At 40.4% G+C, this 110,649-nt stretch overlaps 4 protein-coding genes and 1 long non-coding RNA gene across 12 annotated transcripts; 2 read left to right on the forward strand and 3 right to left on the reverse strand.

Annotated features, from left to right (window-relative positions):
* Window positions 1-693: 693 nt before the first annotated feature.
* Window positions 694-27,115, reverse strand: DNAJC21 (DnaJ heat shock protein family (Hsp40) member C21). Its single transcript, XM_014831259.3, has 12 exons — window positions 26,805-27,115; window positions 19,135-19,228; window positions 17,386-17,509; window positions 16,957-17,079; window positions 16,273-16,577; window positions 15,199-15,350; window positions 12,877-12,964; window positions 9,921-10,079; window positions 9,459-9,501; window positions 5,236-5,408; window positions 2,129-2,204; window positions 694-1,606 (listed from the first exon to the last, which is right to left on the reverse strand). The coding sequence occupies exons 1-12, from the start codon at window positions 26,899-26,901 to the stop codon at window positions 1,442-1,444; spliced, it is 1,599 nt and encodes a 532-aa protein (XP_014686745.1). The 5' UTR covers window positions 26,902-27,115; the 3' UTR covers window positions 694-1,441.
* Window positions 27,116-27,278: 163 nt separating this feature from the next.
* LOC139046436 (uncharacterized) lies at window positions 27,279-30,768 on the forward strand. Its single transcript, XR_011506516.1, has 4 exons — window positions 27,279-27,517; window positions 28,515-28,954; window positions 29,920-29,992; window positions 30,638-30,768. It is a non-coding gene; the product is annotated as an uncharacterized lncRNA (long non-coding RNA).
* BRIX1 (biogenesis of ribosomes BRX1) lies at window positions 30,260-40,188 on the reverse strand. The gene is made up of 10 exons (XM_014831242.3): window positions 39,902-40,188; window positions 36,580-36,691; window positions 35,419-35,462; window positions 33,244-33,314; window positions 32,912-32,961; window positions 32,738-32,811; window positions 32,525-32,575; window positions 32,284-32,385; window positions 30,896-31,024; window positions 30,260-30,665 (listed from the first exon to the last, which is right to left on the reverse strand). The coding sequence occupies exons 1-10, from the start codon at window positions 40,058-40,060 to the stop codon at window positions 30,396-30,398; spliced, it is 1,062 nt and encodes a 353-aa protein (XP_014686728.1). The 5' UTR covers window positions 40,061-40,188; the 3' UTR covers window positions 30,260-30,395.
* A 43-nt stretch (window positions 40,189-40,231) lies between these two features.
* RAD1 (RAD1 checkpoint DNA exonuclease) lies at window positions 40,232-47,315 on the forward strand. Of its 4 annotated transcripts, none has more exons than XM_044779427.2 (6): window positions 40,232-40,371; window positions 40,857-41,121; window positions 42,104-42,212; window positions 43,610-43,868; window positions 45,740-45,876; window positions 46,176-47,315. In XM_044779427.2, exons 2-6 carry the CDS (start codon window positions 40,927-40,929, stop codon window positions 46,193-46,195), a joined length of 720 nt encoding a protein of 239 aa, XP_044635362.1. In that variant the 5' UTR covers window positions 40,232-40,371; window positions 40,857-40,926; the 3' UTR covers window positions 46,196-47,315. The 4 variants fall into 4 exon arrangements, with proteins under 4 accessions (XP_044635362.1, XP_014686730.1, XP_070375902.1 ...); XM_014831244.3 differs by having other exon boundaries at window positions 45,740-45,838; XM_070519801.1 differs by having other exon boundaries at window positions 40,234-40,371; window positions 40,881-41,121.
* A 14,900-nt stretch (window positions 47,316-62,215) lies between these two features.
* Window positions 62,216-110,315, reverse strand: TTC23L (tetratricopeptide repeat domain 23 like). Of its 5 annotated transcripts, XM_070519800.1 has the most exons (10): window positions 110,117-110,315; window positions 108,286-108,360; window positions 103,914-104,097; window positions 100,494-100,617; window positions 89,728-89,884; window positions 87,983-88,108; window positions 85,095-85,272; window positions 83,043-83,151; window positions 71,448-71,575; window positions 62,216-62,398 (listed from the first exon to the last, which is right to left on the reverse strand). In XM_070519800.1, exons 2-10 carry the CDS (start codon window positions 108,351-108,353, stop codon window positions 62,312-62,314), a joined length of 1,161 nt encoding a protein of 386 aa, XP_070375901.1. In that variant the 5' UTR covers window positions 108,354-108,360; window positions 110,117-110,315; the 3' UTR covers window positions 62,216-62,311. The 5 variants fall into 5 exon arrangements, with proteins under 5 accessions (XP_070375901.1, XP_070375897.1, XP_070375898.1 ...); XM_070519796.1 differs by lacking the exon at window positions 62,216-62,398 and having other exon boundaries at window positions 71,179-71,575; XM_070519797.1 differs by lacking the exons at window positions 62,216-62,398; window positions 110,117-110,315 and adding an exon at window positions 109,946-110,079 and having other exon boundaries at window positions 71,179-71,575.
* Between the last annotated feature and the right edge of the window lie 334 nt (window positions 110,316-110,649).

Raw genomic sequence — 110,649 nt, forward strand, 5'->3', positions numbered from 1 at the left:
GAGGAAGATGGGCACGGATGTTAGCTGAAGGCCAATCTTCCTCAAAAAAAGTTTTCCTCCATTGAAAGATGGAAAAACAAAACAAAAAATTTCTGAAAATAGTGAAGAAAAGAAACCCAAGGCAAAATATCCCTCATTAAAAAGTCAGTATAGGGGCCGGCCGGTGGCGCAGCGGTTAAGTTAGCACCTTCTGCTTTGGTGGCCTGGGGTTCACCGGTTGGCATCCTGGGTGCGGACATGACACCCCTTGGCAAAGCCATGCTGTTGCAAGCGTCCCACATAAAAAGTAGAGGAAGATGGGCACAGATGTTAGCTCAGGGCCAGTCTTCCTAAGCAAAAAGAGGAGGATTGGCAGCAGATGTTAGCTAGGGATAATCTTCCTCAAAAAAAAAAAATGTCAGTATAAATTCTGAACCATCTGCTACCTTCATCCATCACGCTTTACAGCTGTCACCATGCCTAAGGAGGGAGCGCCATATAAATTAATTTGCTTCCACTTCCACAATTCAAATCAGAACAAAAAACCAAAAGATGTATCTTGTTGATAATTGCCAGTAAAATCTCACATTAATTCAACATAGTTATACCTTAAAGAGATATTATTCTTGAAACACACCCATACCTGTTCAATTAGTTTCTACCTCTCCTTGTCATTTAGGGGAAAAAAATACAGTAATCAACAATATGTTCTTTAGAAATAATTTTAAAATCAGAACCAGTGTCATGGTATCAGGTGGAAAAAATTCAGGGGCCAGTCTGGTGGTGTAGTGGTTAAGTTCATGCACTACACTGCGGCAGCCCAGGCTTCGCAGGTTCAGCTCCTGGGTGCAGATCTAGCACTGCTTGTCAAGCCATGCTATGGTGGCATCCCACATAAAATAGGGGAAGATGGGCACAGATGTTGGCTCAGCAACAATCTTCCTAAAGCAAAAAGAGGAAGATTGGCAACAGATGTTAGTTCCGGGCCAATCTTCCTCACAAAAAAGAAAAGAAGAAAAACATCTATGACAAATTTAAAACAATCTGAGTCTTTGACAGATCATTAAGCGTAACAAAATACAAAAAAATTGAATCAAATAAAAATAATGTGAAATTAACAAAATAAAACAGAGAGGGGCACTTGTATGTGTTAAAATAATTTAATTCTCCCTGTACATTTCTGTCCATGTGAACCAACAGAAATCAAGAATGCATACTTTACAATATTTACCTGTTTTGAGACATTCAAGTCAATTCAGATGGCAAAAGTAGAATTCAATCACTAATGAAATGTTTAAAAAATATATATTAAACAAAAAAATGTTTTTACAAGATAAAAAATAATCTTCCACAATGCAATAAATTGCAGATCACTGAAATTTTAACTCTTTCGATGATTTCAGTTCAGTTTTTGGTTTCAAAATCTAAAGACAATCAAAAAGAATAGGCATTGGCAGAATTTCTATCTGTTTTTACGTTTCTCTTTCTTGCTTCGACTACTAGTTACACTGTTTAAAGAAGATGATGAAGGTGCTCTGGCATGACCTGTGGCCTTGAGATGGTCAAAAAGTTTATTCCGGGATGGAAATTCACTATGGCAGGTTGTACAGCTGATAAGAACATCATTCTGAAAAGGGAAAAAAGCATAAATAAAAGCAAGTGTTATTATCTGAGAGCAGCATTTTATATTTTCACGTCGAGATCAGATATCGAACAATTGCAAAATAAGATCTTTTAACAAAATGGACAGCTACCAAGACAGGCTTGACAGAGGCAGCCTTTCTTCGAAGTTAAGTCCCATTAACCAACACCATCAACTTTAAGAGTCCTGAGACAGTCAACAGCACGCACTACAGGGACTAGAGCAAGGCTATAGATTTCAGAGTAATGCAAAACAGGACAGTAACTGTTCTGGCACAGTCTGGTATTTCCAATGTGATTTTTAGTTTAAAGGAAAAATAATGACAGTAGCACATACATAAATTCTCTGTTCGTCAAGGAAGACTACTGATGGACGCACACCTATGAGCAGGTGCAGAAGAGCTCACCAAATACATACTCACATCTTCAGAATTAGAATTAAAAATCTAAATTCTACCGCTTAAACAGCAAGGTCCGCTGAAGAGATGTCAACGTGGTTGCCACCTACCATTGTCTGTGGTTCAGCAGGTACTTTGACAGATTTTTTTGTGTCTTTGGCTTTCTTTCCTTTGGGTTTAGGAACACTGGAAAATAAGTAAAAGAATTCAGCATAATCCAATGATAATGCGCCTCTGTTAATCGTCATCTTGCTCCCAAGAAGACTCAGAAGAGTGGCATGCACTTTAAAGGCTAATTCACTAATTTTAACGGCCAAGTTAATTAATTTTCACATCTCAAATGTGAACAACTCGACAGATCATATCAGATATCAAATTTGACACAAAAATTAAGGAATTTACTTAAAGCAGTTGAAACACAAGCGAAAACAAGACCCCCAAAATATCTCTGAACTTTTATACAGCATGTTTTTGCCAAAAAGGAAAGCATGTAATACTCCATTTACTGAAACAAACCACCTTCACAGCCAACCAGTGGTATTCACAAATATCTATGACATTGTGTTTCCCCAAAAACACAACTTCTTCAAACCTGACTCAGTCTACGACAAACATTTCAACAGTTCCACAGGGAAATGAGAAAAGTAAAGATATCGTACTGCATTTTACATAAAATTAGATTTGTTCAACGTAAAAAAATTTTCTTTTATTAAGCCATGCTGAGGCAGCATCCCACACAGCACAACCAGAAGGACCTGCAACTAGAATATATAACTATGCACCGGGGGCTTTGGGGAGAGGACAAAGAAGGCAAAAAAAAATGAAGAATATTGGCAACTGATGTTAGCTCAGGTGCCAACCCTTAAAAAAAAAAGATTATATGTCCTTTCTGCTGAGCTGATGGGTTTTCCCCCTGTATCCTTTAACCTAGAAACTGCCAGCTAGTGTAGTCAGCTTCTTCCTATTTAACTCCTGAACATTCCTCTACTCAATCTTCCATATGAGTTTTAATTTTCCTTACTCATTTCCTACTTGCCCTCATTTGCGCTAACCAAATTCTTAGGGTAAAATCTGAGTGCAACTGTAGCTACAGAACAGACAGGATGGATTAGAATGAATAAATTATGATAACGCTGCCCAACATATCACGAGTACACTATTCTTTGAGCAGAAAAGAAGAGTCTGTAGTAAGTTAAATGGCTTATGCATTTAAAAGATGCTGATTAGAAGTGGAACACGTTACACAGTTTTCAGCCAGCTTTGAAAGCATCAAGAAAAGGACACGATGGCGGAGAAGGCAACAGATTAACATTTACTAATTTACAAAATATCATCACAGAGATGCCACAAATATATCCAAGGAAACTTAGGATAATATTCCTAGAGAACAAGTTCTAATATTATGAAAGACAGTAGCTACATCTCTGAAGCTAATATTTAAGATCTTTATTTTAAAAAGTACTTTAGACACACACAATTTTTTTTTTCCCAAGGAAGATTAGCCCTGAGCTAACATCTGCCAATCCTCCTCTTTTTTCTGAGGAAGACTGGCCCTGAGCTCACATCTGTGTCCATCTTCCTCTGCTTTATATGTGGGATGCCTACCACAGCATGGCTTGCCAAGCAGTGCCACGTCCGCACCCGGGATCCGAACTGGCGAACCCCAGGCCACTGAGAAGTGGAACATGCGAACTTAACCACTGCACCACCGGGCCAGCCCCCACACACACGTTTTTAATGAAGAACTTCTCCCTGGGCAGCCGGTGTCAGTGCACTGGAGAGAAGGAGCAGAGGGGCCTGCAGAAAGGCACTGGGCATCAGGACACCCACGGAGCCAGCGACTATCCCAGCCCTGCCGCTCCTCAGCAGTGAAGAAGTTACTTGAATTCTCTGAATCCTTTACTCACATCAATAAAATGAGTGGTTTTATTTTCCCGATGGTTGCCAAAAACTGACTTTTAATAATGAAACCCTTTTCCCTCCCCAAATGAATTCCCATGTAGAGGTAATATGAAAAACAAATGAAAATTTTAGCGGTAGATGAAAGCGGTGGTCAGGGGCCTAGAGCCCAGCCTGTTGGCCCAACCTCATGCCCACCCAACAGCCCCCAAGGGACCTTACAGGAAACTTAGGCCCCACAGAGCTAGCTGATCTGGGTGCACTGATCTCCAAGGGTCAGGCAGACAGGGATTAAATGCCAGCTTCTCCACGTACAAGCTTCTGTCCTCCAGCAAGTCACTAACCTGAGACAGCGTCCTCATTTGTAAAATGGGAACAAACACCTTGCATCAGAGTAGTGTGTACTTTCCTCTCCCGGGACCCCTCTCTCCAGGTTCTTCTAAGCCCCCACATCACCGCGCTGTGCAGCTCCTCGTCTTCCTCTGCCTGCAGCCACAGCCCTGCTCTAGGCTCCCATCACATCTTTCCCTCACTTACGCCACCCAAATTCCCTAACCCTGAGGACAGTCCACTGCCCCTTCACCGCTGCTCCAGTGTTAAGCATTTTCACTCAGGCTCCCACTCTGTCATTTGAACTCTCTGTCACGGTCCTATGTTCAAGAACCTGATGCTAATTACTGCTCAGATCTTTCCTCAAGGAATAAGAAATTATTCTGCTCTACAGCAACAGAGGAGGGAGACAAGAAGGTCAGACAAGGAGAGGAAGGAGAGGAAAAGGAATGCAATCTCCCTGAGCAAGACCTTCCCTCAGCCAATGACAACGGCCTGGAGCAGCACCGGGAGCCCAGGCTCCTTTAGAGAAGGCCCCAAGCTGTGGACGCACATCCTCATGACCCGCACTGTGGGGCTGCACACACGATACCCATCATGAGCTTGGAAATCGGTCAGTGATGCTCCAGGCGAGTGGGGCAGGGCCTGAGCAGTAGCCTTGTTCCATGTGAGTATCGAAGATTACTGATGCAGGACAAAATAAAAACTCGGCAGGGTAAGAGAAACAACTGGATCAAAGTGACTGCTTTCTGAGTTTGGCTGTGCTGCTGAAATGTCTGTGAGCACATTCCTCTAGAATTATCTTTCCAGCACGCTTCATCTGTACACATATGTATATACGTCTGGAGAGATATATATCTCTCTCTAAGTCACAGATACATCTAACTCACGTCATCAATCAGGGGAAAAGAGATTTTATTTGATATATAAAAAGATATCCTAACTACCAATATTAAGTAACTGGAAACAACACGCAACTCTGACTCACCTTTTAGCTTCACTTTTTGGGTCATCACACAGGTCGACAGTCTCCGAGACACTGACATTTTCTTGGGGGCTATCTTCTAATTCTTTGGCACTGTCTTGATTTAAGTTGGTATCTTCTGGATCAACCTTTACTCCTTCTCCAGTTCCATTTTCATTGAAATTATCATCATAGTTCTAGGTAATAAAACATGCAGACCTTTACAAAATAAATCATAACACTGGCTTCTTATGTTGCCAAATAGTTATCATAAACAATGATAATGTCCTGTACACTCTGGTAGGAGTATACCTTCAGGAAATAAAAAGGAGAAGCAAATGATAATTTAAGAATATGAATGCTCATTACAGAAATATTAAATTGGGAAAAATTAGAAACAATCCAAATATTCAATAAGTGAACAACTGAATGTCAGTGAAGGAAAATTATGAAGCTCTTAAAAATCATGTTTCCAAAGATATTGACTCAATTATGCAGAAAAATACGACATATTATCAAAAATAGAAGAGAGAGGGGCTGGCCCCATGGCATAGCGAATAAGTTTGGCACGCTCAGGTTCGGCAGCCCAGGTTCACAGGTTCAGATCCCAGGGGCAGACCTACACCACTCATAATCCGTGCTGTGGCAGCGACCCACATACAAAATAGAGGAAGATTGGCACAGATGCTAGCTCAGAGCGAATCTTCCTCAGCCAAAAAAAAAAAAGTAGAGATAAAATTATACACATCGTCTCATTACAATTTCATTCAACATTAATTAATATCCATAGGCAAAATTAGGGATGATATTTATACTTTTCTATATTTTCCAAATGATCTGCAATGAGCACCTGTAACTTTCATAGTCAGGAAAAAAAGAAAAAACTACAGCAACAAACAGGCATTATAAAAGAAGCCTGGCAAACACATCTTCACTATGTGCAACTGTTTTGGTTTTGTTTTTGTTTTGGGTAACATGGTGCCACAGTTGCTTTCTCCCCCTCCCTCCCTTGTTCTCTCTCTGCTCACCCATGCCTTTCCCCCCTGAACTAAGAAGGTCAGCTGCAGCCAGAGATCACGACACTTCACCATGTATCTCCTAAGAACAAAAACACTCTCCTCCATCTCCACAATACCCTCCTCATACTCAAGAGTTTACACTGATATTATCTGTTACACAATCCACATTCACATTCCAATAATGTCCTTTTTGTGTAACCTGATAGTGGATATAATCAACGATCACATTGCATTTAGTACTCATCTCTGTTTAATTTCCTTTATTCCAGAATAGCATCCATACATTTTTTCATCTTTCCTGATATTGACAATCTGATAACTGTTTTGTAGAATGTCCCACGCTTTGGCTTTGTCTGCCAGTTTCTTCATGATTACATTCAGGTTATACATTTCTAGTAAGGATACTGTAAAGATAATGCTGTGTCCTTCTCAGTATATTACATCAGTAGGCAAAACGACCATCTGTCCCATTTTTTACTGATTAAGGTCTGATCATTTGGTTAAGGTGGTACTGCCAGATTTTTCTACTATAAAGTACCTTTTTCCTTTTTAAACTACTAAGTAATGTACAGAATGTTACTTTGAGACTGTGCGAATATCCCATTCCATAATAACTATCCACCAATGGATCTGGCATCTACCAATGATGCTTGTATGGACCATTTATTATATTGGTGGATGCAGAACAGTGATTTTCCTACTTTTATTACTCCTGCCACTTGCATTTGTATTAATTCATTTTCTTCTGGAATGAAGCTTTCTTGTCTGTCTCCTTTCCCCAATTCTTTTTTTAGGCTCAATAAAGATACATGATTTTTTTTTTCTTAAAATCAATATGTACAAATCTATCAACGTTATTCCTCTTGATGACTCAAATTTTCACAAATTTGGCAGGTGCTAAGCTGGCTCCTGGGTTCTTCTTACATATCCCCATCAATTTCTGAACGCTTTCTTAGTTTCCAGGATAAGATGATCCAGGCTCACCTCATACTTTGGCCATCCCAGCCCTGAAATCAGCCATTTCTCTGAGGACCAGGCCCTGATTCCTTTCATGGTGAAGAGGATTTAGAAAGCAAACGTGTGTACCAGGTACGCTCGCTGCTACTGGCTGTCGCTGCGTCTAGGCCCTCACAGTGTACACTGCTGATGCACTTATTTAATCTTTTACATCATGAGCTCACAGCGATATCTCCAATTGCGATCCAGCACTACAGTGCTCTGCCTCTCGCTCCCTCGATCTGTGTCTGTATTTCCCTTCTCCCATAAGAGAATCTGGTTCCCAGTAAGATTAATATATTTACTCATTTGCTCTATCCTACAATACACACAAAATAGTTTCAGAAATACCACACCAACACCACCAAAATATCTACTGAGTAAAGTTCAAGATTTATCTTTTTGCAGTTAATTTTGTCTTTAGAGTATGTCCCGTCGAGGGTGTTTGGAGTACTGTGTTCAAGGGTTGTTTGGATTAATTCTTACTTTCTGTCAGCCAGGGTCATTTGCTTGTTTACATTCAATTTCAGTTTTCTGTGTTTTCTTTTACAATCTTTGTTGGCTTATGCAAATTTTCTTTTGACCGTACAGAAACCTCTCCCAATCTGAAGCTTCACCATTCTCGGTGTTTGCTGCTTCCTGCCCTTTAACCGACCAGTACATGTCTCCATGCTACCTTCCTCTTCAAAAAGAACTCAGAAAATATCAGAAAAAGTGATACACAAAATGAGGTCTGAACTGGGGCTTTCTCCTTGATATAATCAGAAATCATACACAAGAGGCAATATAAAGGAATATTGCTTTGGGGGGAAAAACAGGGTGGTAAACTGAAGCATTTCGTTGGTCAGAAATGACGAACACACGTGTTTATTATTGCAGTCATAGGACCTATCCTTCGTGACTCAAGGTGAGACAGGCTTGGGTTGGGTATAAGTCCCTCTCCATTTCATTTTGCCCTTATTCTAGTGGTTCTGGCATACACAAAGGAGAGAAAAGTGTTCTAGTGATTACAGAGTCTTTGGGTGGAAGACGGTATGAGTCATTTTATAAAAGGAACATAAAATTTGCTATGTGATTTCACAATTGAAGCAAAAAGTTCCAAGTCACAATTTTAACAGTGATTAACTCAAGTGTCATGTATCATTTTTAGAATATGAAATAGATAAAAATTATCAAGTATATCATAACCATTTGGATAAATAAGCCAAATCTAAGATTTTACGAAAAATTATTAGTTTACATCTAAATTTTCTTAAAAGCATTTTCAGTTTTTAAAAAGAATTATAATATCTAACACTTAATATAAGCTAATATAATTAGATTATAGTACAATGGCACAGAAATCAATTCCATTCTCTTTAAAACCACCTAATATCCTTAGTAAAATGGACAAGCTCAATTTGTTTCTATAGGTTCAAAAACATCCACAGGATTGTATTACACATATATAGCAACACAATACTCTTTTATTTAAAAATATTTCTTAAGGCAGAGACTGAATTTGGACCCCAAGTGTGAAATATTTAAACTACTTAAATTTCTGAGTAATATTAACATTTTTTTCAAGAATCACAATCATTACAAGTTTCTAACCAAATGCTCGTTTTGCAAAATTTCATTTATGTTGTTGGCAAAACAAACTTAGATATACAATGACCAACCCCTAGATCTTCATATTTTTCTGATTTTAATTATATTGACTTAAAAATTGCCATCACATGTGTCCAGATTTTTTTTAAGATTTTATTTTTCCTTTTTCTCTCCAAAGCCCCCAGGTACATAGTTGTATATTTTTAGTTGTGGGTCCTTCTAGCTGTGGTATGTGGGGCACCACCTCAGCATGGCGTGATGAGCAGCGCCATGTCTGCACCCAGGATCAGAACCAGCAAAACCCTGGGCCGCCAAAGCAGAGCGCACAAACCCAATTGCTCAGCCACGGGGCTGGCCGCCAGATATTTTTTTTAATATGGTCACTCGGCTAATTAGTATTGGGGGAATTCCACATGCAGAATTTTTAAACACACCAACAATCACAATTAGGTAAATTAGCTACATATGTACAGCAGGGGGAAAGGGCTGAAAAAAGAAAATATTTTTAACTCCCTTTAATCCATTTTACACTACATATACAGTTGCAGAGTCAAAGTCCCTCTCCTTAATACAGACTATCCTGAATAAAGCACTCCAAATTTATAGTTGACATTTAATGTTAATGAAACTTTTTCAACATACCTGTGCTGGTTTCTGTTTCTTTTTCTTCTGTTTTTTAGAAAGCCTAAGAACAAATATAAATCAAAATATCAATTACTTAGCTTTGTGAAGACTTACTAAATGAAAATAAAAAATACTGAAACACTAGTGATACAGAAAAAGTAAAACATTAAAAATACTTGAGAAGACATTAAAAGGAAAAGAAAACTACATCATCATTTTAGAAAATTCTACCAGTGGTTCAATTGATAGTAATTAGCATATCCATTGCCTAGGTATAAAACTGCTTTTAATATAGTCATAACATATTCTGTAAAAATTACATTTGACATCATATCTTTACCCATTTCAATATTAGAAAGTTCCCTTAACTAGAAGAAATGCAGAAAATATTAGTATAACAGAATAACTTCTTTGCGATCAAACAGCATTTAAATGCAACCTGTAAATGTGTTAGGTAGGATGTGACATTTTTACAAGTACTTTAGTTTTGGTGCATCCTCCACTTCTTCCTCAGAATTGACATTCAACAAATTTTCATCAGTTTGAGGTCCTGAAAAATTTTCTTCCTCTTCCTCCAACTGTTGTTTCAACAAGGCCACCATTTCCCGGTGCTTCTTGGATTTTTCGTGATTCCTCATGCTGAAAGAGCAATCTGACGTGAGTAACTGCGACAGGATCAATTCGTATGTGCCCAAATATGTTGCTGGATGAGCACAACCAAGTTAAAACTTACTTTTTCCCCCATTAAGTAAGCAAAATGTTAGTGATGCGACAAAGAGAAACAGAACCCTGTCAGGATCTCCTAGGCATTATGTACGCTGGAAGCCCGTGACCACCTTCTTTCTTCCTGTATCCCAGCATGCTCTCCTCCCTCTCTCCTCTTCTCTACATATTTTCCTTCTATTTTGGTGGGGCAAATTCTCTATTATTTTTATTTTCTAATTCTTAAAATTCAAGCCTTCTCCAGTTTCCTCTTTATTTTTTTCTGCTTTTTCTCCCCAAATCCCCCCAGTGCATAGTTGTATATTTTAGTTATGGGTCCTTCTAGTTGTGGCATGTGGGACGCAGCCTCAGCATGGCCTGATGGGCGGTGCCATGTCCACACCCAGGATCCAAACCGGCGAAACCCTGGGCCACTGAAGAGGAGCACACGAACTTAACCACTCGGCCACGGGGCCGACCCCTCCATGGTTTCCCATAATCATCAAGTATTTGCTAAGTGCTTACATGTTCCAGGTCATGCTGTGGGCTTCAAGGGATCACTGGGAAATTACAGGACAACAGTCCAATGTTAGAACAAAGACCCCCTTGGATTTGAGAAATGATGACGGGAGGGCTTGAAGTACCAGAGTAGTTTTACTTCCTTTTGCTTTTTCAACAGCTGTCTTTCACCTTCTCAGGAAGGATCTCCCTTCTCACTGCCACCACCTAAATGTGAGTTCAGACACATGTCTTCCCCTCTGTCTAAAACTGCACCGTCAGTGTCTACTTCAGTGCATCTACAGGCAACCAAGTAACACTTCACAAAACAGGGCTGACAATGCTAAAGCTACAGTTTACAAACAAAGTAGGCAACTGTGTTCCTGTCACCTTCACTCAGCTGCTCAGACCTGGGTTTTCTAGTTTGCATTGCTACGCTTACTTCCCACTAAAATTCTCCTTCAGATCAAGGTTCCTTGGAGAAACTGGAACATCTTGTGTCAGTAGGTAAATACCCCAAAAAACAAATGGGACATGTCAAAAATGCATATGAGCTAGCTAGAAAGAACTCTCACTAACCACATCTGGAAAAATTTGAATGTGAAAAGGGCAGTTATGAATTATGAAACACTGAAAGAAATTCATAAAGTCCTACTGCAATAGACAGATCAGTGGGGGGAAAGAAGGGCTCTAAGGCCAAATGATGGGAAATAATGTAGAAGGAGCACTGGCACCCAAAAAGCCTCATTTGGGGACCACTACAGTGAAGATGGGTACAAGCTGAAATCATCAATGGATGCTAAATCTGAGAAGGAAATTATGATGAGAAGCAAAATATTTGCATAGTTTTAAAGTGTCTCTCCACAGATTAAACATGCTATAAAGTAAAATTTGTTGCAAGGGAAAGAATACTAACTCTACAGCGGAAAAACTGGACAATGCCTTGATTGGGTGATCAAAATTATCACCACCCATGAGGGGAAGATGGACGTTGTGTGCCTCCAGGTATGAGATTCTGAGAGCAACACAACGTGTTATGTAGTATTCCAGCTGGGGAATGCATAACTTGAAGCTAATCATGAGGAAATGGACAAACCAAAATGATAGTCGATTAAAAAAATATTTGAAAGGGCCAGTATTCTGGAATATCAATGGCATAGACTGGTTCAGATTAAACGAGACTAAATAAATAAATGAAATACATGACCCCAGAATGGAAAGAAGCTCTACAGGACATTAACAAAGGATGAACTGACACAAGTGAAATATGAGCAGTAAATGAGAGAAAAGTACTATCAGTGTTATCAATTTCCTAAAGTCGACAGCTGTACTGTGATCGCGGAAGAGGACGTCCTTGTTCTTAAGGAATATACACTGAAGTATTTAGAGGTAAAGGGGCATCATGTATGTAACTTACTCTCAACTTAGGAAAAACCTGTGTGTGTGCGCGTGTGCACACGCGCAGAGCACACACAAACAGCAAAATGTGAGCCACAGGTGAGTTGGGTGCTCTAAATTCTATTCTTGCAACTTGTCTGTAACTTTGACATCATTTCCAAATAAAAAATAAGTTTTTCAATCTCCTCCAGTGTTGCTTCTGTTTTCTTGCTTGTTTCTAACCGTTCTGCCTCTCTTACTCTACTATTCTTCCCTCGGGGGCTACATAGCAACACCACCTGACTCTCACGGCCTCACTTTCATCCTTGGGCCTCTTCCTTTCCTGCAGGTGTTGTGCCTCTTTCTCCTTTGCTGAGTCCTCTCACTTTCTCCCATATTCTTTCCCCCTCTTTATAACAGTATCCTCTTTAATACCTCTCTCTTCGTCATTGTTCCCATAAGATAAAGTCCTTCCACTTGAGCAAATACACTTCAGGTGGTATTCCCACAGTTCCTAGGTTAGCAGGGACAGCCTGCCCGAGAGTGTGATGGCAGGAGGTGAGTGTGCCACCGACTGTGTGACTACGCCTTCTTTGCCAGAAGAAGCAACATTTCTTCCTAGAGACAGTGCACAGGTTCAAAAATCAGCTGTTATGTGGGAATACTGGCACAAACAATCATCAGCACAACAGACTTAACTGCTGGTACCGATCCTTCTTCCTCCCTGGCTGGACAGCAATTCCCCAAGACAACATGTGAGGGCCAGTGATCACCTGCTACAAGCATTTTCTTTCTAGGTCTTTCAAAGTGTTACACTCTGCCTCAGAAGAAACGGTGAGTTCAAAGATACTAAACTTACGCCTTTTCCGTCTTGAAAGATTTGTCACACGCTGGGCAGTAAAGGCCATCATACAGCTCAGCATCCTCGGCCTCATCACTATCTTTACCTACGACAGGGAAGCCCATAGTGAGAATCCTGTGTGACCAGAACACAAACCTAAAACATGTTAACAAACTGAATCTCTTTAATAATGATCTAACATTATGCCCACAAGTTAGAAACTCAAATGTTTGTATTTCCTTTAAAAAACAAACAACATTATGAGGATTTGAGCTGTCCTTTTTTTGGACGAAGATTAGCCCTGAGCTAACATCTGCTGCCAATCCTCCTCTTTTTGCTGAGGAAGACTGGCCCTGAGCTCACATCTGTGCCCGTCTTCCTCTACTTTATACGTGGGACACCTACCACAGCATGGCTTGCCAAGCAGTGCCACGTCCGCACCCGGGATCCTAACCGGCGAACCCCAGGCTGCCGAAGCCGAACGTGTGAACTTAACCACTGAGCCACTGGACTGGCCCGTGAGTTGTCCTTTTAAAAGCAGCCCTGAATTATAGGGGAAGGCTTCCAAATAAATCACTTTCTCTTCAAGTTCTTTTCATAAGTCTACCCAGAAGAAGATTCAAAATATTCTCAGTCCTGAGTGTGACCAAGTTCAGAAAATCAAATATCACTTTCATAGTTCTACCACAAAGCAGTTTTTTCAACAAAGGTGTTTTAGTTTACCTCTTGAGCAAGCTTTGTTCAAACACATTTATAACTGTAATCTATTCCTAAAGGCTTAAATAAACTTAGTTTATGCCATTTCATCATTATTAGGTGATAAAATAGCATCTTACATGTAAAGTTTAATATTGTCTTTATGGACTTTTTTTTACAAGCTTGAAGCTGTATTACAACAAAATAATCACTATCAATATGGTCCATAAAATCTAAGCAACTAAAAAGCTCAACTGAAAGTCTTTGCACAATCTCACATTCTATATCTTTATACAAAATGAACAAGTAAATGGACTGCCATTTGGGATTTCCTATGGGATCAATAAAGATCCCAAGATATCTTTTCTATATTTTACATTTTGTTCTTTATAATAAGCGATGTTAATATGATTCTGAAGGACATTTTCATTGAAATCATAAATGATCAAAACACATCCAATATTTAGTATATGGTATTATTTTCCAATTGTGTGTACACTTTCAATATATCGTACACAAGAATGCCAGATTCGAAGTCAAAATCTGGATCTAAAACTGGTCACATGTTCTCAGGCATATCTTATAGCTTCTCAGAGTCTTAGTGTGCGCATCAGTAAAATGGAGAAAATTCTATGAGCAAAACTCTAAGGGGTATTGTGTGAGGATCAAGCAAGATCTTGTAAGTGAAAGCATTTTATAAATTATAAAACTCTACATAATTATGCCCCCTCACATTTTTAGAGTTCTTTATAATTTTCAAAACACTTTCACACATACTACTTCTGATTCATTAACAGAACATTTCATTTCCTAATCATTTTGAATAAACAAAAGTCTGTCATTTTATTATTTGGGCCATGAGTTTGAAAAACCCACATTTGTAGATACGGTAAAACTGATTCAACTACGTTTAAATCATTCACTTTGGTTTCCCAGAGAATAGTTAGAGACAGTGGGGTCAATCAGGTCTACCGCTATTCTCGACAACACCTAATCCGCCTTCTAACGTAGTCACGTGCCTGTGCTCTAGTGACAGGCAGTGAAAGGACGCATTTCAGCACACCCAGGGGAGCCCCTCTACAAAGTCAGAAATGAGAGGAAGACTTTATATACAACGCATGGACTCCTTCCTTCACAATATCAGCTTTTCTGGAAAGAGTTGCTATTGAAACTTGACCTACTGCTTAATTGTGTTTTTTTAAATAACCAGTCAGTCCTACTTGTCAACATGCCCACTTGTCAATATATTTATGCAGCCAGAAGCATAAATTGTTTAAGATATGGTCAGAAAAGAGTTTCTTAATCAAATTACTGGAATTAGACTACTTCAATAGACAATCTTTGCTTGGCTTATACAATATTGTTTTTCATTTTAATTATCTGCCACATTTAAAAATTGGAAGTCACATAAAAATCCAGACTTCCAGCTTCACTTAAAAAACAAAAAAAAAACAAACACGAAAAACTCTGGTAACCCTGGCAACAATCGGCAGGAACTCAGGTGTTCTGGTTTTCTTCTGCTCTCCCGTTCCTGTTGTCTTACATTGAGCCCTTTCAGTGGCACCTGTAAGCATCATGAGTGCACAACCTCTGGGCATAAAAACATCGATTTTCTAAAGTTCCTTAAGGAATGGAGGAAGTTACCATCCTGCTCGTCTTTGAGGTCGTGTTCCTCCAGCTCATCTTCATCTGATCCGTCTCCAAACTCCTTTTCATAACGTGCCTCCATCTCCCGGAGCTCCTTCTCCAAGTCAGCCACTGTCATCCAGCTCTGTTCTTTGTACTGCTCTGCCAGTCTGGACACAAACAGCACAGTCTCACTGACACCGAGAAGCACGTCTCGACACTGGTTTTACTTACTCTTTAGACTTAAAACCCATCCCCTAGAGATCTAGCCTCCTCCTCCACGCTGTCAGTGTTTACAAACTTCAAACCTGTGCTTAGTCAGAACGGGAGCAAAGTCACTTAAATCTGTTATCTATTATGTGGTTGATTTTAATTGCTCTCCTAGAGAATGGGTTTGAAACATAATTCTTAGCTTCTTATTAAAAGTCTTTAGATGTTTTTAAATCAAAAGTGTCAAGTAAAGTGCTAATTTTCAAAAGACGACGGGTGAGGTGGGAAGAATTTTTAAGAAGTGAATAATTTTTTAAAAGAATGCTATAATGCTCTGGATACAATGCTTTCACACTAACTCAGAATAACAAAATTTAAAGGCATTAAAATGAACCAAATATCTAAGAGCAGACTGACAGAGAGGCAGTACTGCGAGGTGGGTAAAGCAAGGCCACTGGACTGACTTCTGGAGTCCGATTCCCACCTCCATGATGCACCAGCTATGTGATTTTGGGCCAGGCTGCCTTGTTTCCTCAAAAAAAAGAGGATAAAAACCAGAACTGTCTTCAGAGAACTGTTGTGAGAAAAGCACTTAGAACAGAGCCTTATACAGAGTAAGAATTCAATTAACGTTAGTTGTTATTAAATTCTACAAGAGTCTGTAAAGGATCTCAAATATAAAGGGCCTCTGAAAGAAAACACCCAATTCAAAAGAAAAAACATTTTGCAGTAGATGAAAAAACATCATCCAACACCAGGATTAAAAAAGAGAAGGGATGAAGCCAGGATGATTTAACCCAATGTGAAAGCACCACGTCAGGGGTCCAGTGGTTTCCTCGGACCCCCAGCCCTGTATTTAGAAACGAGGCAGGCACCACGCACTTCGCCTGCTTCAGCTTCTGCTGCCGCCTCATCTCTTCGGCCTTCCTCGCCTTCTCCGCGTTCTGCTCTTCCACAAGTTTCCGATGAGCCTGCACTCTTTTATCTCTTTTCCGAATGAAAGCTACCAGCTGACGTACAAGCTCGTTCTTCTCTTTCCTCGCTTTGTCTCGAATCTTTCTGTTTTCTTTTTCCATGGCTCGTTTCTCCCAGCGGTTTGAAGCTTGTCGTGTATCATACTCCTCCTTCCAAGCGAAGTTCTTTTGAGTGCAGAAACTCTGCCAATAAGCGTAGAAAGGGTGGACTACCTAGTGACACAGAAAATAAGTAAAAGGGTAGTTTTGTATTTATATATTTTTTTTAGTAAGGCAGCAAATATTAGTGATGCAAAATGTCTTCTAACCTTCTTTTTTCATCTATATATAACATTGCTATTAATCAATGGAAAAGACAATCCTTTTAAGATTTTACGGAATAAATCACTCTTCACAATAAATTTAATGAGGAAGTTAATGGGATGGGACCACGGTCAATAAATAGGGAAAAGTAAAGCAGGGAGGCCACCAGGGAGGAAGAGAGTCATAGGATGGAACTGAGAACTAGAATCTATCTTTTTAAAATACAGAAATGGGGAAAAGACACACTGATCAACGCTGATTATAAAACGGGAACACGTTCTGCTTTTACCGTATCATAGTCACTCTGGGAATCTCCAAAAGTTGGGAAATCCTCAACATCCTCTTCTAACACCGATTCCAGTTCTTCCTTTGCAATCATTTCAAAAACATTACGATACACTGTATAAAAGCCCTAAAACACAGTTACGGAAACACAAAATTCTTAATACTTTTGTAGTTTAATCACGGAATAAGATTTTAAAATGCAACACGAAAAACTTCAAAGTTAAACCAGGCCCAAGCTCTGGCCCTACAAGGACATTTAGGTTTCAGTTGGAGGTTTTTATATGACGACAGTTTAAATATGAAGGCAATGCTTTCGCAGTTTTCAAAATGAACATTGTTTCAACTTTCTATTATAGAATAATTTAAAAAATTCTTCTTGTGTTTGAAAGTCTTGCACTTGATAAGGAATTAAGAGTAAGCTGATTTATCTTACCTTTTCATCATCTCCATAACCAGAGTAACAGGTAACGGTGAAATAGTGAAGCAAGTCTAAGCTGTCGTCCTGATATTCTCCATCAAGCCCACCTTTAAGCAGAGCCTCTCTATGATTATCATACCTGAACAAAATGAAATTAGCATCATCAGTTAAAGCTGAATAAATAAGAATTCAAAAGGACTCCTTACTCTGAAAGAGCCAAAATATTATTATTTTACATTTTAATGTGTCAAATCCACAATCAAAACATTTTAAGAAAAATATCAACATGAAAAGACTTTAAATAATCTTTTGCAGAATGGCCGATTAAAACTATGACCGCAACTTCTAATACATTACAGGCATTATGCAGTCCTAGCCCATAAGAACAGGAGACTTATTAAAGCCAGGGAATTTCCATGACTCTCCCAGAAAGGTGGCTGCATTTTCACAGGAAGTAGGACAGTACAGGACGTGATCTGGTCCACAGGCTAATTATACATTTGTGATCTGGGCATTTACCAACATATACCAGAGTAAGACTCTTCCTATGTTGATGTAAACAACCTAGGAGCTTCCCACACACGAAATTACTCCACATAACAACTCTATAAAGCTAGTTATTATCCCCAAAGATACAACAGGAAACTGAAGCTCAGTGATATTAAATAACCTGTTGCCATAATCATAAAGCCAAAAGGCAGCCAAGCTACAATTCAAAACCAGGTCTCCTGCACCAGTAGGACCATGCTCCTACCCACTGTACAGTACTGCCTCCAGCTAACAGGGGGGTTAACAGCAAGAGCTTTGAACAAAATGACAGGGAATCCTTGGGACAGGAAAAACACCAAAGATCTAGAGAAGAGTCTAGAGCAAAAGGAAGTCAGGAAAGAATGTCAAACTTCTCAAAGGAAGGCAAAAGTGTCTCTAAGGCCAGATCTCCAAATTCCTTGGGAGGAGAGAGAATTTAGGATTCTCTGGCTTTCATATAAAAGACAATTTGACGAGAATTTCCTTTACAGTCTTTCTCTCTTAACAGCCAGCCAGGCTGAACACCATTTAACACACAGAAGACTTGAGCAACAGCACTGACTACCCAGCTGCTCTTGCAACAGCAGGACCTTGCACAGTTATGTCAGGACTTAAACCCACTCCTCTGCAGCAAAAAGTTCATCTAGAATCTGAAAACTTAGAACTTCAAACAGAAATTTTTGTTTGGAAACGGTATTCAATTACTAGGCTATCATTAGTAAAACTATCTGTCATAGATATAGAAGCTTAACTCAATTTCTTCACATAAAGTAGTTCTTTGGAAAATATTACAATTCTTGTACTAAAACATTATATTTGTTCTTTAAGGACAAGTCAACATTCTTCCTTGTCTGACATCAGTAAATTTGTTGTACACCAAAGGGACCCCATTTAATGAGAAGTCGCTTTATAAGTATTAAAGTTAAAACTAACATGTCACAACTAGAGGGAGGACCCACAACTTAGAATATACAACTATGTACCGGGGGGCTTTGGGGAGAAAAAGGAAAAAAATAAAATCTTAAAAAAAAAAAAATAGTAGAGGAAGATAGGCATGGATGTTAGCTCAGGGCCAGTCTTCCTCAGCAAAAAGAGGAAGATTGGCAGTAGTTAGCTCAGGGCTAATCTTCCTCAAAAAAAAAAATCATAAATAAATAAAATTTTTTTAAAAAACCCTCTATTGACAATTGTTCCCCACAAAATACACTGGGATAGAAGGGATAGTGTGATGCTCACCACGCTCTTTCCTGAGGGTCACTCAACACATCATATGCCGCTTGAATTAGTTTAAATTGTTCAGCTGCTTCTGCGGCATTGTCCAGATTTTTATCTGTTGAAATAAAATCACAGAAATTTAGTCATCATAAAAGTAGAAGACAGAATCTAAAAGGGACCTCTCCATCACAAATGCCATAAATAGATGAGCAGTGTACAAACCAAAGAAAAACAACTAGGGAAAAGCAAAGAGACATCCAAAACAGATGATAATCAGAATCTAAGTATCTACTTGAGTAGAAACTCCATCTTTTTCTAGAAACCTCAGGGTATCATGAGTACTCAATCTTGATGTCCACAAATGGAAAGTCCGGAATAGCACACATTTAAGAGGGAGCAAAATAAATACCTAAAATCAGTTATAGAAAGACTATTATTTAGTGATGGATCATGTTTATTGTTCACACTGCCTTTAAGTTTTTCTTTCTTATCAACACATACCAAAATAAATCTCATAAAGTTTTAAAAATATAAACTAATCAAACTATGTACTAATTATTCTCCCTTTAGCTGTGTTTCCTTAGCCATGGAATTCAGAAAGCATCTCTGCCTCAGGGTGGTAGCCAGCTTATAAGATGGCCCCCGATGATCCCCATCTCCTGGCATTCACACCCTTGTGTAGGCCCCTCCCAGGTTACCAGGTCTGTGTAACCACCTGCAAGCAGCAGAAACCATGATGGCACAGTATGTTACTTCTGAGATTACATTATATTATAAACGACGGCAGTTTCCATCTTGGCATGCTCTCTCTCAATCACTCTTGGACTAGCCAGCTGCCAGAGCATGAAGACACTTAGATGTCCTATGGAGAAGCCCACCGGTGAAGAATGGAGGCCTCTGGCCCACAACCAGCAAGAAACTGAGGCCTGCCAATACCATGTGAGTGAGCTTCAAAATGGGTCTTCCCAAACAGATACAACAACGTGGGAAACCTTACGCCAAAAAGCTTTGGCTTTTTGTTCCCAGCTAAGCTGTTCCCAGATTCTGATCCTCAGAAACTGTGTCAGTCCATATAATGAATATGTTTGCTGTGTTTGTTAAGCCTTAAGTTTTTGGTAACTTGTTGCACAGCAATAAATGACTAATACACTCAGAAAGGAAAATATTTGGGGGCCAGCCTGGTGGCACAGTATTTAAGTTCACATGTTCTGCTTTGGCAGCCCAGGGTTTGCTGGTTCGGATCCCGGGTGTGGACATGGCACCACTTGTCAAGCCATGCTGTGGCAGGCGTCCCACATATAAAGTCGAGGAAGATGGGCATGAATATTAGCTCAGGGCCAGTCTTCCTCAGCAAAAAGAGGAGGATTGGCAGCAGATGTTAACTTACAGCTAATCTTCCTCAAAAAAAAACAGGAAAGTAAAATATTTTGAATCTACTATGGAGCACACCAAAGTTCTTTAAGCTCCAACTCAATACTTGCCCGCTAAGCAGAAAACATGACAGAAATGTATTCCCTACAAATAGTCTTGCAGCCTTAGCACAAGGCCCTCGAGGACCTCTTGCCTCCTCTTCTCAGGTACCATCACATGGGTCCAAAATCCTTCAGGCAGTCTCAGCTGAACAACTAACACTGACAATACTTTCTCAAGTACAGCAATTTGCCATAGCTCTTTTTGCTAAGATGCTTTAACATAAAAAGCTTTCAATCTTATTTTAGAATCATGGTCCCTTGAAATTGAAAGAAGTAAAAAAAACCTCCACCCCTGTAGCCTAGTTGTATGTGAGAAGTAGTATAGTGCAAGTCTAAATTGCCTTTCACAGCGCAGCCCATCTGAAGACAGCCAATGGGGCATCTCCTAGTCCACCTCTTCTCTCTACTAAAGACACCCAGTGTTTATGGCACATCACAATCCTCTACTTCAAATGCAGTCAAAGACAGGCACCAATAATCAAGAAGCCATTCATTACTTCCTTTTCTTAACGCTCTACTCTTACCCACTATAGCTAATTACATTAGCTTTTAGCAACATCATCACACTACATCATTCTGAATTCACAGCTGACAAAGTTTCAAGTATTTTTCATATGACTGGCAAGCCAAGGGATAAGCGTATAATGGGATTTTTTTTTAACTGAACATAGCACTTAATCCATTCTGCGGCAGACACTAAAGGTTAGATTAGCCAACACTTCTCCCCCTTTTCTCTTGCATCCTTGATTATGGACGCTGGATAAGCTAAAATACTTGCTGCAAGCAATGGCCATGTGACATGGTTCTGACCAATGAGATGAAAGCAGAAGTCTATTAGCATATTTTCTTTCTTTCCTCTTTCTTCTTGCCTTGTATGTGGACACGATGCCTGGAGCCTCAGCAGCTATCTTGAGACCATGGAGGAAAAGCCAAGAGATTCACAGTAACATCACTGAACCACCGACACAATGCCAGCGGGCACCTACCTCCGCGCCTTCTGCTGCTGGAAAAACGGTTTAATGGCTTAATTCATTTAAGCCATTGTCATCAGGTTTTCTATTATTTCCAACTAACACCAAATTTCATCTTGTTCTGGCCCTGTTGCAGTCGAGTTCTAGGTAGTATGGGTCATTCAGTGCCCTGCTGTAATTTAGATTTTGATTATTACTTAGCGACAAACTACAAGTTGCCTCCCCAGTATCTGTTCTCTTCTTCCTAACAGAACCCTGATTTTCTTCACAGTGGTAATGTACTCAGCTAAAAACTTCACCTCCCCAGACTCTCTTGAAGTTGGGGATATCAGGTGACCCAGTTTTAGCCAAACAGATATAAACGCCTGTCTACTAAATGAAGCTCCCCAGGAAAGACTTTGTTTTCCAGATGAAACGGATGGGCTTTGGTGGCGCTCACCTTATGCTCCTAACCCATCCCATGCCTGCCCAAGGCCAGAGTACAACACCTGAAGGAGGAGCACGAGGACTGAGGCAGAGACTGCTAGTTCGTCCCCTCCTTCTAGCAACAAGCAGACCCTGATTTTATGGTGAATACCTGGTCCTGGAATAAAGACGCCACTCCCCAGTCTCCTTGAAGCTTAGGTGTGACCACATGACTCAGCTCTGATCAATAACATCTGTAAAAGTCTAGGACAGCTTTAAGAATCTTCCTTAAAAGGCAGCTAGCATACACTCTGTCCCTGCTTTATCCTTTCCTCCTCCGTTCTGCTGCCTGGCATCCCCAGCTGCCACCTCGGACGATGAGTGAGGGCCCATCTGAGGGCGGTGAGCAGAAAATCCAAGGACCTCGTGGAGGAGAACTGTTATACGGGGCTCCCTCCTACCTCTGCACCTCTACATGAGAGGGCCACAAACTTCTATCTGTGAGGCTTAACTGCTAACACTTGCTGTATGGACTCAAGCCTGACGGTCAGGGTGATGGAGCAGGTCTTTGATGGTTTCATCAAGCAGCTGGAGCTCCCAAGATGGGCCACCTCTGGATGTCGTTATGCAGGAAAAAAGAAAATGACTATTTAGTTTAGCTACCATAGCCAGCTTCTTGTCACATGCAGCTGAACACAATCCTATGACATCTTCAAGGTGAGAATCCAGCTAAAAAGAGTCACGATTTCCACACCTTCATCAAATCATTAATAAAATTTTTGTCAGATAAATAAAAAAGCAGAGTTCAAATTAAAGCGGAATGGCAGGAAATGTCAGCAAATAAATCTTCACACATAAAACAAAAAAGGTGAGGTTTGGGGTGGTAGGTGGGTGGTTCTTCTTCAACTTTTAATCAGTACTGCACTCTGTTGTCCTGTTTCTTCCCACTCCTCCTTTCCTCCCCCAAGGAAGTTTGGAGAAAGTTAAAAATTTTAAACACATAAAACACATCAACGTATCATCTGAAAATAAGATCTACTCTCTTTTTTGTTTTTTGAGGAAGATTAGCCCTGAGCTAACTACTGCCAATCCTCCTCTTTTTGCTGAGGAAGACTGGCCCTGAGCTAACATCGTGCCCATCTTCCTCTACTTTATATGTGGGACGCCTACCACAGCATGGCTTGCCAAGCAGTGCCATGTCTGCACCCGGGATCCGAACCAGCAAACCCCGGGCCGCCAAAGCAGAACGTGCGAACTTAACCACTGCGCCACCAGGCCGGCCCCAAGATCTACTCTCTTACTGAAGCTTCTTTCTTAAATAATTTTTTCAATCTGTCATACGGCTTTTTATTTCACTTAAATATATCCGAACTGGTTGACTATAAGGTCGAACTGAGATCTAGAAGCATGAGTGCAATAAGTTAAAATAAGCAATGATAAAAAACATGGAAAGCCCACATTTATTAGCCAAATGCAAAAGCCACAAGCTTTTCACATTGCAAATCCAGTCATCAAAGTTTAAAAGGCATTTTCACACTGTTCTTTGTGCTTTTCTCTTGATCCACTCACGCCCTTTTCCACTCCCTCCAAACCTTTTTCCAGTGCCTTCTGCAAAATTTCATGGATATCTTTTAAGCCCCGCCTTCACTGATGCCAGGCTCCCTGAGAACATGGTTCCCTCCAGCCACAGCCCTCATCCGGCAGGTCTGGTGCTGGAGCTGGCATCCTCCTGGTCACTGATCCTTTACTCACCCCCCGACGACAAACCAGCAATCCTTCCAGACCATTTGGCAATCCCACCTTCTTCTCCTCCTTCTCACTGTCTATTCACCACCCAGCTACTCCTCTTTACTCAAACTGAGAATTCTGGCACTTGGCTCAGTTTCCATCCCCAGGTCCTATCATCATTCTGGGTGACTTCAATGTACCTTGACCTCCTGGGCTCCCTACCTCCGGTCTCACCTGCTCCAATCCATTCTCCCCACCACAGCCAGAGAGATTTGCGAAAAACACAAACCTATCATTTCCCCTGCTTCTAACTCTTCAATGGCTTCTCAATGCCCTTAGGTTGAAATCCACCCTACCTAATCCAGGTTACCACACCTTCAAGACCCGGCCCCTGCTGATCTGGCCATGCTCACCTCTTTCCCCTTCCTGGACTCTACCATGCTTTCTCCTGCCTCCCTCCACATGTATTCCCTGCGTTCCTGCTTTAGGTCTGGATCTAGACATCACTTCTTCAGGGACACACATCTATCCCACCCACACATACACGCAGTCCAGGCTAGATTCATGTGCTCATAAGCACCTTGTATTTGCCCTCATACCCGAGTTCACCGGATTGAAACTGCCTGTTTTCCCCTCTGTCTCCCCGAAGACTGTACGTGCCAGCAGAGGAGGGACCAATCCTGTCTCATTCACACAGGGAAGAGCTCAGGGAATATTCATCAGATGAATTATTGAAAGCCTGCCCTTCACAAGGAGTGATCGCACTAGGCAGTACTGTTGGCCCTACTGAAAATACGCTCATTTCCTCAACGAAAGAAAGGTCATTCCCTTTTTTTTTTTTTAACAATGAAACAGGCAGCCTTTCTATTTGAGGTATGTATTATTCTTTGAAGCAAAGCCCATATGTTAACCTCAGAAACATCCAACACAGTACCTTGCACGCAGAGGGAAATTAAACATTTGTTTAATGAAAGACTTAACAAATTACACAGCCAGCAAAGTCCATCAAAACCATGTCTCTCCTGGGAAAGTATTTATCCCTTAAATGTATAGGCATTTTCAAACCAAAAGATAATTAGGAAGCTACAAATTATAATGACATTCGGTGAAGATATTAACAATTAGTTCCTAACAGGTTTGGTTTCAAAGTAGTTAACTGATGTTTTAGTATCATTTGCATAGTTCTTCCTTTCTTCCTTGCCCTGATTTCCAATTAATCACCAAATCCGCTCATTTTTCCTTTGCAACACCTCTTCAATCCAGCCTTACCCCTCCCACTGACCCCAAGCCTGGCTTACCTTCCCTGGTGAACTCTACCTGACTTCTGTCTCCGCCCCTTTTGAAACCAGTCAGTTGCCTTCATAGTATCTTCCCCCAATAATAAAGCCAGCCTCAACTCTCCACTACGGAAAAAACAAATTTCACAGTCCTTAGCCTAACCTTCAAGGCCCTTTACAATCTAATCTCAAAGCTACTACTCAAAGACGTTTTAGTATTGTCATCAAAATTATGCATCCATTTGGTCACAAGCACTAATCCTCTTCCTCACACTTTTCCACCCAGAGTCAACAAATTCCCAACTTCCTTCTAATTCCTAACTTGATTTCTAATGGTAACCCCTCTTACTCTAAGAATATGCTTCTAACTATTTTTGGATTAATTTTCGATATAGCTACTGACTTCCTGCTGAGATGAACCTTTAGCTCCCTGTACCTCTTCCCTTCCAAGGTACATCAGATTTTCCTAGTTCCTCTGTTGGCAATCGTTATAACTTTGTAAGTAACAAACCCAGGCCTCTACTTCTTGTTCCATCAACTGCAGACATCACCTTCTGACTTTGGGTCCCAGGCCTTTCCTCCAGCTCTTCTCCCAATCCCTATTTCCAGACTTCCAATAAACACTGCCTTCAGTTAAACCACCCCCTAACCACCTCTTGTCCATCACAGTGCTCACCCCATATTGTTAAGTTCACTCTTCCCAATGCCATTCCTCTAGAATCCAGCTAAAGTCCAGGCTGGCTACTCTGTCAAGGGGAAGCCTCAATACCTCTCAGCACACATGAAAATTCCTTCCCCTGAACTCCTGGGGCATTTATTACTTGTTCTATTAATCCAACTACCAATTACATATGGTATACTATTTTGTTTGCACTTGTATTTAACTTTTCACATCTGTACAACGTGGTTTCTCAGCAAGACCCTGAGCTCTCTGTCCTAGCATTTCAAAATCTAACAGAGTAGTGACTTGCACGTACTCAAGACCCTACAAAGCGCATATGGATCAGTTCTAATGCGAAAGCCTCTTATGAACCTCAAAAAGCTGAGACTCAACTACTGTCTTAGTTTTCCAGTCTGGAAGATCAGGTTCCATCAGAGAAGTCACACAGGCCTGGGCCACAACCAAAGAAAACATCCAAAGGAAGCACCGCTCTAAGTAAACATAGAAACTTCACTGGAGAAGACACCCAATTAAAACTCTTCATCTGCGGACAATCCGAAGTACAGGGTCTGCTCAAACAGTCTATTAAAAGAAAAAAAAGGCACAGCTATTTAAAAGACATTTTACTAACTCCTTTGTCGTAATCTCAATAAGGAAGGAGCCATAAATTACACCTAAGTAGCTGGGATTCCGTGATGAAGTTAAGGGCAGCAGAGGAAACACCCAGAGAAGCGGAGCGGCAGGGGACCCAAGCCAGGGACAAGCCTGAGGAAGAACTGGGTTGAGAGCTCAACTCCTCCCCAATCGGTAGTGTGCGCGAAGGGGTGGGAGGAGCAGGTGAAGTCGCTAGAATGCTGTCTTTCCCCATCAAGTGGCAATGCGGGAAGCAGGGGGCGGGGTAGGGGGTCAGGGAAGGGATGGGTGCTCGGAGCTAGCGCGAAGCCTTGGGGTGGAGGGCTGCGTCCACCGCGGCGGAGAGAGGACGCTCATCGGGAGGGCTGCGCAGGGACCACCTGGCCGGGGACCGGGGGCCGGGCGTGGTTTCCAGGGCGAGGGGAGTTACAGGGCAGGGAGGTCCAGGCACAGCCAGGTTCCCGGAGTTATTCCGGGGAGACAGGTGGAAAGGGTGGCGAGGCCGGGCTTTGAAGAGGGGCCGCGGAGGTTACGGAGTAGTTACCCGGGTGCCATTTCAGGGCCAGCTTCCGATAGGCCTTCTTGAGCTCCTCCTCGCTGGCGTCGCGCCGCACCCCCAGCGCCTCGTAGTGACACTTCATCGCCCGGCCGGGCAGGGGGCAGGAGGCCGGGGCGGGGCCGGGGCCCGGGCCCGGGCCAAAGTGGTGGTGGCGGCGCTGGTGGTCCTCCCCTGCGGCGGGAGCCCGGCGCCCGCACCGGGCCAGCCAGCGAGCGCGGCGGCGGCGGCGGCGGCGGCGCGGGGCAGCGGAGGCGCGCGGCGGGGACCGGCGGCGAGGGCTGCGGCACGCGGACGCGCGGAGGGGGCGGGGCCAGCGGCCGCGACTCCGCATGGGCGAGGGGAGGGCCTGTTCCGGAGAAGCCGGGCGGGAGGGAGGCGGGGCCGCGGCGGGCGGGAGGCGGGGCCTCGGCGGGGAGGAGGCGGGGCCACGGCAGCGGGAGGCGGGGCCCCTTTGAGGGTGATTGTGAGGGACACAGAGTGGCGTCAGTGTGCGTGGCACGAGCTGGGCAGGCAACATGAGGGCGGAGATAGGAGTCTGATGAGAGAAGACTGTGGAAAACAGCTTGTGGTTTTGACGATAATTTCTCAATTCCAGCCCCGTTTTTACAGATGAGGCAACGCAGGCTCGAAGTAGTGAAGTGGTTTGCTCGAGCCTCCCCAACTAGCCAAAGGCAGGATGCGATTGGACCGAACAACAGGTTTTTAAACTCTTTTCAATTCTCTTCAGCTGCCGCTTAACGAGATCTCTAATATTGCTCGTCTTGACCAATATGCATGAGAAATAACAGTAAAGATGACTTAAACTGAAACGACTTGAGGGAACACACATTTTAAAATAACATACTAAATGTTTTACCACCAATGTGGATGAAACTGTGCTGACCCATTCATCCAGCACACTTTAATTCTAACTTTCTGGCCTCTAATCCTACATTTCTAAGACTAGTTTAGGTTAAGAATGAAGTTAAGGGATAATATTTAACCAGTAGTTTTCTTTTGATCTGATACACTGTATTACATACAGGATGGAAGATCTGTAAAACTGTTCCACCAAATTTGATAAGGTATCAAAACATAGCCTAATTGTCATTAAAATGCATCAATATACCAATATATTTCATTGTAATGTGGAATGTTTATATACGTCGGTTGTTAGGTGTAGGTGCTATTTGTCAACCATGTATGGTTCAAGAGAGAAAGTTTGGCTCCGTTGCTGACAAACATCTATTGTACGGGGTCCGAGTACTCAGTTTAGGAAGGCTGTCCCTCTCTTCCCTAATATCCTGCCCCCTGCACAATCAAACCCATTCTAAACCTCAAGTTTCTCCACACACCATGGTCCAACCAACCCGCTCCTCAAAATTCATACACCTGCCTTTTTTCCGAAGAAGGAAGATACTATCTGGCCCTAGTTCATTTGTAAATTGGTAACGAATAGGGACTGAGAAGTTTGAGTACAGAAAAAAATGGGACCATTCCCCATCTGAGAATGGATGGGGGAGGACAGACAAAAAGTGACAAAAGGACGTTTTTCTTCCCCCAACTACATCTGGTTTTGCTTACAACCTCTGAGAGTCACTTGCCTCTTTTTCCTCCCGAGGGAAGAGGGATTTATTTTTGCCTGTAACATTGTACAGAAATTTATAGACAATTACACTGGATATAAATTTGTCTAAAAGAACATCTTTTCAACAGATGGACTTCTAAATGAACGTGGACTTGGGAAATGAGGAATTCTCAAATGAAGTATCCATATAAATGACTACGAAAGGGAAGTAATTTGGGATAGGAAAATGTCTGTACATGGAAACTGATAATCAAAAATTGTTAAATGGAAATTCCACTAAAACTCTACGCACACATCAAAAAGTATAAAAGTTTAGTTCTTCACTCAAACTCACAACTTGTTGATCCAGTTTATGTTTATAACCTATAATTAACCTCTTGAGATGTGGGTGTTTAAAAACAAATCCTGAATACAGCTATCTTGTTTTTGTCCAAGGTTATATTCAATTGCCCAAATAAATAATGGCTCCCCCCACCCCGCTTAACCAATTTGGCTTTCATCAGCCACGTACAAGTATTTCAAGTGAACCTCTGACCTGAATTACCTGCGTAATGTAGATGATTTCAAGGTAAGTAGCCTAATTTAGACTCTTTCAAGATAAAGTAGCCTAATTATACACTCAAGAAGGGCTTTCTTAGCAGAAAACTAAGGAAAAAATGAAATATAATATTCATCCTGCCTACATAGGTTTAAAATAAAGCCATAAAAGGCAAGTGATAACTAGGAAAGACATCTAGAATAACCTTTCAAATTAGTAAAAGACATCTACCACACAAAAGCATCAGTCACAAAAGAAAAACCAATACCTAGCCAAGAGTACTCATTTTTGTTCCTATCAAAATGACATATTTCACCATTGACAGGGGCACAAGGAAATGAACACTGTAACCTCTAATGAGGTACAATATTTAGAGGAACAATCAAAATATCTTAATGTTAATAATTTTGGACCTGAGTTCCACTTATAGGAAATCACAAGTGTTGTACAAAGTAATTTACATAGTATTTGCTGTAAGCACCTATACCAGAAAAAGATAAAACTGAAAATACCCAACACTAAGGGACCGATTATACAGCTATGGTATAGAGTGGAATACTGTGCAGTTAATCATGTTATATATATGACAAAGACATTCGAAAATGATTAATGTGAAATAAAATGGTGACAAATCACCACATCCATGATCCAATTTTATTAGTTACTAACATGTATGGCATATCTATCTGCCCATCTCCTCAGCAGCCACCCACCTGTTCAAGGCCACTGGCACCCAGAACCTTGTCTTTCCCTGTTACTAATCCACTCCCAGGACCTTAAGCTCAGTGTTCTTTGCTTCAAAGTTCTTTCATAAGGGGAGAAATTCAAATATTCTGGTGCTAACAACCGTCGCACTTTTTTTCCTTTTACTATTAATAAATAGTTCATACCCACTGTTTCTAAATTAAATTTATAACCTACAAAATGCTTTCAACACATGTATTAACTCATTTGATTCTCAAAACCTAAGAAGTTTTACTGTATTCTTTTTCCAGGTGAGACAACAAGATCAGAGATTTGCTTTTCCGAGAGGCCTCATTAATTGCTGACTCAAAGACCCAAACTTGAGTAAGATGTTTTCCTTGCATCCAGTCTACCCGCACTTTACCATCCAAAACTATGCTCTACAAGCAAAGGGCCTGATGCTATGTCTTACAATAATGACCCAATACACGTGTTTAAATTTCAGTTTTGCTAAACCCAAAATTTTAATCTGAGAGAGCAAGCCTAAACTTTAAATGTGCTACATTTTTAGTAATACCATACAAGCTTTAAAACGACAGACAGAAGTTAACTGATGAGTTCTGGTGATATTTGAAAAAACACAGACACCACTGAAGCCACAGATTTTAATTTTCCTTTCTTTTAAATGCCACACTAATTAAAAATAAGACAGTCCTGGATAATAAAAGTATTTACACATGGAATACAAAATAAATATAAAATAACTGAAAACAAATTATCCATTAATTCATTTTGTATTTCCACTGTTCATCTTCTGTTTCATTTTTCTTTGCCTTTTGTAAATCCTTTTCTTTCTTGCTTTCAAATCAACTTTTGGCTCTGGTTTTACCCACTGTATTTCTATTGGTTTTTCCTCAGCTGGTGTAACAAAAACATCTGCAGTGGGATCATGTGGAAGAATAGTCTTTGGTTCTTTCTTTCTCAGCTTCTGCACATCTTTCACTTGCTGTTTCTCTTTGTATTTTGCAGCTGTGATGGATCTTATGATACGCCGATGCTAGAAACAAACAGATGTTTTTGAAATAAAAATAAAGACTATATATGGCAATGATATTCACTTATGAATGCTATTTCCCTTCTCCCTGTGTCATTTAAAAAACAGTTAATTTACAAGACTGTATGCAGCAAAACCAAATTCAGTTTCACAGTTAACAGAACAATAATTACTTGACATTTGGGCCAGAACTCTGGGACGTTGAGGACCACTGAACAACAAAAACAGCTTACCATGTTTGGTGACTGGTAGTGAGGATTTTCATATAAAGTTGGTCCTCCAAAACTTCCCTGGAAAATCTTTATGAGATTTAAGACAAAACGAGGTCCTATTTCTACAAGAGCAGCATCTTCTTCTATGATCTTTAATAAAAAAACAATTCATTTTGGTTTGGATATACTATTCCTGAAAGGTATACTGGCTATAACTTCATTACAAATGTGCCTAAAAGAACTGATAATAAAATTAAGGTGGAAGTGAAACTTGGCAAGCATCAAATCATCAATATTTTCTGAAATATATTACTAGTTACAGGTAGTTGTCATAGGAAAATATAAATATTTTCAGTGTGTTCTTTTAAAATTGAATAATTTTGGGGCGAGCCTTGATGGCCTAGTGGTTAAGTTCAACATACTCTGGCCTGGGGTTGGTTTCCAGGAGAGGACCTACACCGCTAGTCGTCAGTGGTCATGCTTATATACAAAAAGTGGTGGCAGCTTATATACAAAAAAGAGGAAGACTGGCAACAGATATTAGCTCAGGGAGAATCTTCCTCAGCAAAAAAAATAAAATTGAGTAAATCCAATTTAGTCCATATCCTGTTTCTCACAATGCAAATATTCTTGAAAAGCTGTGGTTAAATGAATTTTTTAAACTTCGACCACTATAACAAATTGTATTAAAGCACCCTACAGGGATCCTTTAAAAATTTAAATTAACCCCTAAATTGTTTTCGTAAATCTAATTCAAATTTAAAAGGTATATAAAAGGATACATGGCCAAATTAATTTTTGAATAGGTACTGATTGTAGCACTTCTGAACTACAAATAACCTGTTGATTCAGGTATATCTGTCCTCAGAGGTTAAGAAGGAGGTTATATTTAAGTCACATTGCCAGGTACCCAAAATAACACAGAAAGGAGCCCAGTTTACTTCATATGCTGTCTGAAATTTTATCTTGCTGTTCTCTTCCACCTCTCCACTTTTGTGTAGACTTATTATTCTGCCAAACTTCTGCTTCAAGATTTCCAGAATCATCTCTCCTCCTGAATGAGTCACTGTATGACTCACCTAATAGTTCTCACTGAATGCCTTCTACAGGGGTTATGTTTTTCTAAGTCTTAACCTCCCCTCGCCACCAAGAGATTCTAACCCCTTGGGAGAGAACCTTATGTTTTACTGAATATATAGTGACTTGTTAGAAAACTCACACTGCATTATCAACTGATAGCCATGAAAAGAAGTAGGTAGAGATCACTCAAGATATGAGACAGTAGTTATTTGCTGCTACTCTGTGGGGAAAAGAAAGATATTTAAAACAAAAGGAGTTACTATTCTGTGTCTATAAATGCTGTGTCCTAATTTATTTCAAAGCATAATCAAAAATTAATTACAGCTAACCTGAAAGTTCCGAAACCATATCCTATTATCCAAAATGGCGAAAGTAAACACATGGTCCACAAATGGTTGGCTTTTGGGATGATACCGTGGTGTACTAAAGATCTGGTTTAAAAAAAAGACACGTTAGTTCCTTATTCTATGGCCTATCATGTGTTTTAGGTAGCTAAGTTAACAAAAAGTCCAAAGGAAGACACCCATTTATAACATATTACTAAAAATACTTTCCAGAAAAGATATTTACCTGAATTAAGAGTTCTTTTAACAAAGCATAATGTGGTAATTCATCAAAAGCCTATAAAAATAAAGTGAACATATTAACAACAGCGACTGTTTTGTCTAAAATTGTGCTTGTTGTTTTTAATGTTAACTAAATTGAATTATATAACTATATCCATTAAAAAACCACCACGCAGAGTAAGAAAGTTAGATCTCACACACTAAATGAGAAACTTACAGGGTCAAAGGACAAAAGGGGTCGAGAACCTCTCAGACAGTTTCCAGTCATCTTCAGTTCAGCTAGGGTATGAACTAGGAAAAGTATAACAACAAAAATAATTATAACTGGCACAATTATCCCAAAAGATTACTTCAATTTTCTCATAAAAAATTTTAAATCGAGTCAACTTACTATTTTGGACAAGGAATTTAGCAGATGGTCCATGAGGTGAATTTGACAGCCTGAAAAATATGAAGGAAGCTTTCTCAACTAATTAGAACTTAGAATGTCGTAAATGCTTACTACCTTTTCAGTTTAAAAGACACCATTATATGCTCGTAATAGTCATATATTTAATTTTCTTTAAAGGTTTCAACTTTTGTGAACTCAAATGAGTTTGCTTCATTCCCTGGCCCCATCTTTTTACATGAAGACTGAAAGGAGCCTATAACTTAAGAAGTACAAAGAATAAATCCATTTTAAAAAACAAGTTCCACCAAGTCTTAATTAATACATTCTCTTACCACATATAGAGATCCTGTTTCTTCTTAGCTTCAAAATAAATACATTTATTGCAGTTTTTCATTTCACAAACCTAAATGGGGCAAAGTATAGAAAAACGAAATAGTGAACAAAAATGACTATAACAATATGCAATTAATATCTAGATTTTGCCAAAAATACTTAAGCAGGTTAATAAGCTACAAAGGTCTAAATCTAAATAAATTTATTTATTCACAGAAAAAAATGCTTCAAGCTCCTCTTAGGTATTCTGCCCAAGGTAAAGTAGATGTTATGCCCAGCTCTTTGGTAGAAGCAAGGATTCTTTTTGGCCTAGCATTTTAAAGTAACTGGCCTCACTTCTCATTACTGGGAGCCTCTTCTTCTGACTACAGTCCCATGCACAAACCACAAATTACAAGGCCAACAACAAACGCCCTAGGGAAACAGTACTCTACAATTAGCCTCACCAATCTTAAGGAAATATAGTCCTTAGAGAACCAAAGCCATCCTTTAGTAATAGGCATGATTTTTAACTCCTCAGCTTTTCTTTCTGAGGAAGATTAGCTCCGAGCTAACTACTGCCAGTCCTCCTCTTTTTGCTGAGGAAGCCTGGCCCTGAGCTAACATCTGTGCCCATCTTCCTCTACTTTATATGTGGGATGCCTACCACAGCATGGTGTGCCAAGCGGTGCCATGTCTGCACCCGGGATCTGAACCGGCAAACCCGGGCCGCCGAGAAGCAGAACGTGCAAACTTAACCACTGTGCCACCGGGCCAGCCCCATGCTTTTTGATTTCAACCTTAAGAAATTTAAGTCTTTTCTTTCTCATCTGTATTATCACTTCTGTGACTTGCTTCTATAAAATCACTAAGGGACTGATGAAAGGCAGAAGAATACAAAACTTATTTCAAGCTGAATTAAACTTCAGCATCTTGAAAGTTTACAAAGTCACACTTGAGAAATATGCAAAAGCAATACCGGAATGAAGTCTTGAATTGTTGTAACATTCATAAACTATCTAATATAGTGTCCACAAACTCTAAACTACTTGAGACTTTAAACCTAATAACTTAAAAGATTCTTAGATACAATGTTTTATTTCTCACTTGTCTTAAAATAAACACAACACTAAGTTGGTTGTTTTCCAGTTGAGCCTCAGTTGCTGGAAACCCATACCCTGTTTTATTTCTCCTACCTTCACTTGAAATTACAATACTTGTTTATGGCCTGTCTCCCCCATTAAAACGTAAACTCCATGATAACGGGGTGTTGTTTTGTTAAACATGGTTTCCACAGCATGCAGAATAATGCCATCATATAGCTGAAGTTCAAAAATTTGTGCTAAATGAATAAAAGAAACTTTTCATATATAGCTAAAGAGAATTATCTTGAAACAATTCTAAGTTTTTAAAAATTTACTTTAAGATGTAAGTTTACTATCTTCAACAATACTTTGAAAATTTAACCTATTCCTAGTTTGTAATACCTTAAGAGCAAACACCACATACATCACTTTTAATACTGGCAAAATATTTTTACAATGTGGCTTTTTGGGAATATTTAATAGGTCTTTTAACGTTGTTTTATATATGATAGTTTTTTATGAGTACCTACTATGAATTTAGTACTGTACTAGACATAATGAGAAAAAAAAGAATGAAATATAATCCTTGTCCTCAGGAAATTTCAATATGCTTGTTGAGACAAATATAAGAATGATCATGAAATAATATATACTGAAGCACTAAACTATGAGATATAGACAGTGAGTACTATATAAATTTAGAAGGCAGATTATTGAAGTTAACACTTTTATAAGTATCTTTTACTAAACAATTTAGAAGTCATTGAATAACTGACCTATTTTTTTTTTTTTAAAGATTTTATTTTTTCCCCTTTTTCTCCCCAAAGCCCCCCGGTACATAGTTGTATATTCTTTGTTGTGGGTCCTTCTAGTTGTGGCATGTGGGATGCTGCCTCAGCGTGGTCTGATGAGCAGTGCCATGTCCGCACCCAGGATTCGAACCAGTGAAACACTGGGCTGCCTGCAGCGGAGCGCGCGAACCTAACCGCTCGGCCACGGGGCCAGCCCCCCAACCTATTTTTTATATGAACTATCTTTAGTGTTCCAAAATATTGTTTCTAAATAACAGTGTTCCTAGAATATTTCACTTTTATTACTTTCTGAAATTACCTCGTTAATCACAAATAACTTATCTTTACGATCCATTTTAGTATCTATAAAAAGAAAAAAAGAAAAAGCAAGTAAATAAAAGATTTCAAAGCTACTTCAATCCAATCACACAAGCTTTCTAGAAAATTATTCTAAGTGTTTTTATAATCTTCAGTTTAAATAAGATTTTATTAATTTCAAAATGATTAGATCTGAAAACACATGACCTCTTTAAAAATCTTCTTTATAAGTGTAAAAATGAGTGATTAAAAAACAGTCCTCAAGAATTATATACTGTGATCTAAGCAGTGTTTCTCAGACTTTCTGTATTCCATGAATTCCTTTCAAAAATGGAAACATTGTCACAAACCAAGGGCTATGTTCTAGGACTCCAGTTTAAGGAACACTCATTGAAAAAAATAAAATTTGAATGGAAGAATATTTCTTAAAATTTTGAATCATAGTTGCCAAAGAAAACAGATAAAAAACTAGTTTTACATTATCATAGAAAAAACTTATATAAATTCAGATTTCTCTTATTAGTTTCAGAAATCTAAAGATATTAACAGCAGACCCCAGTTTGAGAAACACTAGTCTAAAGAACTAAGGGATTACCTAGAATTAAAACCAAAAGCACCTCCCAATACAGGCACAAAAACAGCTGCATGACAGCAATGCCTCAGTTCTACCCTAAAAACTAGATGTTCTTCACTCGCCCGCAAGACACCCCATTCCTAAAAAGAATAGCTTGGCCTTTAGAAGTAGGCTGAGCCCAACTTAAAGGTCCTTCAAATCATACTCCAGGTCCATTAATTTTTTAATAAGAACAGTTTTTTAAAAAGATGCAGAAAGCAATAGAAGGCAGTCCTGAATCATTTAGAAAGACAAACCAGCTCATGACCTCCGAGAGCATTATAATGAAGGCATTCCTGGACCTTCAAGAAATGTTTTGATAATATTATGATATCTGTTTAAAGAAGTGAAGAGAATTTTAATGAATTTTGCAAAGAATTTCTAACAAAATGTTAATTGGAAAAATCTTGGCACTGAAAAGATAAACTTCTGAGGCATTGTGGTTCTTTACCTGACAAGGTTGAACAAATGAAGTGTGATTTGAAGTGGAAATATATAAATAGGTAAGTTTATAAAAGTAAATGTTTAAAGTATATGATACAAAGGCACCTGCTTTAGAATGAGGCATCAGCATTCTCAAGTCTTGCATTAAATGTCTTGTCCTGAAATTTATTCCTCTGGAAGAAAAGATGAGAATCCGCTCCTTATTTTTCCACTTGCCCTAAAGAAAAAGAAAATGTTAAAAGATTTTAAAATCTCACACTGAACCTATCTTGTTCTTTTAAAGATAGTTTTAAAAGTATCCAGCTTTTTAAATACCCTACCATCCTCTAGTTTATCAAGACTATAGCCATAACTCCACCTCTCTCCCTGTATGTGTAATTCAGGGAACTGAGATGTTTCACTATACACAGAATCTTTCCACTCTTGAAATCAGAATGGACTCCTCGTTCAATATTCCTTGCACAAGAGCACTTTAATATTAATTCACTACTTACTAAGTTCCTACCAGGAGCCAGGCACTGTTCTTATGTGGGAAGATGGTCAACAAAGAAGCAAATCAATAAAGGCAGGGAGGCATGAATAGCATGAAATCCTTAGACAACCACAACATGTCTGTCACATAGGCCATAAGTGGCAAAACACCATGTGATGAAGCAAGAAAGGAAACCTTTACAAGTCCCCATTTTGTCTTATGTTATAGACAAAACTTAGATTCCTTATCTAAAGCAGCAGCAAGCTAAAGATAGCACTTAGTTCTAATGAAATAACACTGCCAATGGAAAATTTAACTCCTTATATATAAGGTAAATAGAGAGACACAATAATATTCATAAAAAGCCTCCAGGTAGCAAGGCAAAGAATCCTGACCCCTTTAATTCAATCTCTCAGCAGCATTCACTGGCCACAGCTGCCACCCAGAAATGCTCTCCCTGACTTCCTTCTTTTTGGTTTTTCTTCTTCCATGTCTCCAATTCCTCCTCTTGACTCTAAAGATTCTTTCTTAGCCTTCTTTTGTCTCTGTCCTCTTCAGGACAGAGTTCTCATAATCATTCTCATAGCTTCGACTGTCAACTCTACAGAAAGGTAAGGAACTCTCTGGAGCACTAATAATCCAAGTATTTGACTCAACACTTCAAATCCAACTCTAGAATACTAAACCTTAAATCCAGTAAATTTCCTATTGGTTTTTCTGATGATGCCACCCCTCATTTCAGTCCCCTAGGCGTTGAACATTCCATTTGCCCTTATTCTCCCATATCATAAACACTACTAAATCTGTCAATTTGTCTTTGCAATAACTCTTAAACCTTTCTTATTCACAGTGCCCTCATTCAGATCCTTATAATCTTAAATCTCCTAAATGGCTAGTCTTCCCAGACAGGAGCTCCTCCAATAGTTATGGCAAGACTAGCACCAGCTTAACCTTTTTAAACCACTGCTCCAATCACATCCTTAACCTCCTAGGATTTTCTAAACAAACTCCAAAGTGACATAACTTTGACATTGGATTCTAAAATACATTTATGTTTTTACCTCACTATTGCCCAAATCAACCCTACACTTTAGCCAACCTGGCTCTATTTTTCAGATTTTCAGCATTTCTTCCACTTCAACACATCTGATCAGTTTTTTCCCCTCTCCCTGGTCTTGTTCTCTCTCATTTTTGAATATCGAAATCCTGCCCTTCCTTTGAGATCCAGTTCCAAGGCTAAATTATTCATGATCCCTTACCTGATTACCTTCAGGTAAAAATGATCTTATCTTCTACACTTCCATTGAATTTCTCATATTATGACTAAGACCATTGGAATTGGCCACCCCAAGATATGTCTCTTCAGCATGAGGATTATTTGGGGCTGGTTACGTTTAAAAAACTGCAGACAGGAAAGAAACTCTGAAAAGTAGAATTTACTGACCCTTTGTTAAGAGACATTTACATTGTAAAGGAAATCTTCGTCTGTAAAGGTGTCTCCCTCTCTATACCAGGAAGGAGGGATGACCATATCTCTAGAAACTCTCATCAATGTGGAAGGCAAGGACTCAAATCTGCATAATAATCTTACTCTTGTTTGCTGTACTTGTCTGGTAACCTCCTGAAACTGACTCCCCCCACCCCCAACATCCTCCTTTGTCTTTAGCTGAAGATGATATTTAAGGTGTTGACTTCAGCCATTTTGGCGAGTTGCTCAGGTTGCCTGAGCCTCTCCCATGTGTACACGTTATAAAGCTTTGTTTAATTTTCTCCTGTTATTCGGTCTCGTGAATTTAATTCATTTCTCCGGCCAGAAGAACCCAGAGCGGGTAGAGGAAATGTCTTCTTCCCCTACAATACTAACATATTTCTTTCTAGTTCCTTAAGTGAAGAGCGAGGGCACTAACATTTATGGAAAGTTTACTACAAGTCCAGCTTATTCTTCACAAAAAGTAAATCACATTTTCTTCCTCCTAATTTGCAGATGAGAAAAGAGCTCGAAATGTGCCTGTCAGTTAACAGCAGGGCTTGAATTTAAACTTATCTTTACTCCTCGGAGCTAACTCCTTTCCTAGTGCTTGCCACCACATCACACAGGGTCATGGATTTTTCCTATGTGCTAGAGTATTATGCCAAGCGCGGGGGACACGGAAATTAATAAATCAAAGGCCATCCCTGTCTCTACAGTATTCGATGTAGCTTTTACTTAAGGAGCTTTCAGCTGAATTAAAGTTAGGTACAATAACTTGTGTTCAACTTCTTTTGAACAAAAACCATTCACTTTTACATGAATTCTTAGTTCCTTCTAAACTCCGACATCTCAGGAGGAAGGGGTCACGTTCTAGTTTTGCAATCCCAAAGCCAAAGAAAATCTAACTTCACATAGTGCCCGGCACGTTAAAAGTCTGTTGAATACAAAAAGAGCTCATGCTATCTAATCTAGCTTTCATTATCTCTTGAGTTAAAGACCTGATCAAACAAATCAAGGCACTGTTAAAAGGACAGCAACTTTTTAAAGAACCGCATAACAAGGGTCAGGTGCCCTGACAGTAGCTGACTACGGCAGGACATGAAAATACCAATCACTGGGAGAGAGATGCTCGATAGCGAGAAATAACTTCAGGAAAAATAATGCCCTCTAAAAAAAACATGATAACGGAGTAACTAGAAGACAGAACACTAGAACTGAGGACCCCGTTAAGTCCTTTCCCTGTGAACCAGGTAAGTGCTCTGAAGTCGGCCCCGTTGTTCAGCCGGCCGCCTCCGAGAGGGCGGCCATGTGCACAAGGGTTAGACGTAAACGTGGTGGCCAATCTAACCCAGAGGAGAACTGAGACCGAGCTCCCGTAACACCGGGCAACTATGAAAACAGCAGAGCGGTCGTCAGGCAAGCACCCCCAGGCAAGGCGCGTGCAGCCGCGGCCGCAGGTGTCACCCGGTGGTAGCCCTCTCTACCTTGCAAACGGGGCCTGGGATACGGTCTCTCTCTTCCTCCTCCGCCTCCTCTGCCATGTCGCGCCGCTTAGCTGTCGGCGTAGCATCTTTTTCGTTTCTTTTTGGTTTCTTCGCCTGAACCGCCAAGCCTCCACGCCGTTTCCTCTTGATCGCCGCCATCTTGCCTTGCCGCCTTCGCTCTCGGCCTTCCTTCCGGCTCAGCCGCTCGCTCCCCTTTTCCGATCTCTATGGTACCATGCGCCGGCTCTGTGGTCCTCCTTCAGCTCTATGGTGCCTCTTTCCCGTCTCTGTGGTAGTGTACGCTCGGCTCTCTAGGCCTCGGGAGCTCTGTGGTGACGGTGGCCGAGGTGGCTTGCTCGTCCGAAAAGAGTGGCGGGAGCCGCTCCACTTTCTCCTGGTTTTCCCGGGAGCTCGCTTTCCCGGTGACCTGGCTGAGAAGGGCTTTCAGGCGTCCGGACTCCGCCGCAAAGGTAGGGTCTCGGCGTCAGTCAGCGTGCTGCCCCGCGGCGGGCCGGTGAGCGGAGTTGTCTGAGACTCCTGGAGGATCCTCAGAGGGACCGGGGCGCGCCTCCGATCGCGTATTGTGTTAGAGGCGCGATTGGGGGCGCCGGACAGCTCAAAACCGACTTTGGGGGGATGCGTAGCCCCCGTTTGGCGTGGCGAAACTGGCCCCAAGGAGAACTACCGAGTTAGGTGTCTATTTTAATTGTTCGCAACTTTTCAGGTGTTACTGTCCCCTTACTAATGACAAGGAAACTTGTCATTAGTAAGATAGATAAGATAGAAAGATAAATAACTTCTCCCAAAGTTACAGGGACAGTTAAAGTGGCAGAAGTGGGGTTCTATCCTGGTCGACCGAGTTCATCGCCCCGGCCTCTCCCACTTGCCTCAGGGCGGGTTGAGATCGTGGGCCTCGCCAGCACTGATGGGGAGTTTTATTGTCGAATCTCATCAGGTGTTTCGTGATCCCCGGGAGCAGGTGCTGGCACCAGGAGCATCCCTCGGGGCCGAATGTGCCGTGGACGATGCCCCTCCTAACCCAACAGATCCAAGATGAGAATGACTACAGCTTAGTGGCCAGCCTTGACAACGTTAGGAATCTCTCCACTGTCTTGAAGGCTATTCATTTCCGGGAACATGCCACTTGTTTCGCCACTAAAAATGGAATCAAGGTTACAGTGGAAAATGCAAAGTGTGTGCAAGCAAATGCTTTTATTCAGGTATGGAAGGAGGCGCCTTTAAGCCTGTGACATATGATATTCTTCACCCAGTTTAGTGAATTCCTAAGGTCTTAATACACATCATTTAAGTTAGAGAACAGTGTATTGTTATTTGAATCTTTTTCTCTCCGGGTAACAAATTCTTTTCCCATCTTGTTTTAGAGATAATGGTTAATAAGAATGTCTGAAATATATTAAGCTAAACTGTAGGGCAAGCGCTCTGCTGAGTGTTTCTATGTTTAACTCATTTCATCTTCAGTAATAATCCTATAAGATAGGTTCTGTTATTATTCCCATTTTACATATGTGGAAACTGAGGCACAGATTAAATGATTTGCAAACGGTCTCACAGCTGGGAAGAGAACCCAGAACATTTGTTTCCAGAGTACATGCTCTTTACCTCTACCTCCCTATTATTAAAAAAATACTTTTTTCTTTTATTGTTTATAATAGAATCTTTTATTACAAAGTAAGATTTTGTATGGTTCAGATAGGATTTCAGATTTAATTTAGCATTTATTTGAACACTTAAGTGCACAGTATGGCCTCAGGTATAGAGGGATAAATAAGACATGGTTCCTGTCCTTAAAAGAAATTGAAAACTAATATCACTCACGCGTTATCAGGTTATTTGGCAATTTTTCCAAGTGACCTTAGCCATCCTGATGGGCACAAAAAGGAGACGAGGGAGACTCATGTGAGAGATAGTATAGATCCAAGAAGCTAGATGAAGGACCCCTCATAAAGTTTTCCATGGGACCTAAATCACTGTTGCACATTTAACTATTGACTAGGAGTACATATTCTAATGGATAATAACGGAAAAAGCTTATGATGTTTTGATTGGTATTCAGAAATGATTTTCATGGGGTCAGCACAATATTGTTATTTTTTAAACATATAAAATGAAATCTAGAACCTTATGTGAGTTTTCATTCTTTGATATACATAATTACGTTTTCATCTTTACTTTTTTTCACAGGCTGGAATATTTCAAGAGTTTACAGTTCAGGAAGAGTCTGTTACTTTTCGAATTAATTTAACTGTTCTTTTAGACTGTTTATCTATTTTTGGATCAAGTCCTATGCCAGGTGAACCATTTTGTTATCATTATAATGACGTAAAAGCATTATACAGAATGGTCAGAAAAATACAGAAAAAGTTATTAGAATATAAGTAATATAAACATTTCTTTAGAAAATTAATTGCCAATTCATTTTTCATTGTTCACAATCATGGATTCTGAATTTTCACAATAAAATAGAAAGTGTGCTTATCATTCTTCCCATGTTCGCAAAAATATTTACATTCATCTTTTAATTTACAAAGCTTTTGGGATTTTAAATTTGAACTGACCAAAAGAAGACTTTGAACATGTCTTAAGTATCTTTAATATTGTGAAATAAGTTTTAATTGCTTCGTTTTCCTAACTTGTCCAGAATTACAGTTAGTGGCAGAGAAAAATTGAAACCAATTCTCCTGACTTATGGTTTACTGTGTTCAAAATTTGTTTCCTTTTTTTCTTTATGCCCTGTTTGTAAGTTATGACTAGTTTCCTAAATGTTTTCCTTTAAAATATATATATTTTTTATTTGTTTAGGGAATAGGAATGTTTTTTAGAATAGTGAATTCAGTTGCTATTGATACAAAAATAAAACTACAAGGAACCCCCAGAAGAATGGTTTTATTTCATAGGAAAGAAATGTGCAAATTAGCTAGGGAAAATTCAGTTGTTGTTCTCTAGAAAATATGTTTTAATTTTGTACTGACAATTCCATTATTATTAATTTTACATTTTCTAATGCTGTGTTCCCCAGGTGGTTTTTCATAAGAGCATCTTCTTTCCCCCATTCCTCGCTGTGGCTCTCCATCCAGTAAGGGAAAGGAGCTAGACTAACCTGTCATATTCCTCCTCCTCTCTAGTGGTTTGCAGTGTCAAAACCCACACCACCATTAATCACCCTCTCTTTTTCTCCTAATTTGATCTTAAAATTTGAGGAAATGTAAAGAATATCTTCCAATGGAAGAGGTTAGAAGGGTCTTTATCATAGTGAACATACTGACATTATAGTACAATGTCAAAGCACTCCACTGTTGCACAAAGTGAACCTTCCAGAAATAGCATGGCCTGTTCTGCAACAATTCCATTACTTGCAGTAATGGTCTATGTAGATTCTCCATCCTGAAACTGTATATATATAAAATCCATAAGCTATTTCTGAGGTGTTCTTGGCAAAATGGAAAGTGATTTCAAAGAGTTAGATTACATCTTGTTCTGGTTCCCAATTTTCTTGCAGTTATTTTTGGAATTATCTACACACAGTTGACATCACGGAAGAAGTAATCCCTTCTTATAAGGAGATACATACCTATATGCTAGAAATTGGGCAGAATAAAGTATTCTTGCGGAGTTTTCTGTATCAGTTGAGGAGAAGCTGACCCCAGAGCTGTAAAGCTAAGCCCAGAGTGTGATTTGTTTCTATTGCAGGGACTTTAACTGCACTTCGGATGTGTTACCAAGGGTATGGTTACCCTTTGATGCTGTTTCTGGAAGAAGGAGGAGTGGTGACAGTCTGTAAAATCAATACTCAGGAGCCCGAGGAAACTCTGGATTTTGATTTCTGCAGCACTAATGTTGTTAATAAAGTTATTCTGCAGTCAGAGGGGCTCCGTGAAGCGTTTTCCGAATTGGATATGACGAGTGAGGTCCTGCAGATCACCATGTCTCCTGACAAGCCTTATTTCAGGTACTTGAACACAGCGCAGTGATGGTGAATGTTCTACTTCCACCTCTGCTTAGGATGCAGAACTTTTATTATCCAGCTTCTGAGAATTTCCAGAACTTTAGAGAGCTTTTACTCTTACCGCATACTTTTACAGATCAGGAAGCTTAAGACCCAGGAAGATTAGCTCACTAAAGCTTCATCATTAGGTAGTGTTGTTTCTAGATGAGTAGCGCAACTCCTAATTCAAAAACTAGTGGTCTTTGCATTGTTGTATTGCTTACTGCTTAGATCAAGTTACGTCCTGAGGAAAACTGGGCTTAAACTTTTGGAAAAGGTGTTTGTATTATATGGTACATCTCTTTTTCTTTCCTTTCAGGTTAGTACAGGATGGAAAAGAAAGTTAGATGTTTTCTATACACAGTCCATTCACTAGTATCTATTGGTCACCTGCTATGTGCATAGCTACCTTATTAAGCACAACAGGAATAGCTTAAAATCAAGGTGAAGAGGAGATATGTGAAACAGCATAGAAAGAACAAAATTGCATGCACTTAAGTACCAAAATAGTATATATAAATACTTAAGGAACCAGTAGATGAGTACTTAGGGAGAATTGGTCATGGTAAGCTTCCTAAGAGAGGGCAATTTTTGGCAGGAATCCAATGTCAAAAACCATCAATCTGCTCCTGATATTCTGACCCACCAAGTTATGAGGTGGCAAGTCTTTTCAAGATTAGAATCAGTTTGGAGAGAGGATTTAAATATTCTCTTTTGAAATATTTCAGAAGATTAAAGAGTAAATGAGCTAAATACATATGGAAGAGGTATAAGTGGTTCTCTATATATCTACTTTAGAAGAACTGCAGGCCCTTCTCATAGCATTAGGCAGTTAAAAATTTGGCTCAGGATTGGTTAAAATGTTAACCAAAATGGAACCCAGTGGAACCCTACTTAGGCAGTGATATGAATTAAAATTCTGGGCATTTTAACAGGGTATTTCAGAGGATGCTCATTTAAATGATCTTTCTCAGCATGGGTAACTAGATGGATCATGGTATGTTTCATCTCAGTATGGGAAATGATTTGGTGGTCGGGAACTGAGAGTAAATTTTTCTGAGTAAAATTTGAGGTGCCTGTGATGCTGGGGAGCAGTTGGATGTATGGCTAGAGAGCTCAGGAGATAAGCCTAGACTAGAAATTTAGGTTTGGGAGCCCTCATGGTGGCTGGACATGGATGAGATGGCTCAGAGAAAGAGGTCATGTTAGAAGAGAAAAGATGAATCCTCAGGAAAACCAGCACCTAGTCTTCTCTCACTGTGCTCATATAGTACTCATCAATGTGCTAACCCTATATCAAATGATCGATGAGTTCTTGCAGATTAAGTAAGCATATAAACATTTGTAAGCTGTCGACACACAAACTGCTGATATTACCAAGCAAGGAAAACCATATAACAGCCTGAAGAGCAGCCTAAGATACAGAAAAGCCGTAATTGCTTGTGGTAGTAAAGGACTCCAGGCTTGTAGCTGATGTAGATCGGGGTCTTCCATCACTCCTCAACTCTCTCCTTTGTTATATAGTTCTGATTTAAGGATGAGGAAAGGTCAGTATCAGAATAGGATTAAGGTAATGAAATTGAGGCAAACACTCCTGGATTCCTTTGCAACTGATTTTTTTTCAAAGCTGTTTATTAGTTGTTAGTTCCCTGGTACTCCTCCAGCATCCTATGGGAATCTTTATTATGGTAATTGTTATAGTGTATTGTCAACATTTTTTACATATCTGTTTCATTCACCAGAATGAGCTTCTTAGGAAAGTTTTTTTTATTTGGATCCCAAAGCAGCTTATTGTTGGACAAATGAATAAATGAGTTGCTCATTTTCTACTGTAGGTTATCTACTTTTGGAAATGCAGGAAGCTCCCACCTTGACTATCCCAAAGATTCTGATTTGATGGAATCATTTCATTGTAATCAGACTCAGGTCAACAGGTCAGTTCTTAATATAGAGGTTGCCACTGATGATGAAGGTGAGGCTAAATACCAAATTTCTAATTAATAATTTTTTTTTAAAAAAACTTTGAATCTCTTGATGAAAATGTAGCATTTAAAAATCCACAGTAGGTTGCTGGGTTTACTTGGGGATTTGGGGTTCTAATAGTGAATTAAATTTTAAAAATGAAGAGAAAATATTGGCAAATTGGACAAGTAGTTGATTTTATTCTTATATTTGCTCCTTGGTAGTTCTTGGCTAATTTTCGTTCTTTACTTGGAGTATGAGCACTGCTTTAAGTTGTCCAAATAACAGCTTTTTTTTCCTCTTCTACAGATACAAGATTTCTTTACTGAAACCCTCTACAAAGGCATTAGTCCTGTCTTGTAAGGTATCTATTCGGACAGATAACCGAGGATTCCTCTCATTGCAATATATGATTAGAAATGAAGATGGGCAAATATGTTTTGTGGAATATTACTGCTGCCCTGACGAAGAAGTTCCTGAATCTGAGTCTTAAGTATGACAGTTCACTGTGATATTTCTGGATACATTTGTGATAGGTCATGTTCTCATTCTGGGTATAGTCCACTTCATTGTTTCTTACTGGATTTCCTAAAGGGAAGAAGTGTGGTGGAGATGGAAGCAAGGTCCCTGTAGCCTACTAGGTGCTGTGTGTTTTGTAAGTAAATGTTTTCATGTAGTCATAGGTTATCCAGTACTGGACTATCCTGTGGTTCTGTCTTTTGAACGCATGGGAATCATCATAAGCCAAGATGAATAAATCATATGCTCTATTCTATTTAAGTAGGACATTTCAAGAGTCTAAAAATTTAAAGTTTGATGAAGCCATATCTGAGATGTTCTATTATTTATTTACTATTAGAAAAAGCAAAGGCAAATGGTCATTGCTTATTTGTTGGAATTCCGGAGACTACATCTTAAAGCAGTAATTCTCCAAGTGTCGTAGCCAGATCAGCAGCATGAGCGTCACCTGGGAACTTGTCAGAAGCTCTGAGGTGGCCCAGAGATCAGGAGTTTAAAAAGCTTCCCTCCAGGAAATTCTGATGCATGCTAAAGTTTGAGAACCACTGTTCTAAGGGATACTTTTTTAAAAATAGCATTTAATTGCATTGAAGTAATTGCTTTACATCTCATTTCCTCACAAACCTTCTGAAGTTTAGCCATCACCAAACAAGTTTGAATAATTATATGATTTATTTTTAAATTATACATTTTGAAGAAGACTATGAACAAGATATAAAGTAGTCTTCAGAGATACAGATTTTCTTTTTGTTCTCAAAACTGTTGAGTGCAGTAAGTACTTGTTGGATACCATCTCTTTGCCTTTAAGAGTTTCTCAACCAAACCAAGGTGTAGAAAACCAGTTATTAAGTGATTTTGCACTTTCTTGGGTAATTTCCAATGAAATAATTTTTGTGGCATGTAGATATTGAATAAAGTGTAATACTAAAATTGTCTGACTTATTTTTCAGTAGAAAAAAAATCTAACTTAAATGAAGTTTCTGTATGAGGTAGCAATAGCTCAGTGTCTCTAGGTAGGCAGGCACTTTGGGCCTTGTGAGTGGGACAGTTCTTCATGGGAAGAAACTGCCAGCCCATTGCAGGATTCATTTAGCCCCCTGGCCCTTAACCACTAATGCCAATCATTGTGAACACCCCCTCCACCAAATAAAAGCACCCCCGTACTATTGATAGTTGAGAACCGTTGAATGATAGTCACCAAAATTTGCAGGTGTATTTGGACCGCCCTGCCTTAAAATAGGCCACATAGCATCAGAGGAAATTGGTTTGGGGGTTATTGCAGCCAAGCACTTCAGAGAAACGCTCCCCCAGAACAGCGGCAGGCGCTAGTCATAGGCCCTTGTGCAATTCTGGGTATCTGGCCAGGGTGAGTACCTGATAACTCATAAGTCTCCCCAGCAATCTCAGGATGCCAGCTGGTACGAAGTAAGTTGGAGTTTTGTAAAGTACGGTATATGTTCAAGAAGGAAATGAATGGATCTACTAAATCTCAAAAATATTTTGTTTAAACACAAAGAACAGAACAGATCTAAAACGTAATTATGAAACTATTTAACCAGTCAACATTTCAAGGACTACTGTTTTCCTTTAAATTTAACAGTGCAGGGGCCGGCCCGGTGGCGCAGCGGTTAAGTTCGCACGTTCCGCTTCTTGGCGGCCCAGGGTTCGCTGGTTCGGATCCCGGGTGCAGACATGGCACTGCTTGGCAGCCATGCTGTGGTAGGCGTCCCACGTATAAACTAGAGGAAGATGGGCACGGATGTTAGCTCAGAGCCAGGCTTCCTCAGCAAAAAGAGGAGGACTGGCAGTAGTTAGCTGAGGGCTAATCTTCCTCCAAAAAAAAAAACAAAAAAAACAAAAAACAAACAAACAAAAAAAAAAACAGTGCAGTTATTTTGGGGTTTTGTTCACTGGTGTGTAGCACCTAGAACCATCCCAGTATATGCTAGGCATTCAATAAATATTTGTTAGATGAAAGAACATCCACTTTCAGATTATCTTCTAGCATCTTATTAGTCACTATTTAAGTCTAGTTATTTAGCTCTGAATTTATTTTGATCTAATGTATTTTTTAGAAGTTGAACCTGGAAAGAATTTGAAATAGATATGGATTTAATAAGCCTGACATTTTTGCACATTTAAGACTTTCATTTTAGCTGCACATGTCTTTAACTATTTACAATTCAGAAGCTAATGAGTTTAATTCTTTTGAAATCACCCTAACATCAAGGTACTGATTTAATAATTTCCTCTTTGTGTGTGTTCAATTTGACCTAGGAATTTACTAGTTCAACTTTGTTCTAGTTCCTACAAAAGACCACTAGGGGGCACGCTTCCTCAGGCAGAGCCCGTGCTTTGGGGACTACAAATTCATTTCCTATGTTGCATACTGAAGAATATAATCTTATTTTTAAGACCTTTAGTTTTGCTTTTTGATTTTCTCATTTTCTTTTCAGTAAAATTGTGCTCACCATGAATGGGTAGGAATCTCTTTCCATTTTTAATTTGTTTATTCCCTGTTTGATGATGATGTACTTCCCTAGAATTGATGAAATGATTCAAAATAATTTTTAAAAATGATTTGTTAAATTCTACTTTTCTCATGAAAATAAGTCTTGTAACACAGTGATTTTATTGGAAACCACAGAATTTCTGTGGTGTTGTCAAGCAGTCCTAGTAAGAATTAGTTAGAATTGCTAAAAAGGTGGTATGTGTCATTCTCAACAGTTTAGGGTGGGGAATTTTTCAGAGAAGTGTAGACTCCCTCTCCTTCCCTGCCTTCACACTGCCTGCTCCTTGCCACACCTGAAACAAAATCTATTGAGTTCTGAGAAATCGGGGAAATTGTGCAGTATTTTTTCTTTTCCCAAGTATTTATTAGGTAGAGTTTTTAGACATGTGTCAGGTTACATGCACGCCAGCAGCAGTTGGCAGCTTTCCTGTGGATTTCCGAGTCCACAAGTGGACAGCTAATGCTCTAATCAGAAATGCCACTGGCGACTGTTACAGGTGCCTCTGGCATCCATATCTTAGTCACCACCAGGGTGTTTTTTTTTTTCCTTTTTCTCCCCAAAGCCCCCCGGTACATAGTTGTATATTCTTCGTTGTGGGTCCTTCTAGTTGTGGCATGTGGGACGCTGCCTCAGCGTGGTCTGATGAGCAGTGCCATGTCCGTGCGCAGGATTCAAACCAACGAAACACTGGGCCGCCTGCAGCGGAGCACGCGAACTTAACCACTCGGCCACGGGGCCAGCCCCACCACCAGGGGTTTTGATAATTGGCAGAGTGAATGTTTGAAGTAGCCTTTCTTTTTGAAATAAGTAGTTTGTTGATCAATATAGTAGATATTAGTAGTGGTTCTCACTGGTAAAACTAGAGGTATTCAGCGTATGTGAACTAAATTATTTCATAGTAGTTCCCCATCCTTGCGTGAAAATGCTGTAAGAATCTACTGAGGCCTGTAGTCTGTACCCTGAGGCCTGGTGCCTGAGGCTTGACCCCTAAATGGTCTGGCTTCCTGCCATTTTGTCCAAGGATTTCTGTTTGCCTGTTGCTGCATTAGGACAGTCCCACTCTGCAATATTAAGTTCACCTCCAGTGGACCTTTCATAGAAAGCAGTGGATGAACTACCGAAACAAGTAGGGCTTCATTGACCTTACAGAACAGGCTGCATAAATTTTTTTGCATGCTTGCTAATAAATGTTTATTAAAACCTGTATATAAATACATTCTTTTAATTTGTTGACTTTCATCATAGTTTACAAACTTTTTTTTTAAAACCAAGATTTGTAATTTATCCTATCAAATCTCAGTTTCTTTCTTTATTATTTCTCAGGTTGACATGTCTTGCTTGGGAAATCCTTTCCTACAGCATAACTAAAATAAGCCTTTATATTATTCTATTACATTTATTGTCTGTTGGATATTATATTTTGATCTATCTGGAATTTTTTATGTGAAGTGTGTAAAGTAAATACACAACTTTTTTATCAGTTTTATAGCTGTGTAGTTGATTTGAAATAATATTATCATATATTAAATTCTCTATTATTTACCCCCCAAAAAACCCCCAAAACCTGTATATAGGATAGTTTGATCTGGGCTTGAATGTTTTTTTCTAACTTGGTACAGAGATTGTAGGAAAATAGCCAACCCTCATCCACCTCCAGAATTTCAGTGTCTGTTAGCTAATTAAAAAGAATGTAAGGGGACGGTAAAAAGAATGTAAGGGGACCGGTCCGGTGGCTAGTGGTTGAGTTCGCACGTTCCACTTCAGCCCGGGTTTCGCTGGTTCAGATCCCAGGTGTGGAGTTAGTACAGCTCGTTAAGTCAGGCTATGGTGGAATCCCACATAAAGTAGAGGAAGATTGGCACAGATGTTAGCAACAATCTTCCTCAAGCATAAAGAGGAAGATTGGCAACAGGTGTTGGCTCAGGGCCAGTCTTCCTCACACACACACACACACACACACACACACACACACACACACACAAAGAGTTGTGTATGCCCATATTGGCTCAGGTCTGTTAGAAACATCCGGTGTTTGGATTGGATTGGATCATCCAGATTGCTGGTTCTCACCTACAGTTTTCCAAGTGAGAATGCAACTTTGTATTAGGTTGTGTTGTGCTGAACATTCTAATGTTGACTTTCTTAAAATTTGGGAATTTTGCAAAATAGTTAAGTTTTAAAACTTTTGGGAACAACATAGGTGCCAATTTAGTATCTTGTCATGTATGAGGCTATGAAAACTATACCATTCATTATCATCACCATTTCACAAAATATTTTAACATCAGAATTTCAGAAAATGGACTGTTAGCAACTCTACGCTAACAATAAAGACAAGCAAAATATTAAAAAGAAAAACAAAATGTTAAAAACAAATTTCAAATGCAAGAACAGCATTACACCATAAAATTCTATTTGACAGTGTTACACTTCATGCTATTGTTTTATTGATACAGGTTTGTCAGTTTGGAGACCTCACTTTGGGTTCTCACAAAACAGTAAAATTTTAAAAACTTTAGTGCCACCCAAAATGGAGTCTGAATGGCCACTTCTTTCGAGTACTTTCTTTTTATCACAGACACTTAAAAATCCATTTTCAACTGGATATATGAAAATGGAAGCAACTCTTCCAGGGCAGCTTTAGTCAGTTCAGCATGTTCTGGGTAAGAACAGCAGTCCCATCTCCAGACAGGGCTAAAATTAACAGTGACAGGCTGGATGACCAGTTAATAAGCACTGCAGAGAAGGTCAATGGAATATAGCTGCCTTCAGCCAGGGCTGCAACCTGAGACCTTGGTGCTGAGTGCCAAGCCTAAAGCCTTCTGGGAATTAGCTAAGGGAGAGCGGCAGCTGCCAGGAGAAAGCTGACCAGTCTAGGGCCAAGCCATTGGATTAATTAGTGTATATATACTGCTGCAGTAGAACACTGCTTACTACTATACCTCAGGTGCTGGTTATTAGGTCTTACAGACTGAACAAGTGACTGAAATGAAGCAATTTCTTGAATGAAGAACGAAAATGTGGTTCCATAAGCACTGAGTGACAGAGATGTTGATAGACACATGGATCCCCAAAGACACAGGGTCTTTGAGCTCCATTAAATCAGCTCAGGTAACAGAAACAGTGAAAAAGGAAAAAGTTTTTTATAGTGAAGACTCAAATGAATCTGATTTCTCCTTTGTCCCTGAATGCACAAAGAAGAAAGAAATAGAATTCGAGATTGCCACTTTCTTTTCCTGGATACACAGTGGTTCAGGGGCTAAGGATTTTTTTTTAAACCACCTCGGTGAGCATTCCTTTCCTAACACAAGCCTTTTTAATCCAGTTTGGTGGGGGTAGCATAGGAGGATGGAAAGAGTATGATCATGTGTGGTTCAGGAAGTCTGCCTTATAATTACCAAACTGACCTTGAACAAATCAGTCTCTCTTGTCCCCAGTTTCTTCATTTATAACAATCAAAAAACCCTTTCTGGCTCTAACATGGTATGACTTTAGTACATCAGATCAGGGCAACTGTTCCAGAGGGTCAAACATTTTCTCACAAAGCACTCTTAGTGACCTCAAACAAGTTATGATTAAAACTACTTCCAAATAGCATATTCAAGTGGTCAATAGTAAACTACTTAGGTATTGTGGGATTTTTTTAAAAATCAGAATTGAAAAGAATGAAATTAAGAGTTAGAAAAAGGGAAATGGAAGGTAATGGAGTCCCAGAAACAGAAGAAACTAACTTAAATGAAGCGGGTGTCTAAAAAAAAGCTTTCTTGCCCCCAGGTTAGTGATCAGGATCCTGGTTTCTAGTGGCTCTTGGGTATTTTACCTGTGATGCTGCTGCTAAGTGGACCTTTTTCCCCCGGGGTCCTTAGCTGTTCTGCTTTTGACCCACCACTCTTATGCGTTGATGAATATATTTTGTGGTCCAGAATTTTTGTCAACAAAGTTGGCTTTATTGTTGGCTATCTTGAATAGAGGTTTTCTCTTTACTCATAACAGAAGACCTAGAGGGAAAGACAAGACCATTTGTGCATTGTTCTTGGTTCTCGCCTTCTCTTCTTCCCAGCACGAGGTCAGTGCCTTCTTGAGCTCGAAGGCTGAGCTCAGTTTGAGGCAACTGACAGTTTCTCCATGTGACCAGAGCCCAGAATGCTGACTCTTGTAATAGGCCTCCAAAAGGGTACTAGTCTTGGGTTTTCTCCTTAAAGAGTAGGGAGCTCTTCCCTTGATTCAGATGGCAAACCACCGATATCTAAGATACCAGAATTGCTTTTAATCACAGCTTAAAAAACTTACCTAATTTAGGGCCTTTTATATAGTTCATGAGTTTTTAGGTGATCTCTTCTCAAGAGCCCAGAGATTCAGAGCCCAGAGGCCCTATAAGCGCTAAAAAGAGGATCTGTCTTCCCCATTTCCAGCCATAAAGATTTCCCATCTCTGATTTCTTAAGACTGGAGGAGTTGGGCTGGAGTAAGAAGTAATCTGGTCCAAAAGACTGATCCAGAAACACGGTTTCTATTAAGTGTTCTTCAGTCACCTCCTATTTAGACATCAAGCCTGCAAAATGTGTGGTTTTCATAGCCCCCATTGGGCTGAAAAAAAAAAGTGTTTCCACAGAAATATGAGAGACAAAATTTTATGAGCAACTTGAGAGTTTTTTATTTGCAAATCCCACTAACGACTCTGATTCATTCTCGTCTAATGATGACTGTGTAAACTACAGAAAGCTATCTGGCACTTTAACTTCCTTCTCAGTAAACCAAGAGAGAGGGTGATTCCAAATTTGGAGAAGAAATCGGCACAAATTAAGTCAGTTGCCCAGGGGTCTCATAAAATCAGAGGTGGGCAAAGATCTGACAGGGATCTCTGCTGGGACAGCACCTGGACATCAGCCTCAGCCTTCAACTCTCCCACCACAAGGTGGCAGCGTTCCGCTTGCCTCAGCTCCTCAGTCACTGAAAGGACGCTGATGTCCAGGGTGTGTATATTCTCTTCTTGGGATGTAAGGAGTTGTGTCAGACTGTCTTGTCTATGATATTATCTATGTTTCCAGGGGCTGATAAGCTCTAGCTCACTTTTAAGATGTTAGCCAGCAAAATGTTTTCCACACCAGCTTGGTGGGAGCTTTTCACAGTTACTAACCCTTAATCTTCTTTCGCGTCATGCACCAATGGCGTAACTAGAGAGTATTAAGTCACAGCCTAGCTTTCAGTAAGAATAAAAATAGCTGTTAGTTGTTATTTATCACATGATTACTATGGGGTCAGGCACCCCAATAACTACTTTATATACATTATCTCATTTATTCTCACAGCAACACTGAGAAATGGGTACTATTCTCATCCCCCATTCTACAGATGAGGGAACCAAGATTACACATAGCCAGAAAGTGGTGGTTCTGGGGTTTGAGCCCAGGCTTGTCTGTCTCCAGAACTAGAGCTCATAACCACCATGAATCATAAAGAAAAATTAGTTCACAGGGATGAAGTTGAAGGATGTGCTGAAGTCATGTTTGTATGATCAGACAAAATAGTTTGTTGGTGAGATAGTCATTGTTCATAAAGACCTTATTATATCCTGAAGTGAGGCCCAAATCTTTACCAAACTACAAAAGCATTCCTGTACCTTCAGTTCAAGCATGTGCTACACTCCTTGCTTTAAATAAAAACCAAACCGTAGACAGTTTTCTCATTTGATTTAAAGATAGTGTAAGGTTTTATTTGCTAAAACTTAAATCATTGACCATTTCAAAAAGAATTGAAGTATATATAAATACAGTGGCTTTTTAAAAATTAATTTGGTCCCAACATGCCAGTAGGGAAGTTTAATATCTTAAAAGTTCAGAGAAGTCCTTCAGGAAATGAACTTGTGTCACTGTATAACCCAGTTTGGCTTTTTCCTGAACTGATTTCTGGCACAGAGGCTTTCTCCCTCCTCCATCCCTTGGAATCAGCATTCCTTGCAGTGCCCTTTAGGAAATGCTGTCTGGTACAACAGCCATAAAGCACTTACCATTCCTTCGATACACTGCCCTCGGTCATGCCTCTATACCTTTGCATATAGAGTTCCTTCTTCCTGGAACGGCTTCTCTTCTCCATCTGGATGAACTGTTACTCACCCTTCAAAAAACAGCTCAAATGTAACCCTCTTTATGAGGTCTTCCGGCCTGCTTAGATTGTCTCTCCTTTCTGCTTTCATTGCCCTGAGACTTCAACTACAGAACTTATACTTTTCTTTATTTCTCATTTATTTATGTTTATCTCTTCCACTCTTGTTGCTTCCTTATGAGTAATGATCATGTTTTATTTGTCTGTATTCCCACTGCAGCTCTAACTGCTCCTGGTGCTTAGTAGTGCTCATCAGATGTTTCTTGAAGGAATAAATACAGATGAGGAAACTGAGGCTCAGAATGTTTAAGTGACTTAAGGTCACTTAGCTATTTCAGAGCAGAGTTGGGATTCATACACAAGGTGCCTTGCTCTTTTTGCTAAGCCTAGATAGCAGATTCGTGGCAGAAGTTCAGCTGTTGCCCCACCCATACCCCACGGCAGACAATACTAATAAATCAAGCTCCACCAGACCCAAACTTTTGCTCTGGAGCTTCAAGCATCACTCTAGGAAACCACTAACAGAGTGCGCCCATGAGAGGACATATATTTGCCCTCCTTGCCTGATTCCACGCTATACCCACCTATGTATTTTTGTGAGCATAGCAGAGTTGCTGTTGATTGTAAGTGCTCCCCCCACTGCCCTGCTAAAGACAAGGTACCCTGTGCTGGTTCTTGGTGGCTCAGTAGCCTCTGTTCCCCTTCAGGGAGTCCCTAAGGTAGGGAGCCAAATCTTCCTAAACTTTCATTTCTCTATCTGCCCCAAGGCCTCCAGCTATTCCTAGAATCCTGATTTGGAAAAGCTGCTGCCCTCTTGGCACCCGGATGCTAGAGCAGATGGTGCTTCCCACCCATTCATACACCAAGGTTGGCCCAAATATTTTCCCCCCTTAATTTTGTAGAGGCACCGTTGGAATAATTACTAGTAAATGATAGGAAACGAATACCAATACAGCAGCCTGGAAACAGTCCAGCTTATGCAGCAAGAATTTCATCACTAAAGTCTTGCCCAAGACTGTTTTGGCAAACACAAAACTTACTGAGCATATCACCTATTCTCCTACCTGCTGCAGTTATCTCCAGAGATAATCACCCCGAATCCTTGATTTCCACCCTACTTTTCTGGGGCTTTGCCTCCCCAGCCCCTCAGCCCAGAGGAGGCTGTTCCATTTGTTCACATGACCAAGAGGAAAGTAGGTCACTCCTAGATTAATGGGCACTGAAGCACCTGCCCTCTTGCCCCTCCTGTAAAGAAAAGATGGTTTTCCTTGCTCCTGTTGGCTTCTACAGCTCAGGAGCCATCAAAAGTTATACCAAAATAACTCTGTGGCATGCAGCTGTCCCAGAGCTGTCTAATGAGGACAAAGATGAAGTTGATGCCCCATGCTCTCACACTTGCAATAAGTTTGGATGACTAGCTAGAGTAGTAAAAATAGCTAATATTTGTTGAGCACTTACTATAGACTAGATGCCGTGTAAGGGCTTTATGTGAATAGTCTCATTTACTCTTCATTATGTTTGATATTCTAGAGACTATTCTAATCCTCATTAGAGAAAACTGAGGCTTAGGATAATTTGCCCAATGATACACAGAAAGTGGCAGAGTCTGGATTCAAACACAGGTCTATCTGACTCTAAAGTCCATGACCTTGAGTACTATATTCTTCTAACAATTAGAACTGTCCAGTAATTGAAGGGGCCACTTTGATAGGTAATGAGTGAGTCCCTGGTTTGGGAGGTATTTCATCAGGTACTGGACAAACAGTAATCTCAAAAATCTGTTCCACCAATATAGCCCACTCTGATGTCAGTGGCGATTTTCGATTTGCCAATATAATGGCTTCTTATTAGTCATCATCCTCTTCACATCACCACCAGCATTTCTACTTAGCACATACCATGTGTCAGGCATCTTCTGAGCAGTTTTACTTACATTAACTCATTTACTCACAACAACCCTATGAAGTAGGTATTATCGCCATTTTATAGATGAGGAAACTGAGAAGTAAAGTGACTTGTCCAAGGAAACATAGCTAATAAATAACAGAGCTGGGACTATAATCCAGGCATCTGGCTTTAACCCATTCTCTTAACAATACATTGTACTGTCTCTTGATATTTGATACATATGCCATACTTTTTTAAAAAATGTATCTTTTATTATCACAGATATATAGGCATACCTCAGAGATATTGGGGGTTTGGTTCCAGGCCACCACCATAAAGCAAATGTCACAATAAAGAGAGTCACACAAATGTTTTGGTTTTTCCAGTGCATATAAAAGTTATGTTTACACTATACTGTAGTCTATTAAGTGTGCAATAGCATTATGTCTATAAAAAAAAACAATATATACCTTAATTAAAAAGTACAAGCTAAAAAATACTAACCATCATCTGAGCCTTAAGTGAGTAGTAATCTTTTTGCTGGTGGAGGGTCTTGTAAAAAACTCAATATCTGCAAAGTGCAATAAAGCAAAGGGCGATAAAACAAGGTATGCCTGTAATATATATTTGTTGTTTTAAAAAAGTCATATAATATAGAAATATATAAAAGTTGAAAGTTCCCCATAGTCCTATGAACCAGAGATAACCACTGTTACCTTCACTAACTACGTATTTACATATATTTATGGGTTAGACTATTTTTAATGCTCACTAATATGTACTTTTTCATGTTTTTACCCCTATCAATATATCTGTGATATTTTCCTGTGACTCTCCAAAGCTCTACTTTATGCTTTTGAATGACCATATTATATGGTCATAAACATGGACTAGCGTTTCTACTGGTGGACATTTAAGTGTTTTCTACTGCTTTGCTATTATAAGTAAATCTTCAAGTAAGATATGTGTGTGTGTGTGTGTATGCATTTGTGCAAGTATTTCAAAAGATTCCCAGAAATGCTATTTCAGAGTCAAAGGATACGTGCATTTAAACATTCTATTAACTTTGCTAAAATGTCCACCAAAAAGGTGGTACCAACCAACAGTCCATCGACAGAGCAGTGAGAGGGCTGATCTCCCCACCCCTCTGACAGAACTGGGTTTGTATTACTTGTATTTTTCATTACCACAAATAGGATGGGTTAAAAATGGCATTTCATGTTTTGAATTGGTTAATTCTGTGTAAGATTGGAAATTCTGTTTTGTGTTTATTGACCGTTTGCACTTCTTTTTTGAACTCCCCTGCGTGTCTTTTATGATAGTGACATTGACTCCTTCTGCTCTGAAACTTCCTCCTCCTATGAGTTCCTTTCTGTTCTTTCCTGACTCTCCTAATTCTCTAAAGACTCTTTCTGAGTCTCCCTCCCAGTTCCTTCTCCTGCATGACCCCCAGGTAATACGATAATAATAATTACAATAATTAACATTTCACAGAGGCTTACTATGTGCCATATGTTAAGTAAAGCACTGAAAATAGAGTGCTCTTATTATTCACATTTTTTTAGATGAAGAAAGGAAAACTTAGGAAGTCACACTTTAAGTGGGAAAGCTCAAATTCGAGCCCTATCTGTTTTGATTCCAAATCACCACATATATGCTCTCCAAAATAAGTATAAGTGTCCTCCAAAGTTCTGTTCTAAGCCTTCTCATTTCACATATACATATTCTATGGGTTTCTTATCCATTCCCTTAATTTCAGAATCTATCTCCCTTAGCTTCTGGTCCATAACTATTAGCCTATTAGACATTCCCAAGTGGATGTGTTGTGGGTACCTCAGACTTAACACATCCCAAATGGAAATCATTATCTTCCTCAGACTTCCTAGGCCTCATCTCCAGCATGTTCCTATTTATGTTCCTTAAATTACAACCACTCAAGCACTTGCTTTTCCTCAGAAATATCAAGTGTCTCCATGCCACTGTGCTTTTGTTCTTGCTACTTGAAACGCCCTCCTCTAGTTTCTTTCCTACCTGCTGATATTTTACTTTCCTTTGAAGACCCAGCACCTGCCCTCAGCATGCGCAGTTCTGCACGCACGTTTCCAGCCTCACAAGTTCTTACTTGTCCTCTATGTTGACATTTCTATTAGAGCTTTACTACAGACTAACTTGTAATCTGCTCATGTGTGTCTGTTTTCCTGAGAGGACTATATCTTATATTAGTATTTCTAGTCCTTAGAAGGAGCTTGATATGTAAATGATTAAAACTGAAGTACATTTGTGATTTAAGAAAAAGACTAAACAACCTCAAAGTTTACTTCCAAATCTGAGATTGTCTGTGCCTTTTCTATACGCTAAAATCTTATTTGAGGCCCTTGCAACTATCATTTAACCTTGGAATTGACTCCTGTTTCAAGGGACCAGTTCTGCTTTCACTTCTTTGCAGAGGCTTCCAAAGCCAAGAATTTGGGCTCCTGGCAATGAAAGTCCAGTGAGTGTTGTCACTGGGTTTCCGGAGGAGGTGGGGTGAAAAGCACAAGAGCACACTGGAAAACTAGCAGAGTTCCAGGACATCTGGGATGGATTATTCCAGCGAGATGCTTGAGCAAAGAGAACAATTCTTGTCCTGGTTTTTTTTTTTTAGATCTGGGCTTTGGCAGCTTCTCCTGTAGCTTTGCTCAGCAGTTCTTGCAGAATGAGATACAGGCTTGTTTCAGGGAAAGAAAAACCTTTATCAATGCAACTTCTGCTACAGGAAAGTCCTTCAAAAGACATTTCTTTTCCCCTTATATGGACTTTCTTGGTCTCTTTGTCATTCACAGAGAGAATTAGTCTCCAAGCACCTAAAGAAACTCAAACTACCTGGGGTCTGAATTAGGTTATACCAATGCCTCCTAATTTCTCCTCCTCCTACGATTCTTTTCAAATCGCAGACAAGGAACGAGGAACAGTAAAAGACTGGAAGGAAAAGCAACTTCAGGCTACTGAGGAAATAGATTCACTCCAGCTCTTCCGAAGTTTCTCTTGTTAAATACAAGCTGAGGAGAACTTTAGCTCCAGCTTTGAGGAAACATCACGCATTTTTTTTCTCTGAAATTACAGGTTTTGTCCTTTCAGTTTCATTGTTACTACTTTCAAAGCACAAAATGTACTTTAGATATGTTCAGAGATTCAAATTCTCAAATATATGACATATGTTAATACTGCTTAAGAGTTATCCCTGATTTCAGATATTCTGACCTGTTGCCCTGGAAGCAAAAGGCAGCATAGTGCAGAGAAGAGGGAGAGAAGGTTGCTTTGCTGACATTTATTGAACACATACTCTGCCAGGCACTTTTCCTATGCATGTCATATACATTATTTTATTTAAGACTCACAACAACTCTATGTGGTATACTATTATCTGCATTTTAGTGATGGAGAAACCAAAGCTCACGGAGGTTAAGTGATTTGCCAAGGTCACGTACTCGGTAACTGATGGAGGCAGCTTGAGACGACAGGGCTGACTCCAGTAACGCCTGTTCTTTACCCATTACTCTTCATACAAAATAACAATAGTTGGAGTGATCTACGGAAGTTTCTTATTTAACATTCTGACATATCTCCAGCATCTCAGAAAGATGATTATTGTTATGATTTTATTATTATGCCAACATTCACTGAGTATTTAAGACCTGCCAGGCCCTGATCTAAGTGCTGTATTATATACGATCTTTTTAATTCTCAGAAAACCTACTTTTAAGGAAGGTACTTTTATTTCATTGATGAATAAATAGAGGATGAGAGAGGTTAAGTAACTTCAACTAGGTCAGAGAGCCAAGTGTTGGAGCCTGAGTGTTCAATCCAGACAGTGTGCCTTCAGACTGTAAGCTGCACTGCCTACAAAGAGCACATTCTGGAGTCAGACCTCGGTTCAAATCCCAGCTCTGCGTCTTCCTGGCTAAATTCACTTGAACATGTCAGTCCTCAGTTTCCCCATATGTAAAATGGTGCTCTGGAGACTTACCTGCTGACCAGGTGTGTCCAAATATATTCTCAAATTCATCCAAGTCAGAATCCCTATTACATAGTGAAAGGAAGTGCATTTTTGAAATATGGTAGATCTGGGTTCAAGTCTTACTACACTTACCAGCTAGGTGAATTTAAATAAGATACCCAAACTCTGAGTCTCAGTTTCATCACCTGAACATGAGAGATAAAAATCCTTACCTAATAGGGTTATTTATGGATCAGAAATAGTATTTGTATTTTACAATGCCAGGGAATTAGAAAGAATTCAACATTATAGTTATTATTAATATTGTTATGGTTATTGATTAAGAAAATACTTTCATTTACACCAGCAGGCAGGGGGCAGAGTTCTCCCGTATACCCTCCTAACGTGGGCATTACTGAGAGAGGCTGGAGACCCTCCTCCCCTGGATAATGACAAGGTGAGGACAGTCTTCTGTTGGGCCTACTGCAGGTGTGGCTGTGAGGTGGGTGGGGATAGGAGGGTCTGAATGTATTCTCTATGCTCATCTTGTCCCCTACCTGTCCAGACGGGTGAGAAAGGTACCGTTTGTGAGCCAGCTCCAGTGAACTGCGATCAGGGCCCTAACTCTCACCCCATAAGGATGCCCCTCTCTGTCAGAGGGCTCTAAGGGAAAGCACATGGCCCTTAGAGTCACACTTGCTTGGGGCCAAACCTCCAAGACTAAGTGAATTTAGGCAAGTTCCTTTACAGAACACTGGCCCTTCTGTCAAATAAGAACTATCATATTGAGTATTCGTAAGGATTAAATACTTTATGAATAGGACCTAGCTCAGTGTTAGGGATTTAGTATACACTCACCAAATTTTAATCCTCTTCTTTTTTAAAAGAGAATAGTTCAAGGCTAACATCATTCTGAGATGAAAACAAACAGCAAGGATAAAGAAGGGAGCAAGTCTGCACAAAACACTCTCCTTGGCTTAAATTCTAAACATTTTTTAAAAGAATCTGAAGAGGTTCTTTTATTACTAACACTATATCCCAAAAAAACCTTGCCTTATGTTTAAGGACCTAGATTTTGAATATTTAGGAAGAAAAATAACTCATTTAATGTATTTGTTTACTTTGTATAAATGCATGTTGTACCTATCACAGGCTGTCAGCTGAGACACTGTCTTGTAGGATTTGGTTATTATGCTGAGCATGGAAAGAAATATTATAAATATTAAATATTACTGCAGCAGACCCCTATAATATTAGGTTCTGAGAGACCACCAGAAATCGACTAGTTACCTCCTATATAGGATTTGTCCAAATCCATAGTACAGGTTGGCATTTTGCCTTACTGGCAAGAATAATAGAGCTGAAGCACCCCTAAGTGAATGAATCTGGGAGAGGCCATTCTATCCACATATCCACACTGATGACCTGGTTGATGGCCAGGGCCAGAACTCACCTCTGCAATAGAGTAAGGAGGTTTTTTGTGTCTCTGCTTTTACTATGCTCACTTCCATATAAAAGGATTTGAATCATCAGACACTGTAGGTGAATTGAGAAACATAAGAGGTTAAAGAGAATCAGGTAGTAAGCACCTTAATTATAAACCAGACACAGGAGAGCAGCAGTGGAACTGAGGTGTCACAAGTTTGCATTTCAAATGCCTGCACTACATTTCCTCCTGGTTTCCCACCAAAGAGGAAAAGGAGTCTGAATTGAAGGCTCTGTACCCCTCACACTGTATGTGTATATTATACTTCACTGCACCTACCACTGCCATATGTGGCTGTGGATAACCAAAGTCACAGGGCTGAAAGCTGACAGCATCCCTATTTAAAACATGGTGCAGTAGTGGTTTCCATCAGGATTTCCCAAATAGCTGTAACCAAATGGATGGATAGAAATGAAATCTGTGTATGTGTCCCAAATTTGCCTTGCATTCTCATGCTACATCATTTTATTAGGCAGTTTTCCATTTAAAATTTTATTGCTGACCTCTCTTTCCAATCAAGATGGAATTAGAGGGACCAGATTTACCCTCCCACTTGAAACAACCAAAAAAATTAAAAATAGACAAAATATATGAAATTATCTTCAAGACACTGAACATCAGGCAACAAAGGACAGTGATTCCCTGAGAGAGAGAAAATAAGTGAGATAAACCCTATGATTGCCCCAGAGTTACTCCTTTGAGAGTGTTTCCAGGCCATGATGCAGGGAAGGGGACAATATGGAGCTCAGCAGACTCCCTGAATTGAAGCTATGGAGCTGAGGAGATTCACAGGGCAGAGTAACAGGAGGCAGCTGCACAGGAATATCTGCAGTGCATCCCCCTCAAGTATTCAGCAGAGTACTGATTAAAACACACATGTGTGAAAAGTGCCCAAGGCTGGGGAGAGAATCATCTGAAGGATGGAGGGATACAGTGCCTGGCATTTACACAGGGCCAGGTATACTGCCTGTTCCCACCAGACAAATGAGAAAGCCTCATTGTTCATGGAGCCTTGGGTGGGGTACTCAGAAGGCTTTTGCCTCAGTAATGGGGCATAATTAGCCCTTGACTAAATGATGCTCTAGTCCCATCTAACAAATCTTAAAAGCAAGACCTAAAAGGACCAAACTGTAATTTTGGAACTGAGTTCCAGAACAAAGTTCAAGAATACTTATAAGAATACAAAAATACTCAACACCAAACAAGGTATCCAAACAAAGATTATAAAGCATGCAAAGAAGCAGAAAAGTGTGATCCATAAAGAGAAAAATCAGTCAATCAAAACAAATCCAGAATTGACACAGATGTTAGAATTAGCAGAGAAGTATGTTAAAACTGTTATTGTAATTTTATTCCATGAGTTACAAAAGTTAAATGGGGACACAGAAAATATAGTTTTTAAAAAGACCGAAATCAAACTTCTGGAGATGAAAATCACAATGTCTGATAGGAAAAATACACTGAATGAGATTAACAGCCAGTTTGACATTGAAGAAGAAAAAATGAATGAACTTGAAGACACAGTAATAGGAACTATCCATGAGGAAAAGTCACAGGTTATCTCACTAGGTACAGAAAAAGAATTTCATAATATCAAACATCCAATTTTTAAAAATCCAACATCCATTACTGATAAAATTTTTTTAAAAACTCTCAGAAAACCAGGGGTAGAAGATAACTTTATCAAGCTGATAAAGAGTATCTATGAAAAAGCCACAGCTAACATCAAACCTAATTATAAAAGACTAAATTCTTTTCCCCTGAAATCAGGAATTAGACAAGGATGGCTGTTCTCGTCACTTCTCGTCAACATCTTACTAGCTGTTCTAGTGAGTGCAACAAGGCAAGAAAAAGAAATAAAAGGTATCCAAATTGGAATGAAAGAAGCAAAACTGTTTATTCACAGATGACACGATAATCTATGTAGAAAATACAATGGGATCTACAAAACAGCTACTAGAACTAACAAGTGAGTTTAGCAAGGTCATGGGATACAAGATCAGTATATTAATAAATAAAGTTGTATTTCTATATACTAGCAACAATCAGTCAGAAATTGAAATTCAAAAATAATACATTCAAAATAGCATTAAAATATGAAAAATTTAAGGATAAATCTAAGAAAAGATGCACAAGACCTGTCCATTGAAAAGTACAAAATATCACTGGGATAAATTAAAGAAGATCTACACAAATAGAGTGACACAATGTGTTCATGAGTGAGAAGACTCAATATGGTTAAGACGTCAATTCTCCCCAAACTAATCTATCTATTCAATGCAACATCAATCAAAATCCCAGCAAATTTTTTTGTAGAAATTGATATAGTGATTCTAAATTCCTATGGAAATGCAAAGAACCTAGAATACTCAGAACAACTTTGAAAAAGAACAAAGTCTAAGGAGTCACACAACCTGATTTCAAGACTTGTTTTAAAGATACAATAGCCAAGACAGCATAGTATTGGCATAAAGATAGACAAACAGATCAATGGAACAGAAGAGAGTCCAGAAATAAATCCACATACACACACACACGAACTGATTTTTGACAAAGGTGCACAGATAATTCAGTAGAAAAACGAATGTTTTTTTCAATAAAAATGGTTCTGGAAAAACTGGATATCCATATGCAAAAACAATAAACTAAGATCCATTCCTCGTACCATATAGGAAAACTGACTCAATGGATCATATACCTAAATATGTTTTAAACCTAAAATTACAAAAAAATCTAGAAGAAAACATAAGAGAAAAATCTTTGCGACTTGGGTTAGGCAAAGATTTCTACGATAAAACACCAAAAGCACAATCCATAAACGAACAAATTGATAAATTGGACTTAATTAAATTTTAAAACTTCTGCTCTTCAAAAGACACTGTTAATAAAATGCAAGGACAACTTACAGACTGGGAGAAAATATTTGCAAATCATATATCTGATAAAGAACTTGTATCTAGAATATAAAAAGAACTTTTAACAGTCCATCATAAGAAAACAAACAACTAATAATAAATGGGCATAAGATTTAGACAGACATTTCAACAAAGAAGACACACAGATGAAAAATAAGTACATGAAAAGACATCCAAGGAAAACACAAAACCACGATGAGATACCACTAGATACCTAAAATGAAAAACACTGACCATGCTAAATATTGGTAAGGAAGTGGAGGAACTGGAATTCTCAAACCTGCTGGTGGGATTCTATAACATAACACAACTATTTTGGAAAACTTTGGCAGTTTCTTATAAAGGTAAACATAAACCTATCATATGATTTCACTCCCAAGTATTCACCCAAGACAGAAAAAAGCATGTATCCATACAAAGACTTATGCATGAACATTCATAGCAGTTTTATCTGTGATGAACCTAAACTGGAAACAGCCAAACGTCCATCATCAGGTGAATGGATAAACAAATTGTTGTGTTCATACAATGTAATACTCAGCAACAAAAAGGAATGAACCACTGATACACAATAACATGGATGAATCTCGAAATAATTATGCTGAGTGAAAGAACCATTATAACCGTGTAACTATATGATTCTACTTACATAAAATTCTAGAAAATGCAAATTTATCTATAATGACAAAAGCAGATCAGTTTTGGCCTGGGGGTAAGGTTGGGGGAGGGGATGAAATTAATTAATTACAAAGGGGCACGAGGAAACTTTTGGGGGTGACTCATGTATTCATTATCTTGATTGTGGTAATGGTTTCACAGGTGAGTAGAGATGTCAAAACTGATCAAATTGTACACTTCAAAATGTGTGTAGTTTATGCCAATAAAAATTATTCCATCACAAGATTATCACTGTTTAATGTTTGTCTTTTCTATATCTTCTCACTCCCACCCCACTACATTTAACTTTGATTCTTTTTACGTGAAACCTGAACTGACCAAGAAGAAAAGCCAAAAGTGTCACTAGGGTTATGCATGCATGACCTTCTTTATGCTGTATTCTGTCTGCCAAAGGAGTTTCCTCTCAACATCAACTTTTTCTTAAGTCTATTACTTTCTTTTTAATTCCATGAGCAGTTTCCAACCCCTAGAACGGCATCCATTCACGTAGTCTATTTCAGAAACTTCATCATCAGCATCCCATTGCTGGTGGATATCCAGCATGAGGATGGTTTTCAAACCTCGAAACAACAGCCCTACTGTCAGAATGCCTTTCTATTCCTCTGCTCCTTTCTGGGCTGGGACACTGGAGTAGGGCAATGTCTGAAGCCCCAAGGATAAAAGCTCATTACAAAGATGCAGCCCTTCCCTACCCTTGCAGTGTCCTAAATCTCTAAGTTGAATCCCTATTCCAAACGGAGGATGTAGCCATGCCATCAAATGTTCATTGCTAGATAAAATCTAGATAGGGCTCTCCTTTCATTGATTTTGAGGAAACTCTTACAATGTATATGCTGGGGTCTTTTTTCATTTCAGAAAAGCTGTGTTCAATGATCTCTTTGATTACTGTTTCTACTCCAAGTATTATAGTTCCTCTTCAGAGATACACACAGTTCTTTGGCTGAATCTCTACTCTGTCATCCAAGTCAACTACTTTCTCACTGTAACCCTCCTCTCTCCTTTTCCTTTGCATTCTAGGAGAGCTTTCCAAGTTTGCCATATAAATCATTGGTTCTTAAAACTGGCAGGATACTACACCTCTAGAAGTATTAAAAATTCAGATTCTGGACACAACTCATAGGACTTCTGATTTGATGATCTGGGGTAGGGCTCAGGAATCTATTTTGTTGGCTTTATTTTTGTTTTTTTACTGACTTGCAATTCTAGATTTGGGAAATATTGCTCAACCTCACTATGACATTTTTAAGCCTCTCCTCACTATTTTCAACGTGGATTTGAGTTTTATTAGATTTGTGGTTTCCCTGAAATTCCTTCTTATTTCACTCTTAGCATTTTAATCTCATCTTTTGATCTCAGATTGTCATCCTTTCCTTTTAAAGTTTTCTCTCCTTATAAGTTTCTGATCCTATTACACAGATACTGTGCATATGTTCATGCTTCCCTTTAAAAAGCTATTCTGATCCCTATCCAGTCGTGTACTGCATAACGACCTTTCAGTCAACGACAGACCACATATAAGATTAGTACCAGATAGCCTAGGTGTGTAGTAGGCTATACCATCTAGGTTTGTGTAAGTACACTATACAATGCTCACACAATGACAAAATCGCCTAACGACACATTTCTCAGAATGAATGCCCGTTGTTAAGTGACGCATGACTGTACCTTATTTTCATAAGATTTTCTTTTTCTCTGAATCTGCAAAATGAATCCCCTTTCTCCTGTTATTTACTATTTTCATACTTATTTTCTGATTACATTTAGCTAACCTGAAATGAGATAAAATCTCTTCTTAGACCTGATATTTGCCAATGCACATGTGTGGATTGCTTTTGACTCTGTTCACTTGAAGACTGGTTGATCTTTATGAACTTTGCCTCTGATATTGAGAAAACCTGGGTTTTACGCAGAGACATCACTACCGATCTTATCAAGTCTTTAGCTGTGGTCTGTCAGGATAGTGACTGGTTGAACAACTGTTCGGGCACACCTCTTGCCACATGCTGCTACTAGGAAATAAACTTCCAGGGTTCTCTGAGCTCCCTGGAAGGGGAATCAGTACTTGGGTAAGGATGGCTATATATGGTGTTCCTGATTCCATCCAACCTTAGGTGCTTTCACAAGATTCTGCCACTGCCATACCTAGATTCCAAGATGAAAGTGTTACTCTTTTAAGATACTGGTTCAGGCATGGACACAACAAAAGTTTCTATATCATGTTCTCCCTCAGCACATCTAAGAAAGCAAAGAATTTTCAAAACAGAACACTTTAAAAAAAGAAAAGAAAAAGAGAAAGAAGGAAGGAAAGAGAGAGAAGGGAAGGGAAGGGAAAACACACACACACATACGTACTGTACATACATACATCACTCCTCACATTGTGCTTATAGGCCCGGGAGAAAATGTAACAAAACCAGCCAGTATTCACCTTCCTTAGCAGCTGAATTGCCTTTCTGAGCTCTCCTTTGGCAAAGCAGATCCTGCCCATATTATAAAAAGTTTCAGCCATTCTTTCACTACAGTCACCATAGCTGATGACCTGAGACTTCAATGAAGCCTTTAGGAGTCTGTAAGCTTCCTAGGGAATTAAAAAAAAAAATCATCTTGGCAATTCTGAAAGAGCATGCTGGTGTTATTCCATGAGCTCTATGTAGGAGGCACCCTACCGCACACTGACATAACCCACCAGGATCAGTCAGTTGTGATGGGTTGCCTAAGTAATTTGTTTCTATGAGGAGTTCAAGTTCCAAGATTATAATTAATAGTAATAGTTAATTCATATGTATAATAGTACTTAACTTTATGGCTACCCCATGAGACAGGAACTATTATTATACTCTTTTTATAGATGAAGGGATGGAGACTAATAAAAACTAAGGATCTGGCCCAAGATCACACAGCCTATAGTTGGCAGTGACAGGATTCAAACCAGACAGTCTGAATTCCACAGCCCTTGCTCTTTTTTTTTTTTAACTACTTTTTATTTTTAAAAACTTCAAACTTTCAGAGAAACTAAAATAGAAGAGAGAATACCCCTATTTTCACCTAGATTCACCAATGGCTATCATTTTTCCACATTTGCATTGCTGCATTCTTCTCTTTAAAAAATTATATATATCTATCACTATATTATGTAAATAATATTTTATATATACCTACATGTAAATACATAGATATATATTTTTTAGTTGAAAATAAGTTATAAAGATACTTCATCCCTAAATAATTAAGCATATATCTTCTTAGAACAAGAACATTCTCCTACATAACTACAATAACATTAGCACTCTCAATAAATTTACAATGATATAACACTACTAACTAATAAATGTTCCACATTAAAATTTCCCAATTGTCCCAATAATGTTCTTTATAACTTTTAAAAATCTAATATCCAATCAAGGATCACATATTGCATTTAGTTTTGATGATTGTTTAGTCTTTAATCCGTAACAGTCCTGCCATTTCTTTCACAATACTGACATTTTTTATTTTATTTAATTTTTTGCTGAGCAAGATTCGCCCTGAGCTAACATCTGTTGCCAATCTCCCTCTTTTGTTGCTTGAGGAAGATTAGCCCTAAGCTAACATCTGTGCCAGTCTTCCTCTGTTTTGTATGTGGGTCACTGCCATGACATGGCTGACAAGCAGTGTCAGCTCGCTCCCAGGATCCGAACCCACGAACCTGGGCCACTGAAGCGGAGTTTGCCAAATTTAACCACTATGCCGTGGGGCTGGCCCCCAACACTGACATTTGTTAAAAGTCCAGGCTGCTTGTCTTTTAGCCCAGTTCTCACTCTTAACTACTTACTATACAGCATATGATTTAGACAAAAGTTAGGGATACATTGGAAGTTATCCATAGAACAACATTGCTTATAGTGATTTGACTTCCCAATGTGCTTTCTTTAGAGGGAGTGAAGCAATGGAGTTATTGCTGGCATCATCAAGAACTGCACGTCACCTTCTGCCTGTATTATCTCTGTTGACATTTATAAACAGAGCATTTCTCTGGAACTGGGTTGAACATGTAACCATCATCCTTCACATGTGGCATGTCAGAACAAACAAAGATGTCAATTGCTGCTGCTTTTCAGGAAACATTGCCAATGATTCAGGAATCTCAAGGCTCTATATTATCTTTGGGTTTTTCAGAGTACGAAAATGTGCATATAATTAGATTACTTTCCTGTTTATTTTTTCAGTGCACAAGTCTTTTGCCTCCTTGGTTAAGTTTATTCTTAAGTATTTTACTCTTTTTGATGATATTATAAATGGAAGTGTTTTCTTAATTTCCTTTTCAGATTGTTCATTGTTAGTGTACACAAATGCAACTGCTTTTTGTATGTTGATTTGGTATCCCGCAATTTGGCTGAATTTGTTCATTAGTTCTAACAGATTTAGGGGGAATCTTGTAGGGTTTTCTACATGTTCATTAGTTCTAACAGATTTTTTGGGAACATGTAGGGTTTTCTACATGTAAGATCATGTAATCTGCAAACAGAAGCAATTTTACTTCTTCCTTTCCAATTTGGATGCCTTTTCTCTCTTGTTCTGGCCTAATTGCTCTGGCTAGTACTTCCAGTACTATGTTGAATAGAAGTGGCAAGAGTAGGCACCCTTGTCTTGTTCTTGATCTCAGAGAAAAAGCTTTCAGTTTGTCACCACTAAGTCTGATGCTAGCTGTGGGTTTTTCATATACAGCCTTTATTATTCTTAGTTTGTTAAGTGTTTTTATCATGAAAAGGTATTGAATTTTTTCAAATGCTTTTTCTGCATCTTTGCAATGATCATGTGATTTTTATCCTTCATTCTGTTAATATAGTGTATCACATTGATTGTTTTTCATAAGTTGAACCATTCTTGCATCCTAGGGATAAACCCCACTTGGTCATGGTGTATGATCCTTTTAATGCACTGTTGAATTCAGTTTGCTAATATTTTGTTGAGAATTTTTGCATCTATATTCATCAGGGATATTGCTTTGTAGTTTCCTTGTAGTCTTTTTCTAGCTTTGGTGTCCAGGTAATGCTGGCCTCATGAAATGAGTTTGGAACTGTTTTTTCCTCTCCAATTTTTTGGAAGAATTTGAGGAGGATTAGAGCTAATTCTTCTTTAAATATTTGGCAGAGTTCACCAGTGAAGCCATTGATCCTGAGGTGTTCTTTTTTTTTTAAAGATTGGTACCTGAGCTAACCACTGTTGCCAATCTTCTCTTTTTTTTTTTTCTGCTTTTTCTCCCCAAGTCCCCCCAGTACATAGTTGTATATTTTAGTTGTGGGTTCTTCTAGTTCTGGCATGTGGGACGCCGCCTCAGCGTGGCCTGATGATCAGTGCCATGTTTGTGCCCAGGATCCGAACCAGCAAAATGCCGGATCGCCAAAGCGGAGCACGCAAACTTAACCACTCAACCACAGGGCTGGCCCGGCCCTGAGAGCGCCAAACTTTAACCATTAGGCCAGCAGGGCTGGCTCAACAATTATGTTTTTGAATTGATCATATTTACCCGTTTTTCCCCATTTTGGACAAGCCATTTGCAAAATTCTTCAATTGTCGTCAGTGTTTCACAATCCTCTGGGCCCAATGTTGTTTGATATGCACTGATACTTTTTATAAAATATATTTCAACAGCATCTACAAAAAGAGAGAAACAATTATTGAAGGCAAGCTATTAACCTTTACAAGCGTCTAATTTCAGCTTTGGCTCAATTAATTAGACATTTTCATGCTTAAAGTCCATGCCTGTCCTCATCTCAGGTCTCATAAGGAGCCTCAAAACATCTGAGATATGGTTTGATGTGTTCTGATTTTATTCTCTTGAGGAAATGCATAGATTTTCTGTAGGAAAAGAAAGTTTATGCCTGAACAGTCTTATCCTAAGACTCAAAATAACCACCATATTAAACTCCCAGGTGCAGTGCAAGACTATATTTTTAGCTAAATCAAAATCTGATAGAGATTGCTGTTTACTGGGGTCCGTTTGGTGTATGTGTGTTGGGGGGGGGGGCGGTGCAGAGAGTGTGAGTTTTGGTTTTAAAACTATTTCAAATATTTAGTTGTTATTGTTTAAAAATTTCCTTTTAATGTTGTCTTTTATTCCAAACATGTAATCAATCTGCAAAATGCAGAGAAGCAAAAATAAAATGAAAATTGTTATCCATACACATCACTCAGGAACAGGCACTGTTCACATTTTTTTTTTTTACCACCGTATTAAGGTATAATTTATTCACATTCACCCATTGTCATTGTACAACTTGGTGAAGTTTTAGCAAATTCATATGTAGTTATGTAATCATGATCAAAATCCAGTTAGAACATTTCCATCATCCCCACAATGTTTCTTCATGGCTGGTTGCAGTCAATGCCTGCTCTCATCCCCCATCTTAAGCAATCTCTGATCTGCTTTCTTTCTCTCTGTATTTGACTTTTCTAGAAATTTCACATAAACGGATTCATACAATATGTTATCTTTTGAGGCTAGATTCTTTCATGTAGCATACTGTTTTGGGGGTTCATCCATATTGTTTCATGAATCAGTACTTCACTCCTTTTTATTGCTGAGGAATTTGCTATTTTATGTATATACCACATTCTGTTCACCCATTCACAAGTGATGAATATCTGTGTATGTGTATATAGTCTATTATATTCATCCACATACTTATCAGTTCCACTTCTCTTCATTCCTTTCTGTGGATTTGAGTTACCATCTGCTGTCATTTTCTTTCAGCCTAAGGGCTTCCTTTAGTATTTCTTTAGGGTAAGAATGCTACCCACAAATCCTCTCTGGTTTTGTTTATCAGGAAATGTCTTTATCTCACCTTCATTTTTGAAGGATAGTTTTGCTGGATATATTATTCTTCATTGAATTTTTATTTCAATACTTTTTGAATATATTATTCCACCACCTTCTAGCTTCCATTATTCTGATGAAAAATCAGCCATTATTCATATTGTACAGAGTTGTTTTTCCACTGCTGCTTTTAAGATTTTCTCTTTGTCATTCAGCAGTTTGATTGTGTGTCTAGCTGTGGTTCTCTTTGTGCTTACCTTCCTTGGCATTATTTCGTGATCTGCAGATTTTCATCAAATTTAGGGAGTTTGGGCCATTATTTCTTTAGATAATTTTCTGTCTCATTCTGTCTCCTCTCCTGGAGCTCCCATTACATGAGCATTGGTAGACGTGCTATTGTCCCACAGATCTCTCATGCTCTGTTCATCTTTCTTCAGTATCTCTTCTCTCTGTTCTTTGGGTTGGATCATTTCTAGTGACCTACCTTTGAGCTATTTCATTCTCTTTTCTTTTTGGCCATCTCAAATCTGATGTTGAGATCATTAATAAGCTTTTCATTCAGTTACTATATTTTACAACTCTAAAATTCCCACTTAGCTGGTTTTTAATAATAGTTTATATTTTGCTATTGAGACTTCCTATTTGCTAAGTAATTTTCAACATATTTTAATTCTTTGAACAGTTTGCTTTAATTCTTTGAACATGTTTATGATAACTGCTTTGAAGTCTTGCTAAATACAACATCTAGCCCACTTAGAGTCAATTTCTATTGACTGCTCTTTTTTTTGAGTATAAGCCATAGGTTCTTGTTTCTTTGTATTTTTGTCTCTTTTTTGTTGAAAACTCTTTTTTGTTGAAAATGTTTTAGATAATATATAGGAGCAACCACAGATTCTGATATATTTTTGTGGGGTTTGGTTTTGTTTTTTCCAGTAAATTGCCTAGACTTAAACTGTAGAATCTACATCCCCCATGGTGTTTGGATGTTAATGTCTTTGCTCTGTTGTTGTTGTTTTTAATAGACTTTATTTTATTTTGAGGAAGATTAGCCCTGAGCTAACATCCACCACCAATCCTCCTCTTTTGCTGAGGAAGATTGGCCCTGAGCTAACATCCATGCCCATCTTCCTCTACTTTATATATGGGACACCGGCCACAGCATGGCTTGATAAGTGGTGCATAGGTCCATGCCCAGGATCCAAACCAGAGAATCCCAGGCTGCCAAAGCGGAGTGCATGATCTTAACCACTATGCCACTGGGCTGGCCCCAATAGACTTTATTTTTTAAGCAGTTTTACAATCACAGCCAAATTGAGTAGAAGGTACAGAGATTTTCCATATAACCCTGACCCCATATATACACTTGTGATGGTTAATTTTATTTGTCAACTTGACTGGGCTAAGGGATGCCCAGATAGCTGGTAAAACATAATTTCTGGGTGTGTCTGTGAAGGTGTTTCTGGAAGAGATTAGCATTTGAATCAGTAGACTGAGTAAAGAATGTCTGCTCTCACTAACATGGGCAGGAATCATCCAATTTGTCCAGGGCCTGAATAGAATGAAAAAAAAGGTGAAGGAATGGTGAATCCTCTCTCTCTCTTCTTGAGCTTGGAAATTCATCTTCTCCCGCCCTCAGACAATGGAGCTCCTGGTAATTGGGCCTTATGACTCCGAGACTTAACACCAGTGGCCCCCTCATCCTCCAGTTCTCAGGCCTTTGGCCTTGGACTGGGACTTACACCATTGGTTCCCCTTGTTCTCAGGCCTTGGACTCAGACTAAATTATACCACCAGCTTTCATGGTTCTTCAGCTTGCAGATGGTAGATCATGGTCCTTCCCGTCCTCCATAACCACGTGAGCCAATTTCTATAATGAATCTCCTCTTATATCTATCTATCCATGTATCCTATTGGTTATGTTTCTCCAGGGAACACTGACCAATACAGATTTTGGTACCAGGAGTGAGCTCAACACCATGGATTGCTACTTACCAAGGCCAACCTGGTAATGGCCACCTCTGAGTGCCCAATCTGCCAGCAACAGAGATAAACACTGAGCTACCAATATGGCACCATTCCCTAGGGGATCAGCCATCTACCTGGTAGCAGGTTGATTACATCGGACCACTTCCATCATGGAAGGGACAGCATTTTGTCCTTACAGGAATAGATATCTACTCTGGACACAGATTTGCCTTCCCTGCACTCAATGCTTCTGTCAAAACTACCATCCATGGACTTACAGAATGCCTTATCCACCATCAGGGTATTCCATACAGCATTGCTTCTAATCAAGGAATTCACTTTGCAGCCAAAGAAGTGTGGCAATGGGCCCATGCTTATGAAATTCACTGGTCTTACATGTTCCCCACCACCCCAAAGCAACTGGATTGATACAACAGTGGAATGGCCTCTTGAAGACTCAGTTACAGTGCCAGTTAGGTGACAGCACTTTGCATGGCTGGGTCAAGGTTCTCTCGAAGGCTGAATATACTCTGAATCAGCACCCAGTATATGGTGCTGTTTCTCCAATAGTCAGGATTCATGGGTGTAGGAATCAAGGGATGGAAATGTGAGTAGCACCACTCATTATTACCTGTAGTGACCCACTAGCAAAATTTTTGCTTTCTGTTCCCACAACACTATATTCTGCTGGCCTAGAGGTCTTAGTTCCAGATGGAGGAATAGGAGACACAACAATAATTCCATTGAACTGGAAGTTAAGACTGTCACCTGGCCACCTTGGGCTCCTCATGCCTCTGAATCAACAGACAAGGAAAGGAGTTACTGTGCTAGCAGCGGGGACTGATCCTGACTACTAAGGGGAAATTGGACTACTACTCCACAGTGGAGGTAAGGAAGAGTATGTCTAGAACATAGGTTATCCTTTAGGGCTTCTCTTAGTATTACTATGTTCTGTGATTAAGGTCAATGGAAAACTACAACCCAATCCAGTCAAGATTAGTAATGGCCCAGAACCTTCAGGAATGAAGGTTTGGGTTAGCCCACCAGGTAAAGAACAATTACCAGCTGAGGTGCTTATTGAAGGCAAAGGGAATACAGAATGGGTAGTAGAAGAAGGTAGTTATAAATACCAGCTGTGACCACTTATAGAAATGAGAACTGTAACTGTCATAAGTATTTCCTTCTTATTTTGTTAGGAATACATTTGTATATGTATATACACATATTAAGCAAATATCTTTGTTTTCTTTTCTCTTTTATTCCTTTACTATGTATCATAAGATGTATTGACTTTATATCAGTATTTAATTATCATTAACTTTACATCATAGTTTTCAAGTGATAGGATATCAGAAGAGTAAACATCATTGAAGGACTTTATCTCCTCTTCTGGGGAATGGATTAGTGCATTTTCAGTTGTACCTAGGATAGTTGCTTTATATTGGGCAGAATTATGACCTTGTTATTGTCTTTACTTGGAGATTAAGTATGTTTAAGGAGATGCATATAGGTATCAAGTTGACAAGGAGTAGATTTGTGGTAGTTAATTTTGTGTCATTAATTTAGTTAATTTGTGTCAGCTTGACTGGGCTAAGGGGTGTCCAGATATCTTGTAAAACATTATTTATGAGTGTGATTGTGAGGGAGTGTCTTCAGGAGAGATTAGCATCTGAATCAGTAGACTGAATAAAGAAGATCCACCCTCAATAATGTTGGTTGGCATCATTCACTCCATTGAGGGCCCAAATAGAACCCCAAAAAAGGCAGAAGAAGAGTGAATTCCCTCTCTTCTTGAGCTGGGAAATCCATCTCCTGCCATTGGATATCACATAGTTGTTTTAAATTCCCAGTCTGATAATTCCAACATCCCTGCCATATCTGAGGATGGTTCTGATGCTTGCTCCGTCTCTTCAAACTGTGATTTTGCCTTTTAGTATGCCTTGTAATTTTTTTCTTGATACTGGACATTATGTACTGGGTAAAAGGAACTGCTCTGCACAGGCCTTAGGTAACATGGTGGTAGGTGGTAAGGTGTTGGGGGAAGGGAAGCATTCTACAGTTCTATGATTAGGTCTCAGCCTTTAGTGAGCCTGTGCCTCTAGGCTGTGAACTTCACAAGTGCTTCTCAGTCCCCCTCTGCCTTAGTTAGGACAGGATGGAGAGGGCTTGAGTTGGGTATTTCCCTATCCCACCCCAAGAGTTAGGGTCTGGTAAAATAGTTTCTCTTGAGGACAGGCCTTGTGAAGCAGAATGCTCTGGCATATTTTAAAATGGTTACTTTTCCCTTCTCCCTGCTGGGAGCAAGGGGGAATTTTTCTCCAATATTCACTTTGAGAACCTGGTCAAGCTCCTGGAGGTGAAACTCATGAAAGTGTGGGCCCCCACCCCTCCCCCCACCCTGACTGGGTACCCTTGGAATCTTTAACTCTCAGACTTGTCCACAATGAGCTTCCAGAAATTCATCAATTACAGTTCAGATTTTCCTACCCCAGTACTGGCTCCTGTGGAGACTGGTAAATTGTGATTCTCTGTATTCTCCTGTCTTTCCAATTTTGGGGGCATCAGTTTGCCCTGTGACCTCATTTCTCTGACAGATATAAGAAGAGCTGTTGATTTCTCAGTTTGTTCAGTTTTTTACTTGTTGTTAGAATGAAGTGATGACTTCCAAGCTCTTACATGCCAGAACAGAGACCAAAAGTCTTTGCTCGGGTTTTCATGCTTCTTTTTATTTTTAGTCTGGATTTCTGGGGGTGACCCCTGTGTTTCCATAGCTTAGTGTTGACCCACTGACTTGGGAAGAGGTTGTGCTCAAATACCTTTAGATTGTCCATCTTTCATCCTCTGTTGATTGATCTGTATGTAGATTGGGGAGTGCATTCTCAGCTCTGCCACATTTCAAGTCTCCTTTGGTCATTACTTCCCACTGGACTCTCCAATCTCCCCTGCATTGTGGATGCAGTTTCCCAGTTGGCCAGGGATGTTGGGAGAGCTTATCTAGCCTTTCTATGGCTCCCTCATTTCCAGGTCCTTTGGGTTAAAATCTCTGACTGGCCTGCCACTCAGACCAACCAAAACAGCAACTTCAGGCTAGAAAATATGCAGGCTTTCCCCAGTTCATTTCCTACTGAGTTCGCCACTTTCATCTGATAAATCAATGGGTTTTTGCTCCTTTCTCCAATCTGAGTCAGCATCCTCTGCCAGCAAAGCTAATGGTTCTCCTGGCTAGCCCCATGCTGATAATATTGCTATTCTCAGGGACGGAGCTGGGGCAGTGGATGGACGGCAGTAGCCCCAGGCAAGAAGCCCAAGAAGACTCTTTACCCAAAGTCTAACAGTTTTTTGAGAATAATTTGCAATTTGCTGTCTGCTTATCTATTTCCAGTGCCCTCACATGGTTGGTTTGACCATTTTACTTAGCGTGTGTGTGTGTGTGTGTGTGTGTGTGTGTGTGAAGAGGACTCACAGACCTCTTCACAAAGCCATAGTCAGAAGGCTCTACCTTTGTTTACATTCTGATGTACATTTTGGTGCAATTTTACTTACTTTGCAGTTCATTCTTCATGTTTACATATATGACTATAAACGATAGTATTTTTTGTGTCTAAAAATGCAAATTATTTTTTCCTTAATACTGTTTTTTAAATTAACCTTTTTATTTATAAAATCTAGTCCTTTTAAAGACTATAGAATTCCATCTAGTTAATATACCAAATTTCCTTTTCATTTATTGATGACATTCAGGTTGTTTCCAATTTTTTACAAACAGTGCCACAGTGAACTTTCCTTATATGTGTATCCTTTCCAATTTTAGTAGATATTATCAAATTGGTGTCCAAATTTCATATCAGTTTACACTGTCACTCTCACCAGCTATGAATAAGCAGACCTGTTTACCCACAATCTGGCAAACGCTAGATATTTTCACATTTTCAAAATTTTCATATAGATGAGTGAAAACTTATCTCACTGTAGTTTTAAAATATATATAGTTTCAAGATGTGTGACCTTCTGCCAAATTGCCCTTCAGAGAGTTTGTATCAAATTGCTCTCATCAATCCTACATGTTATCATTTTTTAAAATTTTGACAATTTGATAGGAGAAAACTGGTATCTTTGCTGTTTTATATTTCTTGGTTATTACTATGATTGAAACTTTTTCCATATGATTTGGCCATTTGTATTCTCTATGCCATGCTTGGTTGTTTTTTTTGGCCTATTTTTCTATTGAAAAGTAAATGTAAATTTTAGCTCTTACGTTTAGGACAATGATCCATTTCGAGTTAATGTTTGTATACGGTATGGCAGTGCATTATTATTATTATTTCTTTGGCACATAGACACCATTTGTTCCAATTCCATTGGTTGAAAAGACTATTCTTTTCACATTGAATTGCTTTTGTACCTTTGTCAAAAATTCATTGTCAGGGGCCAGCCCGGTGGCACAGTGGTTAAGTTCGCACGTTCTGCTTTGGCGGCCTGGGGTTCGCCAGTTCGGATCCCGGGTGCGGACATGGCACTGCTTGGCAAGCCGTGTTGTGGTAGGTGTCCCACATATAAAGTAGAGGAAGATGGGCACGGATGTGAGCTCAGGGCCAGTCTTCCTCAGCCCAAAGAGGAGGATTGGCAGCAGTTAGCTCAGGGCTAATCTTCCTCAAAAAAAAAAATTCATTGGCCATATTTATATGGGTCTATTTCTGGACTCTCTATTGTGTTCCAATGATTCTGTTCTCTGTCTGTCCCTTCACCAACACCAAACTCTCTTGATTACTGTTGCTTTATAGTAAATCTTAAAATCAAGTAGTATGATTTCTCCAACTGTGCTATTTTTCAAAATTGTTTTAGCTATTCTAGTTTTTTTTGCTTTTCCATATAAACTTTAGAGTCAGCTTGCCTATATTTACAAGAATTCCTACTGGGATTTTGATGTAATTGTGTTAAATCCATGGATTGATTTTGGAAGAACTGACATCTTTATTATATTGAGGCTTCCAATCCATGAACACAGTATGTCTCCATTTATTTGGTCATCTCTGATGGCTTTGATCAGGGTTTTGTAGTTTTCAGAACACAGACCCTGTACATATGTTGTTAGATTTACACCTAAGTGTTTCATTTGGGACAAGGGGACTATTGTAAGTGGTATTTTTAAAAATTTCAGTTTCCAGTTGTGCATTGCTAACATATAGAAATATGCCTAGTTTTTGTGTGTTGACCTTGTATCCTGTGACCTTGCTAAGCTTAAACTCACTCAGTAGTTCTAGAGGTTTGTGGATTCCTTGGGGTTTTCTACAGAGACAGTCGTGTTGCCTGCAAATAGGGACCATTTTATTTCTTCTAACCTATGTGTCTTTTTCTCGCCTATTGCACCGACTAGGATTTCTAGTGCTATGGTGAATAAGAGAGTGAGAGTGAAAATCTTGCCCTGTTGTTGATCTTAAGAGGCAAGCATTCAGTCTTTCACCATTAAGCACGATGTTAGCTGTAGGGTTTTTGTTCACACCTTTTGTCAAATTGAGGAAGCTCCCCGTCCATCATGAATGTATGTTGAATTTTGTCACATGCTTTTTTTCCATCAATTGATTAGATTATATGCTTTTCATCTTCGGATTGTTAATACGGTAGAGCACATTGATTCAGGTTTGAATACCAAATCAGCTTGACATCCTTTTTTCCCCTTAGCTTTATTGAGGTATACTTAATATACAAAAAAAATCATATTTGATGTATCCATTTTGATGAATTTGGACGTATACATATACTCATGATACCATCACCACAATCAAAGTAGTAACATATTTGTCACCTCCAAAGGATTTTTGGTGTCCCTTTGCTTTTTTTTTTTTTTTTGGCAAGAGCACTTAACATGGTATCTACTCTCTTAACAGGTTTCTAAGTGCACAATACTGTAATGTTTTGACTTTTTCACATCAGTTTTAGGGACAGTAAAATGTTTCAAGGTCACGTCTCTCTTTTTTTTCCCTTCTCCCTAAAACCCCTAGTCCATAGTTGTATATTCTAGTTGTGAGTGCTTCCGGTTGTGCTACGTGGGACACCACCTCAGCATGGCCTGATGAGCAGTGCCATGTCTGCACTCAGGATCCGAACCAGTGACACCCTGGGCCACTGAAGCAGAGCGCATGAACTTAACCACTCAGCCACGGGGCCAGCCCCAGCTCATGTCTCATTGTGGTTTTTTTTTAAATTGAGATCACTTTGTTTTATAATTTTACATAAATTTCAATTGTACATCATTATATTTTGACTTCTGTATAGACTGCATTGTGTTCACCACCAAAAATCTTGTTGCCCCAGCCCGACATTCTCAAGAAAAAAACCCTCACTTGATCATGGTGTATTATTCTTTTTACATATTGCTATATATTTTGTTGGAGATTTTTTTATGTCTATGCACATGAAAGGTATTGGTCTATAGTTGTTTTGTTGTTTTGTTTTTTCTTGCAATGTCTTTGCCTGGTCAGGGTAATGCTGGCCTCGTAAAATGAGTTGGGAAGTGTTCTTTCCTCTTCAATTTCCTGGAAAAGATTATGTAGGATGGGTGTTGTTCCTTCTTAAAATGTTAAGTAGAATTACCCAGTGAAATCATCTGGGCTTGGAGATTTCTTTCTTAGAAGGTTAACTAAAAATTCTTTTTTTTAATACTTAGGATCTATTCAGGTTATCTGTTCATCTTTTGAGTTGTTTTTAATTTTACTTATGGTATTTTGTGGCAGCCACAAGTTTTAGATCTTTTTATAATTAAACCTATCAATCTCTTCTTTTCTGGTATATCTTTGTGTACTCAAAGAGTTCTTCTTTCTCCAGTTTTTAATTTTAGTACTTTCTATTCCCGTACTATGTTCTCTTTGGGGTAATTTATACTGTTCAGTTTTGATGTAAAAAAATGTTAATCCATTTGGAATTTGGTGAATGACAGGAGGTGAGGATCCAGATTCTTTTTAAGTTAAAAAATTAGTATGCAAGAAAAGAATAAGGCAGCTTGGGAATCTCCCAACTCAATAATCATAAACTTTTTCTCGCTTAAAAATATTTCCAGGGGATTGGCCGCATGACTGAGAGGTTAAAGTTCCACGCCATCTGCTTCAGCAGCCTGGGGTTCGCAGGTTCGGAGCCCAGGTGCAGACCTACTCCATTCGTCAGCCATGCTGTGGAGGCGTCCCACATACAACGTAGAGGAAGGATGGCACAGATGTTAGCTCAGGGGGAATCTTCGTCACACACACACAAAATTTACATATTCACAAATAGATTATATTTCTTAATAACTATGAAGACTACTTAAAAAACAACCAATATATAGATGGAGTACAAATACTGTGAGTATACATGAGGAAATTTTTTAAAGGAGCAGGATAATTAACTAGAAAACACAGAATAAAGAAGTGTTTTCAATGAACATTTATGCTAAAGAAAACAATAATTAAAATATCAAAATAGCTTTGAAAACTAAAAATGAATATTTATTCAATGACATGGGGAAATACAAGAATGGAAAAAAGTAGGATGCAAAACTTTCTCTACAACTCTTTCTCTCTCTCTCACTCTTTCTCACATATGACTGGAAAATAATGTATACCAAAATGGATTACTTTTATAAGCAGAGAAAAATCAACATTTTAAAAATATTTAAATTACATCTTCACAAATCCCAAATTCCTCCCGATGGGCCATTGAATTCCTTAGTGTCCATTAGTCTGATCAAGCCAGCTGAGCATGGGATACTGTCCTCCTTCACCAGTTCCTTGGTGTCTTTCCCAAATCCCCACTTGCAAAAGGACGACCTTCCCTGAGAAAGAACTACTGTTGAAGGATGAATTCATCACTTGGCTTTCCTCTAGACCCCAAGTACCTCACTTCTGAAAAGAGGTCAAGAAAATTCTAGCTGCTACAAACATTCCCTCTTATAAGCCAGAGGAAAAGTGTCAAGGAGACTGAGAGTGGAGGAGGATGAGAGGAGGAGCCAGCATTTTTCTCTTTTATCACTGGATTTCCTCATCAACAGATACATCACAGGCCACATTCATAGCGTGTATAATCTCCACTCTTTATGCAGGTGAATTTTGCTGAGACTCTAAGAGAATAAAGGAAATAGAAATCAGAAGCTCTTATTGGTTTTGATGTTCCAACTAATTTGGGAGGCTACTGTGCTTAAATTCATATGTAAATCCTTTTGTACAAAATGGTGTCTGGCCTTATCTTTCCATCACAGGCATGAACAGCTAATTATAATTTGTCTATATTGATAGATAGACCAATCCCCAGTGTTCTTCCCTCCCATGACTGGGAAATAATGATAAGTGCAAGGCCACCTCTTCCACCTACCCCTGTGTTGGATCTCTCCAGACATGGCATAAGCCTTGGCTAGTAATGCGCTCGCCTCTGCGGTTTGGGGGCTGACTTCAGTGAACAAAGAAACACAGATAGAATGGGCCTGGAATAGAGAAAAATCACAAGGTAAGTACTCAAATGATGGTGTTTCACTGTGGATTTTCTAGTAGTTTTCATGGAATTGCTAGTTGATTGCGAGCTGATATATATCTAATCGTGGAGTTACAGGAGAGATGAATTTGAGTTCTGGCTCTGCTACTTCCTAGCTGTGAGTCTTGAGCAAGTAATTTCACCTTCATATGTAGAAAGAATATATAGTTCCCATTGATTAGGGTTTGGGAAAGAGTAAATGAGATGATGCATGCAAAGCACTGGGCTTAGTACCCATCATATGGTAAGTTCTCAATAATGTTAGCTATTATTATTTTTTATTAGGTTTCATGGCAAAAATAAAATCATAACTTTAGCTCAGCCTCTCAAAGTATCAAAGGAAGTCTAATAAATCTTGGATCCTAGAGCCATACTGCCTGAGTTCCTGTCCTTGCTCAGCCACTTACTGTGACATAAGGCAAGCCACTGACCTCTTCATATACAAAACAGGGATGACAAAAGTAGTATTTGTCACAGACGGCTGTTGTAAAGATTAAATGAATTAATAGATGTAAAGTATTTAGAATACCACCTGGAATATAGTAAGCATCAGAGGAGTGTAGATTTTACTATTGTTATTATTTGTATTAAAATGGAAGGAGTAACACTTTGGAAAGAGAAAGAAGAGAGAAGACATCCAGTCCACACCCACCAGCAAGAAAAGAACCACCTGTGCTTCATATTTCACAGGTCAAACACCGTGAGGTCTTTCAAGAAGCTCCAGAGATCATCAGCCAGACTCTGGAGCTAAGACACAGGGCAGAGTTGTTATGAGTACAGGTCTGGGGTCGAGTTTTCTGAGTTTGATCAAATCCCTGCTCCCCCACGGGTTAGCTACACAACTTCAGCTGAATTCGCTGTAACTCTCTGGGCTTCAGTTTCCTCATCCTTAAAATGAGATAAAGTAATAATGGTGCCAACTTCCTAGGGTTGTTGCATAGATTATATGAATTAATATATCCTCAAGGGCACACAGTAGAAGTGCTCCATAAATTTGAACTATTGTTTTTCATTGTTGTTGGTAAACACTGATTATTTGCTGTTTTATCCATTTTGATCTGACCACTGCTTTAAAAATGTCTTGGACACAAATGCCAGATTGGCTTTCTCTGTAAGCAGTGGGCTCCCTGCATTCCCTAACATCTCTCCGTTGCATGATGTGAGTAACCTGGATTTTTGGATTGTCTGCAATGCCTTTTCTCCAGTATCAGTTTTCACAGATACTGCTGGATTACATTGCCCCTTTTCTATGATACAGGAAATCCAATATTTGATCCACTTTTGGCTATGGGAGATATGTGAAGCCACAAGCAGGGTTCTCATTTGAAGAGAGAAAAGGTGAATTTAAGTAGCAGTTTCAAGAGAACTTTCAAGGGCACTGTTTTCATTATGGCAGACTCAACATTCCTTCTTATGTTTTGGTTTCCCCTGGACATTTGTCAAATTAGTTACCTCCAAGTGAAATACTCTTTGTTAGTTTAACCTTAGACTTGCAAATACAACCAGCTAGACTAGCTTAAAGGACAAATGACAACATTACACGAAAACATCACGATTTTTCACTTAAAAAGCCCTTTGAGTTTGCTGAAGACTTCAGTTCAGCTGCCGCTGTGGCTTTTTTCCTTGGAGTAGACTCACTCAGCTGCCTCTTCCTAGCACCCACAGAGATGAGGGGAAGCCTGGGAGGGGAAATGCTGTCCTCAAATCAGGTCGCACAGCAGATACACCTGCCCTGAGTCAGGGTTCTCTGTCCAGGTTATTTAAGGTTGAGGAAGGGCTCTTGCGTGGATGTGGAGAGAAATCAATCCCACCCCTTGTTCTTCTAAGAAGCCCAAGTTTCCCTGGGTCTGGGGCCAAACAAGGCTATCCTGGTGGGGTTCCAGTCAACCCACCAACCTGTTGCAAGTACTGGATGGCCTGGTCGTGGTTCCTCCGCAGCTGCTCCATCTGAGCAATTTCCTGGTACAGACTGACCAGATCCAACGTCCTATCCCCCTTAGCAGCAATAACGTTGCCAATTGCCTTTTCAAAGTATGCCAGAGCTAGGTTCAACCTATGGATGGCCAAGGAAGCTCTACAAGAAAAGGGACAAAGACGGAAAGTCACAGAGAGGCCACTTACTTTGCAGACACAAAAGGAACTGATTCTAAGAACTAAAGAATTTGGCCTTCACAGACCAATCATCTGAGTGGTTGGCTCAAAATCCAGCCTTGCTGTAAACAAATTCCTACCAAGCTGCATTTTACCTACCAGATTCCATGGACTACCATTCATCAAACGCATTAATATATCATGCTACCGTCTAATTTTATAAAAAAGCAAATGGAAAAAATGGCTTCCCGCATCATTTACCCATAAACATAGACTTTCTAAAATGAAAATCAAACTTTAGCACCTCTGGCTCCCTCTCTTTCAGGCCAAAGCAAAGTTTTGCTTTGTTTTGTTTGACTTATTTTAGTTTATTCCTCCTCAGTTAAAAATGACAGAGGATAGAGAAAACAATGTAAAGATTCCCCTAAAAGGAGGTTAAATAAATTATGGCACATCATACAATACTTCAGACATTAAAAATTATGTTTTCTTTTTAGACTAACTACATGGGGAGAAATTCAAAATGTCCTAAGTTAGAAAAAAGTTATAAAATCGTACTTAAAATATGATCCTGACATACATAGATAAACAGGTAGATAGATATAACTAAAATGTTCAGAGCAATTATGTGTGGGTGGTGATATTACAATTTCATTTTCTTCTTCATATCTATCTGTATTTTCAAATTTTCCAAAACAAAATGGGGAATATAATTTTTTTAAATGATAATAAAACAGTATTTCCTTAAGGTTTATCTTTCTAGAGATAGCAAGACACAAAGAGAAGGAGACGGGTAGTTCAAAGCTGGTGCCCACAGTTATTAGCTGTATGGTCAAACTCCAGGCACTCATATTTCCTTCCAAGTAAAACAAGGTTAAGAGTACCTAAGTTACAAGGTTGTTGTGAAGATTAGATCAAAAATTATATGTAAAAACGCCTAACATATAGTAGATACACAATCAACATGACTTCCGCCTCATCCCTTGCCCCCATCTTTGTATTCCCAAGTTGAATGAAAAATATATGTGTATGTATAAAATTATTTTATATAAGGCATTCTGCAACAGTTACAATTTATTTTAAGATGGAAGTTTTATCCTTCCTTTAAAGATTAGGATTAATGATCAAAAGAGCACTGGCATGTTATCTGATAATTCTTTACAAAAAAATTGTTTTGATCAATCAGACCACTATTTCCCTCGACCACAAGAACAGAAGTTATAGAATGATAATGCCCCTCATCAAGAGCTTGTAGGGAGACATTAGCCAAGCTGTCTCGCCTGAACAACCTTGCCTTATTTTCCCCACCTTTAAAATGGGAAAAGGGATTTGCCGTTCTAGATATTTGGTCAATATCAAACACAACTCAGTGTGGTATAGGCAATGAGCTATGGATTCAGATGATCCAGTTGACCACGTGATCCAGTGACAATGCTGGCTCTTCTACCTGTTAGCTCTGTCACCTAGATTCACTTAATCTTTCTGTGCCTTAATTTTCTTATCTGTAAAATGAAAATAAAAATACCTACCTCATAGTCCTGTGGTAGAGGACTGAATGAAATAAATTATGTAAAGCACTTAGAGCAGCGTCTAGGGTGTAGTTATTCTTAGTAAACTTGCCAACACTTAGAACAGTGCATGCACAATAAATATTGTACTCAATAAATATTGTGGAATAAATGAATGAAATGTGCATTAGAATTTATTATGAAAAAGGAACAAGGCTATCTTTCCTATAAGGCACAAAAACCTTTGCCACTACCCCATGTGACAGCAGTAAACATTCCCTAGACTCTAATTTATGGCCCTGTGGACTTAATAGTCTGATTTAGCTCTGGACATTCGGACATCTCCCCAACATTTCCCAATGACTTCTAGACTCATCTTGTTTAGAGGATGCAGGCATGACTCATGTATTTCACTTACTTACCACTCAGTCATCTGCCCTCCTGTACCAAATGCTTAGAGTTTTGGAAACAGATTGTTTTCAAGGACATGAAGATATTTGAAAAATCTAGGGAACAGTAAACTTTTTATTATTCTCTTTTTCTTGTGATAATCTGATGGGCCCACTCTCATATCTAAATATTCTGATTCTCAGAGGATCCCTAACTCAACAGCAAAACAGTTCAGGCTTGTTCAGGCTTGAACAAATTCCATGAACTTTGTTTCTATACAGAAGAGAACTTTCCTTAAAATGCACGTGTTGTGCATAGCTTTCATGGGCCTCCAACAAATTATCTTCATTAAGTGTTCCTTCCTCATCTTTTAAGATGTCATACTTAATGACAAAAGTAGGTGGCAATTCAGAAAAAAAGGTAATTTTAGAATAAGTGTGAGAGGCAGTGTCAGGATGGGCTAAGAGTCTGTGGGGTCAGATCAAAGATCCAACTCTTAAAGCTCGTCACCTTGGACAGTCTGTTTCACCTCAGTCCGTCTCCTTGCCCTCTCTCTAATGACATAATAATTGCACCAACTACCCCAGTGGTGGCTGTGAGGGTTAGATGGACACTGCTCATCAAGCTTGGACCATGGTGTATGTATTTGGTAAATACAAGCCTCTTTTATTATCATTTGAGGCTCTGAGAGTTTTGCTCTGTATATTTTCCTCCCTTTATATAGACAGTACAGAATAATCATGTGATTCCAGGCCTCAGTCATAAAGCCTAGGCTTCTCTAAGCTCAGATCTTACCTGCCCAAAGCAATTGTTAGGTCTTTCTCTGAGACTTGTAATCCACAAACGCCTCTCCGATATAATTCTTTCAGCTCCATCATGTTTCTCTCTGCCTTCTGCAGGTTGAAATAGGCCTCTCTGCCAGTGAAACAGTCAAGGAAAATGCCAGGCACACAAAGTGCCCCCACTGCCCAGGGACCACAGTTAATAAGCAAACAAAAGGCCCCTTGGGGGACCAGCCCCATGGCTGAGTGGTTGGGTTTGCGCGCTCTGCTTTGGCGGCCCAGGGTTTTGACAGTTTGAATCCTGGGCATGGACATGGCGCCACTCATCAAGCCATGCTGAGGCGGCATCCTATGTGCCACAACTAGAGGGACCCACAACTAAAAATACACAACTATGTACCGGGGGGCTTTGGAGAGAAAAAGGAAAAATAAAATCTTTAAAAAGAAAAAAAAAAAAGGGTCCCTTGGGAAAACAAAGGCATATTTGAAAATGGGCACTTCACTATGCTCTCTATTTTCCGTATGTATATGTCGTCAAGGGAGAATTCTTTAGAAAAGGAACAGGGCCTTGGGTTTCCTGTGGTGGGTGCCTGAAGCCAGGGCTGGGGTGGGTAGTGAGCATTTGGAGGAATGAACAGAAACCGTCAATTACACTAGATTTCCTTTAGCAGCATCCACTGTGTGACAACAGTTACTCATTTTTCCCAAATTGCTTCCTGTGAATGGTAAAAGAGAGGAATTAATTTTGCTGAAAGGGACTTTCTGGGTCATTTAGAAAGTCCAAGCAAAGCAGGTTTTTGGCGAGAGGCCAATAGCAGGAAAGAAAATCCCCTTAATTCCCAAATATCCTTCTATTTCCCACATTTTCAATAACCCCCTGTTAAGGGCATAACAGAGGAAGGCCACATATCAGATTCTGCAAGTTGAGTATCAAGACCAACAAAGTAGAGAGGGGGTCGTGTAGAGAGGAGAGGCTGGGGACACACGGGCTCAAAGTAGGCTCATGGTTACTCATAAGCATGAAATACCCTTCACAGTTTTCACATGGGGATGGCACCCAAAAGGCTGTCAACATCACAAGCTTTTTGAGGAGAGGCCTATATAAAAGTTCCCCTCTGGGGATGCAGAGAACTATTTCTTTTGTTTATTTTGGTTGGCCTCCAGCTTCATGGGCAGTATTCTTAATAGCATTTCCGAAAAACTAAAATGATCAGGAGTCCATTAAATCAGAGGTTTTTGGCTACATGTTATAATCACCTGGGGCGCTTTGAAAACTCTCAGATGCACCCCAGACCCACTAAATCAAAACCTCTAGGGGGACCCAAACAGCAGTAATTCTTAAAGCTCCCCAGGGGATTACAACGTGCAGCCTGGTTTGACAAACAGTGCCTTAAATCACCACCCATTCTCCTCCTTCTACACCACCACCACCACTACCACCCATGTCCTCATTGCTAATACTGATTTTCTTGAGCACTCAATGAAGAGCAGGACAAACTCCAAAGACTTTCAACGGGCTGAGGGATATATCCCCAGTGAGATCCCTCCCATGGCTCCACTCAGAGCTTATATGAATAGACAACAGGAGGAGCATTCATACCTTACTAGATGGAGATAAGAGGCTGGTGGAGGGCCTGGATGTTGGAATAGAGCTACAAGGCCTTGGTTCCATCTCCCACCCTCCTGTGCGAGAGGATCCATCTGGCACGTGTGGCACTTGGCCCTGACCACCAGACCCAGCTGGGAAGAGAAGGATATTGGTTCTGCAGGAGCCAGGCCACCCCCAGGGTGTAGTAGAGCATGACCAGAGCTTCCAGGATTTCCTTTCTTTCCTTGTCTGAGGTCGTTTTTCCCTTCCAGGTCAGCAGTGTGTTCTTGGCAGACTCAGCATGTTTCTTGGCCTGAGCTGGGAGGCCTGGGGGGTTTCAGGGTAGGTGGCAAGAAGAAAAACATTAAAAAGGTGTGTTCAGTCAAAGATATTCCTGAGAGGGGAGAGGTGGGCAGTGTGGTTGTTGTATGGTCTATAGTATTGGTTCCCAAAACTGGTGGGGCATCAGAGTTATCTGGAATGCTTGTAAAGAATACAGAGTCCTGGGGCTGGCCTTGTGGCATAGTGGTTAAGTTGACACATTTCACTTTGGTGGCCTGGGGTTCATGGGTTCAGATCACAGGTGCAGACCTATGCACTGCTCGTCAAGCCATGCTGTGGTGGCATCCCAAATACAAAATAGAGGAAGATTGGCACAGATGTTAGCACAGGGACAATCTTCCTCAAGCAAAATGAGGAAGATTGGCAATAGATGTTAGCTCAGGGCCAGTCTTCCTCACCAAAAAAAAAAGAAAGAAAAAAGAATACAGTTTCCTGGGCCCTAAGACCTACTGAGTAGAGTCTCTAGAGGAATGGGGTCCAGGAATCTATATTTTTAATTAACTCCATAAGTGCATCTTATGTAGCCACCCTGGTGTTAGTCTGTGGACCTCTGTTTGGAAATCACTGATGGAGAGAGGAGTGGAAGCTGAGGATCCCATTCCCAATTCTGCTGCTAATGCCACGTGACCTCTTCAACCCACAAAGCTTCTCCATCATCCTCCAAATGCAGAATGACAACAATAATTATAGAAGCTGCCCCTTTACCAAACACATGGAGATGGGCCAGGAACAAACTAGGTTATGCCACAGAGTGCTATGCTTTGAGCTTTCTGGCAGAGGCATTCTATAAATAAAAGGACCTATAAATACAATTACTTCCATCTGGGGATTTTTCCAACCCAGGATGAAGCTGGTGATATTAATTGGTCACACACAGACACGCACAAAGAATCAAATTTCTAAACACAGTGAGGCTCCTCACCAAGAAACTAGATAGGACCTGGTGTGTCTCCCCTTGTCTTCTAATTAAAGGCTAGTGCTCCAGGGCACGCACTTGAACTGCTGTTCATTCAGTTAACAGAGGCAGACTTGGGAAGATTCAGTTACAGAACTATTTCCTCATCTTCCAGCCTGGCTCACGTCGAGTGATCCCTGATGGGAAAGGGGAAGCCCTGGAGAAAAGAGAAAGGCCAGCAGAAAACATTATCCTAGTCCTCCACTCTGACGAAGACAGTCATGGCCGGCGTTCACTTTCAGCTCTCCTCTCTGAAGCATCTAGGGTCTGGGGAACACATTCGCCCCTGCCCAGTAGGCCCGCTGTGCCTCTCATTCTCACTTCACATTCCCAGTCCTCAGCGTGCTGTCCCTTTGGCCCCGAGAGCCTGGTTTCACAGTGTGCGTGTAGTCAACAGCATTGGGATGGTTTGAAAGGACTTGCAATTGATGCCTGCAGCCCTCCTATGGGCCAGATGTGCAGGACCTCCTCAGTGAGTTGCAACAATGAGAACAAAGCTTCTCTGGAAGAGCCCTAACAGTGAGCCTAAAGCCGAGAAGTCTTTGCAGAGCACTCAGAAGATGCCTGTTCTATAGGTTTCAACCGAAGAGAAAAATGGACTCTGTGGTGGGCTGTGTCTTAAGTTACCAGATAACAGTGGTCCTCAAACTGCACTGTGCACCGTAAGCACCCTGTTAAAATGCAGATTCCTGGGCCTTACTGCCAGTAGTTATGGTTCACAAGTTCTAAGGTGAGAACCAGGGATTCACATTTATAACAACCATCCTAGGAGATACTGACGCAGGCGATCTGAGGACCACACTTGGAGAAACACTGAGTTAATAAAATCTTTGTAGAGGAAGTGGGACTCATCTCCTTTTTGAAGAGTAGGTAGGATTTTGACTGATGAAGAATGAGAAGAGGTTTCTACTTGGAGTAAGCAGCCTGAGGCCAAAAAGAAAGAATAAGCCAGTGTGTGTGTATTTGTGCATGCACACACGGATGGGGTGGATTTGGGGGCATGTAGGAGTGTCAGAGAAGGCAGAAAGTTGACCAGTCTGACCGAAGGGGAGGTTTAAATTTAAAAACATATAAGGCGTGAATTGGACAAGTAACGTGGAGTCTTGGATGCCAAGATGAGGAGGCTGGATTTGATCTGTTAGTAACAGGGAATCTTTCTGTGTATTGAAGAAGATAGCGGCAACAGAAAACTGTTGGGGACATCAGACCAAGACACTAAAGTAGGAAACTGAGAGAGTCTTTCTATCAAACAGATTCTTTTCCACAGCCAGGTGAGCCCTTGGGCATGTGTCAATAAGGAATGCAGGAGCCAAATTTAGAAGCTCTCCTGGGTTTGTAGGAAGGAGAAAAGTGAAACTGGATGAGCTATTGAAAACCACCCCCAAGTCAGCACAATACTCCTTCTGGGCTCCTGAACAGAAAACAAATAAGACAGCTGCTCCGAGGCTTTGTCAGTCTGCGCCTTCCCGCCCCAGAGTGCCCAGCGCTGGTCGTGAAATCTCCCGAGGACTGCTTTTCTTCTAAGCTCAGCAGCTGATTAATTATAGAGTTCCTTGTCTCCACTTGACCATGCTCCACACTGTGGTCCTTCTGATGAAAAAGCTGAGCTGGTGACCAACGGGGCTTAAGCAAACTGAACTAGGATCCTGATTTAAAACAGCCCATTAAACTTTAAGCCCTAAAGGGGAAAATCACTCCTTTCACCCTCCCAGAATCCACTCGGGTCTCCACAGTGGGGTGCGTGTACCCCTACAGGTGTGCAAGATGCCACAAGGGTGGAGGGGAGAAAACCAAAACTCCTCTGCTACGTTTTCATCTTATCTTTTTTGTTTTCTACTTTGATGAATATTTATAACATTACATAATATATTAGTACCATTGTATGTAATTTATAATAAACACACATATACAGAGAGTGTTTGCTCAAATTTTTTCTAGTAATAAGGGAGCTAATTCTCAAGAGTTTGGAAACCACTGCTTTAGACAAATATTTTCCAACCTTTTCAAGTATGAAAAAACTCTTCTTTTATGTTTACAAAAAAATCTCACTTGGTGATATTTTTATAGCATTTCCTACATGAGAAAATTCATGATGACAAAAGTACCATGAATCAGCATCAGTAAAACTTTGAAATGAATAGGCTTTTTATTAATTTCAAGAACACCTTCTTTTATGTAAAAATAACACTCTGCATATATGTATATGTATAAGACGTATTTTCTCTCTCTGGGGAGGATGCTCACAGATTCATGCTCTCATTCCCTAACTCCAAGCCCCATCTCCTCAATTCCAATATCCGTTCTGAGATGGAATCATTTTCCTTTACTTGCCCTCCCAAGCCAAGGACACCACCCCTCTCCCTGCACCAAGAGTGCAGTAATTACAGAAGTAAAAGTCAGCATGGCAGCAAGATCTGCTCCTGGCATCGAATTCAGAAATTACAAGGACATATTGATGAACTGGAAAAGAGGTCCAGAGATTGTCCACTAGACAGGTCAATCGCTTGCTTTCGTTTGGGATGAGACTCCACCACTGACGTCTGTTACTATGACTCAGGCCAGAGAGAATCTGCTCAGAGCTACCCAGTCTGGGGAGGTTGCTGTTGTCACCTTAGATCATCATCTGTATTTAAGTTAGCGTGGCTCAGTGATTAAGAGAGCAGGGTCTAGAGGCAGCCTTCCCAGGGACAGATCCTGGGTTAGCCACTTCCTACTATCCATGTGGCCTTGGACAAGTTACTCAATCTATCTGTGCCTAAGTTTATTGACCTATAAAATGGTAAAGAAAATACCTTCTACCTTGTAGGGTTGTTGCAAGGATTAATTTAATTAATTCATGAAAAAGGATTAAATAGTGCCTGGCACATAAGAATGAAATGAGTTTGAATAAATATTAGCCATTATTTATTATTACCAGGGTCCGTTCCTCTTAAGCAGTTTATTATATTTGTCCTTTGGACACTTTTCATAGAGCTGCTTATAGAATCTTTATAAAAGGCTGCATTCTCAAATGCGAGCTCCCTTCAGTCAGGTACTAGGCTGCCTGCAGGTCAGATCACCTGGCTTTTATCATTCCCTGTTGTTCCTGGACCAGTTTTGTTTTGTTTTGTTTTTTACCAACTAGGCAGAGAAGGTAGCGCTCAAGACTTACGCTTCTTTTTCTGCAGTTTGCAACAATTATAATAGAGCCCCAGATACCTGGAAGGTTTCCAGTAAGAACAGGCTATTTGTTTATTATTAATAATTAATTAATAATCAATTAATTGCTTCATTAATAAGCAAAATTTCAGGACACTGCTTGTCCACGTTACTGTATTCTCCTTCCTGAACTCTTGAAAACAGTTCACCACTAGGTGACCCACCACGCTGTTCTCTGATGCCCTTTTCTCAGCCGCTGAAACACTAGGCCCATTAGGATTACCACCAGGTCAGCTGGCAAGGGACTTCCACTTCCACTGTGCCTCACTCTATTTCACCAACCAACAGCCTTTTATACTCTCTGCTTTGCAAAGACCCCGCACTGTCCCATGTTATTGAGTCCTGAACCCCATTCCATCAACTGCTCCATCTTTTAAAACCTGAATACTCTCTCTAACGGGCTCCTTTCTCACTGCCTAAAATCTTCCTGGGTCTCCTTCTAAAATGATCTTCACGGGATTTTTCCGCCTTCTCTAGTTACCTCCTACTTTCCCTCATTCTTTTCAATATGTAGTATGTAGCATACATAGCCTAGTCTGCTGGCCCTGGTTTCTTCCCCTCATCCCTGGGATCTGACTTCTGCTCCACCCATTCTGTGGAAGATGTTCTCGTGAGGCCCCCAAAGACCTCCTACTAAATAAATCCAGTCACATTTCTCAGTCCCCATCTTGCAGCAGCCTCAGACACCCTTGGTGACTTGGCTTCTCCTCCTGGCTCCCAAAGCACTAAACCAACCTGGTTTTCCTTTATAAACCTTCTCTAACTGGTTCTTTGCTAACTCTTTACGAGGATCCTTTATTCCTTCCACTAATGTGTCCATTCTCCAAGGGTGTGTCCTTCAGTTTCTTCCTTTTCTCCTCTCTTTCTCTCTCTGAAGTTTTATCAACTCCTATAACTTCAACTATGGCCTCTATGCTTATAATTTTCCGTTTCCCCTCCCTAGTTCTGGTCTCAAACATTCCTCCATGTTTATGATCCTCCTTCTCTCCTCCCAAGTTCTGGTCCCAAATTTCCAGCATCAAGTAAAAATGTAATAGTGGATTCCTCTATTGCAATTCAAAATCAATACATCAAAAATTGAACTCACCATTCCTCTCCCTCCATCCACTTCCCTTTCTGACCTATTTATCTCTGTAAACAGCACCTTCAGGGGCCTGAAACTTCATGGTCATCTGTGGGTCTCAATTTTCCTCAACCCCAAATGGAACACCAATTCTTCCTTCACAGTCTCCTTTTTTTAATGATAATTTTTGAATAAGTGATACATTTCCATGGTTTAAAAGTTAAAATTATATAAAAAAGTAAATCTTGAGAGTTCTCACATCCAACCCTGTTCACAGCAAGCACCCTCTAAGTAACTTGTTTTTGTTTCTTTCTTGCGTATCCTTCAGTGTTTCTTTACGTAAATATAAGCATACGTTCTCATATCTCTCCCTCTCTCTGCCACACAGAACCAGCATACTGCATTGTGCATCCTCCTTTGCCTAATAATGTATCCAGGAGCTCTTTCTCTGGTAGTATACAGAGCTTCCTCATGCGCTTTTAAAAGGAGCATATATCCCATCATGTGTATTGGTCCTCTGGCAGTGGGTACACATAGTTTCCAACCTTCTACATTCATAAACAATGCTGCAAAGAATAATCTCATCCATATGGTATTTTCTAAGTGTGTATTTAGGAAAGAGTCCCAGAAGTGGGATTTCTGGTTTAAAAGGTAAATGCATCTGCCCTTCATAGACTCTTAAATCCTTACCCTCTCACTCACTCCCCCTGTCACCAGCCTGGTTTTACACCTAGATGACTGAGATGGCTTCCATTCTAGCTATCAGTGCTGGATTGACCTGTCCAAAAGCACGCTTTGATTTATTCATCCCCCTGCTGGAAAATCTCCAGTAGTCCTCCTGGCCTACCAAATAAATTACAAATTCCTTAGTCTGTATTTAAAACCCACCACGGTCTGCCCGACGTCCCCTCCTTTCCAGGTTCACCTTCCCGTCCTGACCTCACCTGGACAGGGCTGTGACTGCTCTCTAAGCACCTACGCTTTCCTACCTCCAGGCCTTTGCCCAGGCCTTGTTCTTCATCAGAAATGCCCACCTCTTCTTCTGCCTACCCAAACCCCACTCATTTTTTAAGGGCTTTCTTAAATGGCACCTCCTCCTCAATCTATCACTTGCCACCCTCAGCCAGAAATGATTTCACCCAACTTCCCCAACATCCTGTACTTAAGTCAATGACATGGCATTTGCCTTATGGCGCCTTCTATCGTAGTTACGTCTGTCTGGAGCTCACCTTTCGCATGAGGTTGTACATTCTTTCAAAGCAAAGACTGTGCCTTCTGTACCTTAGATTTCCCAAAGTGCTCATCACGGGATTTCGCACACACGAGTGCCTCACTAAATACTCACTAGTAGATGGTTTATTGAGAGAAATCAGCCTTTTGGCTTGACCCCCCTTCCCCAAGCCTGGAAAAGGCTCACAGGGAAATGAGGCAAGCAGGGCTGATGGCTATAAAACACGCACGTGTGCAGTGAGGCATGAACGCAGATGCAGACACCCCGCCCACATGGAAGGCTGGCTCATAAATTCTGTCCATTTTAGAGCAGTTGTAGGATTAATGACAACAAAATTAAGTGGAACTCAGCAAGCCCTCCATCCCTCTTGAAGGTTTGCTATTTTTCAAGCTGTTTTAGTCCATGGACCACAAACTTTAAAAAAAGTTACAGCGAAGGGACTTGGTAAGGACTACAACTGAAATAAGAGGCACTGGGCTCTTCTCAAGAAAAGGTCAAGATCATAATCTATTCTAGAAAAACTCCAGACTAGGCTTCAGAAAGTGTGGGTTCAAGGCTGAGTCCTCTTATATTATGTGGGTACTTCATCTAATCAGGAAGCTGTTTTTCCCATCTAGAAAAAACAAACACATAAAAAAACCTTCCTTTACAGGAAAACTATTTTTGTTAGTTTTTTGAGGAAGATCAGCCCTGAGCTAACATCTAGCAGCCAATCCTCCTCTTTTTGCTGAGGAAGACTGGCCCTGAGCTCACATCCATCTTCCTCTACTTCATATGCGGGACACCTGCCACAGCATGGCGTGCCAAGCGGTGCCACGTCTGCACCCGGGATCCGAACCGGTGGACCCCAGGCCCCCGAAGCAGAACATGCGCACTTAACCACTGCACCACCAGGCCGGCTCCTACAGGAAAACTTTTTTCCCCTCCAACCTACTATCCAAATGTGGTTCTCCATTCACGTGGCAGGAAGAACTGTGAATTAGGGAAAAAACGATGGTGTTCCCACCATCTTTTGCGATATGACCTGTTTACCTACCTTGACTCAGCCTGGAAGCTAACTGGGAAAGTAAAACTCAGTCAGTTTGTGGCTATTCATGGAAACGGTTAATTTCAGAAGATGAGGGCCAACCTCCTTCCACAGATGTACCATGGTTATCTCCCCAAAGGGAGGTAGCATCTGGCCTGCCCCAGGTTCAGACAAATGTCCCCCTCAAACGCTTCTGGTACCTTCCGCTCTGGTTCAAGCTGCCATCATCTCAAGTCTGAATTTCAGCAAAAGTCTCCTAGACAGTGTTCCTGAATCTGGGCTCTCCCAGGGCCAAGGAGTGTACTTGTCCATACCAAACCAAGTGCCAATGACTTGCCAATTGCCGATTCCATGGGTCTCTCTTCAGCCTTTACCTCACTTCTACATTTGACCTCTCTTCTACCATTTGAAACTGTTGTAAGCACACTGTAATTCTTTTTGAGACCCTTTCTCCTCCCTTGGCTTCCATGACATGGACCCTCCTGATTCTTCTATTTCCTTTCCTGGCTCTGCTTCCGCTACCCATTCCTAATGCCCTCATACTGCAATCTGTCATCTGCCCTCTTTCCCTCTTTTTCCACATACTTTTTCTGATCAAGCTCATCCACTCCTACAGCCTCAACTTGCTCCTATGTGCTAATCCCTCCAAAACTGATATCTTTCCCAAGCTCTAGATCCACTTCTCAACTGTTTACTGAACATCTCTCCATGGATGTTCCACAGGTACCTCACCTCGGCCGTGATCCAGCCTGTCTGAAACCCAACTCAGCAGCTTCTTCCCCCTTCCCCTATCAACCTGTGCTTCCTCTTTAGTTCTCTATTTCAGCTAATTGTCCAGGTCATGCCCTATTCAACTTCAGCTCTTTCCTCAGCTTCTGACCCCATATGTAACTGTCCGCTAAATGTCACCAGTCCCACATACTATTTCTTCTGCATTCCGATTGCCGTGGCCAATGCCCTCATTGACTCTCAGCTGGGCAGGATAATGGCCTTCTTCTTTGTTTTCTCTATCAGTTCAACCCATCCTCCAGAGTTTCTCACTCCACAATATAAGTTTGATTATGTCACCATCTCACTTAAAACCTTTTAATAACTTCCCAAACTCCTTAATACCTGGGCCCAAATTAACTTTCCAGTCCCATTACTAGTCATGACCTGTCTGTCCTAAGATGTCTTCTGTTCTTCCCTCTTAGGTCCAGAGAGAAACTACAATGTTCTGTATAAGGAGTTTCATAGAGAATGCCCTCACCTCACCTCCCACTCCTCAGATCAACACATATGGAAGGCCAACTTTGTGCTCTCTACCACTCTCCTCAAAATCTCCATAGTAAATCTGTACTCATCCTTCAAAGGCAAGACAAATGTCACCTTCTCTCTGTAGCCTTCCTTGACCTCCTGTCCCAGTGGCAGAACCACTGATTTCCCTCATTTGTGTCCCCCAGAATTTTGTTCCTGCCTTTATTATGGTGCCTATCATAAGACCCCTGTATGCTCCCAGAAGGCAGGAACCACTAGTAGTCATTTATGTATCCCCGGTGCCTAGTACGGTGCCACCAGGCTTATAACAGAAACTCTGTAAGTGTTAAAGTAGCATGTTGCTAAATTTGCCTCTTATCATGAAGGCGGCAAGTTTCTGAGGAGATCAGCCTGACTGGAGTAGAGAGATCCCACATGAGAGATGACGTAGCTCCGTTAGGGGAAGAGTTTGTTTTGCTGAGGGCCTTCCTATGTCCCTTGAACATCACAGACAGGTGGCTGCCTGCTCTGCTGGTAAGGAAGGACTCCCGCCTCTACTTAGCCATGTCACGTCAGCCTTCTCTCAGAACACAACAGATGTGGCCTTAAGTCCTGAAAGGGCCTCCCTGTGACCTCACTGTGACTCACAGCATCACTGTCCCCAATGTCAACCACTCATAGTGTTGCCACATCAACAGTCCACAAATCTAAAGTTACATTCAAAACAAGCTCAAAAGGGCCCAAGGAGCCCTAAGAAGGAATATACTTAAGTTCTAAGCTTAATAAGCGAGGATTGAATTCAATTTTAACTTTTTCTAAAGTTCTGATTTCTGATATCTAGACTCATTATGACCCAGGTACATTGGTTCCCTTCCCCCATAGCCCTCAAATCTCCTAAGCCCTTAAATCATTTCTCTCGTACTGTAAGTTAGGCCCCGCCTCAGGACTCAGGTCCAAGGGGCACTTAAAAAAGCCCCAGGCCAGTGGCTTAGTTCTATCAAGCAGCAACTTGGCTGATCCATACTGTGTACCAGGGACCGTGCCAGGTCAAAGGAGACCTTGTCTCTGCCCTTAGAGAGCTTCTACTTCAGAGGCAGAGGCATTAAAACAAAGCCCCTGTGAGTCTAATAAGTACAATGAGTTCCATGGTAGAAGTGTATGCAGTCCATGCAGGCGTACATGGTTGGATGATGGCCAGAGAGCCTTGAGGTGGCTGTGTCTTTGGTTCCAGAAATGTGTTGTTGCCTCCTTCAGTCTGTCAACAAACATTTATTGAGCCTCTACTGCCAAGTTCCTGCCCTTGTGGAACTTACACTTGGGTTTCAGTTTTAGCAAATGGATTCCTATCTTCTTCTGTACCAGAGTACCTTCCAGAAGCACCAGTTCTCTAGAATGAGAGCTCTGCCTTTCCCTCAGCCAGACCTTCCCGGAACTTGAGTTCTGATCTTGGAATTCAAGTCATATTACTGAGTCTGCCTCCCCAGTGCTAAGTGTACATACCTGTCCATCTTCCCCGTTTTGGCCTGTAGCTGGAACCTCTGATACTGTCCTTTGCCCACCGCGCCTCAGTGTTCTCATCTGTAAACTATGGATAACAATAGTATCTCCCTCCAAGGGATATTATGAGGACTAAATGAGACTAGCTTGGCAAATGCTACGTACTTAATAAATTAACTATCATGACCATGGTTATCATCTTTACTTCTAAGATCCCTGCCACACTGCCTGCCTCATCAATGGACCTTCCCTCCTCTTGACGAGGTGTGAGTTGGGGACAGGAAGAGCCCTCCCCCCAGTCATCCCCACCCCCACCATGGTTGTGCGTGGGCTCAGTTTGGCCGTCACAGGCTGGCCCACCCAGACCCAGCCGGGGAAACTGAGTACCTCTCAGTGTCAGATAGCCATAAGCCAGGCAGGCCAAAGCCTGTGCACATTTCCAGTGTTCTTCCCCAAAAATAATCCGAGAAAGGATAGCGCAGCGAATCAGCTCCTTGTTTGCTTGGGTATTCTGCAGAGAGCAAAGAAGTCATTATGCTTTTTGGAAAGGAGTGAAAGTTCCCGCCCACGCTCTTAGCACTGGAAGGTGGGACTGAATTCACCTGTCACCTTTTTCTCTTCTCTTTCCCTCCATCCCACATCTAATCCATCAAGTCCTGTTGGCTCCACTTTTTCCTAAGTCCTAAAACTAAGCTCTTCTCCTCATTTCTGCCATGACTACCTAGTTCAAGCCATGCTCATCTCTCACCTGGCTGACCACCAGCCCGTCCTGGGCTGTTCCACTCCTGCCTCCCATGGTCTACTTTCTACATCATGGCCAGGTGACTTCTTTTAACCTTGTATTGTGGAAAACTTTAATGATATACACAAATAGAGTGGAGAACAACTCACTCAACTTCATCAGGTATCTCCTCCTGCTCTTTTTCACATCTATGCTCCTCATCCACCTACCCTCTCCCTCTATTATTTTGAAGCAAATCAAGATATTAAGTCATTTCCTATTTCATAAGTATTTCCAAAAGATATGAACTTAGAAATATAATCACAAAATTATCTCACTAAAATATTAACAATAATTCCTTAATATCAAATATCTAGTCTTATAAATCTAAAAGTCACATTATAAATCTAATATTTCTTTTACAGTTTGACTGTCCCTACATTGACATGTCTCCTGAGTCTCTTTTCATCTACAGGTTCCACCTCCATCTCTGATTCTTTTTATTGCAAGTCATTTGTTGAAGAACTGGGTCATTTGGTCTAAGGTGTTTCCCAAAGATGTAAAGTTTGTTGATTGCATGCTTATGGTGTCATTCGATATGTCCCTCCATTCTGCTGACTGCCTAATTCTATCATTCCTTCTGCATATGTTAGCTGGAATAATTCTACAAAGAGAAATCTCCACTCATCTACTTTCTGGCTACCAAGAGTAAAGTTCAGATCAGAAGGACAGGATACGTGATTTATTCTCTTTATTTATCAGCTTGCAAAATAATGAGTTTGTTCACTAGCATCCGCCAATGGTGACCAAATAGCTTGTTTTTTATTTTATTATAATAATATTATAATATTTTTATCTTATTATAATATTTATTATGGATTTTTTAAACATATTTGATGTTCCTGAAGATAGCAAACTAATTTCTAAATCAGTGTTTCTGCTCCCACCATTCCCTCTGCTGGGGACACTTTTCTATGTCGTTCAGTCTCTCGTTTCATTTTCATTTTGTTCGCCTCAGAGAGGCCTTGCCTGCCCACTCACCCCATCACTGTCTATGGATTTACCTGTTTTATTTTTTTCTTCCTGACACTTACCTCTCTCTGATATAACACTATTATTTTTTTGTTTGCTTGTCTATTATCTGTCTCCCCAAATAGAAGATAAGTTCCTCGAGGACAGAAGTTTGTCCCTCACGGTCACTACTGTATGGCCAGTGCACAGAGAATATACTCACTCAACACTTGCTGCATGATCCTCTCTCTATTAGCAAGGATAAGGATGGGGTGAGGAGAGAGCCCCCTGCCCCTGTAGAACTGAGGGGCAGAGCTCTCTAAGAAATCACGGAATTGCACCTTCAAGTTACAAGATTTCAGCGACTTTACAAACACAGTCACCTATTAGCTGCACTAATTGACAAAGTCAGGCATTTATTTCCTGGTGAGGTGAAAACAGCACTTCAAGGACTCGAAGACCCTGGAGTTTCCCTGGTTCTGATGTTTACCGATTGTGATGTGTTTGTTAGGCAAGATCACCCCGAGGCCCAGCTTCCTTTTCTACTTGGAAACCTATACCACCTACCTCATGGGGTTATTGTCAGGAAAATGAGTCAGCATCCAAGTGATCCAGCTTTGTTAAGAGCTATCTAAATGTAACCCACTACAGTAAGACACAGGTACGGGAGTCCACCGACTGCTCCCTCCTGACCCAGCTCCTCCCTAGCCCATTGCTTCACCTGCTCCCAGCTCACATACGCGCATGCAAACACTGTCAGACGGACATTGCTCTCGTGCTTTGAAAACATCCATTCAGTCAGAATTTTTGCGAGTTCTCCATGGGCTGACCACAGTAAATACTAAGTTCTATTTTGAGGAAAAGCGTAATAGCATGAAAAGCCACTGGGATGGGAGTCCAAACCCTTGAGGTCTGTCCTGCTCCGGACATTCTGTATTCATCCATCCCCAGACTTTCTGCCCTGGAGAAACCGAGACAAGCAATACGGGCTCTGGAGGCCAGCCCTGCCCTGCTGCAGCTGCTGCCCATCCTCCTGCCCATCAGGGCTGTGAGCACCAGCTGGGCTAGATTGAACCCCTAAATCTTTGTCATGATTCACACTGGTCAAGGAGTTGTCAGGCCTTCAAAGCCCACACCTGCACTCCATGGCAGATGCTACTTGTCTGTGTCTAGAGGTGACTGTGAAATACCAATGAGCCCAGGCTAGGATGACTGTCCTTTGCAAGTTCTCTGGGTGATGGACAGAGGTAAATTTACAGATCTATCCTTCTAGGGGGTGTCAGCTTCTATCATCCGCCTCTGAGGTGCCTCTCAGCCTTTCCTGAGACTCTGCAGACCTTTTTTTCACACATGTCCTTTAAGTTCATTTTTTCCTTGGCCAGGAATGGCCACAAAGTCAGTGTGTGAACTCCCCTGTGGATAAATGATGCTCTGGGAGCAGGCCAGTGCCTGCGTTCTAATAATGAGGGTCACTGTCATCCTATCTCAGGTTCCTGGATTTTGACTCTCGCTAAATATTTGCTCTGAGCTCCTAGTTCCCAAGTCCTTGCCTCGCTCTTAGAAACGTCCACCTGGCCTCTCCGACCTCTGCTGCTACCTCCCGTCTCTGGGGTTTGGGTTTGCTTATGATTCCACTGGGACCACTAGCACCTTTCCCAGATCCTTGCCAGGCCTGAGCCTAGACCTCTGCCCCGCTACCCTTGTTCTCAGCCTCCTGCCTCACTATCCTGGCCTTCTTGTTACCCCACAGATATCATCCTGAAACCTTTCAGGAGAAATCAAAACAATGTTTTTTAATTAAAGGTAATCAAACAGCAACAGGAAGAACCAAATATTAATTTTAGTTTAAAGCTCGGGGCACAAATATTCCAAGGAGGAATGCACAGCAGCCCAGGTGTGGAACCCAAAGCGAGGCTGGCTACCCAACTATGCTCTGCTTCGTTCTCCCCCACTTACAAAGAAATAAGATACCCTCCTCTGCTTCGTGTGCTCCACTGTGCAGTTAAGTCAGAGCTTCTGTAATCATGGACATACTATTAAATGGAAGGTAACACCTAGCAAGTTTTTTGTTTTACCATTTTTCCTTTAATCAGCTGAGCGATTTTCTTCTGCGACTGGGCCAGTTTCTCTTTGGGAAGAGACATGCAGTCTGTGGTCTTCTCCTCCTTGGCTTTAGCGTCTTCTTCACTCTCTCCAGACCCAGTCGCCGGATACAACTCATCCGTCTGCTGGTGTGCTAGGATCCTGGTTTGCTGTGAGCTGTGGATACCAGAGAGGGACATGGAGTCATATCTCAAACAAGGTAAAACTGAAGGATAGAGCCCTCCCAACTGGGGACTAGAGATATGCTTTCTAACATAAACTGGAAGGAATAAAGGTGATAAACTCATGTCACCCTCAAAGCCCAGCACAGAGACAGCAATGTAGGGGTTCAAATGAAACAGATTTGGTAAACCACCGACCTACATCAGAGTTGTAGTTCTGCTGCTTACTAACCATATGACACTAAGCAAGTTAGGACTTAATTTACTTCTCTGTAAAGGGAGGTCAATATGCATACATATCTGATGAGGTTATTGGATTAAATGAGATAATATGCATACGTCATGTATCATAGTGCCTGTTCTTTAGTAAGTGCTCTTTTAACCTTAGCTATTATTATTTTTAATAGCTCCATGACTCAGTTTCTTCATTTACAAAATGAGAGTGTTGTATTGGAAGATTTCAAAGATCCTTCATGTTCTAAAATTCTGATCCAAACCAGGAAAGAAAATGGATACAATGAAATAATGGAAAGGGAACTAACAGTTTGAGGCTAGACCTCACCTGTCCTCTTTCATATTTCTTAAAAGCTTCAACATGTAGTGGCCAACTAACTATAGACGATGTGGGCCCAGCAAGGAGAGAGGAGGGAACCTCACGCTGGGTCAGGAGCAGATTCAGAGGAGAAATGGCCTTCTCAGTTGCGTTAGAAGTAAACGTGTTGAGAAAGAACTGAGTAGGTTGAAAATATGCCCCCTTTCCCTCACCTGCCTCTCTCTCTCACACACACACAATGTACATCTCTGACTTCAACGCTGAACATAATTATGAATGGGTAATTAGAATGGTAAAGATAAAAGTCAAAGAGTTAATCTCACATTACAAAAGAGATAAGTATATCCTAACATCACCAGAAAAATCAATAAAGTGATCCAGAAGAAACAGAATTCTGAGATCTTGAGAACAAGAACCATTTATAATTAATTATAAATAAGTCCCCCAAAGGAATCATCTTTATATTTGCAATAGTTTTTAAAAGTTCAACCATTGCATAGTTTGTTTTTTTTTAAAGATTTTATTTTTCCTTTTTCTCTCCAAAGCCTCCTGGTACACAGTTGTATATTTTTAGTTGTGGGTCCTTCTAGTTGTAGTATGTGGGATGCCGCCTCAGCATGGCTTGATGAGCAGTGCCATGTCTGCGCCCAGGATCTGAACTGGCAAAACCCTGGGCCGCTGAAGCAGAGCGCATGAACTTAACCACTGGGCCATGCGGCCAGCCCCCTTGCATAGTTTTTAATACAAAATTTATCTTCCTTTCCCACTGATTAGATAAGTAATGAATGTTCACTGTACAAAAAAAAGGAGGGGACGGCAGCCAGCCCCATGGTGTAATGAAGTTTGGCGTGCTCCACTTCGGTGACATGGGTTCGTGGGTTCTGATCCTGGGTACAGACCTACACCACTTGTCAGCAATGCTGTGGCGGCAACCCACATACAAAATAAGAGGAAGACTGGCATGGATGTTAGCTCAAGGCTAATCTTCCTCAAGCAAAAAAACGAGGACGATTGGCAATAGATGTTAGCTCAGGGCAAATCTTCCTCAAGCAAAAGAAAAAAGGGAAGATTCAGAAAGGAAAATAAATGTCAAGTATAATTTTTTATGCCAGGTTTGAAAAATGACATGTTAATATCCATACAGAGTCCTGTTCTCAATAACCTATCCAGAAGCATGTGGGCAAACCAGGTCATGTGGATAGGAGAGCAACGTTTCTTCAGGATCGTCTACTGCCCACATCAGAAGTGTGCTTTCAGAAGACATGCAAACTCATTTAAAAAGCCAGGGAAGGCTAGCACTGCAATCTGATCAGAAGACGGTTGCTAAATTTGCCTCTTCCTTGCCTGGTGAATTCTGTATTCCTCCTTCAAGACCCAACTCAGATGTCACCTCAGCTAGAATTCTCGCACTAGAGTAGCAGTGGATACCCCCTCAGGGCTTGCGAAAATTTCCTCCAAACCTCTTCTATGGTGTGAATCACATTATAGTCTCATTTTCAAATTTTATTTGCTTTGTGTCTGAGTCTTCTGTGCTTTCTAGCAAGTAAACTCCAATAGGGCCAGGGCTGAGTTTCATTTGTTCCTGAAACCCTGATACCTGGCTCAGGTAAAACAAATGATGGCTTGTTACATGACGAACAAAGGAGTGAAAAAAAGAAAGTGCAAAGTCTTTAGGATGCTTCAAAAATACTGCGGGTAGGCAAAATCTGTGGCAAGACATCATAACTGAAAAAAACGAACAGAAAGAAAATTTAGTCCCTCAATAGAAGATTTTGCTTAGGCTGCATATTTCACAGACCTGGAGCGGAAGTTAAATCTACTGGGGTCCCCAAAGAGATAGCTAATTACGGATATTAAAAATGATTAAGTCCTAAATATTTTAAATTCAGCCTTGAATGAAATTAAGCTGAGACCAAGGCAGCAAGCTTCAGCGGCAGGGACCTCAAAGGAAGAAGAACCATCAAAGTCTTGATAAATGACTTCACAACGTAGAACCCTGAACTAGCTTTGAACATCTTGTTATGAAACAGAAGAAAGATAAATGGAGACTATTGACCTGTCAGATATCGCAAAGGACAGTCAGAATAAAGAGAACAGGCAGGTTGAATGAGAGGCCTGCCTTGCCAGGTTTCTAACTTATTGTATATGTTGCCATCATAACTATAAATTCTGACTAGTAATATTAAATATGAATTATCTGACTATTTCCAAGACACTCTACTGTGAACTCCACATTTATAACTTCAACTTTTATAGTTATAACCCTTAACCTCAAGATTTTTTACAAGGTAGTACAGAATTAAATTATCCAGTACAGGAACCACTAGCCACATGTGGCTATTAAATACACACAATGGGGCCAGTGTGAATTGAGATGTGCTGTAAGTGTAAAATACAAACTGAATTTTGAAGACTTAGCATGAAGAAAAAATACAAAATGTTTCATTAATTATTTTATATAACATTTGGATATATTGACATAAATATACTATTAAAATTATATTCACCAGTTTCTTTTTATGTTTTAATATGGCTACTAGAAAATTTAACATGACACATGTGGTTCGCATTTGTGGCTTGCATTATGGTCCTATTCGATAGCATTGGTACAGAGCAATGGTTCTCAACTACGGGTGAGTTTGCCCGGGGGACATTTGGCAGTGTTTGGAGACATTTTTGCTTGTCACAGTTGGAGCACTGCTACTGGCATCTAGTGGGTAGAGACCCGGGATGCTGATAAACATCCTGTGATGCACAGAACAGTGCCCTACAACAGAATTATCCAACCCAAAATGTCAAGAATGCTCAGCTTGACAAACCCTGGGATAGAGGAATGGTTAAAGAATGGACTCCAGTCAGACTCCTCCATCTGAATACCACTTATGAGCTGTGTGACTTTGGGCAAATTGCCTGATCTCTCTTTGATTCATATTTCTTATCTATAAAAAAGGGTAGTAACAGTACCTCCTTCACAGGGTTGCTGAGGGAATTAAATGAGTCAATAGGTGTAAAGTACTTAGAGCAGGGCCTGGCACATAGTATTTGCTCAATAAGTATTAGCTATTATATTGTGAAATTTTTTATTTATTGTCTCTTCTTGACTTTTTATTTCATGCAACAATTTTAACTTACTCACTTTGTTATATTTAATTCCCTATGACTTCACCAATCTTGTTATAATTAACCTATCTTCATAAAAAAAATTAAAATTCCCCTTAAATTTGGAAAAAACAATTATTTCCCATCTTGCACAAGTACAAGTGGATATTACAGCAGAATTGTTATTAAAACACATCACAGGGCCAGCTATGGTGGCCTAGTGGTTAAGTTTGGCAGCCCGGGTTCGGTTCCCAGGCATGGACCTATAGTACTGTGTTAGCGGCCATGCTGTGGCAGCCCACATACTAGAAAATAGAGGAAGATTGGCATGATGTTAGCTCAGGGTGAATCTCCCTCAGCAAAAAAAAAAAAAAAAAAAGCACTAACAACAAAAAAACACATCACAGAAGCTCAACCTTTTCTTCTGTGTAATATGCATGCAAAGCTCCTCACCCAGATTTGCCTTAAGTGGGAGATCCCAGTGTTTCAGGTCAGTGAGTGAGTGTAACGTCAAGGTGCCGTGGTACTTACAGATGGAAGCAGAAGTCCCAGTCGGTGTCATTGCTGACAGTTGGGATGCGGATGGGGCTGGCTTGCATCTTCTTCCTTCAAGAATGACATGTGAGGTCAGCTTTGGAAGAAAAGGCTTAGAAGGCTGTTCTATTTTCCCTCTGATAGACGCTATTAACATGAAACTGAAACTGCCCAAAGATATAACCCATCCTAATTCCACAAACCACCTATGCACACTCATGAATGGAGACCCCCGGAAAGCAGAAATTAAAGACATTTGCTAATTAAATCCCTGAATTAACTTTCTTTCCTCTAATTTGTATGCCATATTACCTCCAAAATCCCTGCCTCTTTTTCACTCCTTAAGCCAGCAGATTTACAGCTCCTGAATCATGAAACTATGGTCTCCTACTCAAGTCAGATATTGTTTTTGCTGGTAGGACAGCAAGATGGATCCAGGCAAAGCAACCAGCCCTCAATACTAAATGAAATATGGCCAATGTATTAGTTAATGCTCTTTGTCCCTAACGCCATCCTACTATTTAATAGGTGGTCCTAGTTAAGGAGCTAAAACATATGTGTCTATTTTGGTTGCTATTGTAGGGGAGGAAGACTTTTCCTCTACCTAATGTGGGTTCATCTGGCCAGAGAACGAATTAAATTCACATGAGACAGAATAGCAAGAGAAAATTAAACAAAGCTTTATGAGGACCATGGCCCAGGGCCTTTCTTCCCGAAGGAAGAAAGGGCACTGAAGAAGTGGGGTGCACAGAGTGGTTATATACCCCCAAACAGGTGCTTCACATATGATTAAAATGTCCCTCCCACAATAGTCACAAGATTGCCCTGTCGGCACAGCACTTGATGGACACGGCAGGAGGCAAGTCTATTGTCTTGAGCTGGGTGGTCACAGGTGAGAGCAGCAATCACTTCCTAGCCTAAGGAAAGATGCTTAATTCTTAAGGAAATGCCAACATTGGGAGGGGGAGTTGATCATAGGAGATTACCACACAAGTACAGTAAACAAAATGCAGATTTAAGTCCTTGCCTTTGGCAATGATTAAGACTTTCTAGAGAGAAGGTCATCCCGTTTCTTCTTCCTGGCACAGAGGGGGATATCTATACAGATGGAGCTTTCCTTTACAATGTAAATGTCTCCTAACAAAGGGCAAGCAAGTTCCACTCCTCAGAGCCTCCTTCCCTGTCCCAGTTTATCAAAAGCAATCAGCCTCAAATAATCCTCATGCCAAAGAGACATATCTTGGGGTGGACAATTCCAGTCCCTACACTATCATTAGCTGAGGGAGGAAATGGTTGAAACTCAGGGCAAAAAATTTGATTTATAATTATTTGTAAAATTCAACCCTCATAGCTATCCCTATCACTTAAAACCAAATCGAATGCATTTATCTCTTGAACATTAATACCCACCAAGTCGCTCCTCATCTCACCCTGCAGAATGTCACTCCTTCCCACCTGAGCCCTGACTAGCTCTCTCTAACTCAGGCTCCAAAACATCCACAATCCAAAACCCAGAAGGGAAGATTCACTAATTTCTCTTTCTAATCTCTACTACCAAAACTATGGCCAGGGAGAGGGGTTTCGACTTCTCAAACTCCTAAACTCTGCTCCTGTGAAGTTCCACACGGCCCTGAACGCTAATACCACACTTCGGAACCTCTCTCAAGTGCAAATCGCTTCCTTCTTTTCGGCAGTGGTTTCGGCGGAGCGTCGTAAACCCTGAACCCGACATCCCGAGCATCGTCTGAGCTTCCCAGGCTTCTTTCCTGCGGGCGGCGCCCGGCCGCAGAGGCTCTGGCCGGAGAAGCGGCAGAGGGCGGCCGCGTACCTGGCCGCGGGCAGAGAAGCCACGCCCCGGAATAGCCTCCCCGGCTCCCTCGGCCGGCAGCTCGGCTTCCTCGGGCGGCGTCAGCGCCTTGGCCTCGGCGGACCTCGTGCAGGGCGCCGCAAGGGTGTCTTGCGGAAGCGAGGCGCTCGGCGAGGTCTGCCTTTCCCGCCGCCGCCAGGGCTCTGGCTCGGGAAACAATGGGGTTGCCATGGGAACGGGACGCTGCAGGCCGAGCCCCGAGCGGCGGCGCCTGTAGCCATGGTGACGCGGAGCACTTCCGGACCTGCGGACTCCCGGGCGGCTCAGGCCAACCACGGCTCAGGCCAACCACAGCTCCCGCCGCGCCCTCTGCTTCCCGGTTCCCGCGGGCGTGACGCCCGGGGCCTGAGGCTCGTCCCCAAACTTCCCTCTGCTGCGGCGGAATCCTCCACTACTGTTCTTAAAGGGACTTCACCTCTCGGAGTTGAAAACGCAAGAAGAGGAGATAAATCCCATCAAGGGGTGGAAAAGAGCGCCGGGCTCCACGTCTCTCC

Source organism: Equus asinus, chromosome 10 (genome assembly GCF_041296235.1).
Source record: "Equus asinus isolate D_3611 breed Donkey chromosome 10, EquAss-T2T_v2, whole genome shotgun sequence".
NCBI lineage: Eukaryota > Metazoa > Chordata > Mammalia > Perissodactyla > Equidae > Equus > Equus asinus.

Excerpts from the sequence above, each read along its gene's own strand:
- RAD1 (XM_014831244.3), top strand. The coding sequence starts at position 40,927 with ATGCCCCTCCTAACCCAACAGATCCAAGATGAGAATGACTACAGCTTA. Across the intron at positions 43,869-45,739 it reads CCTGACAAGCCTTATTTCAG|GTTATCTACTTTTGGAAATG; the intron begins GTACTTGAACAC and ends TTTCTACTGTAG. Across the intron at positions 45,839-46,175 it reads AATCAGACTCAGGTCAACAG|ATACAAGATTTCTTTACTGA; the intron begins GTCAGTTCTTAA and ends CCTCTTCTACAG.
- DNAJC21 (XM_014831259.3), bottom strand. The coding sequence starts at position 26,901 with ATGAAGTGTCACTACGAGGCGCTGGGGGTGCGGCGCGACGCCAGCGAG. Across the intron at positions 19,229-26,804 it reads GGCCCTGAAATGGCACCCGG|ATAAAAATCTGGACAATGCC; the intron begins GTAACTACTCCG and ends TTATTTCAACAG. Across the intron at positions 12,965-15,198 it reads CCTCAAAGACGAGCAGGATG|GTAAAGATAGTGATGAGGCC; the intron begins GTAACTTCCTCC and ends TCCCTGTCGTAG.
- TTC23L (XM_070519800.1), bottom strand. The coding sequence starts at position 108,353 with ATGCAAGCCAGCCCCATCCGCATCCCAACTGTCAGCAATGACACCGAC. Across the intron at positions 104,098-108,285 it reads TGGGACTTCTGCTTCCATCT|CTCACAGCAAACCAGGATCC; the intron begins GTAAGTACCACG and ends TGGTATCCACAG. Across the intron at positions 83,152-85,094 it reads CCATCCAGTACTTGCAACAG|GCCCATTCTATCTGTGTTTC; the intron begins GTTGGTGGGTTG and ends TCTCTATTCCAG.
- BRIX1 (XM_014831242.3), bottom strand. The coding sequence starts at position 40,060 with ATGGCGGCGATCAAGAGGAAACGGCGTGGAGGCTTGGCGGTTCAGGCG. Across the intron at positions 36,692-39,901 it reads TCCCAGGCCCCGTTTGCAAG|GGCAAGTGGAAAAATAAGGA; the intron begins GTAGAGAGGGCT and ends CTTTTTCTTTAG. Across the intron at positions 30,666-30,895 it reads ACTACCAGTCACCAAACATG|CATCGGCGTATCATAAGATC; the intron begins GTAAGCTGTTTT and ends GTTTGTTTCTAG.